The following is a 144,179-nucleotide window of genomic DNA, read 5'->3' as shown; positions in this document are numbered from 1 at the left end:
AGGACAAATTGAGCATGTAAATATGATGTCGTATATGTTTATAGATGGTTACAAGGAGACTGATATGTTTTCAAACAATCTTTGACCTGGATATAAAAAAGTTGAAAGTCATTGTATCTTTAATAATATATTAGGAAGCCATCTTTGAACATTCTACGAAAATTGACAATCCTAGAAGAGAATTATAAGATAGTGACAGTGAGATTAATATAAAGAGTGTTTTTTGTGTCCATCATGCATCCATAAATACCAGTAACGCCTTAACAATCTACATGGGGGCGCCAACGAACTAAACGGCAAAAGCCAATCAACACCATTTCCAATGAGGGCTTTCGCCAGGCAGGCAGCCGGCCGTGAAATCTGAATAGTCCGTTTTCTTGTAACGTTAAAACTTTCACTCTCACTACACCGAATAAGAGCAAACAAATGATAATTATTTTATTGTTTTAAACTGTTAACTGTAATAATATTATGATTTATTTTCATATAGCATTTTTTCCTGATGTTAAAGCGTGAATATTGGCTCTTAAAAGAATCACTCGCCCTGTGTTGTCGAGTCCAATAAAATTATATCATATTTTCCAACATCACAGATTCTACCGCCAAACCACTTTGTATTGCTGCATCCCCTCACTCACTTTAAACAAGGAAATAACAACACAAAGTATTGCTGTATTAGTAGAGTATCTCATGAATGGGTGGTACCGACCCACACGGGCTTGGATAAAGACCTACCATCGAGTGAGGTGTAAATGATAATCTACGGCCTTTTCGATCTAACCAACTAGATCTAACTAGACCAAAGAAGTAAAATTACTTAAAAGGGTGGCGTCGCTTGCTCACATAAGCGTCACTTATGTGAGCAAGGTTACGACACTAATTTAAGAATGTATTTGCTACAGACTTAATAACTAACTTGACTTATCTGATAATTTGTTTTAGAAAAAATACGAAGTTAGAAATCGCTTTGAAATATTTTACTAAAGAAAATTGAGTAACCTTTAAGCAAACAAAAATGTACTGTAGTGGTTTTTAATTTTCTTATGTAACAGGTAACATTTAGGTCAGAAGAGCTCTTAATAGAACTGTGAAGTATCTGAATAATATATTGTTTATTTAATAAATAAATAAAAATTAAAAAAGATGGTATGAAGAGGCCGAACTAATTTTAAAATAATATATTTTTCATAAAAATCTTTAATAAGATTTTTTGATTTAGGCTTTGATTTTCGCTTTCATACAAATATGGAATGTCACCTCGCTCCTACTTTTCACATAAAGTTATATTTTGTGTTCGATATTACTCTGTTGTGTTCATTTCCGAACTATATGATATTGATGACTGATTGTATAATTTTCAATAAAAAAAGAGGTCTTTCATTAAATGTCAAGAGCTGTACGTTCACAAGATAAACAAAATGTAACCGTTTCAAAATGTCGACAACATTTACTTGTTAGAAAGCCGAAACAATATAGAGATAACACTAGGAACAGATTTTGCAAAATTATAATTATTAGGCGATGGACAACAATTCCTTATATAAACATCATTCATTCGACCAAACAAAGTATTATTCTTTATGGCACCACTACAAATAAATGAATAAATATATGTACGCGATGTAAATTTGATTTAGAAGAGATGAAACTTTTTTTCGCATATCGTATACACGTAAGAATCACACACAATTACATTTAAATAAATTGCTTAATGAACGAATACTAGTTCCAAGCTCTTTTATCTTTTGCATCTTTTTACGTGACCATTAAATTTATTTAATGGTAAATGTATATATTGGTCTATGTAACGAGAATCGTCTTTAAAAAACAATCGCGGCATGAACCTTGTTACAGTAAACTTTTAAAAGGAATATAAAATAATGCGTAACATGATATAGAAAGCTATATATAATTATGTATTTTCTATAAATTATTCTTTCAAAACACAGTTTACTTCGGTCTCTATAATACCCCAATGTTCAGTGAGGATCAACATTTGCTCGAACCCTCAATCTGTCAGCTTAGCGGCAGCTACCTGAGGCTTCAACTTCTATACCCCGCTTAGTATTCAGGGTTCGTAGCACGTAATTCCCGGCAAGTACATCCGAAGGGCGAAGGAAGGGCGGTTTCCCACCGGAATGTTCACGTCAACAAGATTATTTGTCGTATTAACTTGATAGATATAAGCATTAAAATAAAACTTATTTGAATAATTACGGCCAAATAATATTATAGTCATATATAAAAAGTATGTTTGAATATGAAAAGAGAGATTCATAATATATAAAAATCAGGTGATAAAATCGAAAGTAATGAGTTTTCTTTTACAAAATATGTACGATTACAAGTTGAAGGGAATGAATAGAATGAAACTTTACGATCAAGATAAAACGCATCGGAGTGGCTCGTTGGTCTAGTTGTTAAATTTATGATCGCAGACCCTGAGAACCTGGGTTCAAACCCCAGGTTGAGCCGATGAGAAGTTATTAGGTTTTTTGTCAAAAAAATCTCAGTAACAGTCCAAGTATAAGTGTAAAGTAGTTATAAGTGTGTACACTGCCGAGCCTCAGATTTATTTATTTATTTATTTGGGAAACATACAGCATAATATTATACATAAACATTTGGTAACAAAATAAGTCTCACATAAGCCAACAAAGTTTCCACTTTTACATTCAAACATGGAGTGAACCTAACAATAACAAGTTATTTAACAATTAATTAAAATATATGAAAAGTATTTAAAATGTAATTTAAAAAGTAGAACAAATAAAAATATAGGAATATTAATCACAATTACAGTTTTTTAAGGCTTCTAAGAACTTAAATAAATTTTCCTTAAAGATGTCTATATTAGAGTAGCGTTTATTATAATTTACATTTTAAAGTCGCCAAAATATTATTTTTAGTACATTATGTACTTAATCCGTTTGTATGTAACTGTACCGCTATCGAATGGCCATTGACAACCAGTAAAGTATCGAGGTAATAAATGTTGGAGGTAAATGCCAGTGCAAGATTAACCCCCAGTTTGGTCGCGGCTGCAATTTCTCAGCCCCGCCCCCGCATACGCCTCCCAAGATTTATTACAGTTCCAATATCCCAACAGCCATAATCATGATAATAATTGCCAATAAGTACTTTTGTTCTTGAATTATCTTTAACAAACCTTGTATTTTATTTATTCATTGAAGATAAATATTATATCCGTTATGTTTCAGAAAATCAGTGTTTTTTTTAAATTCTTAAGTCTTATTAAAATATTCGTACATATATGTCTTATCGGAATTAATTTGTTTTATACAAATATATCGATGTGTAATTTTCACCATGAGATGAGCGCATCAGATCAAAACAAAAAACAAAAATATCATTTAAGATCAAATCTCGTGCTTGGCAGTGAAGGAATCTTTAAATAGGGAACCTACCCGCATTAGAGCACTTGTTTCAGAATTAACTCCACAACAAAAGTGCTCTTATACACGCAATAACACACACACTTACAATTATATACAAGTTTTTTACATAATATACATTTAAGTATTCATAATATGTGTTGTATATATTGTAATCTGTTTGGCGTTATTTTATAATTATTCATCATTATACAAAAATGAAGTGTTACGCTATTGATTACAAAATCGACATGTTTTTTATATAGAATAGGAAGGCGGACGAGCATCTGGGCCACTTGATGGTAAGTGGTAACCAACGCCCATAGACATTGGCATTGTAAGAAATGTTAACCATCACTTACATCACCAATGCGCCACCAACCTTGGGAACTAAGATGTTATGTCCCTTGTGCCTGTAATTTCACTGGCTCACCCTTCAAACCGGAACACAACCATACCAAGTACTGCTGCTGTATTGCGGTAGAAAATCTGATGAGTGGGTGGTTTTTTTTTTTTATAGAATAGGAAGGTGGACGAGCATATGGGCCACCTGATGGTAAGTGGTCACCAAACGCTCTTAGACATTGGCATTGTAAGAAATGTCAACCATCGCTTATAGCCAATGCGCCACCAACCTTGGGAACTAAGATTTTATGTCCCTTGTGCCTGTAATTACACTGGCTCACTCACCCTTCAAACCGGAACACAACAATATCAAGTATTGCTGTTTTGCGGTAGAATATCTGATGAGTGGGTGGTACCTACCCAGACGAGCTTGCATAAAGTTCTACCACCAGTAAAATGTTATACTTCTTATATGAATTTTCGTATGTTACGTAGTATTAGTCCAAAATATAATGTGAAAAATTATTTGACGTAACAAGTGTGTCAGCGTCGGTAAGTAAATTGGGGAGGAGCAACACGCGACCATCAAATATCTGAGCCGGCGGGCGTCAGTGTGATTTATGATGATATATGACGAGATGAAGTCTTGTTCAACACAACTCGCTTCTGAATTACTAATACCGAAAACGCTTAAGCAACCACAGACACATTACAACATTAATATTAAAATAATCGTCATTAAGATCGAGATTGTAAAAGATACGCACGGAGGAAATGAGAATTATAATTAAAGCCGAGGAAAGGTAAAGGTGAGAGTCGTAGGATCTCTTTAATAATAATACGACGTCTCCATTTTTCATTTCACAGTGAAATCTAGTTTCGTACTGAAAATGATAGTTTTTTCTTTTATATTTTGCTTATAATTACTTGTTTATAAAATAAAAAGTTAAATAAGTTTATATATTAATTAAATATGTAATCTACGCCCGTATTTTAATCTTGCTGGAAAAACGGATTTACGCGATCCCCCTTTACATGAACTGGGGGATATGTGGGACTTGCTGACGCCGAGTGCGTCAGAATACTTACTAAAAAACCAGCGGTACCTACACCCTCATTTCCGGGGGCGCCCCGACGGTTCATCCGCCTAGATGAGCCTCCATTAATAAGAGGTTATAATGTAGGTATTAGGTTAACACACCCGTATCTTATTAATATATAGTATGTAATTACTGTATTGCGAGCCAGTATCGATTCGCGCGTCCCATTGTTAACATATTAGAAATACACCGACCTAATATCGTGACTATCTTTTATTTGTGTAACTCACGACCCCCTTAAAATAATATATTGAGTTTTTTTTTGTAATTAAATTATTTCAGTAACCTAAACCATTATATAAACGCACTTATGTTTGTGCAGTAAGCGATTACTCATATGAACTAATTTTATTTCATCTTGAGAGCAGTAGCTAAGGCTTTTATAATATAAAATACATTTCGTTGAAACACAAGTATCGTTTAAAACCTCCTGAGAGACCTGTCGAAAAATTGCTTACACTGCTTATAACTTAAAACATAAATTAAATTTGTTTCCTCGCTTTGAAGCTTCTGTTTAAAATTCCAATTAATTATAACAACTTTTCGAGTGCTCTTTAGAAACCTGTGTCCAATTAAACCAAACTACATCCACGTTTTATGTTGAAAATCTACATCAATCGGATAGACAGACAATTTTTACTTTTTTTTTTAACCAAAGTAACGGATTGAAACCTAGCAAGTACAACGTGCTTACAGCCGCCTTAAACGGTAATGAAGATTGTAGGTTCAAGGCCGGGCAAGCACTGCTCGTTTTTCATATGCTCAACTGACCACTGAGTAGGTACCATTCAACAATCACATATTCTACGACCACTGGCGGTTTGGGTGAGTGAGCAAGTGTAACTGCAGGTACCAGGGACATCTTAGTTCACAAAATTCCCGTGTATGTCCCGTGTTCCCAGTAGTTCCCGTTTGTTGAACGGTCGTGACAACTGACCATTAGGTGGCCCATTTGCCCGTCTGCCTAGGAACTTCATAAAATATTATATATTTTAGTAAATAAGAATAATACAATAAGCAATAATTCACAATTAAACATTTTTTAAATACAATTATTCAATAAGTACCTACATTTATAACAACATCTTTGACTAACAGGCTAATTAGAAGTCCTAAGCCGAACTGAGAATGTCGACAATTCTCAGTTCAAGAAAACTTAACCAACTGTTGCTTAATGCGATTCATTATCTAAATAATCCAGCCATGAGCTAAGTATACACGTGAGTGGTTCTGGGCTCAGCGGGCGTGTGCACACCGACACACGCTTACGGCTAATGCCTTAGTTATTGATCGGGATCGGTCTATACGACGTCCACGAGCGGCTATTTGCGCTATTCGACTAATCCTAATGCTAACCTGATCACACGATTTATGACTCTCGTATTCCGGACATTGATCAAACCTTTGCGTCTTATTGAAAATAATCACTTACAGACGTCGCTGCGCGATGATAAAAAATAACCTGAAACCTTTAACAGCAAAGTAAATATTATAAAACGAATTATTTTTTCAATATTTTAGTATTGTTGGCATAAAGTTCTGAAGCTTTAAGTAAATTTTTATGTGTATTTAAATCTAAAGAACTGAATCATTTTTCACGATGTTTCTTGAGTATTGGTGATCATACGAAAACATGCAAGACATTGAAATAGGTTAATTTGATACCCAAAAGTTTTAAGTGATTACGTTTATTCAAATAATACCCGTTTATTTTGAATAATGAAGTCGTTTTTATAACCACGATAATGTTAAAATGTTTCTAATTATTTAAAGATTTGTCAGATTGTTTCTAACAATGGTTATGAGTCTTGTATTTGTGATATATTTAAACATATGCCATAATTACATATAATTTACGTCAATATTATGTGTTGTATCAGTAAGTTCTAATATATAACGGTATATTTATTTGCGGTGGAATCTTAATTCCAAACCGGTGGTAACTTTACATTAAATTTAATCTTAAGACGATTTGAAAACGCTTGATTTTAACACAAGCTTTTGTGTATATACAGCTAGTATCCAACATGTATTTAAACAACCAAGAAAAATTTTAGCGAAATAAGCTATAGCTATATAGAAGAAGTTATTTGTAACAAAACATAGCCCTTTTTTAACGCTGGAAAAACGCATTACGCGTTTCCTCCACGGGAACAGCTCCTCGGTAGTATAGTGGTAATTACCCCCGCCTGTCACGCGGGAGACCGGGGTTCGATTCCCCGCCGGGGAGTGTTTTTCCCGCCCGGTGACGGTGTAGAGGCCAGTAAGGCCAACAGTATTACACATTCCGAAAAAAAAAAAAAAAAAAACGGGAACAGGGGGAGGGTATGTTGGGCTCACGGGTGTCCAAGGCGCCTAATGCGCCCCGAACATCGGAATACGTACTAAAAAACCAGCGGTACCCTTTCTGTCTTAACGAAGAGCGCTACGCTGACAAATATAGACTTTGTTCTATTCTACTAGATTGCATAAAACACAACACGAATCAATTCAGAAAAAAAAACAAATGAAAATTGAAGAACGATACATTCAGTTAATCAAAAGAGCCAGTTGCGCTCCCGTGCCGGCCAGCCGCTGCGCACCGTCGCCGGTACATCGACAATTTAATCGAGAACATTCTGTTATAGAAGCAGTTTTTAAAAAACAAAACCTGGGGAAGTATTACCATGTGTTGTAATTAAAAACTTGCGTTGGATCGTAAATTGAGGTCTCTTTGACAATCTGATCGTTTTAGTTTTTTTATTCTTTATTAAAGAGCATTTTCACATGAGATTAGTTCGCTCTACGTAGATGTAATTCAACAACTACATTGAAATACAAACAAACCAATCGGTTTTCTTTATTAAAGAGTTATAATGTAGCTCTGGTACGTTCATATAAATTCTCTATATACTATATTATATCGTTGGTCTTCTGGCTAGATAAGGCTGCAGATCCCGAGATCCTAAGGGTACAAATCCTACATTGAGCCATAAAAACACTAATATGTCCTGCGCAGTTGGTTAGCCAACTCAAGAGATTAGTCTCTTTTGAGATTTGCCGCCGCGGCCATAATCGGTCAAGAGGACATCTTCATCATTCTATAAAGTCACAAAACACTACCACCACGTTATCTATGATATTTTTAATTAAACTTCAACAAACATATGTACTGATAGTCAAAGTTAAACTCAATAATAATCGAAGCGTTACACTCCTTCTCGTTCTTCTCAGGTCTTACTTAGGTGTTTATTTCCGAATCGCTGGTAGATTTTTGACAATTAATAATTAAGTGTAATGCTACTATATTGAATAAAGATTTTTGACTTTGACCTTTGGATATAGCTGGGCTCAAGACATTTATAGTTAACTTATTTAACCCTTTACCTATATACGTATATACATATGTTTTTTTTTTTATAGAATAGGAAGGCGGACGAGCATATAGGCCACCTGATGGTAAGTGGTCACCAAACGCCCTTAGACATTGGCATTGTAAGAAATGTCAACCATCGCTTATATAGCCAATGCGCCACCAACCTTGGAAACTAAGATTTTATGTCCCTTGTGCCTGTAATTACACTGGCTCACTCACCCTTCAAACCGGAACACAACAATAACAAGTACTGCTGTTTTGCGGTAGAATATCTGATGAGTGGGTGGTACCTACCCAGACGAGCTAAATAAATAAATATGTACATGTATTTGATTTTTATCAACAAAATAAAGATTTAAATTAATTCTCTTCACGCAGAACCTATTGACCTGATCTCATGTTTATGTAAGACGGTCACCGAGGTTTTCCTTGTAATTACACTCATGTTTCTAAATCGTCGGATCAGACAATGTGCCTTGTGTTTTGAACATAAATGTGCTTAAATAACAAGAATATATATGTATATATTATTGTCTACTAAATTTATCCTTCTTGTTCATATTCCCTCATTGCTGATAATAGTATACGTTAATTCGTGCTATATTCTATGTAAGTAATGTAAGGAAATATCAATAAGTTTTGAAGAACTGAAATCTTAATCGGAATTCAAACTCGGGCCAGCACTACTCGAGATATAATTTTCTTTTATGTTTCTTTAATTTATCTTGTAACCAAATTGACTTATTTTCACTTTTTAGTGGATTTTCTTTTACTTTTTAAAATATTTTTTGCAGAAGTTTTTAAAACTTTGGATGGTAAACCGCAATGACACGAACTCGTGTGTTGCGTAGAGAGTGACGGCGTGGTAGGGGGAGGGGCATATGACGGTGCGAAAGAGTACCGTGTCGTTTCCCGTCCCGGCATACGAGTCGTTCTTACACCCAAAACGCGCCAATATATGCTTAACATTAAAAATTTAACAGATTTATTCGTCTAATAACGTTATGATAATGGCTAATAAATAACACGTGACTTGGTCGAAACTTGGAACCATATAAATGTTTCATTATATCTCGTAAAACATACTTATGAACTATTAAAGACGGGCGAGGGTAATAAAATTCCGTATGTTTTGCCTTTCGTGAAACACTGGAAGCGGGATGAATAATTTTACTCTTACAAGCATTTATATTTTCATGACGTCACTACACCGCTTGTATAGGCTCTCGTAAAATTATCCGGAGTGGGTTAACATTTTATTATGAAAGCTCATCCAAAAACCTTGATAGCGAGTAAGGGTTTTATAACAGGCGCGTAACAAAAAATAAACGTATGAATGCAGAGAGTCACGCATTTGCATTAAACTTGATTATACACGAGTAATCACACGCTTCGTTTAACTTTAGTTAAAATATAACAATATTCTTTAGATATTATTAAAGGCCCCCGTTGCAATGACTCTTTAAATCTTGTTGAAAATAATCATTCAGTTCTTGAGTGGAGACCGCGTGTTGGCAAACGAACTTTGGGGTGCCCTGTAGTGTGACGATGATATTTGTAAGGCAGCAGGCAGAGATTCGAGGATATTGGAAGTGGAGCTCAGTGGCGTGCGATGGAAGAGGCCTATGTCCAGCAGTGGACTGACATAGGTTTATGATGATGATGATAAATCATCCGATATCTAACCTATAAAACTGTTTATTAAACATTGATGGTACTATACCAAAAACAAGTCATTTAGATGAAAGATGCGTGTGTAAAATATATGCAATATACATATATTGCATATATTTTTTTATGATTGTATGTATATAATTGATTTCCGTGTGATGGATGGCGCTTATCAAATTCCTAGATCGCGCTATAATGTGCACAGGTCCTATAATACTTTTGTTGCTTATGTCCTTTATTTTTGAGTACTGTAATATCTATAATAAACTTATTTTTAAAAACTACTAATTTAGTAATCAATATGTTAATGCCTCAACTTGTAACAATATAAATCATTGAACAAGTATTATCTATTACATGAAATAAACAAAATGTCGTCATATTACTTGACATAATTGAAATTTCTACTTAAATTAATAACATTTTAAGACCATAATTGTTTACGTGATAAACATATATACAAATACAAAAAAAGCATAGCATTAAGATAAAAAAGGTATTTCATTCTAATGCATACGACGGACTTATTTAAATAAAAGTATTGTGAAAAAACATTAAATTCATTCCCGAGAGATGAATGTCACCGCTCGGAGGCGTAGCCAAGACGATAAATCTTGAACCTGGTTGTCTACGTGAGTAGCTGCCGACGCACAAGACTATGGAATGTGAAATGTCTCCCTATATGCATTATCGAGTAGGCACGGTCGACGTACCGTAATCGATATAGACATTGAATTAAGGAGACATTCCAACGCCATACATTATACAGCCCTGGAAGCGAAATATTTTAGAATAGCTGTTGCCCGCGGCTTCACTCGCGCTTAAGTATAATGAAAGGACAAATGATAGTTACAAAGTCTGTGATTTTAAAGTAAGAAGCATGAAATGTCATACTGGTTAGAAAAAAGTAAGATTAAGAGTTTTTTTTTGTTTTTAGATTGATGATTATTCTTTTAATAATCGTCACTTAACTTACTGAAGTTTCACTTAATATATTTTATTGTGACTTAAATGACTTGAAGAAAAATTTATTTTATACAAATATTCCGATCTACGATTCTGTTACTTAAATGCGGCGTATTTGGCCACGCCGTTGGATTTAGTTAAAACTGTAAATGAGCAAGCGTACCATTTTATTTTTATTCTATCAAACTCAGATTAAACAAAACAATTCAACTCACAAAACTTTATTTATAATTAATAATCGAAGCTCCTCTTTGTAAACGGTGGTAGGTTTCGCCCTACCAAGCCGGTCCCCGAAGCCCACCTGGGTAGGTACCACCCACTCATCAGATATTCTACAGCTAAACAGCAATACTTAGTATGGTTGCGTTCGGTTTGAAGTATAGTAAAAACGTATGACAGAAGGTCACTCAACTCCAAAAAATCTGGACATAGAATCTGGTCTGATGAACCTACCTTTAAAAGAGGAAGTTATTTTGAAATCACAGACAGACACTTCAATTTTATTTATATGTATAGATGTACTGCGTTAGAATTATAGTTTTTTATGCTCTGTGGAACATTTTTATGTTCATTAAGGATACTGTTAATGTCGGATGAAAAGAAATACGACAGTCTATTCAAATAAATAAAACTGAAGTGTCTGTCCGTGATTTCAAAATAACTGTCTCTTTGTAAATATATATAAATTAAAATTAAAAATAGTTACTGTACAAATCATGGCCGCGTGAAAGAAAAGCATGCTAGTAGCGTTTCTCATTTAAATCACAATTCCGATCCTCTGCGCGATAAATGAACCAGCCACACTGTCACCAGTTGAGGCAATAATATCATAATTGTTGCTCGATTTTCTCCGGATAAAAATAATTCTATTATATATAATACAAATACAATACGATTTATTTCGTTTACTTATTGTAGTTAGATACATATAATATTATTCGCAACACAATATAACATAACAATACAAATAAGTCTGAGTAAATAACTTCACGTTATAAAAAAGAAAAAGTAATAAATATTATATCAATTTTATGCGCTCTCTGATCGCACAAATAACAGTTTACAATTTGCGATTTAAATCAGTAATTTCGAATATATGCTTTGCCGACATGCCTACTGTTTCGGCTGCCTAGTGACCTAAACCTTAGCTTTGTCTAGTGCCTAGATATAAGGCCGAGGTCCTTGGTTCAAACTCCAGGTCGGGCCGACGAAGAGTTATTGGAATTCTCAGTAGCAGCCCGGAGTTGGAAGTGTATGTACTCCCGTGCTCCGGAAACCCGTTAATGCCCAGGTCCTGCGCCTGAACTCATTCCGATTGTGTCAGATTTCCGTCCTCTTCAAATTATGAGAGTGAGGGAATAGAGCATGCACCTGTGTATGCAATAATAAGGTAATATGTCTTATAGGTACAACGTTGGTGTCTTCAAATCCAGAGTAAATAGTAATATAGTAATATAGGCAAGCGAGCTTCATCTTAGACCGTGTCGACGGTCAAACGCTGGCCTATTAATTGTAAAAAAAAAACAACAGAGAGATTAGACAAGTGCTTCGCAGTATCGGCATCGACATTCGACATCATTATCAACGCTTTTTAGGAACACCACCGTTTTGGTTTTTTATTTAAATATTTCTTATTTTTGTTTATATTTTTCTTTTGATTTGTATATTTTGTTGCCTCTTTTTGATATTGTGTTTGGAAATAGTGTGTTCTCCTGTAATCGGTTGTGCATAGTCAGTTTTAAGTTAATGTAAAGCGCGTTTTGAATGTGTGTTATGTACAACTGTTGGAGATCCAAACATAATATATATTAAATGGATAATATTATTTTTTGTCAATCATTATTGATACAAACCTATTCAGGTTACATTTCGTTTAACGAAAACAGCTCAGTCGGAATTCAAACAGTAGAATTATTCTGTAGGAACAAACTTGAAACTCACAATCGCGTAATATCAGAAAGGGATATGCGACATTGACAATAATAATGATATAATTTAAAGTGTACACGTATAAAACTACGAATCAAGATGATACTTCATTCGGTTTACAAAATTCACTAGAGAGTTCATTCTTACAGAATAGAACTGCTATTGAGCTAATTCGTTAAGACACAAACATAAAATGAAGGAAAAGGATGTCAATTGACTATAATAATTAATATATTAAGGAAGCTGTCAACAATTCATCAGTGAGTACCGAAACTAGTTCTTACAGAATAGCGCTGCTGTTCAAGCTGCGATGGATTTGGTCGAATACGATGTGAATACAAAGGTAAACAGTCCCAATGCGGAGCGACGTTCGAGCAAACATTGCGATATTATTTTTTAATCCGAACATATTGCAGACGACAACTTCTCTATCCGCCGCTAGTTTGCTTTTTTTGTATGTTTATTGTGTAAACTGTGTCATTGAAATCGGTATATTGAAATGAAAAACCTTCCTCGAAACCAACTCAGTACAAACAATAACAACCAATAGTATATAACTATTAATATTATATTTGCAATTGATTCATTTATTTCCCTGTATGTATAGTGTTATTCAATAAAGGCCTCTCTCTATAGAGAGTTTAGAATTCATTCAATCGCGCTACTTCAATATGTATTGGTATACACATATGGCACGTCGCCATATGCAGATTCCCTCAAGATGCTTTCTTAGTCGCCGAATGCGAGACGAATGATAAAGTCAATATTGAAATTGACTCGTGATTGAACTTGCAATGTTCGGGAAAAAAATCACAAGTTCTATTAATTGAGCCATCACGGCTTTTTCGATTTAATTATAACAAAAACTGAGTACATTACAGAAATGACTCATTTCATCGGAACTGCGAAATCGTATATAAAACCCCTATAAAAACGTTCACCAATGTATCACTTTCCCCCTACTAAGCGAAACTGAAACATCTCGTCTATAGTTCAAGAAGCAATAACTTCACGGGCCATGGGGCACGCAGCTCTCCATAACGGGCGAGGGAATTTAAACTTACCGACCGGAATTGCTTAGTATAAACCGAACGGTCCTTTTAAAAGGAAACGGAGTAGCTTGATACAACAAATCCTATCCAAAACAAACTCGACAATGGTCCGGCGCGGCGGGTCAACAGATTTGTTTCGACGAGGAATAAATTTTTCTGAATCGTTTTTACGAAGCGAAGGAATGGCAAGAAAAACGTTACTTCATTTGTTTGATCGAAATGTTGTTTTGTCTTTTATTTGATAGGAATAAAGAGATAAGACAAGACATGTATTTGTGAGAGCGTATATGTTCGCGCCCAGATTCAATCGTTGTACCATTACTACACTAATTCTTGACGAACAACTTGTATTGTAATAACACGCAAAAAAGTACAATGCACTGCTTGTTCAGTACAATAACGCGTTCACGATTCAGTTGGTGCAGCCTCCGTCCTACATCACGTTAAGTATGTTCGCCGAGGCAAAATTACATTGCTTCTACACGCACATGTCCCACAGATGGGCAAGTTTTTCACTTCCCCTTGATGAGAAGGGTTATAGCTTTACCATGCTATACCAGTGCAGTTAAATTTGATACTCATGTAGAAAATTTTTCATCCGACAGGTCCGACACGACATTATTGTTATTGAGCATGAATACAAAAAGAAATTAGCGGCGTTTGCACGGATTTGAACGTACAGTCCTCGGTCCCAAATCCAATTATGCAATCTCCTGAGCCATTTTGACTCATTATACTGAAATTTGTTTCACGGGAAATATAATTCCTACTGTTTTAAATTTGAATGAATAATAAAGCGTGACTTAAGTTGTATAATATTACGATGATTAATAAAAGATTAACTTTTCAACTGCGGAACGTTTCGAAATTTTATTATAAAAAACCGAGTTGACTTCACGAACTCGCCCACGGGGAGGCGCCCACTTAAATTGTTAATATCGTACCTGAGCCAGGCCCTCAATGACCGCGGGGACACTGAGCAAGTAATAAAATTTGCCGCTTTCCTACAGGATTTACTTATGCTGCTTACATACTTCTTTGGTGATAAAATGAAAACTGACACACAATTCCTCCCAGACTACACCTACGTTACAACTTTAACAAGCATTCGTGTTCGAAATTATATTAAATCTTTCGAACTTACAATACATGTTTCTTGTATTTTTTTTTATAAAAAAATTCTTAAATTGTTGAATCAATTTACCTATATTTTTATGCAGTTTTATCATTTTCGGTCTCGCTGGTCTTACGCACGTCATCATCTTGTAAAAATAAGGAAACATTTATAATTAGCTATATATAGCTGCATTATACTTCACTACTCCGCCCGTGAGTCCTAACGTGATATTATAAGTAAGTATAAACTTTCTCAATAAGTAAGCTAATCTTACGTAAAAAGTCGTATAATCCGGAAATTAACGCGTTTAAACAAACTCTTCGGTTATATAATACTACTTATATACAACTCCTCCTCCATAGCTTATTTACCAAATTGATAACATTTATTTTTATTTGCATCAATTAAATAAAATTAATAACATACATTGGTTTTTATTTATTTATTGAGGATTTCAGACCAGATAATTTACCATCTAACCAACGCACCAACAATGGTATGTAAAATCACCCTTAAACATTGGAACACAGTATTTACTAGGTGGTGAGACTTTGTACAAGTCGGTCTGGGTAGGAATCTCTCACGGTATCACCAACTCAGTTCCCAAAGTTGGTAGCTGTTTACAAAGTTGGTATACGTTAGAGGCCACTTTCCACGTGGTGGCCTGTTTGCCCGGTCACCTATCTGAATAAAAAACTTATATAAATACCGATATTGAAAATATATAATACACGATTAATTTCCAAACAGCATATTGTTCACAATGAAATCTTACGTAACTTTTTAAACCAGAATAATATAAAACAATACCAACATTTTAAATAAAAATGCATTTAATAAACAAAGAAATATGGCGCTGTCTGGAGTGGACAAGAAGAAAATAAATGTAACGCGATAGCATCACTCAAACGCATTCGAGCATTTATGTTTCTCGAATGGTTCTGTTTCTGTTCGCAAGAGGAGCTGAGATGGCGGAAAATTTTATGAATCCATACAAGCATTGTAGCGTGACGTCATGAAAAACTCGTAAATGTTTCTTGTACGAGTGAAATATCCCACTTGAGCGGTCTCGTAATTCAGGGAATACGTACAACGTGTTACGATATTCTATTTTATTCTTTTATCCCGTAAAGTATTTAGGGATATAAATGAACACAAGGCATTTATCTTAATATACCGACGCATATATAACAACACCTGCAATGTGAGTGATGCTTTCCTTATGTAGATTAACAGATTGCGGATTTAGACCAAGGATAACCTTAAATTTGTCCTTCTTATTAATATCATACTCGGCGGTGATGAAAAAAAACAGCTGTATGGAATGATATTCTGCCACATATGTATGTACCTCGCACTGTAGCAGCTCCCAATCTAGTTTAAAAAAGGAAGGAGAATTAACAGTGAAATATATACAGGCTATAAATGTGCAATATTTACACACATATATTTATTTTAAATAGTTGCGGTGCTTGATTAAATACAATAATTTTACACTTTGTACTTGATATATTATATGAACTTTCCACTGATACTTTGAAGGATTGCAATTGGTTATAAAAGGGATAATTAAATTGCTATTGTAATGTAATCGCACCAAAAATAATCATTATAAGTAAGTTTTATACTACATGTTTTACAAATAAATAATGCGGTTTCAGACCGCAAATTCAAGTGCCAAAAAGTGTCAGGTTTTCTAAAAATTTATTAATCTAAATCAATAAATAAAATGTGTCACAATATTAAAGATTTTTAGGTCGATACCCGACTGTCGGTCAGCGAGGGACAAAATAAAAGGAGCTCCGCTGGCAGCCGGCGCAGCTGAGTGGTCAAGCGTCGCTGCCGGCGGTTTCGGATAACGTACCGATTTTCTGATTTCTTTATTTTTGAGAATTTATCGACGCCATAAAATAGAGTAACTTCAGACATTTCCTGTTATATTTATATCTTTGTTTTTCTACGTTTAGTTTAGGGAAATAGATTAAAATACTATTTAGAATTATTACACTTGAAGCATGTAATGTGTACTATATATTATAAGTGATTTTAATATAAATTATAAGTCATTATTAATACTTAACTGCATAGATTAAACAACACATTGTAAGTATTTTGTAATCTGACTGAGGTCCTGGATTCAAACCCTGAACCATTGAGAAGTTGTTAGGTGTTTCTATAGAGAAATTCTCAGTATCAGCGGAGTCTGAAAATTAAAAATTAGTGTTTACCGTGTCATGCCTCGGAAAGCACGTTGGTTGCATTATTTTTGTTCCTGCTGTCCAATTTGCCTTCCTAAGATGAAAGAGTGCATCGAATAGACAGTGCATATATGTTTGCGCACACATTCGTGCACAAATATCTCGCTCAGTGGACCGGCCTCTCTGGCTGACTGACTGGCTAAAATAGTCAAAATCGGTGTGAAGGACATCATATTGAAAAGCAGGTTGTTTTCACTACTGGAAGCACAAATTAAGTAAGGTTTCTTTTTAAACGGTTTTAGTTTTATATACAATATTTATATGTCATCGTCTGTGATGTTTATTGAATAAATAAATAAATATCAGATACCAAAAAACATTTAATAAATACTCATCAATTTATGGTCTTTTTTATTTGATCATTGACTATTATTAAATAAAATTCAGTCACAAAGTCGTATAGGCGTATCAGGTGGTCGATGTGAACGATGTCCTCACCATCAGACATTATGTGTGGGCGATATGAGGGCAGGGGTAACTCTAACGAACTAACTCAAACGACATTTTTTGACATCACCGACAAACTTATAACGAAAATTATATATTCTTAAAAGGCAAAATAAATTTTAGCTTTAAAACAATTGAACTTAAATCCATCTAAACAATATTAGTTTATTTCTATGCTTGTTTGCTGTTGCTGTTTGTTTGTGTGTTGGTGGTGACGTTGAAATGATTGCTTAATATTTCTAACAGTGCCAATGTCTATAGGCAGTAGTGACCTCTTACCATAATTCAAACCATTTGATAAATTGCCTACTTACATGAAATAAAAAAATACGGTATGTATTTACGTAACATATAAGGTGACTGAGGTATGTGATATGCCAATAATCATATTGGAAATATAGAATTCTATTTCACGTCAAATTTGAGAATTTAAAAATAAAAATAAAATAGTAGAAGTAGGACAAGAAACATTACATTATCTTGAGAATTTCTGCTCACATATCATATACTATTCCTCATAATATCAATAAGATCTTAGAATATACATATATAAAGCGTTCAATCATTTAAATGTAAATATCATAAATCGAAATATTCTTCTATTAATTGAATGCATATTTGACCCTCGGGTCATCAAGTTCGTTCAACGTTCGTTCATAGGATTTTGTTCTGTGTAGATAGATGTTATAGATGTTATATGCTCAAAGGATGAAAGATACATCGTATTCGTTAGAGGAAAAGCTGGTTTCGAAAGGATTTAATTCGAGGCTTCGAAAGGACGAAGTCTACATTTTATAGCGACTGAACATCTAACTCTCAAGGGATAAGTAGCTGCTTTGATAGACTATAACGCTATTAGAAGGCAACAGACCGATGTGTTTACATTTAAACAGAAACGGAGGGTCACTGAGAACATTTTTGGATGCAATTTAGAGCACTTTGGGGCACTTTGCTATCAAAGTTTGAGAATTTTGTTAATTAACGAGGAACCGTCACTATTCAAATTCACGACCATCGAAACATGTTCATTTAAAAGCAAAATAAAGAAGGCACTTGCTTAGTTAAAAGGTGGAACCTTTTTAATAAGACAACGCTGTCATCCGAGATCTTTCCGACTGTCTGGTGATGATATCCTCCGGGCCTATTTCGGCCACGGCAGCCAATCTGGAGAGAGATTAGCCATTTGTGAAGATCATATTATAGTAAACAAACACAGGTGCACTTTATTCCCTCAATCTCATAATCCGACAGGACAACTGGGTTTTTTTTTTAGAAAATTTTACATTATTTATTTTAATAATGACTCCTCGTTCAACTTAAGCTCTTAGACTAAAACTATTTTCTCCACAACTATTAAAATGAATTATTCCTTAATGAATACGTGCAACAATAACTGAGCCAGACAATTGCAGACTATAAATATGCCACAGCTGAATAAAGGAATTAACTCCTCATGAAAATATAAATCTTAATATTTTATCATCTGGACTAGATATTACATATACATAATATATACTAATATTACTATATACCTACTGATGTAAAATCTTTCGAAGGGCGCAGGACATATAGTGCACAAGTATGTGCCCAAACACAGGTGCACTCTCTATTCAAAGAAAGAGTTCAGAGCTCCGGGCTGCTACTGAGAATATTCGTTAGAAAAACTCAATAACTTTTTTATTGGCCTAACCTGGAATTTGAACCTAGAAACCTAGGTCCTCTAGGTCTGCGGCCATACATGTAGCCACTAGACCAACGAGGCAGTCATGTGTGTACGGCCCTCATTAATGCATCGTGGCGGTATGAGCTCCAAACTTATTCCCAAAAAAAATTTTTTTGTCCAGTGGAATATATACTGCATACAGTTAATTTTAAGTTAAATTTATCTCCTAAGCTTGTAGTTGCTAGTTTTTATTATTTATTTTATTGTTATATAAATGCTCTGGTATTTTTTCTGAACAATGTCGTCAGTGGGTCAACGTCAGCATAATAGCGCGAATGCGATCAATAGATCAAGGCGTTGTGTTGACGGCGCTAAGTGCATTCTGTTGTTGGAACAACTACGGCATTCATTGGAGGGCTGCTCATTCGTATTGAGTATACTTAGACTTAACAGTAAATTCACATCTATGTTATTAAATTCAAATTCAGTAGGTATGTCACAATTAGCGATATAATGACGTAAGAAAATGTATATTATAATTATGATAACTTCAGAAAATATATATATATAAGTCCTTATATTACATTATTATTGGCCTATCCTGACTTCGTACTGTTAAAGTAGGGATTTTATTCAGATATATTTTTGAAACAATGACAAAGAAACTTCGCCAACCGATCGATTCGCCAGCACTGTATTTACACGCATTTATTTCCTCGCATAATTTTACACGCATTTATTATATTATATATTTAAGGCGGACGGCAAGTAGAGCAAGTGGGCCTGATGATAAGGAGTCACCATCAACCATAAACATTGGCGCTGTCATAAATATTTATTATTGCTATTTTTTTTTTTTTTTTTTTTTTTTTTTTTTTTTTTTTTTTTTTTTTTTTTTTTTTTATATCGCCGGGAGGGCAAATGACTCTACTCCACCTGATGGTAAGTGGTAGTAGAGTCCAAACGCGACGACGGCCAGTACAGACGGGAAAAACGTTCTGCACTAGCCGCCTTCGCCTTGCCGGCCCGCAAGATGCCTCTTCACGCCTCGTTTGAAGGAACCCGGGTTGTAAGAGGAGGGGAATACGTGAGCTGGTAAGGAATTCCATTTTTTGGAAGTGCGACAAAGAAAGGAGTTGCCAAATTTCTTTGTTCGCGATGGAATTGATGTCACAGTTAGGCGGTGACATCGAGAACCAGCCCGCGTGGACTTAAGAAGGAAGGGGGAAGCAGGAATTAGAGAGAATAATTCCTCAGAGCACTCGCCGTGATACAGTCGATAGAAAGCGCTCAGTGCTGCTATCTCACGACGCAATTGTAAAGGTTCAAGGGTGTTTGTGACCTTTACGTCGCCAATAATGCGTACGGCACGTCGCTGCAACCGGTCCAAGGCCTCAAGTAGGTACTTAGCGGAGCCATCCCAAAGGTGCGAGCAATATTCCACGCAAGACCTAATGCATGCTAATGCGCCAGCAACCTTAGGAACTATTGTAAAATGTTATATACCTTGTAGTTGGCCTGTAGTTTCACTGGCTCATTCACACTTCAAACAAGAACACAACTAATAGTAAGTAAGCTGTTAGGCTGTAATATATAGGATGAGTGGGCGTAACCTTGTACCTACCCAGATGGGCTTGTACAATACCCTACTTATTTCAATATTTAACCATCTTGAAAAAATGAGAAGCTTAAAAATTTTCGACATATATGTTTAGCGATTCCGATGATTCAAACTTAATTTTAGTGTCGCCCCTTTGCCGAAAATGGCCAAGGCGGCTGTTCATAAGGAAGAACAGGCAACTGCGTAAAATACATGACTTGTGTTTAAACATATGTGTACGCTACACATATGTTTAAACACAAGTGATTTTCATAATCCGATGAGACAGTAAATTCGACACGACCGAATAGAGGCGGACCAATAGCTTTACATGATTTCCAAGGAACGTGTAAGCTCAGCGATTTTCCAAACTCCAGGCTGCAGCTGAGAATATCTTGACAGATAAACTTTCACTTGCCCAACCCGGTGTCTGAACCTAGACCAACAAGACAGTAGCTACTTTACAATATTAGATGAATTATATAAATAAAGATATTGTACATAATATTTTGTTGTAAAGCTTGTAGTTTGATATAAAGTCGCTATCGTATCGTGTTGGACTGCAATTAGACTACATCAAAGTCTTCAATTGTGCTTACTCGCTCAACCATTAGCAGCTTTCGCTGACTCTGTCATCTGTCGCTCGGCTGAAGCTTGAACTTACATTGGTGTTGCAACCTTGGCGATTTGCATGTCAGTAATGTCGTTGCTTAGAATTGGGCCTGTTCTATATACAATCCATATTACTAACCAGGGGTAAATTGATGTTATATCATAAGCGTAATGTTTTAGAAGAATTATTTCATATTTTTTTTAATCTTTATTTACGGTAAAATTTATGAGTAGTCGTATTGTAATAATAGTAAAGTAAACATATAAGTGTAAAGGTACTTTTTGCTAGATACATTTTGTCTTTTATGTACTGTAATTCTAACTGGTAATATTAGAAATATTACGAGACATTGAAATTTTTCTTGTAGCGCGGAGGCATAAGCTCTAATCCTTCTCTTCAAATAGGAAAGCCTACTATTGCTTATATACATATTTTATGTGTAATTCTTAATTAAATGTAATCTTTTTACATCATCTTAGTATTTTAAAAACGTTTAACAGCTTATAAAAGCTGTGGACGTCTATCCCCAAAAATATTTCTTATAGAAAGTTTTACAACCGAGTCCGGAATGAAATATGGAACTTTGCAGCATTCGCGCCGTCTGCTTCGACACAATTTATGATGCGTGGAATGATATTTCATCCATAACGTGTATTTGTATTAACGACAGAATTTTCGATAGGAAAATAAATCTTAAGGAATCTATACGGAATATTTCGCTTCATTGTTGCTAAAAATCTGCGTAGAATGAACATAAATCAAATATGTTTTTAGCTAAACCTTGCCTTCTATGAGAGCGTCAACTTATGAAGATCCTGTTTCATTATTGTATTCTGAAATTATAGGGAAGATAAATTATCCTAGCAAAGTTTGTTATTACATATTAAAATGTATTTTTAAGATTTTAAAATATAATGAGAGAAAATCGTATGCCATTTCTTAATTAGTATGATTATATTACATATAATAAATGAGTGAATATTAATGGTAATTTTTCTTGTAATCGTTTAAACGATAATATTTCATAAGGATACACATTTTATTCTTTTGTGTGGTTTTCTCGCAAATGCGGTTGATAAAAAAAAAACATGTTAAGTGTTTTATAGTTTCATATAACGTTTATATTATTGGAAAATTATTTTCGAGGCATATATTCTTATATAAAGGTACCTTAAAGAGGGAACATTGTTGATGCGAGGGTTTTCTAAACGAACGCTGCGCAAACTATTACAGGTACTTTGCATATTAGATCTCTTAAATATCTAGAAAAAATCTGCGAAAGCTAATAAGTTACATTTCACTTTAAAAGATAAATTTATATTTTGTTTAAATGTACAAAAGAGAATGCGACATTTCTCATGAAATCACGGCAGTCCTTATCAAAATAAATGACATAACGTTAACCTTTTTCGTAAATTATAGTTGCAGTTTACACTTTGCAAATTCTATCAGATTTTCAGACATAACATTTTATTCATTTATTTATTTAATGAATATTTCATTTTCAGTTACGCGTAATGTGTGGCATACAAATAATCTTTTCTTTTGATTAATTCACTTCTATTGGTATTATTATATACAGTTAGCAATGCAATGCCATGACCATTTAAAACAATAAATCGTCCCGAATCAATTATTACCCTGTTTAATTGTGCGGCTGTTTAATTATGTATATCGTTCGTCTAAGAGACATCGGTCCCACAGGGTGTTTGGGAGTTCAACAATGTCGAGTGACCGCTAATATAGACGCCTTGATCTATCGATCGAAGCTTGCGGTGGACATCTAATGCTATTCTATAACTGCTTTAATCACCTTGTAGGCTCTAAGTTTTAACAATATAAAAGACCATTGCCATTAGGACAAGGACCAATCGCCATTTAATTATAAAAGGTTTTTGTCTCATAATTTCTGCAAAATTATATGTATTTTTTTGACAATCAATAAGTAACTGTAATGCTTCTATATTGAATAAAGATTTTGACTATAAAATGTTAAATCAAAAAGTAACATTTTCCATTGCAAAAATATTCTGGTTTATCCTTTATACAGAAGCCAAGTTTATTTAAAAAAATATGCAAATATATTTTCCATGATACATACACAAGATGTTTTTAAATTAAAAAAAATAAACATTTGTAGAAGATAAAACATAGAAAGATCAAACATGTCTTCATATAAAAAAAACTAGTAATTTATTGAACACATTTTTTTTAAATCCTTTCCTAATACGCCTCTACGATTTCAAAAGTTTCTGGAACTATAGTGTCAGGAAGAGATAGTAAAATATAATGATAAGGCTATTTTTTTACATTGTTAGTCTTTTTTACTACTTTGTGTAGGCAATATTTAATGAATTATGATTAAACTTTTTATATAACCAATACGCCACCAACCTTGACATGTTATGTCCCTTGTGCTTGCAGTTACACTGCTTCACTTGAAACCGAAACACAACAATACTATATTATTGTTTGTTGGTAGTTTGGGTCGTACCTACCCAGTCGGGGTTGCTTAAAGCCCTACCACCAAATTAAATCCAGGATTTAAAAGCCTGGACACCCATAAGTTGAACGATCACATATCATATATTCTAATCTGAAAGAAGCACACGGTACATACGTAGCGTAGTTATTACTTGTGAGATCAAATGTATTGTCTCCAGCGTGTATCAAATGACACACGATCGATTGAGAAGTTCAGACGCAGAAGTAGAACAAATATATGCAATAATATTTGCATTTATTCCGACAGAAGAGCAAAAAATTGAAATGAACAAGGATGAAGCCTAAATAAGAAGAGAGCAACATTTGTGCATTTAATGTTTTCACTAATACAAAAATTATTTTTAATTGATGGACAATTTGACATATTATATGAATATAATTATTTATCCCTTTGCCTGCAATATATATAATATTTTATAAAGTTACCTGCAAATATCCTGCTTCTGCACAAAACGCCTATACTTTGAATTTTAAGAGGTTCAGAGAATATTTCACCACGATGCTCCAATATTGGTGGATATACGTGCTATGGAATTTCACAGTCAAGCAGACTCACGATGTTTTCTTTTATAACGAAACTCCGAAATGTATTGAAAACAAAAAAAAACAAAGCTCAATGATGCTTGTCAGAGTTTGAACCCGCAATATTTGGTAACGATTCACGTGGTTTAGCCACTGAGTAATCACGACTCTCAGACGAAATAAATCTGAAGTAGTAATTTAACGCGAACGAAAGGTAAAACTTAGTATAAATACAACTATGAAAATAACTCAGCGTGGCTACTTTAATCTTAGCTTACTTTAGCGCCTACAATGTTTACTATTTATGAAACAAAGGCTCTCACAGTTTACTAATTAAAAAGGCGAGTTTCAAAGTTACTCCGTTCTTTTACTGGACAAGATATTTCACATCATAGTTTATTTGCTTTGTCTCGAAATATTGTTATAGTTTTTGTCGACTTTAGCGAGCTACTATTTTTTTAATAAAACCTGACCAGTTATTGGCGCGTCATTGTCCTTCAGATTAAATTTAAATTTTCTTCTAATTATTTGCAGGGCTAACGCAGTTTAGGACGTTTTCGAGCCAGAGAGGCTGATGACCTGAAGAACGTCGCAGGACTCAACTTTTTCATCATGTTCATAAAACATTAATTATTCTAATTATTTTAATCTAATTTAAAATATATAAAATCTGTAAAATATTATTAATGTAATTTTTGACTTCTTACTATACCAGGTCTTGTATTTATGATCCCTGTTTGGTCGAAATACATGATTTTATTATTATTATTATAAACCTACTTCAGTTAAGACAGTTAAGAATGAAAAATACTTAAAAGGGTTGAACATAAAATTTAACTCTGTTCTGGATCGCAGACCCGCGTTACAGCAACAGGCTAGCCATTTAAGCATCGAAATGAAGAAAACTCCAAACAATCCATGATTAAGCCTTAAAGATTGAAGGCTTGCATTAAAGAGTCAAGCGAGATAAATATGTGATTGATTGGTTCGATAGTGTATTGGCAAACTATTTATTTTCGGTGATGGATATTGTGTTCATGTTATGAAGCAATTGATTATTAAGTGATCTTTATACATAACGTTATCGAATATGTATTTTCAACTATTGATTAATGACGTCGTCACCGATTTTATTATAAAGTATATCGTAAGGAATTTTATTGTAAAGATTATAAAGTAATCTTTATACACGAACGCTTCATTGATATAGTTGCTAGAATAGATGCCTTGAAATTACCGAGGCTTTGGGTTCAAATACCGAGCAAAAATTTATTACACTGCTTCAGAAAGTACGTAAAGCTGTAGACTCGTACGCTTTCCCATCGGATAATGACAGTGAAGTAATAGAAAAATGCTTGCGTATATATTTGAGCACTATATCTCCTGCAATTTTGGCAAGTCTCTGCTGCGAATGGCCGCCGTGTGCGAAATCGGTCAGGAGGTCATCAATCAATAGTTTAAAATACATGTTTGATAATGTTTTGTTTGTAAAAACTTTTGTTCATTTTGTTTATTCTTTTAACACAAAGAACAAGCATACATTTATAACCTTTGTTACTCAATCGCACAAAAAACTAAAAATATCAAATTTATAATAAAGAAAGGTTAGTGAACGTTTTTGTTCCAAGCGATATTTTACAACTATTACAGTTTTTTCTATAGAAAAAATAATCTAATAACATTGAATTTCCAACGTAAAAACAAATATTAAAAAAAATCTCTTAGTGAATCAATGAGCAAGCGTAATGCTTGTCACTGCTTAGCATGCCTTAAACGACTCTCCTGCCAAAAAACTAAATTTAAAAATTAAAATAAGGATTCTAACGATACATTAAAATCTGCTCAAGCATTGTGGCGGAAGTAAGTATTATATTAACCCTGAGAACATTACACTCCTTTTTGGGCAATAGTGTAATAAGTGCTATGAATACTGACAAACTGTACTGCAATTAAACAGGTTGTAGTGTAATTCTATGCACTTGGTATATAACATCTTAGTTTTACACGTTGGTGGCGCATTGGCGATGTAAGCGATGTTTAACATTTCTTATGATGCCGATGTCTAAGGGCGTTGGTGACTACTTATCATCAGGTGACCTATATGCTCGTCTCGTACCCATTCTATAAAAAAATTAAATTTATGTTAGTATTAAAATTATAATAGTGAAAAAAAGTCGAGATGGCCTAGTGGTTAGAACGTGTGAATCTTAACCAATGATCGTGGGTTCAAACCACATGTGTATTCTACCGACCCGCATTCGAGCAGCGTGGTGGAATAAGCTACAAACCTTCTTCTTAAAAGGGAGAGCTTTAGCCTAGCAGTGGGACATTAACAGGCTGTTATTGTAGTTATTGTTGTAGTGAAAAAGCCCTATAAAACTTTAACTAAAAAGAAAACAAAACTAATTTGCTGAATTTTATATACTTATACTAAATAAAAGGAATCGTTAACTGACCTAGATACTTCGGTAGTCCTGACTTCGACCGTTTATCGCGAACGCGATGCGTTCGGTACTATCATTTATGGACGCTAGATTTTGTTTAATGTGGATTGACGTAAATCGGCTTTTAAACATCGACACAGAGGAAAACTACCGCACAGCTAAGCCGCAGTCTACATATTGAATATTTTAAAATGTTTGTTTGTTTAAATTGTTTTTAAATTAATATGAAAATTTATGTGCATAGCATTTGAATGATTTATTGATGTGACACATTTATGTTATTAAGTCAAAAACAGTGAAATAAATCATTAATATTCTTGTGTTAAATTTATAAAATTGAATACATTTACTATAGCAAAATAATAATATCTCAAAAAAGAATAACAGTTATTTAATTTAATTTGTTATATCATAACCGCATTTTTGAATTTATTAGTGTTACTATCGTATTTAATTTCCAATTTATATACCTTGTATATAAGTTGACGTATTGTTTTTTTATAAAATCAGCATTATAAAGTTATGTTCCTTACGCTAGGGAACATAAAGAAAATATATGTATACTTAAAATGGGCTTATTGGGTATAAATATATTTAAATTTACGTAAGATAAGTATAAAACTTCTGCTGTACAAAATGTTACTTAGGCCCATAGCCACAAACGGTTCTGAATGTTGGATGTTGAGCAAAAAAGATGAAAATTCCTTGTTGGTATTTGAGCGCAAAATACTAAGGCGCGTTATAACCACGAGCTATACCAAGTGTACGATGTACCTAACGTCATTAGGACCATAAAGATTAGGACCATTCGGACGCCTGCGATGCGCAGGGCACGTAGTACGAATGGACGAGGGCAGAGTACCCAAACGCCTTCCTGGAAGTCCAGCCGGAGGATCGCAGAAGTAGAGGCAGGCCCAAGCTCAGATTATTAGACGGCATCGAACAGGTCACCAAGATCTTAGGGGTGACAAGTTGGAGAAGGAAAGCCACGAATAGATCGGACTGGAGAGTTATACTGGACTAAGGCCCACTCGCGGCTGTAACGCCTCAGATGATGATAAGATAAGTGCCATTGAGGTGGCGTTTGGCGAGTCCAAGTTAATACTAACACTGTCAACATTTGCATTATCTATAATACGAATATTTTTTTTTATTTCATATATTATCCTCTTATCCGATATAATATAAAAGTGTCTAGTTTTGCAGACGAAAACAAAAAAAATGTAGCTTTAAGTAAATCCTGTACCGAAATGGAAAACGGTGTTATTGTGTTGTCCCCGCGGTCATTGAGGACTAAGGCAGGCTCAGGTTCGATATTTACATTTACTTAGATTTTCGGTATGTATCGCGAAATGCATATCACTTTTAAAACAGTATAAAGCTTGGAATATTTGGAAAGTTCTAATGTATGTATGGCTTGGATTAAGTTTAAAAAGCCTTTTAATTCGCTTTTATTTTTTAAATTCATGAATGGGAATGGGTGATGATGATGACTTCAACATCCCTAGCCTCATCCGTGCACATCCTGTGATGATTATTGTGCCCTCGTTTTGTGAGATCACAAGTAGCCTAACGTGCAACACTATAAGTACTGATGGATATTAGACGTTCCTTCTACTTATCATCGGCTCATTTTCTAAATTCTTCCGTCGGTCTAAATAAAAATTAGTATTTGCCTGCAAATATCCCACTGCTGGGCTACCTAAACTAGGAGAAGAGAAAAACTTCCAACACGCTGCTATAATGCGGGTTGGTGAATACACATGTTGCAAAATCTCAACCAATTTTCCTCACGATATTATCAATCACTACCGATTACGAGCTGTATTATAAAAATACATTGAAACAGTGGTTTGCACGGGATTGAACTTGTAATCTTCGGTTGAAATTCACATGTTTTATCCACTCAGCCATTTAGTCTTTATCACCTCACTACAATACGAAACTAAATTTAAGTTATTTCGTAAGTTTACTTTATCCTCGTATACGATGAGAAATTAAACTAAACGGCTTTATAAGTTGAATGTGGAAGGCATTACATTTTCATCATAATAAAACAAGAGAGCGTTTAGCCTCGCTCACAGAGCTCGCTAACAAATAATGAGCTAATTCAGCCGTTCAGCTCCAGGATCAAATAAACCTTCAACGTGATGTGTTAGCGCTATAAGTCTTCGCTCCAATGACCATTCGTTAGCCACCGAGCCGCCGCGGTCTAATGTTACGGTTTATTTAGGGGAACTCAAATTTAGCCACATATTGATACATGAATAAACTGATTTAAAAAGTATTGTATCATATAAATACACATAAATAATAATAATAATATATCCTGGAACTTTATTCACACACGGCCATCTGATCCCACATTAAGCAGAGCTTGTGCCATGGAAACCAGACAATTGATATACTACATATACTACTTTTCTTTTGTAAATACATACTTATATAGATAATTACACCCAGACTCAGGACAAACAGACATGTTCATGCACAAAAATGTCTGCCCTGGGTGGGAATCGAACCCACAACCTTCGGCGTGAAAGGCAGGTACCTACCAACCACGCCAAACGACTCGTCGAAATATAAAAATAAATATGAATAAGTCAATATTGTAACATGCAAAATGCATGTATATAACAATTAGATCTCATGTCTAGAGGTAGTGGGCGACGGTTACCACCTACAGCCAGGAAGATCATTTGCTAGTTCTAAATTCAATAAAAGAATTTTAAATTTAATAAAATTGGCAGCCCTTGCGAGTTTATATAACATAGAATTTGTAGATCTTTAGCCGTATTTTTGGTGAACCGTGCTGATCAAGTCGCTAGAATCCATGAATCTTAACTCAACAACGCAATTTAAAACCAGTCAACCACCGGTCAATTTTTGTTAGTAATAATTAATAAATAGTAAATAATAAATAGTAAGTAATCTCATGTTCAGCGACTAGCGTCCCAAAACTTAGGCAGTATTTAGTACATCTATGCAAAAAACATTTACATTTGTTATTTATACAGGTAATTAAATATTAGGACAAGGTTTAATATATTTCTGAGTCAGTTTTACTTACATTCATATTCAACAGCTTACTTAAAATATTTTTTTCAGAAGAATCTTATAGAAAATATTTAGAAGAAATAAATTAAAAGTAAAAAAAATATTTGCTTGTATTTTGTTTCACATACATTAGTAAATTGTAATCTGAGAACTTGATGTATAAAATAAATATTATTTAGATTGAAATGAAACTCGCCTTCATTCCTAAGGGGGTGAAATTTCCCTGACATGTCTAACTTCGTTCCGAAAATAAAAATATCCTCCGTAACGAAAACGTCGCGGGCAGACTCTGTTAAAAATATTTCATACGTAAGAAAATTACTTAATATGAATAACATACTTTTATTATTTTTAACAATATTTAATGAAACTTTTCTTTAAAATTAAAAGGCGAGATGACCCAGAAAGCGTGAACCGTAATCGAACGTCAATCGAGCTCCAAATGTACATTTGGAGCTTATTAGAAGATAATGTCTTCGTTACTCTATGTGATACGTTACTTCCCACTTTACAATTTTCTTCTTGTTGACCTGGATGTCACCTCTACTTACTAATCCGAATTAATTTATTCAATATTATATTACAATTAATTCTTATTTGTAAAATTAAAAACTACCACTGGGTCCGAAAAAAATCCTGAAAAGAACTGACAACAGAAACACAGCGGGTTATTTTTTGTAATTCCTTAGAATTTTCAATATGAACCCAGAACCTCCTGTAAGTCTGCGGCCTTACATGTAGCCACTAATCCAACGAGGCAATCGACAAAATACACACTAATTAAACACAGTGGAAACATCCTTTACCGTAGTTAGGTAAAAGTTGTTGCAATCACATAAACCTAATTTAGATCGAAGTTCGACAAGTGATAGCGTCATCAATCTGTTAGGGATGGTTCGGTTGCGCCGTCGGCGGTGAATGGATCGCCATGGACACAAAGACGTATGACCGTCACACGTCAGCCCTACCGCTCCACGTAACGCTAGCTGCGATATTGGCACGACGCGGATTAATATATGTTAAATTGCAAACAGAAACAAGTAATATTTATGTCATTATATGTTTAGCAACATTAACTAATATTTATCAATAATTGTAATATAAATTACAATTTTATCTACTACCTTATTTTCTATGTAGGAAGGGTAATTAATTAATATATCTTAAATATAAATAACATTAAAATAAAAAGTAAACCTGTAAATGTCTCACTGCTGGGCTAAGGCCTCTTTTCATTTTTGAGAAAGTTAGGAACTTACTCCACCACCACGATGTACGGGTTGGTGGACATATACGGCAAATTTTCTTCGGCCGCACAGGATTCTTCCCTTATATTTTTCTTCACCAGCGAGCACGAGATGCAAGACACAAATTAAGCACATGAAAATTCGGGGTTTATACTCAGAATCATCGGTTAGGAATCTCGTTTTCTAACTACTTAGCCTTCACTGCTGACATTACACTAGGCATACACTATTGTAGTTTTTCCTACGAGCATAACTATACACCTTTTTAGCTTTACAGACCACTATAAATAGGACGAAATAGTTTCCCAACGCCTTCGTTTAAAGGTTTTAAGTTGTTTGAACGCGTGCATTTTAACCGATAATCGTGGGCTCAAACCCGGGCAAGCACCACTGAAATTTCTTGTGCTTAATTTGTGTTTATAATTCATCTCGTGCTTGACGGTGAAGGAAAACATCGTGAGGAAACCAGAATGTGTCTAATTTCATTGAAATTATGCCACATGTGTATTCTACCAACCCACATTGGAGCAACGTGGTGGAATAAGCTCCAAACCTTCTCCTCAAAAGGGAGAGAAGGCCTTAGCCCAGCAGTGGGACATTAACAAGCTGTTATTTTATGTCTTTTTTGTATTCATTAGCGTTCATTTTAATTAATTGAATTGTATAACAAAACTTTTAAGCGAGAAAACAATTTCAATTTATGTTCTAAGTTCTAAGCAATGTTAGAAACTTCTATTGAGTCACGTTTTTATGTTTGTTATGTAATGAGTAAGAAATATATAACATATTTATATATTATTGCGAACGCCGTGTTAGTTCTGAGTATATAATAGAAATATAATCAAGTAACTGTGTACGGTCCACGGCTTTCAATACAAAGACGCAAAATAATTTGAGTTAATAAAAAGAATAATATTAAAATTCGCCATACATTAGTCAAAAAAAAAAAAGCCGAGATGGCCTAGTGGTTAGAACGCGTGAATCTTAACCGATGATCGTAGGTTCAAACCCGGGCAAGCACCACTGAATTTTCATGTGCTTAATTTGTGTTTATAATTCATCTCGTGCTTGACGGTGAAGGAAAACATAGTAAGTAAACCTGCATGTGTCTAATTTCATTGAAATTCTGCCACATGTGTATTCTACCAACACGCATTGGAGCAGCGTGGTGGAATAAGCTCCAAACCTTTTTCTTAAAAGGGAGAGGAGGCCTTAGCCTAGCAGTGGGACATTAACAGGCTGTTACTGTTACTATACACTAGTCAATATCAATAGTCAAATAAAACGTAATTACGTTTTATTTTAAACGAATAAGTATTTTCTTATTTACTTCTTAAAACAAAACCACTTCCAAATAATTTCTCAAAACGGGTTTGATTTCTTAAAATCAAAATTCCTCAAAGGAACGGGGTTATTCATCTTACCCTGATAAGTCATATCAATCTTCCTCAGCCTCCCATAAGCAATATTCTTCGCTCATGCCTTGCAGATTTGTAAAAAGGGAGACTCGACAAGTTTTAGGCAATTATTATAAATCTTAGTTATAGATGTTGAAAAATCGTAACGTCATCAATCATAGCAGGGGTGGCGCTGAGAAATTGCAATCCCCTATAATCACCGCCGAACCAGACCGGTAATGTTGCACCCGCATTTATCTTGCACATTTGTTACCACGTAACCACTGGTATCTGTCGATGCTGTACAATCTCACGAGGAACTTCAATTACATTAAAAGGGAAATATTTTGTTAGAATGTTACCTTCTTACTATTAACTTTTGGTTGAATTTTGTAAACGACCATTTGAAATAACTGGTTTAAAATTAATGAATCAATTTTTATTGTGTGCCAAAATTTTGATCATTTTTTTTAAACTTAAATAAAAGTTAATAAATAGTTAATAGTTGTCTTTTTGAGTAAATTAAGAGATAACGATTTTTTACAATTATTCACGGCCTTATGTAAATTTATAGTAATGATTTTTGGTTAAGTCGAAACCTTGTAACCCGTATGCTATATGTTATGACGGTTAATCCGTATGAATTTATGGAGGAACCTACATAATAAAATCATTTACATAACATTTTACAAATAAATGACTTGTATTTGGTATAAAATACATTAATATTGTATTAATAATTTATTATAATCCAAAGGCGGTACACTAGCTTCGAAGATTATATTACAGAGAATCCTCCCGAGAGGTGACAAGGTAATTACATAAGGATTAGATTACACAGAATAGACTGTTCCAAGAACTTACTCCACCGCCGTAGCAAGTTAAGATCCTAAGTAGCTTAATGCTGATTACATATATTAATAATACTAACTGTTCCTCTTGCTCTTGTGTGGAATAAGCTTTATTTTTTTCTACTTTAATATATTGATCCATACTTTTTTGTTAGTTTAATCATAGATATAAAATGTTTTTTCTTGGTATAACAAGATCAAATTTTATTCATCAAGTTTCCTAAAACGTCTTTTCTATTTTCATCGTTAATGTGCAATTCAATGGAACGTGACATATTCTTGTTCAATTTTATATTCGCTGAAAAGGCACACACACAGCAGGCTGCAGCCACGAATCTGTCAATATCAAAGAAATATAGACTCTACTCTGGTGTTCCAAATAAAAATGCCTCATATACATATATATAATATACCTCTTATATCTATTCTGCACAGTTAGGCTACCTAAAATAAAATCAATAGTATTTCTGCAGTGCTATTTAAGTGGACTAAGTGTAAAGTTGTTAATGCAGATATACTCAATAACAAAGTCGCTGTGTTTAACTCACTATTAACTCAGGTGTTTGATGTCCATGCGACTGTTCGATCGATGCGAATGTACCTGACTGCGCCCTAAACATCTGAAATATATACAATAAATACAAGAAAATAGTATCATAGTTAGGCAAAATTTAGTTTGAAGATCAGTGACTCAAGTTATCAAAGAGAAATCAATAAAAGTTCTAATCGCTGAAAACTCATTTAGTAATGCATAATAACAACATATCTCTTAAAGAAGAATATTCGATTGGAGGAATTTTCTAAAATCTTTGTAGTTATCTTCATCAGTTAAAGTTGCGTTTTACCTCTTTGGTGTCCATCGACAGTGCCACGAAACTGCGCACAAAAAAAATCTTCCTTCTTTTTTCAGGTTGACCGACTTAGTTATGGCTCACAACCTAAATATCAGTTCTCGAAAGTTAAAAGGATGAAAGTATGGATTCACAGTTGGCTCTTATCGACGTGAATTTTAATTGGCTTAAAAGACTCTGAATGAAATTTTCTTTTTAAAATATATTCTACAACAAAACCCAGTGATGTTAACATGATATTGAGTTTTTTTTTTAATTTATTCATATTGCTCAATATTTTCGGAATTCTATCTTTATTCAAAGGACGTGTAGATTCTTAATTAAGCATAGTTTATTCACAGTAATTTTAAGAGAAATACGCGGATGGCGAACTCTATGGCTTTGTCTTTGTCTTCGATTGATCAAGATGCAAAAATATTTTAAGTTCTCACGTAAAGATGAACGATAACACCGATTATTATTTTATCGATTTATTGTTGTGTGCACATTCCACAAAACAATAAAACAAATCACAATAGTGTCTAAAATTGCGACAAGAAACAAAACTTAGGATAGTAAAATTTCTTAAAATTTTTTTTTTTGTTTATCAACAAATTCACGTACAAATGCGTTCGTATATACGTATAAATATAAATATATTGTTTTATTTATTTAATATTATTTTTATGTTTTAAAGACGCGAAACACATCACTAAATTACAGTCAGTCGGGTCACGTAAGCGATGGATCTTGAGGCGATCTCCAGCAGTCGTTCAACACTACAACTGTGTTTGAATACGGATGCAATTTATCTAATGGCCGTTTTTACTGAACTACAGAGAAAAGCAATTTGTGAATTGGTTTTATTTCAATTATTTACTTAAGATCTCTGATAACAATAATTAAAACAAAGAATATCGTATATAATAATAGTAATATTGGAGAAAAACTTACTCTGAAGCAATAAAATATGACCAACTGCACTGAGCTCTTTTGTACGATATATACATGTATACTAGCATGCTCAGGTTTATTGTACGACATTAAATTATTTCTTCAGAATGCATTCTCTTTATAACGCGCTAATGTATGTTTATTGTTACGGGTAATTAATTTTCTTTATACTGTGAGCATGAATGACGGTTTGATGCAAAATATTAGAAGTTAGCTTATTCTACCACAGTTTGGCTTTACGAATCTTTAAGTTTTTACTAAAGGAAAATATTTCCTTTAGTAAAAACACGATCAATTATAAACACAAATTTTGCACACGAAAACTCAATGGTGCTTAGATTTGACCTCGCAATCACAAGATACACGTTTGTACCAAATAGGTCATCTTGTCTATTTCGATTTTATAAGACTGTACTTAAAAAGGATTTGAATTAAGTTATAACTTAGTTAATTTTGGCCAATATTTTATACACATTTGAGGAAGTCTATCGATATTTCTTCCTTGTGCGATTGGTTACGTTAATATTAACAGTTTTCAAGTTTTATGACGCATATTTATTTTGTAAAAAGAGTTTAAATAGTCGGCATTCATTATACAAACGGCGTCTGTTTGCAAACCCTCGTTGACTTGAGAAATGCAGAAGTCAAATTGATGATACTTCTAATTGTCTTCGTTTCGCCAAGTCAAATGTTAGGGTAACCATGACTATCTACCATCAGTTTTCAGAGATATATATGTAGGTGGAGCGGGAATTGGACCGCTAGTAAGAAACAATAGCCACCTCCTACATCGTCAATGTGCCCTCAAGCTAGGGAGCTAAGCTGTTGCTCTTTGTGCTTGCAGTTATACTGGCTTACGTAATCATAGTTTATATATTATTTTATTTATGTATTTTTATATTTGCTCATAAAATTGAACCTAATTGCACCCAAGCTTTTCTAAGATATATGTATAACATTCTAAGCTAGCTATACTAATATACCTGGAAGCAAATAAAGTAACTTATAAATACTGTTCCAACAATATTTATATATATTTTTTTACATGCCAGATAACCTAAAATTTTTGTACTATCCACGGAATTTTTCAATTAAGATTCATAAAATGTATTTATTTATTTTTATTAAATGTCTTCAAATTACATATTTATTCTGCTTTTTTAAATTTCATTTTCAGGAACACATCAACAACTCGATGCCACAGATACAAAATATAACTAGTTCATACAATTCGCCACAACATTTTGTGCGTGCGTATCATAATTTGGGTCGCACAGACTATTGTCGGGGTATTTTACAATTTGCCTTTGACATTTCATAATCCCGCGAACATTTGCAAAGAGACAATCTTTGCTTTGCGGAGATCTTTGGTTATTTTTCTTTAATTTATGGAGCGACAAAGAGATTAAATTAGGGCGTCAATTTGTAAAATAAGTAAAAGGTGGGTAAAGTAAGAAGTGGCTTATATTTTATACAATGCCCGTTGCTGTAAGTGAAAGCGACAACTTATCTCTCAATACAACGTTTAATGTTTAAATTATGCAATTCTGTACTGCAGTGTCAATAATTTGAATTCTAAGTCAACGAGGGTACTGTCAACCAAACCTGGTACAAATAACTACTAAGGTACTGACTGCTGACTGGCCACAGTAGTCTTTGAACAAACTTTGAGTAGACAAACGCAAGTGATTGACAGAAAAGTTTATCTCGATCCTTTTATAAAAACAGTGACAAAGACGCAACAAAAACCATGAAACAAATCATTTAATTGTAATAATTTCAAAATGAATTGTAAAAAATTAAAATTCCCACTGCTGGTCCGTGAAATGTTTAATCCGATACATATAGGTTTCCTCACGATGTTTGCCTTCACCGCCGAGCACAAGATGAATTATGAACACAAATGTTGTTGTTGTCACAACACAAGGTCATAAAAATTCAGTGGTGTTTGCAAGGATTGGAATCCACAATCTTTATTTAAAATTCACGTGTATGTAAATGTGTGGTTTAGACAAATACATTGAAACTTTACGTATTCTAAATACCTATTTTACTGCAAACTTAATGGAAGCACTCAAAATAAAGCTGCTAATGAAGTATTAAAATGTTCTTCGGTTGATAAAAATTTCAGCTAAATAACGCTACGAAAACGCACCACGCAGTTCCATGAATATTTATTTGCAGAAAATATATTTTTACGTAAGTTTTTTCTTCTAACTCACAGTAACAACCTGTTAATATCCCACTGCTGGGCTAGGGCTTCCTCTCCCTTTTGAGGAGAAGGTTTTGGAGCTTATTCCACCACGCTGGTCCAATGCGGGTTGGTAGAATACATATGTGGCAGAATTTCAATGAAATCAGACACATGCAGGTTTCCTCGTGATGTTTTCCTTCAGCGTTAAGCACGAGATGAATTATAATCTCAAATTAAACACTAATTTAGCAAATGAAAATTCAGTGGTGCTTTCCCGGGGTTGAACCCACGATCATCGGTTAAGATTCACGCGTTCTAACCACTGGGCCATCTCGGCTTCTTCTAACTCATATTGATGTAATTTAGATCTGCAGATTTGATCGCGATATCCTTACAAAGTATATAAACATATCTCCTGCAGTACTATTTTATTAAAAAAAAACGAGTAACGGCGCAGAATACTATCGCGAAATGTCACAAAGTCATATATGACGAAGACTATATACATAGTTAATTATAAACACTTTGAAGGACACACGCGTCGATTTTCACCATCAGTCGTTTTTCACCATATAAGGGTTGAGGTACGAAGTGAGCTCTTAGAAAATAGCTGTTCTAACTTAAATCACGTATAATCCTAAATTCGCCTGACATTTATGTACGATAGTTAAATATTACTTCGCAATAAAAATAAATCAATAAACTGAATCAAATTCATGTAATTAATTTACATGTAATTAATTTATAAACTATAATATTTTAAAACAATAAACAACGCATGGACAAACAATACGTAGACACCATAATGGCTAGCTCGCCCCCTTCCCAAAGGAACTGTCAGAGTTTAGGGCCATCTGCCTGACTCAAACCTGCCTGGGGCTGAACTGATGTCATACGGGGGGTTGTTTAAAAAATTATCTCAAAATTCGTCAAAAAATCATTTAATGATAATATCGATGTCTCACACTGACACATAACGACTACCAAAAGAAGCTCCTTGACAGCTACGACGTGTATGCTACCAGAGTTATAGTACACAGATAATCGCTAACAATATATAATATCCTGGGACAATATCCTTGGACATTATTCACACACAGCCATCTGATCCCAAACTAAGCAGAGCTTGTGCTATGGAAACCAGACAACTGATATACTATATATACTACTTTTCTTTTGTAAATACATACTTATATAGATAATTACACCCAGACACAGGACAAACAGACATGTTCATGCGCACAAGTGTCCGTCCTGGGTGGGAATCGAACCCACAACCGTGAAAGGCAGATATTTACCAACCAGGCCAACCGGCTGTCAAACATACATATAACGTGAACATTATTAACAGATAAAGGCAAAAACATATTAAACTTACGTTGTTCTTGTTGTTTTAGATATTTTAATCGACAATACAGTTTTATTTTTATTGGTCGTCCCACAAATGATCACAGTAAACTTAAATCGTATATAAGAAAATGAAAGTGAACAAAGGCGGACAATAAAATAACAAAACGGTTGGATAACCAAATAAGAGATTTTCCAGCCGACCATTGAGATACTGAGAAGAGAATAAATCAAGAAGTTTATAAAGAGTCTGTTTATATATATATATTATATTCATATATATTATAGATTTGTTCATATATTATATATAAATATAAAAATAACAAAGATATCTTTACAAATTAAAAAAATTCAAAAGTATTGTATTCAGCCAGTATGGGAAGGGAATCAATTTTAATTAAGGTGTTCTGCCAATATTGTTATCTGAATAAATAATAAAGCTATTGTTTCAATTAACTTGATTGATCACATGTTTTTACAGTAACAATTGTTTGCGATTATCATAACAAAGATTGCTTTCAAAGACAGAATTCATGTCTTTTTATGTTAGATGGGAGCAAGCGGGCAGAAGGCTCACCTGTTGAAAAGTGACTACTACCACCCATGGATACCTGCAACACCGGAGGGCTTACAGGTTGTTGCCGGCCTTTAAGGAATGAGTACGCCCTTTTCTTGAATGTTTCTATGTCATATCGGTTTGGAAATACTTAAAAATCGCGCTGTTGTCGATTTCCAGTCAATTCAATGCATTTGAATGAATACTTTACACTTGTGCCGTGAAGGAAAAGCCAAGCTGTGCACACTGTTTCACGTGTAAATAAGAATATCATTTCCATTTCAAAATGCTTCCTGTCTAAATATACGCTGCTATATAATTGCTTGTAACCACTATAAGAAATGAAGTGTATAATGGAGCTATTTAATAATTAAACAAGGCATTAATTAAATAGTTATTTATGAAATACCTACATTTAAATATTAACAAAATATCTATTATCTATAAAATAACTATTCCGACTTTTCGTCAATAAATATATTAATTGTAAACATATCACAGAATTGCATCAAGTAGAATATATAAAAAAATGGTTTGCGGTTTCGCTTCGGGGAATTAATTTAATGCATTTATTACTGTTGTGGTCGACTAATTAGGAACGCGATATTTGAAAGGTTATTTTGCATAAGCAAATAGATGCCTAATATTTACTCATTTTTTTATATTAACTTTATTATGGCGAAATATACTACATTTAGTAAGTGTTAACTTATCGTACAATATGACAAAAGAATGTCAATGGTCTGTCTAGTCACTAGTGGCTACCTTATAATATAGATCCGTTGACCTTAGGCTTATAATGCGGATTGGGCAAATAAAATATTATTGAATTTTACTATCAAGATATGCGCCTTAAGCCTTCTGTTTGCCGTTTTGTCGGTCCTGAACTCTCTATATGGTCAAGCCAGATTGACTACTCATCGGATTCTGATAAGGAAAAAGAGAGTACATACTCGTACAATATACCGCACAGTTGGTAAGCCTCGAGAATGGTCCAGTAAAATAATATGAAAAAGTGATACAAGAGTGCTTTTTTATAGTATTCATCATTTCCCATAGTCATTTCAATTCGCCACCAACCTAAGATGTTATGTCTCCTTTGCTTGTGCTACTGGCTCACTCATTTTTAAAACCGGAACTCAGTTCCTGTTTCGCGGTAAAATATATGATGAGTGGGTAACCACCAATTAAATGTAATAAATTACAAACCACACTCCATTTAGTAAGAGGTTTATATTTAATCCATGTAAACAAACGAATGAAAATTAGTCATAAATATTTTGTAATTCACATAATACCAAATCAAAAAACATTATAGCGTAAGTATAAATCATTATATAAAGAATTCTTTTATTGGAAAAAAAATACTGAGTAAAAAATATTATCAATAAAGAGAGAAAATGCAAAAATAAGTAACAAAAAGCGAATGTCACACCATAAAGTGTCGGATAATAAAATTATATTACAACATAAATATTCACAGCGATTGACTTTAAATAGAGTCGTAATTCGGTGGCCGAAGGATTGACGGCTTAAAGCCGCATAAACCTTAACTCCGTTGTAGTCGGTACGACGTCATACAACGGTATTGATTAGTAATGTTGATACGAATAATAAAAACTTAAATAACGTTCAATTTAATTTAGTTAGCTGAAAATTTAAAATTTAATATCGAAATTAGAATTTATTGAAAAGTAATGAGTAATAACTGTACGACCATTTTTGTAACGCTGTTGATTACAAGTAAAAATAAATAAAATAAAAATAAGTCAGTCATAATTCATACTGGGAAGAACCGGCAAGAAACTTAGACATTAACCTTTTTTAACAAATTAACTTACCTAATCAAGTGTGGTTTTTAATATGTAATTCTATTCATATTAATTATCTTTACAATTTTTTATTTATAATATTAAAATTTATCAATTATCAAATTTATAGAAAAAAATCCTTATTTCGTGGACTCGCAACCTTATTACAAGGTTGTGTTTATACAAATAATTTTATCAAAATAATATACAATATAATTGTGACTATGTATTAATAATATGGTAAAGCAACGCAACACATTAATTACGTTTATCAATACATTACTTAAGTCAAAGGATATTAATACGCAATTAAAATTTAGGTACTTCTTTTGATCTCAAATTTGTATTATCGTTTTAAAATGACAAAAAAAATTCGTACGACTCAATAACTGTTAATCCACCTTCGTGCGGCTTAAAGCGGCCGTAGCGCGACTGGCAAAAATATTCAGCGTAGTATCGACGCCGGCGGTTAATTACTCCTGAATATTTATTGCTCGTTTGAATAAATCGCTCGCAGGGAATAAACCCTTAACTTGAAACTTAAAACATTTTATTCGAGACCATTTTTAGTAAGGCCCTTTCATATATGATTTTTAAATATATTTATATTATGGTTTACCGATTTAGTTTACTTTTAGTATAAGGTAATTGATAAAACAAAAACTTAACTAGTTTTTGTAGGCTTTCATTTAAACGCACCTGTTAGTATATGTGGGCCTAATCTTACTACATATTTTGGAACCATATCTACCCAACTTGCTTGAGCTGAAATTTCTTTGTCACTTTTTATGTGCCTAGTATTATAATACTACACTTAATTGATCACATTACACACATTGGCACATGTGTTAACTAAAAACTTATTTTGTGAGCTCAGATTGCTCACGTGAATCTCAAAGAGTGCAGGTTCAAACCTATTTATCTACCAACCCTTAATTATTATTAATATTATTAATATTGAATTAGCGTTGTAGAACAAGCTCCACATTTGCAGACTTTTACTTGTTATAAACAAATATACGTTTAGTTATTATCAATGTCGATTCGAATATTTACGCAAGAATCTAAAGTTGCCTAATATTTTAATGAAAAAGATCTAATGAATAAAAAAAAAACTTAATTTTTTTTAATCCGCTTAAACGTGAAAAGAGCCCATGAATTTAATTACAACTGCCTAAATAACACTACTAACAATATACTTGTATCACATACTAGGTGGTAGGGATTTGTGCAAGTCCGTATGTGTAGGTGTGGTAGTGTGTGGTATAATACTGTTGTGTTCCGGTTAAAAGGGTGAGTGAGCCAGTGTAACTACAGGCACAAGGGACATAACATCTTAATACTCAAAGTTAGTGGCGCATTGGCGATGTAAGGTTGATGTTTCTTACTGTGCCAATGTTTATGAACGGTGTTGACCACTTACCATTAAGTAGCAAATATACTTGGCTGCCTATCTATTTAAATTAAAAAAAAAATACTCTCCTAATGTAAATAATTAATGTTTCTCATAAAGCATAAGTGTAAGGTTTAAAGAGATACATTGACCTACTTCAAAATACGCAGTTCGCGACGTTGATTAAACGTGTTCTTGTGTAGATAATTGCTCTCCGGCACACAATAACGCTTACCGTGACCTCGTAAACTCTGTTCATTTATATATTTCTCGATTGTTAAGCACAGTTCCGTATTGATACAAAAGAACCGCCAAGATTCTCTCAATATTATAAATATGTTAATAAAATAACATTTAATTTATATAGCTTACATAAAAGTTAACAAAGACAAACTCAACTATTTATTTTATCATATCGATTTAGTTGTTTTCAGCAATAAGCCTTACCGTAGCCGTTGGCCACCAACGTTGAAAAAATGATTAATATTTCTTACTGTGCCAATGTATATTAAAAAGCCGAGATGACCTAGTGGTTAGAACACGTGAATCTTAACCGATGATCGTGGGTTCAAGGCCGGGCAAGCACCACTGAATTTTCATGTGCTTAATTTGTTTATGTGTATAATTCATCTCGGGCTTGACGGTGAAGGAAAACATCGTGAGGAAACCTGCATGTGTCTAATTTCATTAAAATTCAGCCACATGTGTATTCTACCAACTCGCATTGGAGCAGCCTGTTGGAATAAGCTCCAAGCCTCCTCCTCAAAAGGGAGAGGAGGCCTTAGCCCAGCAGTGGGATATTAACAGGCTGTTACTGTACTGTACAATGTATATTGACCGGCCGGTGGTGATCATATGTGGTGATATAGCAGAACAATCACCGAGGTAGTTACCTGACAGTGAACTGTAACATTCGTATACCTACCTAGTTAAAACGTTTTAGCTTTGCAAAATGTCTAAGTTAGTAAAATAAATTAAAAATATTGAACTAAGCTCGTATATCGACACTTTTTCTATTTTTATTTCAATTTACTTTATTTTAAATAAAAATAGAAAAAGTGTAAGTGTGTTTGTACCCGATATGAATCAAGAGATTTATATCATTGATAGTTTCTACTGTAAGGGCACATTCAATTTGATTTTCCTTCGTTCGAAGTATAAATGGCGTATTTACTATAATCTTAACATAAATCTCGATAAGATTTACTTAAACCAGGCTTTGCCATATTTTATGACTATTTTTAGAATAAATAAAGAGAATTCGAGTACTTTTCTAATGGTTGGATACTTTTTTAATTCAAATGAAAGTAAGGCAGAAGATCGCTGACAATGAAACTATTTTAAATACATTTTTTATCTGCAAATACATTTATTTTGTATCCTAAATAGGAAAATATAGTTTTTAATAACCTTAGTATCAAGACTGTCCATATTTTTATTTGAGCTTTGCAAAATGAGCTTCTAAATTTATTATCCAACAGAAAATTGTCTATCCATTCATGTTTATGCGTATGTAATTTAAATATTATTGAGATTTTGGGCGTATAACATATTTAGCCCTTTATTGGGTGCAGGAAATTACTCTTGAATATTTATTGGTCGTTTAAATAAATCGCCAGCGGCGGGTATGCCGCTAATTTGTTCATCCACAATCTCGTTTTTATTTGTTAAACATCACAAATGCGATAATGGAAAACAAGAATTCACCGAAAGACGACATATATTAAATAAAAAAATACTCAAATAATCAAAATATATATTATGATTATAGGCTCAACATTATTACAATACATAATAATATTAGATGTTATACGAATAATTATTAAATCCCTCCAAAAAGTTTAAAGTAACGCCAAAACCAGTACATATTGCTTGCAATTTAAAAAGGTAGCCAGATGTTATTTCCCCATACTCTACTCTAGACGCCCTAACCTAACACTCTAACTCTCATCATAGCGTATAGCATTTTCCGTCTTAAATTCTCTACAAACCCTACACCTTAATCAAAATGAGCGGCTTGGCCATTAATAACCAACATTATCGAACTATTCATCACTTACAGGTAACGAATAGTATAAATGTCTCGGTTATACAAATATATATGGTCTATATTCTCATATTATTTAAATTGTTATACAAAAGTATATATATTTATAGTTTCTAAAATTTCCATACATATAAGGGCTAACAGAAAACTGTATGTGCGATAAACTAAATTAGCACTAGATATGCTGACCACGCACGTCGTAAGGGCGAAGATTGCTCGGCGCGATTGTATCTACTATAATATTAATAAATACTACGTTAAAAAAAGTGTCAGAGTTAGTTTTGGATTCTTCGGAATGTCATAACAAATAATCGATTCATAAGTTTTTATCATTAATGGTATAATTCGAAGTATATCATGTTTTATTTTCTATGGTGTTTGTCACTTTATCAAGAAAATTGGAATAGAGATCATCACATAGGCTACCTATTACTTTGTAACCCACACCCTCCCTTCGTAGTCTTAGACTTATAAAGCTATTATAAGTTAAGGATACTTAATGTTTTTTCCAACAAACATATAAGATGTTTGTTGGAAAATAATAAAACTCGAATTAACATTTCGAAAGACGCTTGTAAGAGTTTTTAACAATAAACGACATATCGATATAATTCAATACAAATCAAAAGCTTTTCCAAACAAGTATTTATATAGAATAGCAGATATTCAATATTTACGCTTCCATAATAGTCCGGTTGTCGCAGAAGTCATTATAACTTAGGCGGCGTGTGAGAGCGTATTCGAATGTCGACAATAAAAGGAGCAATGGTTGACAAAAGCGATTTTGCTGTTTTCATTTACTTTCCATTATTCTTTTAACTCGTTTGTCATTCTTTTCAGGCTCGACGCGCGTAAAGAAGAAGAATGACGTCTGTTTCTATTTACGTAGCTAAGTGACTCGGGCGTAGGGTTGCCAGGAATCCGCGTTTAGCCGGATATGTTTCGTGATCGGTCTGATCCGTTTGTAACGGTCAATGTAATGCAGCGCTTGTAAACAGACCGAGGCAATGCGGAATAACATTATAAAAACTATTTTAAAATGATTTAAAAAAGTTTTCTATATTCGATTTAAAAATAAAAGATTTAAAAATGAAAGATTCCTGCATTTGTATTTTCGTATCTGGCAACCCTACTCAGTCAGAAATAAGAAACATTCGGCGTGGGATTCTTCCGATTGTTGTTTGTAGTCTCGAATTTTACACACAATTCCTGATAATGCGAAATGCGTGAAATCAGAACAAACGACCTTCAGGAGAATGTTTTCTCATTCGTTTATTTAAATGTGTGTCACGGAGTATTTATTGAATCTCACCTCATTATTTTCATTAGTAAAATATTTATTATTTTTTTATAAAATAAGCAGGTTCGTTGTTATTAAAATTGAACAGTTTAATCGGGCCATTGAACCACTTCGATAACAAGTGCTATGTAATTAAGCATGATATATATTTTGGCCAGCAGCCAAATTATTATCGAGACAATATCTGATCAAAGTTGTCACGCTAATTTATACTAGATTAGTGAGATATACATTATTATGTTGTCATAATTTGCCTGCCCGTGCATGATTAGACAGGTTAATTGTACGTAATATGCTACTAAGCTCTATTGAATTATGCAGACATTCAATTTTAAATAAATACTACTACCTGTTTCCAAAATATGTATATATGGAATATGCTGAGTAAAGTTGTTGTTGACAACATAGGTAATTACATATCCATCATCTACTCTATCTTCAGGACGACATTAGAAGCTTTTGAGACACCTCATTTCACATGAGCTGATGTCGACAAATCTCCAATAAAATCAAGCGAAGTAAAGATTGTAACGCAAAGTTTTCGATTTTACAAAGTTAACTCACCCTTCCTTGGGCATGGTGTTCGATTCTACAATAAATTGCCGCAAAACTTTTTGCAGTAAGTAAATGTCAAAAAATATTAACAAATAAGGCTAATTACTCCGAACAAGATTACCTTACCTTTAACCTGAACCTTAGCTTTAAACATTTAAATTAACATTGAGAAATAACGATTCAAAAGTGCTTGTTAAAGCCTACTTGTTTAAAAAATCTTTATAATATTTTGTAGAGTAGTGACATCCGGCGAAAGAAACAGAGCTGTATTATATAATCAATCTGCCTCACTTATAAACGTTGCTTAACGACTGAGTCGTCGTTATTGGCCGGTTAGAGTGGTCGGTAGATACTTGCCTTTCACGCCGAAGGTTGTGGGTTCGATTCCTACCCAAAGGACAAACATTTTTGTGCATGAACATGCCTGTTTGTCCTGAGTCCTAATGATAATTAACTATATAAGTATGTATTTAAAAAGGAAAGAAAAGTAGTATATCTTTTGTCTGGTTTCCATAGCTCTGCTTAGTTTGGGATCAGATGGCCGTGTGTAAATAATGTCCCGGAATATTATTATTATTTTGTTGTTTAATTTTGCAAATCTCAGTATATACCGGTAAATTAATGATCACGGACTAAAGTTAAGTGAACATCATCTGGGTCCGAATTGAAAATTTTGAAAATAGTCTGTGCGTTTGGCAATGTAATGTGATCTTTGTCTGCATAAATTTTCTTACTATCCTACACGTGTTTAATATTGCAGCTTTTTGTAATTAAATAAACGTATGTGGAGGTAAGTCAAGAGCTTTAAGTGACTGGTGAAGTTGCTGTGGGATAACGCCTGTAGTAGAAAGAACTATCGGTACTATAGTAACTTTTTGTAGATGCCAATTTCTTGTTATTTCATCTTTTAATTTATTATTATTGTTTCGACATTCGAAATAAAAACCAACAGCATTGTTATATTAATCAACAACTAAACTGTGTTTATAAGTAAGGTAAGTAAATATAATAGGAATACTTACCAAATGTTGTCATCCTTTGTATTTTTAGCACTTGTCACGGCAATCGGTTGAAGAATATAGAAATTAACGTTCTGCAGTGCCATTCAGACTCAGCGAACATTTGACAAGTTAAAATAATTCACAATACACAAAAACATACACATACAATATATAAAAGTTCCCTACTTTATTTTTGTTATTAAATTAATAAACTATTTTCTGTTCTTTGCACGTAATTATTCATTTGTCATAACGGCGATGGAATAACATTTTTTTTTAGAATATACAACAGTGTCAAAAGACAACACTTCTTGATCTCATTCGTAAGTTACGTGTAAACTATTAGCGGCCGAATGTTCTAATTCCTTTTATAATATCTAATATTTTCAATATAGTTGGTAAATTAAGTGCTTGAAATAAAGGAGTGGAAAAGAAATGTCTTTTGATAAAAAATTAAAATACATCAATTAAAAATAAAATTTGTGCGGAAAAGTTCCGTTAATAATATATAATTATGTACATTTCCGCTGAAGGTAAAATAGTCCATGACACCGCAGGATGCTTGCCTGTTTTCCTCAATAATCATACTTAGGTAGACGAAATAACAGCAGAGTTTATTAGTTTATAGTTTTTTGATCTGTAATCGGTTAGTACACATTCAAAATAACAATGGATCGATCTGATTTTAATTGATACAAACACAGGAAATTCGACGAACCTAGCAGAGAGCAAAGCATGGGTGTATTCATTCGTTGCTGATTAATGTCGAATGATTAACACAATCTTTGACATGGGCCTCCTGACGTCATTGCGTGGCGGGTAAACTGAAAAAAAGAAAGCCAGCATAGCACAGTGACTTTTTGGCTCGATCATGTAACGATAACAGTTCAAACATTCAATTACAGTCAATAACAAAATATCACAAGCGCGCCCGATCAGACAATTAATTGCACTTGCGCATTTTTAGTTTTACTCTTTGAATAAAAACGAGTAATTAAATTTTTTATTGGAAGAAATACCCAGATTACAACATTTTTGTACATAACGCTAAACTGTGCTTGTTAAGAGCGTCTAGATCAACGACGTATACCGTACGTATACATAGTAGTTCTTCAGAACGGTGTTGGGAATTAGGAGAATAAACAGTGTCATCTATACATAAAGCGTAATATTTAGAACATAAAAGGCTAACAAACTGCTACTCCTATATAATAGTTGTCACGTACAAATCGTGTTGAGCGTTGTGTCTCACTGTCATAGTTCGATATGACACTTCCTAGTTCCAGGCGGCAACTGAGAATTTATTGGAATAAAAATCCCGAAAATCGAACGCGAATTTAGTAGCCACCTAATAGGCCAATAAGACATTTCACAAACATACACACACTACTATAAAATCTAAGAACCGCTCAATAACTATTTTAGCATATTTCATCTGTGGTACTCCTCTATTAAACAGATTAAAAATAGTGGAATAAAAAATCAAATCATAAATTAAAAACAGGTACATTTTATTGAAAAAAAAAATATGTACACATAAAAACAAATAAATAATCTTATGTTGTACAGTTATTAGTCTATAAAACATTAATTTCATTGAAATACAATACTATACATAACTACAGTTAGAATAATATGTACATAATACCTCATCGGAGTGTTATTACGATTTCAATAAACAATATAACAACTAGTCATGTCGTAAGTGGAATCTAAGTTACATGTAAATAAAAACAGCAAGCCGTCGTCGAGCTCGATACATTATAAATTAATTTTACAAGTAAATATCATCTAACAACGACCGTTGACAACAAATTATCTATTTAAAAAAAAAATTATTCATGCGTGACATGATCTAATCAATCTAGCTACGATTTTTTTAGAAAGAAACATTTAATTTTTATTATCTATATAATATTATTTATTGTGATTAAAAAGCATTTTAGAAATGTTTTAAATTAAAGACTCCCTTGTACCGAAGAACGTAACTTAATTTATATAGCGACACTTTTAGTGAGGAATTGTTAAATTTCTCGAGGTACAGTCGTGTGATGATCGTTTAATATCAGCTTACGGTATATATTCAAATCTCGAATGTACGTTTAAAGTCGATATTCAAATATATTTATCACAATCAATAATAAAAAATTTTGTTCTCATTCGATGACATTTATGGCCTAATGTTTGATACATTTTAAAATGTCATGGAAACTATATCTACTAACAACGCGTATAGGCCTTAATTATTGGTATAAATATTATATTTAGTATCGTATGTATAAAATGTGTTAAAATAATAACTTTTTAACAAAAAAAAAAAAACTATAATCTACTTCAAAATATATTAAATTGAGATTTAATTATACTCAAATGAAATGTCTTTATTCAAATTATTAAATATCGCTGATAAAAATATTTCATTTAAGACTTATAGTCATCATCTCCTTTGTGAGTCGGTTAAAATGCAGTCATCACTACAATCCGATCCGACATTGCATTGACTTTGACATAGCAACACTTATAAACACTCTCAAACAAGTACGAATGATATGCGCACTGTTCTATATGAACTCGAACCGTAGTGTTGCCATCGTATCGACAGTTCTAGCAGCATCAACCTTAAAAACTATAGTCTTTTATATTAACAAAAGTACTTTAAACATTATAGCAAACAATTATACTGTCCGAAAGTAAATAAATACTGCATTTATTAATGTAAAAAGTAGCTCTTGAGGCCCGTTTATTGTCAATTATCTCATCCGCGTTATCTACATTTTAATATGCTCAATATTTTGACTAGAAATCATGTTTTTATTTTCTAACAAAACATAAAAATGTACACAATATATATAGCACACTCTTATTTAATTTACATGTTACTAACATTGTACAAAATGTCGATGAAAATTGTGATAAAATACCCTAAAGTACCCTCGTTGCGGGTACGGGGCTGATAGAGCACCGCCTCTCTCGACACTGGCATCCATTCGATATAAAACGTAACCGACATTTCTTTCATACACACCGAGAGAGAAAAGGACGGCATACCATTACGAATCGACAATCAGTATCCAGAGAGGCGGTTAACAATATTTAAATCGCCGAATATTTTTACATATTGAGAAACATCCGTCACTATGTGAGGGCACGTTTGTCACGAAATGAATTCAACTTTCATTTATGCGTAATGTATAGACAATCTCTTCATCCTGTCACCGATGACTGATGTTCAACTCGTAAAGTTCATCACCTTAACCTAATAAGTATATGAGTGATTAAATCACGTCTATATCTAGCTGCTAAAATTTCTATCAATTATTATTATTATTTTTTATTTATTTTTTAAAACACCGAAATCTTAAATATTTACATAGACTCGTTACTCTGGACTGTTTCGCTCCGAGTGTTGACTGTCGGAGAAATATTTCCGGGAATAAAAATTCTGCTACTGACATTTATATTTATTTGTATAAGCTAGATAAATATGTCCCTATTTAGTAATAAGAAAAATCTATTGTTTAATAATCGGAGTCGATCACGTAGTAAAGGACCTTCCTTCAGTACACGACTCAAAAACGATAGCCTTATTTAATCGTACGAAACTTTATTAAGATTTATGTATTTTAAAACTTCTTACTGTATTTTATATGTTGAAAGATATCATATTTATTATATACTATTTTATTGACGTAAGAAAACTTTAATGTCCGACACTAATCGTTTAAAATCTCCGTGGCTACTGATGGGCTCCTCCGGAACTTCCTCGGTCGACCGGAGTCCGTCATCGAGAGCTCCGCAGGCGCGCGGAGTCGAGCTTCGCCGGGGCCCTCCTGTGCTTGCTCCTCGCCTTGCCGTGGGCCCCGCTGCGCCTCGGCGTCTCGGCGATCTCCCCCGACGGCACCTCGGCCCGGTCCGCGCTCGAAGCTCGCCTCCGCTCGGACTTCTTATCCAACTCCGCCATCGCCTCCTGTATCGCGTTCTCGAGGAGGGTGTTCAGTTTTCTGCTCCTGCTCGGAAAGAACGATATCTCATAAGGCGACGGTTCGGTCGATCTCCGAGGCGAACGCCGGCGAGACGGGTCCGAGCACGGGAAACGATCGAACCGAGCGAGCACGGATTGACTTTGGGTTGGGTTAATAGAGCAGAGAGGCGGTCGGCTCACTTCCGGTGGCGGGTGCGCGCGGCGTGGTGCGCCTCCAGCCCCTCGCTCAGCGTGAGCAGGCTGCGCGCGTCGGCCGCGCCCGCGCCGCGCCCGAACCAGCGCACGCGCCACGCGCCGCCCGCGCCGCGCGCCGTCAGCGCGCCGGGCCACGACGCGTGCCCGCGCACGGGGCCCCACACCACGTCCCCCACGGCGAACCGCCGCGCGCGCTCCGCATCTACGGGCGACCACAGCTTACAGCCCCGCGCGACGGACGTCGCTCCGAGTGACTAGCGGGGCTCGCGGCGATTAGACGTCGACGAGTCGTTTGGTATGAAAGTATTGCACAAGCGAGGAGCGATAACGTTTTAATATAAGCTCGATTGCCGGGGGTGTGATTAGAAGGAGTACCTCGCGAAACCGGTGTTTTCACAAGTGATCTGTGGTATGCAATCTTGGACGATAGAAGTGTGACCGAGGGAAAAATACTTCCTTGGTACAAAATTTTGTCGAGCAAATGATTGAACTTTAAATGTAAGTAAAATGTAGAAAAGAAAATGGGTCGAATCCGGTCTAAAGATTGGGTGAATTTCAAACTTACGATTAATGAGTGACATATATTTAGTAAAGTATTAATTCCCTCGTCCAACAGAAGGTTACAGTAATATGAAAATGTGCTTTACTTACAACGATGAACAGATAGAATGATGGCTTTACAATGATGCGTTAGTAATGGAGTCCCAATGTGTGAGCCAATTTTGTTACTTCGGGAATGGTGCAATGGAAAGCGACAGAAAGCCATCGTGAGAGCGGTCGAACGCCGCACATCGCGTTCTGATTAGTTTCCAGTACACCCTTTATTAACAGCTGTATCTTGTATTAACCCAACCAAAAGAAAACCAATGACCAATATATCGCATTACGTAGAAGCTGAAATATACCACAATACACATCAGTAGAACCGTCTCCGGTGATAGAATAATCTAATGGTGCGTTTCCACTAAAATTAGTGACTATTTCTGCGTTTAAAACTTTTGCAATTGTTCAGAATATTACCAACAAGTAAAAAAATCTTTTGTTTTACCACTGCATGTTTAAAACACAAAAATTGCCAATTTTCCATCGGTGGAAACGCAGCTAAACGCTCATATTAAATTTTGTGTGATCGCTGGCGAACGACAATCGAATACCAATACAAGACACAACATTACATTATCAATTTTGAATTTTGTTAGCTGTGACTAAAGCGTGAGGTGGTTTCTGTACATATTAGTAGATTTAAGCAAAATTTAGAATGGAATAAGGGAACAAGAATTATTTGCTCAATTTAATAGAGACAACTGTATTTTATTTTTTTATTTTATTTTTTACATTCAAATCGCGTAAAATTAAGTCGTGAAAGTGTGTAAAGTATCAGATAAGCCGATGAATAGCGTTCCCACATTTATTTGCAATTGGATAAGCAGCAAAGAGTTAAAGCGTCTTAGACAAAGTTAGACGAAAGGTGTATACTCACCGTCCCCGGAACCTAAATGTCTATCAAAGACTTTCTGAACGTTGGAACTTTCAGAGTTGCTCCCTGAAGGAGAAAAACGTCTCCCTTGCTGTTTATCTTGATTGACGGCCATTGTGTCATAATCTTTTTGCAAGCCGTGCACCATCCCGTAATTAGTTCTCATAATTTTGTCATTCCTGTACGAGGAACCGTCGCCGAAGTCATTTTTTCTCTTATAGCTTTGAGGTCGATCATAAAGACTCGACGTCATCGGTAAAACGTGTTGGCTGTTACCGGATGAGTTCATGTTTTGATTGTATTGCATTTCGCTCGACTCGACCGGATTGTGAGCGCGATTAAGTCGCATCAATTGTATGTTTGATATCATATCTGAAAACGTAGATGGATAAAATTAATTGCTATACCGTTACAACCCGTACGACTACCACCCAATAATCAGTTATTATATAAATAGCAATTTATATTGTGTTCCGGTTTGAAAAGTAAATTGTAAGCTAGTGTAATTAAAGACAAAAGAGACAACATCTTAGACCCATGTTAGGCGGCGGTTGACGAAATAAGAATTATATACACTTCTTCTTATAATACCAGTGTCTATGGGTGAACCAGTGTGGAGATGACCACTTACCATTGGGTGTTGGTATTAAAATAAAACCTGATTTCACGATGATTGTCCCGTAGTAGTGTAATGTATAATAATGAATCTCAGCGGAACGCGAGTTTCGGGCAGCACATTTTCTAACATATTTTACAATTAAAATTAATCTTTTGAGAACATCTAAAAATATTTTCAAGTATAAATTCCATGCATACCGCCAGAGACTTATATATCTTACAAGTATTGAGATTTCAATTATTCAAATCAAAACGAACGACTTTAAATCGCTATTTGTACACTTTATATTCGTTTTACTTTCATACAAGTAACAACGTTACTATGTAAACAAATCTTGGAATTTGATAATGAATTGGAAATTGAAATTTAACGTACTTATAATTTATTGTCGTATCATTTTGAAACTTTGCTATATATAGAATGATTGGAATAGGTTTACAGAAATAGTAATGATGAAGCACGATCGAGCTGATCTGATAATCTAATCTAGCCAGGAGGCCTAGGCGGTGCAACGCTCGAGGGAGCGCCCCCAGCCCGCCAAGTACTCACGGTGCGAGTCGGCGTCGGGGCGCTCGGCCCAGCGCTCGCGCGCCTCCGCCATGTCCTGCTCGCTGCTCGACACGCACTGCACCATGGCCTGCACACCCGCACGTATATACGTTAGTAAGCATTTGTCTCGGGAGGGTACGGCTGACGATGACCACTTACATCGTTCAATTTATCAAACGAGAATTTTTTTATTGTAACATGTAATACTGTCATTTGCAAAATACTAAAATATATCATTTGAACACTTATAGCCTGTTCCAATCACATGAGTGGAGACAATGAAACGAATTTGGATTGATATTATAACATTGGTCGACATTTACTAGGGATCGATGAAAACGACACTTTCGTTTTAAATGTCGGCAAATTTGCTATCGGAACTTTATAAATAAATGATCGAGAACTTTTAGTAGTTCATAGTACAACGGGACTAGAAACAGTGTTCTTTTAATAATATATTTAGGAGGACGGGAACGGGCCACTCGTCGGCGAGCGGTCACCACCGCCGCTCGTCTCTCCCCCTTGTCGATCGGAGCAGGCTACAGCGGGCGGGCCGGGTACCGAGGCGTGTCCGTCGGCGGGCTCGGGCGAGGTGGTGGTGTCGGCGTAGGGCGCGGCGTACAGGCGCGGGCTGCCGGCGTCCAGCGCGCCCAGCGGGCTGAGCGTCGTGGTGTCGGGCGGCGAGCCGGCCGCCGCGCTGGGGGACTTCCCGCCGCGCTGGCCCAGCGTCTGCGTCGACACGGAGTGGCGCACGCCGCCCGCGCCGTCGGCCTTGTCGTCCTTCGCCGGCGGCTCGAAGGGCCCCAGGCTCTTGTCGTCTTTGAACTCCACGGCGGCGCCCTCCCCGACCGTCTGGCTGAACCTCTTCTGATTCGTTATCGACTTCTGATTGAGTAGAACGTTGGGATCTATACTCAGTCTCGAGTTTCCCCCCTGGAGGTTCATCGACGACATCTGCGCGTTGTGGGAGTTCGACACGAGCGTCGTCTGCTGCTGCACGATGGTCGTGTTCTGAACGAACGTCGAGTTTGTCCGGTTGCCCGTCGCGGATATGGGAACTTGTTTGGGGGACAGCGGAACCATCAGCGTCTGCCCGAGTTGATTGGTCTGTATGAACTCCTGAGTCTGGACGTTTCCCGACCTCATCTGTGGACTCGTATTGAATGTGACGTTCGTAGGGCTCAGATTGGCGAGCAGTGGACTCAGTTGACCGTTAAAGTTCGGACTGTTCACCATGACTTGACTGTTCGGAGACAGAAATTGAGCACCGGGGCTGTGCTGTGATTGTATAATCTTACCCTGTTGGTTTTGAGCTCTGATCACTACGCCGCTATTGGCACCGGCGGTGAACAGGCCAGAATTTTGGACCGGCGTCAAAACGTTTTGACCGTTAACGGTCTGTAATTGTAACTGCATCGGCATTCCCGTAGAATTATCTTGGATAATGGCCGTTCCATCCGCGGTCATGACCATTCCACCGAGATTCGGCAAAATGAATTGTTGAAACGCTGGGAAGTTCGACATGACATTGCTCGCATTGTTAATTAGGTTCACGGGCTGCAGCAAATTGATTTGTTGTGATGGTGATGTGTTAGCTATAATTTGTTGTGATCCGAAGTTATTTGTGTTCCCTTGGCCGTTCATCACTATATGCGCTGGCGTGCCCGACTTACCCGGGACTATGGTGAGCGCTTGCAACATCGGCGTAGGTGATATGTTGTTTGTAGGCGACAACTGAAATCCACGAGGTGAAAATTGCGGACTAGAATTATGCTGGGGTGAAGAGTGATGCACCATGAGGCTGTTCGGATTCTGTTGTGGAGCTGCAATTTGCAATACGTTTGTAATGTTGGGGGTCTGATTCTTCTTTTTCTTACTTCTCTTCTTTAGACTCTCTGGTGACAGCATAGCGACGCCTTGAACGAAACCCTGGCCATTCTTAACTTCGATCTGTCTCGAATTATCGGTAGTTTGCTGCCCAGAAACTATTCCTCCGGTTACTATTTGCGGAAGCACGGTGTTTTGTTGTACAACTTGGCCCTCAACAGTCATCATGGGAGGCTGAATGACGAATGGCGTCTGCAGTGTATTCACCACTACCGTTGGTTGATTTACCATTGGTTGTACTCCTCCGACAGCGGGAACGACTTGAGTCACCGACGTGGTTACATTGGTCACCGCATTTGACCCTATCGGTGACAGTGCTGTAGTATTCTTAGGAGGAGGCGGCGGCATTTGATTATTGGAAACGATTATTTGCCCAGTCGAAGATATTAATATTTGTCCGGGAGTATTCGAACAGGATCTTCTTTGAATGATCGATGTCGGTTGTGCGTTGCTCGTTTCCGGCTTCGATGGCAGACTACTAATAACGTTCTGAACCATTTCCAGAGGAGACTTCGTTATCATGTTCTGGGCGGTCGTGCCGGCGATGTGTAACGGATAACTGGTCGGTAGATTAACAGAATTTAAGAATGGATCTGGTTGATTGTTCGGTATAGCGTATGTCGTGGCCATATTCACACTGGGCGGCGGGGGAGGTCTAACAAAATTAGCTTGTGATGCATTAATAGACGTAGTTGCAGTATTGGCTTTGCCTGCTAGAACAGATGTTACAGTATCTCGAGTAACGGAAAATCCACTCGCCATTGTTGTTACAAATGTCTGTATATAACAGGCCTGTATCAGAGAATGAGCTGGACCTCCCCCCAAATGTGGCGGCGGACAGTATCCAGGCATTGTATTCTCTATTCTCTTCTTGGATTCTAACCTAAACAACTCTTGCTGATTTCTCAACCCCGGTTTGACTCCCACCATTGATATGTTATCCACTTCCATGAGATTTTTATTAACATTATGATTTGATATGAAATGCATCACTTGATTGCCAGATATAGCCTGACTAACGGGCGGCCCGGGCGAACTGTATGGATATGTTTGACTACTGCCGGGTGTGGAGGGATTACTACTAAAGTTATCCCTACTCGAACTTGGATTAGAATAGGCTGGGCTCGGTACGGGGAATGTGCAATTATTCTGCAATTGAGAATTACCACCGCTACTGTGAGGAGTGTCCGTATTCCGAGAGCTAGTAGATAAAGTCGGCGAAGGTTCGGGCGGCTGTAATGTATCGTTAGGAGACACATTACTAGTGCTCACGACGCCGGCTTGAATCGGCCCGCAGTTATCATTCAACATAAGATTGCGCTCAATGTATGTCGAAGATGTTACTGGATTATCGTCGAATCCATGTTTCGGACTCGATGTAGCTACGCCACTTTCCAGTTCTATACCATAAACATTATGCTGTTTATTTAAAAATTTCGTTCTTGTATCTGATGTATCTGAGCAGTTCCCTTTGTATGAAACGTTGCAACCCTTACAGCAAGGTGGAACTGTGTTTTCAATACTTTTTTCCGGAACGAGACTACTATCAGGAGTATTGTTTGGTGATGGTGAAGAATTTGGTACAATATTATTTCGAAAAACATTCATGGGCTCACCGGACCTACTCATGGGTTTACAAATTTTATCACCTTGATTCGTTGAATTAAACGTACTGCCAGTATTTTCAAAATGATTAACATTGTATCGTGTGTTAATGCCCACTTGTCTCGAAATTGTGTTATTTAACAAAACTGTTTGTTGTGCTAAGTATCCACTGGGATCGTCCATAAACGATGGAACTGCGTTTCTCGTCCCGTCATCACAAGATTTTCCCTTCGGATCTTGTATTTGTCTGATACCATTATTACCAAACATCATTGGTTTATCGTTTGGTATGGACTTTTTCTTAGGTGTTTTGTTGTTACTCTTAGATCTCTTCTTAAGTTCAACGTTTGGCCATTGTTGGCCCATCATATTATAGTGTTGCGGTAATGGCGGAACACGCGAGCACATAACTGGATTTAAGATTTGTTCATTACCGGAGTAAGAACCTGCAGAGGATGATGATTCATCCATTGAATTCATATTGTTCTCATCGTAATCCAAATTTTCAACTTTTTGTAACTTTGGGCTCGGGCATGGTATAGAATTAGGAGTATTCGAGTCGTTTCTTTTAACTTGCCATGGAGGTGTTTTCGCAGAGTTAGTTTTAACGACGGTTCCGTTTTGTATTACTAATTGTCCTTGCTGAACATATTGGCTTTGCATCGGCGGCTTGCTCTGATTTAAACTATCTGAAATCTGCGTTTTATATCCCTTCATAACCTCAATCTGCTTCTGGTTTCTTTGAATGAATATTTGCTGCTGTTCGTTTATCTTTTGCATAACCTCTGGTGTGAGAGGTTGGTTTAAGCCACAGAATATTTGTGATTCTTCTTCTTTAGGTGTTTGTTTATTAGTCTGCATATCAGTCTCTTCTTCTTTATGCTCTTGTTCCGTTACGTGCGGCGTGAGGTTTGATGTATTTTTTGCATTTGAAGAATGCTTATTATAAGCAGTATTTACACCTATGACTTGTCCGTTCGTTCCAAGAACTGGGAGACCCATATTAAGAGGGTTACTCAATGGACCTGGCATTTGTTGGTTGTGTTTCTGCCCAGATTCAATGTTCTCTGGATGCTGAGTTATCCAACCACTACTAACTGTAAGATAGTGTGAGCTTCTTTGCACAAGTGTTTCTTGTTTTATATCTTCTTGTACTACATTTGACATATTCTGTTGCGGATACGGTAAACAATGTTGCATATTACTAGATCGTTGTGTCATAGCTCCTGGAGACGCCGTCCTCTTTTGGTCGACATCAGGCTGAAAAATTAAAAATAAATGATATAAGTAAATATGTATGTTTCTTTAAAAAAAAACTATTAAAAGCAGATCTATTATAAAGCTCCATATCATACGTTGAAAATAATATAATCACAGAATTATGGATATTCGTATTTGCAACCGATATAGGTAATAAAAAATGTCTGCACGGCAAGTTCTTGGCAAGAGTTCAAGTCTTATCGCGGCTATGAATACGTAATGAACATGTACCTTGAACTCATTGAGGGGTCTATCCCTTTGCACCATCATTTGCGAAACGCTCATAGTCGGCACGTATCCGGGACGCTTCTTCATTTTCTTCTTAGTTTCTGATGCTGCCCCTGAAAAAGAACACAAAAGAGTTTTTAATGAAATGAACTTGTTCTATTGTAAAACGATTAATTAAAAGATATATTTGGCATAGAAAAATCTAAGCCCGTAAAAGAAATACTCTCATAATGTTTAATCTTTTCACAGAAACTATTGAACAGAGCACAGAGAAAGGTCGAAAGGCGAGCGACCGTATGACTTTAAACTGTTCTCTAGACGTCCCAACAGATTCAGACAATGCAAGACTTTTGATGATAAGTTTGTCCTTCTTATTAAATGACGCATTTCAGTAAACACCGCCTTAATATACATAATGGAGATAATATCTTTAACATTGTACTCGAGTAAATTGCACGGAATATAATAACAGTTTCGGTTCAACTTAATGACATTTTAAATTGTTATGTTAATGTATTTTCGTGACGTTACGTTGTTGATTGTCAGCATAGTTTGGTATTTTGTGAAATACCAGCCGGTAATTATACTAAACGTTTATTAATTAACTTGCGCTCATTTTTACATAGCAGATATATAATAAACTTTTGAGATTTGTACAAAACATTTATTAGTGTTAAGTAGATTATAACAATTCAGTCATACCGACGGTAAATACTCTAAAACAACAACATTGACTAATTAACAGCTTCATAAAGACCTCAGAGGGCGTGTAATACCGCAGCCGCAGTGAAAATTCGCCATTATGACGTAACCCTTCAATAAAATAACGCTGTGGCTCTAATCGACAAAAGCTTTCGAAGCAAGTAAATACATTACAAAGCAATTGTTTTACGAATAACTCTCTCTCTCTCTCTCTCATTTGTATTTATTTAGAAGAAATATGAGAAGAATTGAAAACTTTATCTGTATTATAATAACAATGTTACGTCATTATAATATATTCAAATTAAAAATTAAAACTTCTCAAATTAAAAAAATATATTTTCGGATTTTTAATCGAGTAATAAAAACACTATTAAATACTTAATTATTATTAGCCAAAGTTTAAACGTTTTAAAAATGTAGACTAAGCTTACATTTGAAACAATTCAGCTCCCCATAAACGACGAGACGATACAATCAATAAGAAAAGTTAAAAGGAATCGTAATTCGATAGCGCTAAATAATAAGCGAGCAGAGTATAATGGCGTTATCTATTTGCGCATTATCTGGCAGATTTGCAATTAAAATACGAGTTGTATGCGGAGCTCGGGGGCGGGGGGTGGTCGCCGAGGCGCCAGGGTGCAGGGTGTTGGGTGGCGCGAGTCAGATCAATAGTCGACGGGGTGCGCGCCCACGCCGCCCTGCACCACTGCCGATTGTTTCAAATTACGCCCGCCTTTGTTCCGCCGCTGATCGAGTCGCCGACGTTTTTGTTTGCCTAAACGGCCCACTTCCTTTACGGTAATTACGCAATCCTGCGGCTCGCCCTGTATACTTCCCGATTTGTCCACTCCGAACGGTAATCTCCTTTCGGCTTCGGCTATGCTTTTTAATGTACGGTAGTAGCAATTTAACGATACTTTACGTAACATTCTTTTGCATATTTTTATGGTTCGTAAGATCCTTTTATTATAAGCGATTTTAAGACTTTGAGAGGGTATTACGTCTTACGTTATCGGATATAATCTTTCCTGGAATATTTTATGATATACCACGATATCATTTAAAACTTTTATAATTATAAACTAATGTAATTTCAATATTATAGCACTCAATACTACTATTAAGATCAACAGTCTGTAGCATAAAGTAATTATATATAACAAAGGGATTCCCTTCGTGCATCATACGCGTTTATACAAAACGGGTTAACGTAATAGAATGACTCTTAGTGCCTTTCAGAGCTAGTGACACAATATCGTGCCTATAACATAAAAGGAAAAAACTCAGAGAAAGGAACCGAGTGGGCCACTTGAAGCAATGTTCCCTTGTATAAAAATGCAATAAAAACTTGCTCACTTGACTTGAATAAATAGTTAGTCTACAAGTTTCATGAAACACATAATAGTCTATTTATGTCACGGTACAGGGGAAGGCTTTCTCTTTAAACGTGTTTATTATAACCGACCTTGTATAGTTTCTAATGATTATAAAAATCATTAACGTTTAATTTATAATATGCATTAAAGAAAATTAGAATAAAACAGCTGATAATGTTGAAATCTCATACTAACAGTTTCTTAATTATTATTTTTTCTCTTTTTCTGACGTGTATTTATGCTGTTTGAACGCAAAACACTCTGCCAATGTTACGCATAAAAGAGATGACACATGAGATCAATCGGTTTTTTGAAGAGTTTAATGACGATGAGCGCAACTATGTAATACTACTGTAGATATCTAGAACAACATGTTAATCAAATTATTTATTTATATATATTTTTTTTACAATTTTTACAATTTGGTTTGTACTATTTAATTAAATAGCCCTTTTTGTATAATGATTATGCACAATATGTAATAAAAAATATTAAATACAGCATATAAATAATATAAAAACTTTTTAAATTTTACTAACTATTAAAATAAAACTCACTGTAAATCTAAAGGAAAAATCAACTACGCTGTCAGTAAAGCGAGACATGATTACCTAAAATTAAATAAACTTTTTATTACGTCTCGCAGTACTGCGGTAGAGCTGTCCAATTATCTTGCCCGTCTATCATTCGTGACATTAGCGAAATATTCTTATTACAACTAGCGCTGGTTGGCGAAATATATAAAAATATAACTTAGTAAAACGTCTAATTGTTTATAAATTTATTTAAATATTAAACCTTTTTAGTGTCTTCATTATAGCTTACAATATTTAATACATCATCTAAAAATATACAAATAGTACTTCCGTTATTTAAATAACTATATATCATTACTATAACGCAAGAGAGATGAATCAAATTTGATTATTCAATTTTTCATAGATCGCCGGCTACTAGCCGCTAGGCCGATGATTCGATCATCGAACGATCAAACAAACAAAAGTACAGTCACATAAGCTTTCAAACGTTTTTTCGTTTGTAGTAGTGAACGGTCAGCAGATAAATAAACGAATACGTTTTTTTTTATAACTAGGTACTTAAAATTATACACTTTATAAGTAATGTTTAACCTCGCTTTCATCCAATAAATATTTTATTTTAATGATAATTATAATTCACTGTTCATCAACCTGTAGACAAATATATCCTTTTTGCTACAATCATGACATTAAATTATCCCTTCACTAATGTCATTATAGGGTTCATATTCATTGTGACATTGTTTCATTACGACGTAAGTTTTCACTATTATTGAATTTAACCATCCTGAATTTAGTTCTATTTATAGGGGATATGGGACTAAATTCAGGATGGTTAAATTCAAATTAAAAATATTATCAAATACCAACAATGATAAAATTTTAGTTTAATCAACGAGTACGAAAATGATAATAAACAAAATGGCATGACACTGCTGCTTAGGCGAGTGTTTGTGAGGAGCCTGGTAGCCAGCGCAAACCGGTTTATTTCGGTTTTGGTTACTATACAGTATTACCACAGATGCAAAAACGTCTCCAAGTTTGCCTGTATTATACGTACAAACTTTGACAGACATCGGTTGACTTTTGTTTTTCTTTCACCATAGTGAACAAGAATACAGAATGTTGGGCAAAGAAATATTTAAAAAAATACCAGGATTTCGCGTTAGCTTGTCTGGGTACCACACATTCTCTGTTATTCTACCGACAAACAATAATACGTATTGCTGTGTCTTGGAGTGAATGGTGTACAATTGTGATTCTATAAGCACAAGGGACAAAACGTCCAAGATCCCTTGGTTGACGACGAATAGACATTAAAAGAAGTGATTACTATTTCATATAGTACCATTGTCCAAAATAAATTAAGACTTATTACAAACATACATATATAGTTTACAACCAATTAATTTTCAGTTTTTAATGTCAACATTAATTAAATACCGACACACAGCATACTGAATCAACGGACACATAATTGCCTTTCTGCCTTGCATTACTGGATAAACAATTTAATTGAGATTGCAACGCGCTGCACACGAATCGAAATAACTGCGTTAGTAACTAGCATATTGACGCGGCATCGCCCGCATATATGATATGAAATAAACTGAGAAAATACAAATAAGTTTGAATAAATAAATATGTATATACTGAAAAAAAAGCATAGTAATAAAACAAATACAAAAATAAAATATATTTTTTATCTCCTTCATTATCTCATTCGCCTACAATATTGGTCATTACAATGTTGCCTAGAATATACTCGTACAGTATTACCACTTAACGGACACTAAGCTGGCACACAATGCACATATTGAACGCTAATTTTCACTCATCAGCACCCAATGGCGTTTAGAACGAAACGGGTAAATGGAAGCAATAATACTAAAAGAAAACTTTAAAAATATTATACGCTAGGCTTATATAATAATCCTGTGTTCGACTTAGTAGTTTTTATTTTATCAGACTTTCATGATATAGTACAAAGATTATGACGTTATGATAAAAAAAAAACAATGTTATAAAAAAATGTACACATTACGGAATCAGGTCTTGTTAATAAACACAAAAACTTTCATTTTATCTGATAAATAGCATTGGTTATACGTTTAGCTCTTATCGGTGTGAAACCTATTTCATTAACATATTTAATTTCAAACATCTATGGCCTTACTTATAAATGTTATTTAGCGGGTGATTAGTTTACCAATGCCGTTCCGTGTCTTCTTCTTTCGAATGTCAAATCAGAAATGTAAGAGAGAGCGAAATCAGTTATTAACTAAAACGGCCGCAAAGTGAAGCCGTTAATTACTATGCTTAACAATCATGACATTATGAGCTTCTTAAACAGGTATACAGAGTAAGGGAATAGAGAGTGCACCTGTGTTTGCGCACACACTTGTACACTATAATATATCCTGCGTAGTTGGCTAATCTCTCTTGAGATTGGCCGCCGTGACCGAAATCGGTCTGGAGGACATTATTATTATTATTATACCTTATATTGCTTATTATTAGAGAATTATCTGATGAGTAACTCTTAATATCTTATTATAATACTATCAGATTACGATTAAGTGATATCTCTAACTAAATTTGTATGCCAATGTATACGGTGATTGTTTCCACGAAAAACTTGATACGTTGAACCATTGTATAAATTACCGGTTATCTCTGCTTCACGCGGAAAAATAGAAGATAAATTTTCGATATGCCGTTCGGCAAGAAAGAAAGATTATTCATTAGATATAAACACTACTAATTTGCGCAGTCCTTATCTTATTAGAAATGTTTAATTATAATATTTTACAAAACAAAACGATAATTATTATAACGTTAAAACGTTTTCGCGTCGTTGGATGTCGTATTAATTAAATGGATTCAGAAATATTAAAAAAAAACCACGTTACGTTTCGAGGTCTTTGACTTTCTTTAGTTTTATATTTTCTTTAACGTCTCATGAATGGTTTTGCGAGTTAGCATTTACGTCTCACTCTCTATTTAAATAGCACGGCGTTTCAGTAAAACGGAGGTAATGTTCGGGTCGTTTTACAAACTCGTCGACATCATACAATTGGAACTGCTTTTATTATTCCTAGTATCACACTGAGACGCCTCACGATCTATGCATATAAAAAGTTTATGCATACTATGTTTATTCAAGAATTTTCGGCAATGTCTGCTAATCACAAAGAAGCCAAGCTAATATAGGAGCAAGCTATGTTCCTTCCCTACTTAGTCCGACAGCAATCTAATACCATTGGCGAAAGGTCACGAACAGAACTGACGTATTAAACATACGAGTGAAACATTGCCAATTTTTTAACTAACGTACCAAGACTGAAAAAACATATTCAGCCACTGGGCATCGGCGAACATGTAAGCTAGCCAGTTGACAAACAAGGCAGTGGAAACGAAAACCGTAAAGTATCTATCTGTCCTTGCGACACGCGAAAGCCATTCGGTGTTTTTAACGGATAACATTTAACGATCGCATTATACAAAAAGAACAAAAGAAATAGGTCGTAAATCACCCAAATATGGGCAGAGGATCTTCTCCTCCTGTAGCGAACGTTATAGGTTATTACACGACGAAGTCACAATACGGGTCGGTGGACACACAAGCGGCACAATTACAAACGATACATGAACATGAAGACTCAATGGTGTTTATCAGAGTTCGTAGTCGCAAAAATCGGTTAAGTTTCTCATGTTCCAGCTGCTGGGCCATTACCAAAAGCAAAACGATTATGTTTTAACATGAGACTACTACTGCTGCTACCTAAAATAATAAAATAATTAAAATATTGTTTATGCACAATTCAAACACGAACGTCGTGGGCAGAACAAATTGGAATTGCCTACATAAAGTATTAGGAGTATAAGGAGTCTGAATTGATTATTAGCGTCAGATTTATTTTTGTTTGTCGTAAAATTTTCGTGTCTATTTTCTGTCTGTTTATATAAAACTATAACCAACATGAGACCCAACATGTTGTTTCGTATTCTCTTTCGTGAGGAGAACAGGCAAATCGATAACTGTAAATAAATATTTTTTAATAAACAAAACATTATACATTTAATTTAAAAACATTTCATTGTAAATAAATTTGTCTCAAGTTGCACACGAAAATTGCTGTATCATGCGACTTCGCTCATAAAATCTTAATACTCATTATCTAAGATTTGTTATGTTGCCATAAAGTATCATTCCAACTGAAACCGAGAGAAGCTTTGTTTAATTTAATCTTACTTCGCGTAAAACTCACCAACTCATGATTTCTGGCTATATCACGTAAACACAACAAAAACTATAAATAATACAATATATAATGCATATCAGGTGTCATTATATGTTATGTAGAATTTAGATATAGATAAATATAAATTTGTAATATATTAACATTTCAGTTTGCAAATAACTGGACGAAAAACAAAACAAAAAAAAATAAAAGTCCAATAAATTACAGTGATGTATGAATGTAGAGATAATATTAACACTAAAAAAACTTGTACCATACTGAAAATAATTAGAAAAAAAGCAGAAAAAAAAGAGTTATAAAATATTTTAAGTGTTTCTTTATTAATATTTTAAAATATTATTTTCAATATAAATCTACCACCGATTAATGATACCGAGAAGAACCGGCAAGAAACTCAGTTGGTTGAAACAATCAAATCATATACGTACGTTAATTACATATAGTTAATTATATATATGTGCGTAATTAAAATCAACAAAATGTTATTTCAACGCCGTTTAAATTATATCATCTTTTATTATGTTATAATAATTTATTAATACTTTTTCAACTTACAATTTTAATTAACGAATTGACTAACCTACAGTTTTTTATATAATTAAGGCATATACGTTTATACATAGAGTAGATATGGATACCGTAAGGGGTCAAGTTAGTATTTAAAATGGATCTGACAATATAGTGACATTATCATAAGTGAATAAAAACACGGGCGGTGTAGTCGCGGGTGCGGGGTGTCGGGAGTGCAGGTTGTTACACCCGGACGGATGACGTAGTACTTGCCCACCTATTCAAGCCACTGCCGCCCACCCTCCGCCACTTAACAACAAAGAGATCGCTCTACCCTCTTTGTTACAAGGAACAACTCTTCTCGGCTACCACTTTTCAGTGTTGCCTCTCTTAAAAATAGATGGCAATTTAACTTTGAACGTTTCCCAGGTTACTTTTGGAGGTTTTTTTTTTTGTTTTACTAAATGGCTTGTCTTTGTTTTCTTCTTGTTTGATAATCTATGGTCATTAAATACGTTTTCATCATTCAAAAAACATTCATTCAGTTCATCCTTTTTCAAAAAATTTTTTAAATATAATACAATAAAACCTTATTAGACTACAGACATGTTATAAAAATAATTACATTTAATTAAAGTCGGATTATAAAACAAACCCGTAATAGAAAACAAAACAATAATATTGTAAACGGAACGGTAACAGGCATAACACGATGTGCTATCGAAGGCACCACTCGTATCCCGTACTAATCCCATTGGGTTCACACTCATGTAATTGGATGAAAGAGGGATGAGTACGGAGATTGCACCGGAACGTCGAAGCCAGCCCGTCCGCTAAGAGGATAATAACGTACGAACTAAAGTCAAACAACGCATCGTTCTGTACTTCGAAAGGCATTGTTCGACTCTGTTACGTAATGTACACTCGAGTTAATAAGATTGAAGAGCGCTTTCTAGCGCATTATGTAATCGATTTGACATTTATAATATAATTCGTTGTTCGTGATGCGATGGAATCATTTACTATATTAGATGCATGGAACTCGTATAATGTTCATTTATACGAAATGTACAAAGAATTTAGCAACATTATAAAATTGATGTTCTTTTTTAAATATATTTAATAGATATTCTATCTCGAGCTTTTAAGATAATTAAGTAAGCATTATGACGCAGTAAAACAGCTTATCGGGAAACATGTTTTGAATAGTGTATTGTACCTGGTAATTGTATTGTCACTGTTTATCGCCATTCTTAATTGTATATACTGACTGATAAACATCGTCGCGACGAATTATAAGCACAGATTAAGCACATGATATTTCAGCCGCATATTTAGATTTGGAACTACGATCTTCGCGTAAGATTCACGTATTCTAACCACTGGGTCATTCTCACTCTTAAATAAATAAATATATATATATATATATATATATATATATATATATATATATACATATTTCAAATTTCCGTTTCCCTTCCATGTATTTGCAGTAATAGTGCAGTATAGATAAAACTCGCAGATTCAGATCAACAACAGATCAACTTATCCACAAACAATATCTATGCAAAAATTCATGTCAATCAGTTGCTGCGTGAAACAACAAACCAACTTACAGACTTTCGCACACATATTATTATCAATAGCTATACATTTTTAATACGAAACACATACATTACTTACGTAACCATCGGTCACGTCAACGAAAGTGGGCCGGAGTGGTCGACTGTACGATAAAGGCTTTTAATTTAAACCCTAATTGCTAAAGGAGGCGGGACATGACACCAATGTCCACTTTAAATTTATTTCACTTATATAAAAAAAACTGTTTAAGAGCAATATAAGTAGCGTATAATAATATAATTATTTGCAATTCTTAACATTACTATAATATCAAGTTCAAAGTGCTAAGTAAATTATTTATACTTATAAAATCGTTTGTATTGACTCACTATGAACTTTGAGCGCACAGCCAAAGTATTGAGTCTAAGAAATTGAAGTTTGGAACATAGGCTTATTATAATAGTAAGTTATAGTAATCATATTGTTTGCATCCGGTGAGGAATTATCAGCTGTAAGATAAATGAAAGGGGTATGAATTTTATCTGACCGTATTTAAGACAAAATAGAAGCAGTTACTCAGCATTTTCTAAATCTAAAATAAACCAGATCGTTTCAGTAACATAAACCTCAAGCAGAAAAAGAATCGCTTCGATCTGTTTCCACCTTTATAATAATAATAATATTTATTTTTGGACATCTATAACACTGAAAATTTTATATTAAATAAGTTTGCATTCCTCTAATTATAAAAAAGTTATTGCATTATTTCAAATTTGATAAAGAAAACATTATGTTTTAATCCTTACTACATGTATTATTTAATATAAGCCGTATATTTTTATAGTATAACACTAGTTATGAGTTATGACAAAGTGACAGTCGTCAGGGAAGCCTTCTCTTAGCATCCGGAGATTATACGTAGGAGTATTGTCACTTCAAAGCATTATATAGAACGTTTCAGAAAACCAATTAACATTAAACCTGACTACCGAGAACGAAGGTAGACTCGTTTACATCATATTTAATTAGTCTGTCAAAACCAGAACTGTTACTTAAATGTTCTTAATGAACTTTTATAATTTAATATTCGTCATAGGCGTTGAATCGAGATGTCCCCAGTTTTACTCTTAGAATATAGTTAGATCTTAATTAAAATTATAATTTTTACGCGCTGCGAACACCACAAGAATATAGACAATTCATATCAATATTGTCTATGGTATAGAGAAAGTATATTGGTATGAAACAAGTTTGAACCCGTAGACTTCTTTTACCCGATACAGCGGACATTAGATAAAAAAGCCTCTCCCCTAACACGCGGACGAAGCCGCGAGCAAGTACTATTATTTATATATATGAGAAGTAAAGACGAAAACATAGAAGTCAATACTAATTACACTCTTTTCAATCATCTATATAATTTTGTATTGTGTAATAATCATTGTTTTATTCATGGGCACATTTAAAATAGTTTTTTTTTTATAGAATAGGAAGGTGGACGAGCATATGGGCCACCTGATGGTAAGTGGTCACCAAACGCCCTTAGACATTGGCATTGTAAGAAATGTCAACCATTGCTTATAGCCAATGCGCCACCAACCTTGGGAACTAAGATTTTATGTCCCTTGTGCCTGTAATTACACTGGCTCACTCACCCTTCAAACCGGAACACAACAATATCAAGTATTGCTGTTTAATGTATATATGAAATATATATGTATAATATGAATATAGTATTGGTGAACAAAGTATATTTAAAAAAAGAATAAATTATGGGCAATCAAGCCACCTGATCTTATGTTGACGAGTTGACCAATATCAGTCAAAGATGTTGGCACTGTAAGAAATATACACATATATATTACATCGCCGCTGGCGGCGCCAAGTATGGGAAGTAAGTTTTTATGTAAGGGACATAAGATGGTTTTAATTACAATTGTTCACTCAATATTTAAACACAAAGAATGACGGTAAGATTACATACGATTAAGTGATGTCTTACTGAGACTAGCCAACTGCTCAAGATAAACTTTAATGTGTGTGCACAAAATATTCTTACTCTCATAATTCAATGGAACGATATTCTAATACGAAACGAGTGTACAGAATTACTCGACAGAAAAAAACGTGAACCACAAGAACGACAAAACAGTCGACGAGATAAGTAGGTCGGTACCATACCTAGACGGGCTTGACGAGCGAGACAATATATTTTTTTGCCTTACACACGTAACAGCCTTAGCCCAGCTGTGGGACATTCACGCCTGTGAAAAAAAATGCTAAAATAAATGTGGTTAAGGCTCTCCCTTTTTGAGGAGAAGCTTTGGAGCTTTAAAACAGTATGAAATTTAATTAAATATATAATCCTATTTAATCCCTATTAAGTCAAATGTAAATAAAGAATTCGCTCATAAATTTATTTAATCTTAACGAGAAATTCTTTCGTTGCAAAATAATAAGTAAAATATTTTCCTTCAGTAATTTTGGGAACTTTCCTTTATTTTCTTTGATGTTGTTATAAGTTGATATTAAACAGAAGATGGGATCACTGGCATAATTTTGCCGTTGGTCTTGTGACTATCTTGAAAGGCTGCAAACAATCAGGTCTCGGGTTCGAAACCCACGTCAACGAAAAATTGTTGTTTTGTCTTCCCTTTGAGGAGAAGTTTATTCCACCAAGCTTTTTTTTTTTTTTTATAGAATAGGAAGGCGGACGAGCATATGGGCCACCTGATGGTAAGTGGTCACCAACACTCTTAGACATTGGCATTGTAAGAAATGTCAACCATCGCTTACATATCCAATGCGCCACCAACCTTGGGAACTAAGATTTTATGTCCCTTGTGCCTGTAATTACACTGGCTCACTCACCCTTCAAACCGGAACACAACAATATCAAGTATTGCTGTTTTGCGGTAGAATATCTGATGAGTGGGTGGTACCTACCCAGACGAGCTTGCACAAAGCCCTACCACCAGTAAAAAAGCTACTCCAATGCGGGATGGTGTATATAAAATTCCACACATGCATGTTTCTTCGCGATGATATCCTTCGCCATCGAGTACAAGGTGAATTATAAACACAAATTGAGCACATGAAAATTCAATAGTGTTTGTCCGGGTTTGAATCTGGGATCATCGGTTAAGATACACGCGTTCCAACCACTGCACCACCCCGACTATATCTCTCCATCGATCTCGGGTCTACGTGAACGATTATGATTATAATTGAATTTATTATAATACGTTACACAAAGGAGACGCTGATAAATATTCACAAAGGAATAGATCAGGTCACAAACGATCGAGGTTCTCTAACTAGGAAACGACGTGTATTTTAAACTCAATTGTCTGTGAACATTGACAATAGTCTATCAAGTACAAAAAAAATAGTTCGTGATTACCGTTCGTTCGTATTCGTAGGTACATTAAGGCACAATTTTGTATATTACAATGAGACACGAAAATTCTATTAAATTAATAATCTCGTGTCGTTTCCTTTAACGCCTTGAAATCATTTTAAAAATATCTCGTTGTTGCTTCATAGACACTAAAATAATATTATGTATTGCAATTTTAATGTATCGTATGTTTTTTTTTCTTAAAAGAACAAAATTCCATAGACTTTTTCCGTGTCTTTGGTGTATCTTTTTTGATAATACTCCATCAATGACTTATATATTTAATTATATGCTTGCTGTTTTTATTTCCAGGCAGCATCACAATCATTTTTAACTGATGACTATGTACAATACATGAACTCTAAACCTTGAACATTACGTTGGACGAAGGTTAATAACCTGGGGTTTATTTTTTTTTAATGTTAACGACTTCTTCGTTGACCCAGATTATGTGTTCATTCAATCAGTTGTCTTCCTTAAAGGGGTGTAGAAGATTTTTAAACAAACAATTAAACCGACAGTCAAATCGTATCAAAATATTATTAAATAACTATTAAATATTAGCATACGTTGTTCGCGTCCTATATCCCCTTTAAATGATATATAGTTAAGATAGCGTTAAATCTATGATTACCTTTCTTCTGGTCGATCGCCTGCGGGGGCGGCGTGACGGGCGACTGGACGCGCGACTGAAGCGACGCCAGAAGTTTCCGTTTGTGGTTACACAACTTGGTCAACTCGGCGCCGGCCGCCACTTGATACGGCTTGCTCACAACCTGAGGACAATTCATTGACATATTTATAGACAATCCATGTATATGGACACATTACCAGAGCTTAGCAAAAATTTACGTTCCAATAATATTATAATATAATAATTATCACTAGTTTCCACCCGTGGCTTCGCCTGCGAATAAGAGGTGAAAGGGGCAGAAGTTAGAGATCCTAGAGCCTTTTCTGTACGTCTGACTGTAAAAGTGAATGATGATCGGTTGAGTAGTTAAGACGTGAAAGCGTTACAAATAAACAAACACACTTTCGCATTTATAATATTATTAAGGATTAGTTGTCCAATAAATCGCTGCTCAAACGAGTACGATCATATTTATCAAACAAACAAACAATAGGTATTTATCTCGAACAAGATTAAGAACGTACTTATATCTCAAATACAACTGTAAATAATAATTTACCAATTCCTTAGATTACTTAAGTAACTGTTATTTACGTCTTATTTTCAAGATTAATTGTGTACAAATTGCTTTTAAAGTAATAAAACATGATGTAATCTACGTTTAAATTAACATTAATAACGCAAATTTCTTAATAATTGGTCTCGGCAGAGCAATTCTATGCTTAGCTTATTTCGTACTATAAACAATAACGACTTTGAAAACTTAGACAGAAAAAGCTTACGACAGTTAACCAAAAAATTTTTTTTTTATTTATAGGCAGGCGGACGAAAAAATGAGCCACCTGAGTATAAGTGGCACCACCGCCCATAGACATTGGCGAAGCAAGAAATAATAACCATTCCTTATCTCGCCAATGCGCCACCAACCTTGGGAACTGAGATGTTGTGTTCCTTATACCCGTAGTAATTGGCTCATTCACCCTTTAAACCGCAAAAGGCAGAATATCTGATGATACCCCACCCAGAGGGGCCTGCACAAAGTCCTACCACCAGTCAAAAATTATATTAAATTAAAATATTTTTTTATTTATTTTAAGAATGCCGATGGGGAAATCGGAATTCATGATGGTATGTGATTACCTTCGACCTTAGAAACAGGCACTGAAAGAAATATAAATTTTCTTACACCGCCAATGCGCCGCCGACTTAGCAATGTAAAGTGTTATATCCCTTTACATCTGTTACACATTGGATTATTCACCATTCCAATCAGAACGCGACACGTTTCTGTTTAGCTGTGGAATAATTGGTAAGTTGGGTGGGGCACCGAATCAGACAGGGGTAAATTACTGCTTCTAAGTCTATAGTATATCTACGAATAAATTTATACAAATAAATGTGGGGACCTTTTTTTATAACTCCTAACCGAATAAAACCACCAAACCAATTTACATATACATAACACTTATACCAGAAGCAGACACTTTAGAACAAGTATTTCGGAAAAGGTTTAAGTATATTATAGTATAGTAGCTGTGCTTCACTGTTTCACTCGCTTTAAATTTATACAATTGACGTGACAAGCTTAAATTTCACGTTCTTGTCAACCTATACAAAGAAACGATTTAATTAATAATTAACAACCTTACTTATAAAAGTTGCTTAGCGGCTGTTTTGTTAAACAATGATTTATCTTTTTCTGTCATTATTGATTGGACATTCGAATGAAGAAGACAAAGCATTGTTTAACTAACAAGTCGTTAAGCAACGTTTATAAGGCCGCAAATGTCTGTAATTTCATTGAGTATTAATACCAATTTCGAAAATATATATATATTGTTTTGAATTATAATACTCAGCTCAATCGTAAAACGTTGAAAAATTTTACGGTGATATGCTATTTTGATGCGTGTATCCTATAAATGTTATAATTATTACAGCGATATACATTTCACGATCGAGTTCTCGATCACCTTTTAGTTCTCACATAATAGCTTGACAGCATCAAATTAACGAATTTAGGATAACTATTATAAATATGGTAACAGCCTGTGAATGTCCCACTGCTGGGCTAAGGCCTCCTCTCGCTTTTTTGAGGAGAAGGTTTATGGAGCTTATTCCACAACGCTGCTCCAATGCGGGTTGATGGAATAAACATGTGGCAGAATTTCAGTGAAATTATACACATGCAGGTCTCCTTACGATGTTTTCCTTCACCGTCAAGCACAATAAAAGTAAAATATATGTAACGTTAACAGCGTTCAACGCCACTGGTTGGTCTTCATCATATTAATTACATAAGTTTAATAAAATCCATTCAATAAAGTCGATACGCAGATGCACCGGTGGAAGTGTGATTGCGTTCGACATTCATTACGGACGGGCGCCCCTCTTGCATGGCTGCACACACAAATTGCCACGGCATTTACTGACACAGCTAAACAACAGCGTACGAGCTGTATTATATGACATCAAACATTTTGTACTGGATCCGAATTCCACTGTGCATACACTCAAACGTTTACGCGACTATTGTGACTTTGTACGACCGATTTTGTTTCATAATACCGAATATTACACTTCAATCTATGAAATATTTCAACTGATTACATACAAAACAAATTTACTTAAGGATTACAAGCCTTACATAATTTCAATATTCAAATTAAATTAAATTTACAATTTTTTTCCTTTAAAGGGTCTTAGTAGTTTATTCTTAGTTTTAACAAGAGTGAAATATACAATTAAAGCTCTCTTTGCGTCTAAAACGTTTTATTCAAACGTTACAATCATATACATAAGTAATATTATCAATTAAAGCTTCGTAAAAAGCTAAATTTAAAATTGCATATATCAATTCATTGCTGTCTAAATATTTTCAAATCTATGGCTAAGTGTCTAGACGCGTCCCTCGTATATATAACTTCCATTGATAATCTTTGAGGTCACATCTGTTTTCGTGTTACGTTTAGACAATACCGACATAAACGTTGGCTGCACTTTTCGATTGCGAGGCTCGCTTTAACGCTATTGCGGTTAACACACCGCATGTTTACGCCTCCCTACTTCGTTATTACTTATTTATCCCGACACTCATATGTTGAAACGATGGAATGGTTTTTGATTTTACAAACCTATATAAAAAGAACTTTATTAACAGGAAACCAAAAATATATTATAGCACAACGTTACACACCATTACTAACTATAAAATCTACATCAATTAGATACAGGTCAAAGTAGAATATACTTATTTATTGTATATATTTGTATATATGTATTTGTGAATAGAGATGCGTGGACTTTTACTTTTTTTTAATTCGTCGAAAGAGAAAAATACTTTTTTATATGAAATACTTACTCCGTAACTACATAGTTGCATTTAATGAAATAGTAATTAAAAAATAACTCAATTTTACATGTTTACAGTGAAAAAATATACATCTGTATTTAACCAGATATAACTCGTAGAGGATGTGCCATGACGTGGTTGTTTAATGTGGTGAACATATAAAAAAAACATTTATTTGTTGAACTTATAAAAAAACAACTCAACCAGTACAGAATATATACAAGAACGAAATACATACATAAACCATACCATACTTTTAAAAATAATAAACTTTAACATTACAAAACGTGACATCACAAATTGGTCTATCAATCGACTCGATGTTAAAGATAAAAATTGAACGCAAGTTTTGAGTGGCAGACAAATGACAAAAGTAATGACAGCAGCAGCGACTATTTTTAACGCAAAAAATATCGTTTTTTAAATATAAAAATAGTAAATATACTATCATACAATAGTATAATTAAATTAGACAGCTTAACTACACAGAGACTAGCATGTAATCGTTCTTATAATAACTAGCCACTATCAATATTAATCATATTATTAAGTAATTTATTTGTAATTATTATAATTAGCGGGAATTACCTTAACTTCCTGAGACATAAAGTAAAATTAACTAAATTTACTCTTAATCTGAATTGTAATTGGTCGATGGCAGCTGACGACGTAATAGACGGCCAATCAGTGTTCAGTATTTAGTCGAAATAGTAGACCTGACCCTTATATTGGATATACTTTGAAAGTAAGTTGGTAAAGCTTTAGTTCCGGCAAAAAACAATAAGATAGGGCCGCTCCATCTCAACTCGTGGTAGTCGTAATCAACAGATAAATCGCTCGAATCCTTTTTCTTGGAGTAATATGCAAAATCACACACAAATTTTTTACGCCTTAGTGACCAAACTTCCAATTTGTAAGATGAATTAAAAAAAACATCTAATCAATTATTAATTTGGATTTATTCACGCTTAGATTATTTAAGTTATGTTGAATAGTCAAACATTGTTTATATCAAACGTTAATTATAAAAAGCTATGGAAGACTGAAAAAGGTAAACAAACCTAAGTCATAAACTGACTTTATATGAAAACAAAATGAAACTCCTTTAGGGGTTAAAAACTTCTCAGAAAATGTAGCACAAGACGATAAAAATATGAAGTACTTATAAGGGTTCGAGCATCTACGAAACCTTATGAAACGAGGGTTCGTTGACCGCAGCGCGATAATCAAAGACGAGGAAACGTTTTTTTATTTGCAAAGTTCAAAAAGTACAAGAATTAAAAACACAACACTGCAGTGAGATTCAGTCGCATTATGAAAATGTACCGCATTCGAATATAGCTCTTATATCATTAGTGTAAAGTCTACAATTATGTAATCGAAATATTTAAAAAAAATCCTTACCACTTATTCTTTTAAAATCAACTGACAGGAAGCTGATGTTGAGGTTTATTGGACTTCACTTTCTTGTAAGCATTTAATGAGCTGGAATTTTATTTTAATGTTTGTTTTTTAAGCAACGTCACCGTAACATTGTAGTATTATATTTAGCGGTTGCAGAGTAATTATCAACTCGTATATATATAAAAGAATAAGTGACTGACTGACATAAGGATTTTAAACAATTGTGGTAAAGGAGATAAAAGTATGTGTAAAAATAATTTATTTAAAAAAATATATATCGGGAACTGGTATTTAGCAATTTTGAATTATGACGCGAGCAAAGCTGCGAGTAAAGTGCTAGTATAGAATAAGGGAAATTAATAAGTCTCTATTTAAATGTCAACGATGTGACAACTTACACTGAACATATATTTATGTTTTTTTTTTTCATTCATACCAAAAATGGTTTAAAGACGAGAGAGAGGTTGTTAAAAGAAACGACGCTACTTCGCCGTTTGTCTGCCTCATGTATAAAGCTATTTTTATCGAAGAATAAGTACGCTATCACTTTATCGCATACCGGTTTCAAATATACTATATATTACGTCTCATCTTTTAAGGCTCCATAAGCGATCTTTTTCTTTACTCAAATACTTAATTTGCGCAATATAGTTATTTGTTTGTTTGACCACTCATCTCAAGAACTACCAGTTCGGCGAATATCAGGCAATCAATCAAATATCATAGGAAAGAATAACTTCACGTCATATTTCTAAAATATATTAATATGTGCATGTATTATTCAAAATAAACGCGAATGATAACGCGTGGCATGAACAGTTTAAAAATGTTAAATACTTTAAAAAAAAATTATAGTTTTTCTTTATTTTTTTATTGAATAGTATTTAGCTTCAACATTAATGGTAAAACAAAAAAATGGCTAATACAAATGTAACTAAAATTATTTATTTACATTTAAATTTATTATGTAATTATGATAACAAATCTTAGACAGCAACTCAACTGAATCATGAATATATAATTCATTTTATCACACAAATACTTACGTAATCTGTAGAACTATTCTTCAAGAAAAAACATGAAACTCATCGTAGAAAACGATCGTAAATGTTCGGATATGAATTGCGATTACCAAACAATAATGAGTAAAACATTTGAAATGAATAATTGTATGTATCAAAATAACGTGTAACTGTAAATCGTTTTCCTAAAATTCTCCAGTGAGATACGACGTGAGCTCTTAAAGAATATAAGCGCTTATTGAAACGCGATTTCCAACATTAAACGTGGATAGCTAACTGGTATTGATTTAAGTGTAAATTGCAAATCGTATTTTTGAAATAACAATAATGACGCACGTGAAGATACAATAATTCATAGATACCATTATACGTAACTCTGATTCAAATTTGTAGTCCAACACGTTCTACTTCAAAACAATTAGACTAATAAATATGGTCATATACGTTTTTGTAATTAAACAAACGCGTGACGCTGAAGGCATTTCATACATTTACGTATTACTTACTTTGTCTGATCGATCAATTCGAAGTATCTCCGTTTTCTTGAACGGCAAAACAAAATACGTTCGTATACATTATCTGGGTTAGACAGACACGAGTCTTTGTAATACAAACGACATCCCTACCAAGTTTCAATTTGTAGCATTTCTAAAGTATTTATTTATTCGTTCATGGCTATCACAAAAACATTATGACAAGATATAAATTACTTTTGAAGAAGAAATATGACAAAAAGGCTAAAAGAGATTTACTGTATTATTTTTTCTACATAGTTTTTTTTACTGGCTTGTTCTCTAATGATTAAGTTAAGCAAACTTCCAGACTCCAGGCTGCTATAGAGAACGCCTCGACAGGAAAACCGAATTACTTTTTACAGGACAGGACCCAGGGTTTAAACCCAAAACCCTCGGGATTTGAAGCTAACGAGGCCCCCTCTAAATTAAATTAACTGCATAATATTAGTAAAAAATAAAATAAATTATATTATACATATTTCAATACAATAACAAAAATAAATAAACTATTATATTAATAATTTTAATTAGTTAAGCATATCCAATGAAAAAAAAAATGTTAGTTACGACTTTTAAAGACTTAAATTTCTAACGTAATATTAACATACGACCTTTTGTATTAGCACAGACAATATGCCTTCCTAATTCCTATTACGTAAAGGCCGACAACGTCCTTGTAATACTAAGAAGACAACGACTAGCGCATAAATTACGCTGACCAAATAAACGAATACATTTGTTGCTTGGACAATCGATTTTAATGCATTCAGCTATAAAAACTCTTTGGAGTGATAATTAAAATAGTTTATGCCTATAATGTAAAGACAAACATTTATATAATTATAGGTAGGTTTCAACGAAATATGTAGTATGAAATGGAATATATATTTTTTTTATTATTAATAACAGAACCAACTAGTCGTTTCTTTAAATTTAGTATATGTTTAAAGAAAGGACTCGAATTTGAAATCTGTGAATGCATTATAACTCTTACATTTGTGATAATAAGAATGACATTTGTAAAGTACGCGATCGACGTTATGTAATCGTGGTCATTATATAAAAACAATCAGGTTGATGGACGTTGCAGGACAGCGGCTGGCACTCCCCGCTCCGAGCATGACAATCTAATGACCATCCACTAATTAATAGTTACGTGGTACGTTTCGTCCCTGAATAATTCATTGTTTTCCGTTTCATAGTTTCATCTACAAATCGATTCACCGGTCAAATTAACGTCACAAATCCACGCTCATGTTTGCGCTGTCCACCGTTCGTTCATTAATAACAATAATCCCGACTAATATTATAACTGTAAATATTTACCACATCACAACTCCCATGGGGTAAATATTTTGTTAAGTGCCTACGAAAAATCAACGTAGCCACTACATAGCTAGCTTGTTATGAATAAAATAAGAGCGAGTGAGCCAGTGTAGACATAGGACATAGGACATAGGACACTTACCACCTTGAGGACGTAAGCGTGTCGTTTGTACTTCTTCGCAGATCCACTGTCTATGCCTCCAAAGAAAAAAACAGTCGATTCATGTTTAGCAATTGTAACAAATAGTAGTATATACTTGTAAAAATCTATTTGTATAAGCATTTCTATGAGGAGTAAATTGTGTTAATGTTTCTGTTTCATATTCCAACTACAAGAGGAATGAAGACAAATAAATCTAACATTGAATTGAAACGATATCGTTGGTTGTAATAATATATGATTTTAATTTTTAATTCGCGAAAAAAAGCCGTATTTTATGTCGGCGAAGTTGTTATCGAAACTTTGGAAGTAAAATTAAAGTGGATGTATGTAGTTCAGTGGAATTGTGTTGAATTATAAATAAATATATATTAATCAAGAACTGTTTGTAGTGCAAATCGCATGGAATACGTAAATCTAAGATTTGTTTATCTTTCTTCGGTTGGAATGGGCTCAGTGATTTACGACTTTCTCTACTATGTCTTTTCATTTGGGAGGTGTGTTATACAAAGAGAAACTATAATAAGTATTCAAAAAAAAATTTTTTTTTTTATAAATATATATTTACTAGCACAGGCTCGTGCTAATGTTATCAACATATGTAAATAACGTTCGATAAATTCAAAGTCAAAAACTCAAAACCATTTTATTAATATAGAAGCGTTACGCTTACTTATTGTAAAATATACATTTCTGAACTGGCTACTGTCACTATATCCGCATAAAACAAAATTTAAAAAAAAACAAGTAACAATTTCGTTACGAATTTTTTCAATAAATTCTGGAATTCACTCATATCGACTTTATGCGATGATGAATGTTGTGCAATTTGTCCGACTCGTCGTCAAGCGCTCTTCACTCATTAATGGTGACATTTATTGGTGCCAAGCTTGTCCGTGCTGTGTGCGTGTGCGGCCCCACACTCGCGAAGGGAGGCGACGCAGACTGGCCGCCCAAAGTTCGTTAAGCGTTTTATAGTTGGCTTATACGGTATAAGCCTAGTAATGTGGTCAACATGAGCCGCTAGGCTTATACCGTGTAACCAACTCGTATTGACAACGCACGAGAAAAAAAGTACTAAAAAAAAACAAATTTAAAATAATTTCATTTTAGTCAAGAAGTCAAAATATTACGTTGCGTTAACAATAAAAGGATTTATATATACGTATGTTATTACTCAACACGAAAAGGATACACAACGCCGAGGCGCTCGAACGGCCAATGTGTCCATTTAATTATACACTCGTGTGTAAATGTTTAAGTGTGAAGGGGCGCTAATACGAGGTTTATATATGTTACCACAAACTGCATGAGTAATTATCTCGTTGTCGAAAGATAAGTGGCCGCAGAGCTTCGACTTTCCCCTCCGGTAATCTTTATTCAGGTCGAGTCTCGACAAACACATTCGCCCACTAAATGTTCTTCGAAAAAAAAAGAGGAAATAGCGATCGTTTCTGAGCGAAATTTTCAGAGCATCAACATAACATATGCGAGCTAACATTGAAATGACATTGACTTACACCGAATAACAAAAGCGATTATTTTTACATTTATTTTAATAAACTCTTGCGGTTATCAATTTAGTAAAAAAGATATAATTATGTTTGTTATTAATAAGGAAGAAAACTTAAATTATGTCATTTAATTAACTTATTTGAATTTATAACATATTTTATTTATGTAGCCATTTAGAAGCACTTTTGAATTGTCATAATACAAGATTAAATTAAATTTATTTTTATCACTGGATCGTTGTGTAGTTTCTATCAAGAAGAACCGTTAAGGATATTATAAGTTACACTTTTTTTTTTCAATTATATATACAAGTAAGTAATCAAACACAAATAATTTTATTTACCAACGAATAATAACTCGCAAACTTTTTTATCTATCTAAATTAAATCTCGTATTGAAGATTTTATTTTTACCATGAGATATAAATTTATTATTCGCAATGTTCTTTTAAATCGTAAACAAACTTCTGAAATCAAATCAAGTAACAAATAATAGTTTCAACTTTCCCAGAGATGACTCACGACTCACTCAATAAATAACAGAATTAGAATATTGTTCTTCGGGACCAAAACATGATTCCATTGAATACTATCTCAAGGAGCCGTTCACAGTTTCACATGCGATATGGCTCATTGTTGTGTATGACTCCATTCTATTCGGCCATCGGTAGATCTCACAATGGTCAATAAACAAAGGTGTAGTGTAAGCCGCCTCGGCCCCTATCGCGCCATCGGATTGCCGAAGCATGTCGCACCAACTGTCTCTGAGCACAGTTTATTGCGGCATGTGTGGCGTGTTTACTTGTGTAACAAACGCCTGGTAAATTGTATGAAAACACCTTTAGTTTGATTGTATTCAAACCCGACAAAATTTAGAAGGTATATTTATTCTTAAATTGGGTAATTTTAAAACATTAAAAGTTATTATTAATACACAACAAGTCAGGGTACAAGTCGAATAATGACTGTTATTATTTTAGTGTCAAAATAGAATTATTATATTTACGATTCACGAATTACTGATATATACGTTTAAATGGCAGCTGATCTCGTGGTATCTCACTTACACCTCTATAACAATCTTTACGGTTAGAAAAAAAGTTACAATATGAATTTGAATATTTATTCGAAATTAAAATAACATTTCATAAAATTATAACATTAAAGTAAACTATCTAATCGAAGATAACTAAGTTTTTTTTTGCTATCGTTACATTAGTAGGTACTTTCCGCCATTTGCAATATTATATTTCCCTTTACTCAACATTGCGTAATAGAGAAATCTTAAAAAAGAAATTCAATTAAAATATTTCATTCCTACAAGGATTACGAAGATAATAAAAATCACAAAACAAAAGATGAAAGTATCAATTTATGTAAGCGGATGAGCAATATTGGAATTAACGACCGAGCCGTTCCGCATTCGACCATTCGCTAGCTTCACGCTCAACGGAGAAAGTATGATTTATTTGAAAGAACACTATTGATAATATAATTGTATATAAATAGGCAAAGACAAAACAGTACCGTTTTAACTTTTGCTCATCTGTTTGCAAAAAGATTTTATTAGATTTTGTTTTCGACGAAAAATTGCTCGCAACAACAAACAAGCAAACTCATGTATGTTTTCTTCGAATTTCAACAATTGGGCGAACAATAGTAATCAAAAAAACATTACAAATAAATCAATTAACTTAAGAAACAAATTGTTCTCAAAATCTATTCCATATTATGTAATAAGATCAAATTTATTTCTATGACATCGATGTTATTTCACGACGAAATTTATTTAATTTAAAATTATAATGGTGAACACAAAGGGCAATTGTAAAATTTGTCGAAATAAATAATTTCATAATCCACGCCGATAACAATCTACTAATTAAGGTAAAAACCCAAAGATAAGCTTAAATAACAGAAAGTACAGCCATTTAATCGCTTGGGTTGAGTTTAACAAAATACTTAAATTAAATCAAATTTTCTTACTAAATTTCATCCACTGCCAAAAGAAAATTCGTACCTATTGTTTTATCACGCATTGATGACAAACTGTCTTATAATCAATATAATTGGACCAGAAATATTGTTGTACAATTGCTGGAGAGTTCCCTTAGAATTCTAAAAGTTGCAAATACAAATTGCCAATTATTTTGACGAAAACGCCACCAGATAAAGGTAAATAACAACATATATATAGTTAAAAAAGGAAATGTGCACAATCTTCAACGTTATTATTTCAAACTAGACTTTATATCTGATCGTAACGTTAAGGATAAAACATTTAATATGAACTCATGTGTGATCTTTATTCTTTACTACTTAAGGACTATAATGAAACGAAAACATATCTGTCTTTGTGGTTCATCGTATTCTGCTCGGTCGGCACTTTCACCTTACACGTGAAAGTTGCCATCGACAGTTTAGAAACCAATTTAACGTCTTAAATACTCGTTCTAAGCTATACACTTACTTCTTCAACCAAACGAGTTGCGTTATTTTGCAAGCTAGCAACATTATTTATAAAGTCATTATGTATTCGATATTCGAATAAAAACTTACCAAATGCAAATGCATGAACATTTGCAAATATTCTGCGCCCTCGGACCATTTCTATTCAGTTAGTTGACATGGGTCCTAGTGGAAATAATATATTGACGATAACTTTTCCTTGTATTCTATCTATTAATCCAATTTTTAATCTCGAAAACAAAAAACATTTCTATTTAGAATTTTAAATTATATTTATATTCATAATAAAGTGTTATCTTTATATAATAGGTTTTTTTTTATTTGCGTTTAGTTAGAAAATATAAGTTTAAGTATGAACCTTACGAATATTATAAATTAAAAGATAGTTTGCTAATTTGTTTGTTACACTCACGTCTTAACTCAACCTATCCTCATAACATTGTGCATAGACGTTGTCAGGGGTACACAAAAGAACCTAATAACTGCGCCCCCCCCCCCCTTTAAACAGTTATAACATCGCGGTCGGAAACTAATTTCGAAAATAACTTTCAAAACTATTATAGTAATTATATTTATATAAAACTTTATCAGATCAATTAACTCACCTTTATAATATACATACATTTGTAAATAATGTAGTAACGTCACGGAAGTGACCCGCAAAGCGATTTTAACTACTTAGACAGAGTGAACTTTATAGACCAATGCAGTTTAAAATTTTAAAGCTATCCAAATCCGAGTTATGGAAGTGACATTATAAAAAAAAACAAAAAACTTTCCTAATCACAATAATGATTGTTCTTACATTTATATAAAGAGAAGGAAATAGGTGGCTTTGATTTTTTTCAAGTTGAACATGTCTGCGACGAAACATGACGAACAATCAAAAACGATTGACCTCGATCGATCTGGTAAATGTCACACGTAAACGCGTCGCCACGCGGAAACACAAGACCTTTAATCTGCAACTGCAAAGAAATGCCATGGCAACAATGCGGACCCATCGTCGGTAGCAAACAAACTTCACAAACAAACCATATATTCACACATATCCCATGCGATTTGCTAATAGCTCTGCTGCAAACAAACAATCCCTTATTTACTTCCCTATTTATACACTGTTCCAATAAACTACTTACATACTTTAATTTAATTTCCAAACTTCCTTTTTTTCTCGCAGTGGAAAATTTCAGAAAGGTACCCGGGTCCCATGGGGGTGGAAACGAGTTATGTGGGATTCTTACCTACTAAAACCACTGCGATGGCCGTCCTCAGCACGGATCGGAGAGGCTTCGGGATCGTGTTGATATAACGCATTCAAAGTTCCTATCTTCGTCTTGACTAACATTCAAAACGCCATTTTTACGAAACAATAATGAGCACCATAGATTATTGTAGATCTCGACCAATAACGTCATATCAAACCAAAGTCTAAATTGTTTATTATCTTTACTTTTCCCGCCATTGGAATAGACTACAGACTTGTAGACGTCACGACTTTGAGGATTCGCAAAAAATATAAACAAAAGATCTGACACTATTCACGATGTGTTTATTGTATAAGTGTTGCGTAAGGCATAGAATCGTTCGTCGTAAACAATAATGTAATGGCCCATAAACGTCCAAGCATTTGAACGTGTTGCTGAGATGATATCGCTGACAGTTGGATCAACGACTGCGTCACGACCATCCCACCGCGGCAAAATCGATAGAATAAATTCTCGAACACGAACATAACTGGTATATCATAATATACTTGAATAAAATAAATAAATACTTTAAGTATATTTTTAATCTGTACTACTGTGAGCAATATATTTGATTATAGCTAAGATTTTGTCACATTTCCATATAATCAGTGAATGTCATATATGACGTACATAAAAATATAAATAATTGGATCGAAAAAACGAATTCGTTAAGAATAATTTGTTCTAATTAATGAATAAACAAAAAATCCAACATTTTTTTTAACAAAATAAAAGTTTTAAGAAATATAATTAGATCAATTATACAACATTCATTCATACATAACATTTTTTTCAAATGAAATACATATATTATGTATGATTTCGGCCACGGCGGCCAATCTCAAGAGAGATTAGCCAACTGCGCAGGACATATTATAGTGCACAAGTATGTGCCGAAACACAGGTGCACCCTCTATTCCCTATAATCCGATGAGACGGCAATCCGACGCGACTGGAAACAGTTCAGGTACGGAGCAACGGCTTTACATGTTTTGCGAGGCACGGGAGTGTAAACACTTCCAGACCCCAGACTGCTACTGAGAATTTTCTGACGGAATGGGAATGGAACCCAGGACCTCCGGGATAGCGGCCTTATATCTAGCTACTAGACCAACAAATATTAATATATTCGTGACATATGACTGAGGCAGTCATATGTCACAAATATATTAATATTATAAATGCGAAAGTAACTTTGTCTGTCTGTTAAGCTTTCAGGGCTAAACCACTGCACCGATTTTGATGAAATTTAGTATGAAGCAAGCTTGAAACCCCTTAGGAAAGACAAAGGCTATCTTTTTATAACAACCCCTCCCCCAACACCAATATCGCCCGCCTATCTAAGATGTGGACGAAGCTGTGGGCGATCGCTACTAGCGTTTTATAAGCACTCGTTTTATTTGCTTTCAAAATTGAACGCGGACGAAACGAGTAATTTAAAGTCAACTAATCTGTTCATATAAATGATATATCTCTCGAAGTATACTTTTATTGGAAACACACTTAAATGCGAAACGAGATTTCAATGAGTTTGTATCGATGTTTAATTTTCATCTATTTTAATATTGATTGATGATTTGTACATTATATTTGTAAAACCCGGTGTTCATTAATGACTATGAGTCTTGTATTGATTGAATTACAATGTCATTTTATTATTAACACTTGTTTAATAATAAAACTTGTTTTGTTTAAAAAATAATAGACGAGAAACAATAAAAATAAATTAATTAACTTCATTAAGATTATATTTACATTTATTATGTTTCCTCAATCAATGCGTATCGTCTAACTTTTAAGATTAGTCAAAAAGGTTAATTTAAGAAAAATAAATAAAAACAAAGCTCCTATTATCACGACATTAGTACGTATATTCGCCACCACTGTAACTGGTTTAAAATTGAAAATGTAATTGCATGATTTGACCGACACATTCTATCAGGTGAAGATAGTATGTGTTGGTCAGTAGGCTTGTAAAAATTACGTTTGCTTTTTTTCCGATATTAAATAATAAATATTGAATAAGATAAAATGATAAAGCTCGCATATATACGCTCCAGGTTTTGATTTGAATCTTAACGGCGTGGCAGCGAGTCGCATCCACGGAATTCAATCCATCAACGACAAGATCGAAAGAGATACCAGCGAATCGAATCGATGTTGCTGAATGTGAAATCGAGATTTCGACGAGTGCATCTCAAGACGAATGCTCTAAACAAAGAGGAATCGATGAGAGGGGGCGTGCGGGGCGCCGTCGAGTGCACCGACCTCCCCTCCGGGACGCGGTGCAATTTGTACATTTCAAGTGCACACAAAGGCAGAGCGAGGAGGTCGCAGAGCTTTGACAGAATTAACTTGTCCGAAGCAAGCGACTAGGTAAGCGTCAGCGTCACCTTTATTGAATCGCACGAACGAACGAGAGAGAATTTTAGTTGCATGCAAATTTCAACTGCATGCGCCATAGCCGTTAGTATCGGTAACTTGCCGACCGTCTATAAAGTCACTCGAATGTAAACTACAGTTTCGTCTGCACATTTTAATGTAATCATTCTTTCAATGAACTCAAATAGCATTTAGCATAGCAATAGCTTTAAATGTTAATTTAAAATAATAATGAGATAACTATAGAGTATTTCGTATCATTTAAATACGTCATAAGAATATAAAACTTTCAAACAGACCACTTGAAGAGCATCGACTCGATAAAATAAACAACATTTAATATTGAAGGGTTCTAAGCATGTTTTTCACGGGATTATCAAAGCAAATAAAAGTCGTACGCATTGCAAAGAGAGAACCCACTGTAAACACGAAGTGGGGCAAGCTATAACGACTCACTTGTTAGGCAATGGGTGTGCTCTGAATAACTACATAGACTAACGTCGACGGTGCCCTGTCGTCGAAATCGTACGTCATGATTCGTGATTCAAACGCAATATTGAATAGACTTTATTTAATCGAATCATTACGAATATTTTAAAAAAAAAACTGTCAGAGAACACGTTGTTTTAAATGGATGGACGCGGGTTCAAATTTGGTGATTCTAAATTTGTTTTCTGTTAATACTTCTCCTCGTTCACGTCGAAAAAGGAAATCTATTATGTTCCGCAGTTGAGCCTGCTACTACTGGTGGTAGAGCTTTGTGCAAGCTCGTCTGGGTAGGTACCACCCACTCATCAGATATTCTACCGCAAAACAGCAGTACTTATTATTGTTGTGTTCCGGTTTGAAGGTTGAGTGAGCCAGAGTAATTACAGGCACAAGGGACATAAAATCTTAGTTCCCAAGGTTGGTGGCGCATTGGCTATGTAAGCGATGGTTGACATTTCTTACAATGCCAATGTCTAAGGGCGTTTGGTGACCACTTACCATCAGGTGGCCCATATGCTCGTCCGTCTTCCTATTTTATAAAAAAAAAAAAAGCCAAGCGAAATAAACTCCAATCCTTCTTACAGCGTTATAACGATATAGCTAGTGAATAATTTCCACTGTTTTTTTTCTACATTTATAAAATGAATAATTGAATTAAATCCAATAACAGTGCATGCATCTAGCTCACGGTCATATTTCATCATTATTCCCCGTTTGAACCTGTAATAATGTAACTCGAGCAATTGCCTTGACGATGGTTGTCGATTAGGTGACTAATTAATTTCTTAATTAGTCACAATTAATAACGCTACTAAGATGTGATATTAGGTAATAATAACTTCGATCACGCGCTGTCATTGTTTTTCTGCATCTGTGTAATATATATCTTAGTAATAAAACGAACATTTAATTTAATTTTATCATGAATAATAATTAATTATAGAAAACTGACACTTTTGTTTAAAATTATTTATTAAAGATAACAATTTAAAAATTAAATTGGCATTCCGTGACTTCTGAGCTAAACTTTTATGTTACAATTAGTTGTAATTAATTATAATGCACACAAAAAAGACCCTACACGCACGGGTGCTATACTTGTGACGTCATAATGTTAACGTCCTTACGATGATATTAAACCGACCGTTTGTTTATTCGCTAAATTCTTCAACACATGTTGGATTTTGACGCGATTTTCACCATTATATTTTTATTATAATCTTCTAAATTTTCTAATATTTTGTAGTGAAATCATCAAAATTATTTTAAGGGCGTTAGCATGGGTTATACTGATTAATTGAGAATCTAAGATATTAATGTTTTTTTAATAGGAAGGTAAGGTGTAATTACGCTTGCTCACTCGCCCTTCAAACCGAAACACAACAATACCAAGTACTGCTGTTTTGCGGTAGAATATCTGATGAGTGGGTGGTACCTACCCAGACGAGCTTGCACAAAGCTCTACCACCAGTAACGTAAGTTTACATAAAGTGCACGTCAGCATATTGTATAATCTAATCTATGTATATCTATATACAGATAAGTCACATTAACCATTTATCGGTTAAAAAAAAAGACAATTAAACTATAAATTCAGTTCAATTTTTTTGTTACATATAAAACGACCGTGTAACAAACAAACTTCAAAGAAGTTGTGACGTGTGATTCGATGTAGTATACATCGCTTCGCCCTGTACTAATTATATCGTGATATTTATTTATATCTCATTATTTAAAAGAATGATGGGGTGACCTTTTAAATCCCCTTGCGAAGCAAGGATAGATAAATGGTAAATTATAAACGAAATATTCACACGTATCAGTTTGTCTCATAGGGGCACATTTAACATTGTGACGTCACATACGATCTCGAACTAATGTCACTTCATCGCTTCTTCTATATTTGTTGTAATAAATATAAATCGATTCAATCTCTTCTTGTTTATGTAGTAAATAGTCAAATAATAAATATTCAAAACTTTGAAGAACAGAACAGTAGTACAGAACAGAAGGGCTATGTGCAAGCCCTCTTGGATAGGTCCCACCCACTCGTCAGATATTCTACCGACGAACAGCCATACTTAGTATTGATGTATTTCTATTGCAAGGGTTAGTGATTCAGTGTGATTACAAAATACTTAACATCTTAGAACCTCATGTTTGTGGCAGATTGGCGCTGTAAGGTATGGTTGATATTTCTTACAGCGCCAATGTCTACCAATTTTTTATACAAAAAAATAACAGTTTACAGAATGGTCTTATTGGCGTTGTAACAGATTATCGATTTTATAAATTTCAATATTCAATGACGCACATCACGCGACGTAATGTTGACGTACTCTACCCGAGTCCCGCGTTGATTAATCTTGACAACTTAATAAAAATAAAACTTTCAAGTATATAAACCGACAATAACTGTACTCCTGTTATTTTTTGGCTGTTATTGACGAGGTACAGTGCCGAGATGACCGCCGATTAGATGCCGACAATTTTAATTTACTCTTTACGGTAGATCAAATAAACAAAAAAAACACATTTATTATAATATTATATTTCCGTAACAGCCTGTGAATGTCCCACTGCTGTGCTAAAGGCCTCCTCTCCATTTTTTTGAGGAGAAGGTTTGGAGCTTATTCCACCACGCTGCTCCAGTGCGGGTTGGTGGAATACACATGTGGCAGAATTTCAGTGAAATTAGACACATGCAGGTTTCCTCGCGATGTTTTCCTTCATCGTAAAGCACGAAATAAATTATAATCACAAATTAAGCACATGAAAATTCAGTGGTGCTTGCCCGGGTTCGAACCCACGATCATCGGTTAAGATTCACGCGTTCTTACCACTAGACCATCTCGACTTCATAATATAATAATATTATATTTCATCATCATCATCATATCAGCCGAAAGACGTCCACTGCTGGACAAAGGCTTCCCCCAAGGATTTCCACGTTGGCCGATCTTGCGCTGCCCGCATCCAACGGCTTCCCGCGACTCGTTCTAAGTCGTCGGTCCACCTTGTAGGGGGCCTGCCCACGCTTCATCTTCCGGTTCGTGGTCGCCACTCGAGAACCTTTCTGCCCCAAAGGCCGTCGGTTCTGCGAGCAATGTGCTCCGCCCACTGCCACTTCAATTTAGCAATTCTTCGGGCTATGTCGGTTACTTTGGTCCGCCTGCGGATTTCATCATTACTGATTCGATCTCGCAGAGAAACTCCGAGCATAGCCCTCTCCATTGCCCTTTGAGTGACCTTGAGCATTCTTATGAGGTCCATTGTGAGCGACCACGTCTCTGATCCATAAGCCATCATTGGCAACACACACTGGTCGAAGACTTTCGACTTGAGACACTGCGGTATTTGGGATGAGAAGATATCGTGTAGCTTCCCGAACGCTGCCCAGCCGAGTTGAATTCGACGATTGACCTCTTTCTCGAAGTTGGACCTACCTAGTTTGATGGTCTGACTAGGTAGACAGGTAGGTCTACAACTTCGAGTGCAGAATTTCCAACCTTGACTTGAGTGGGTGCAACATGGATGTTCGACATGATTTTCGTCTTGTCCATGTTCATTTTTAGACCCACTTGTTGGGAAACCCTGCTGAGGTCATCGAGCATAGTGCCGAGGTCTTCCAAGGTCTCAGCCATAATTACAATATCATCGGCAAATCGAAGATGAGTGATGTACTCGCCGTTGATATTGATACCAAGTCCGTTCCAGTCCAGAAGCTTGAAAACATCTTCCAATGCAGCGGTAAACAGTTTCGGAGATATCACGTCTCCCTGTGTGGTGGTTATACTCCTCAGTCTTCTGTATAACTTGCCGCAGCGTATGTATGTGGTCTATGGTGCTAAAGCCTTTCCGGAATCCGGCTTGTTCGGGTGGCTGGAAGTCGTCAAGCCTTTGCTCGAGACGATTCGTAATGACTCTCGAAAACAACTTGTAAACATGGCTCAGCAGTGAGATAGGCCTGTAATTCTTCAGAAGGGTTTTATCACCCCTCTTAAGGAAAAGTACCACCACATTCAGTTCTGTGCCATGCCTTTGGCGTTTGACCTTTGGCTATGACGGAGTTAAAAAGCCTCTGAAGAGCCCTGAGGATCGGTGTACCACCCGCCTTCAGAAGCTCAGCTGTAATACCATCATCACCAGGTGCCTTGTTGTTTTTGAGTTGTTCGAGAGCCATTCTAATCTCGAAAAGACTGACGTCCTGAAAATCTTCAGTGTAGTATAGGGTTAGTCTTGTTCTGGGATCTGCAGCATGACTACTGACAGGTGATTGAGCTGTCGTGTACAGCTGACCGTAGAACTTCTCAACCTCTTCCACAACAGCTCAGATCTTGACATGACTATTCTGCCATCCTCAGTTTTCAGCCTTGTCAGTTGACTCTGCCCAACAGACAGATCTCTGGCGAACACTTTAGAGCCTTTGTTCCGCTCGATGGCCTCTTTAATGCGCATTAGTGTCGCGAGTTAGAGACTGAAATCTGTCTGTTGATCAGCCGATAGCTGGCAGCATCAGCTGGGGACGTCAGAATCATATTCCGTCTTTCCTCCATAAGCCGTAGGGTAGAGGCAGAGATCTTTTTGGTTCCTTTTGTACGGCTGGTTTTGAAGATCTTAGACCCAGCCGTACGGACAGTTTCCACAAACCTGTCGTTTTATGTGTCCACTTCCTCGCAGTCTGCTAGGCAATCGAATCGGTTTTGGAGTTCGAGCTGAAAGGCTTCGGGATTTCGGATTTGAAGAGGTGATGGTCGGAGCGTAGACTTCATCAGTCGGGACCTCTGGAGTTTAACATTGATATTTAATGAGCCTCTTACTAGTCTGTGATCGCTCCCAGTTTTGACTGCATTGATCACGGAGACGTCATTAAATATTTGTCTTCTCGTCGACAAGATGAAGTCTATCTCATTCTTGGTTTTCCAAACAGTGCTTGCCGTGGTTTAGTTGCGCGAATCATTGAGGGGATATGCCATAATCGCCACGCTTGGCAGACGGGTTGGCGATCGCAGTAAGTTAGTCATAGTACTCAGAGAGACGCTGCTGCCCGTTCTCTGGTGTTTATTCCCTCGGGTCGACTTCTACGCCCCCCACAGGATGAGATGGGGTGGTGATATTCGTCGCCGTCACCACACGGCACAATATTATATTAATACAATATTATATTTGCTAATATAATAATATATCAAATTCAATTAACCGATTAATAAAACTATTAGAATTATTCTACATAGACTTTACAAACGATGAATAACTTAAGATAAAAAAAAAATTAACATATTTATTTGTATGCCAACGCCAGTGTGTAAAAAAATAACGCCGATTTAACTTAGTTAAATTATTGTGTTGAGTGTTTCGTTCGTTGTCTGGCTCATGCTCATAGATTTCGATGTAATCGGTTCAAAGCAGGGTCGGGTCAATAAAGAAGTTATTACATATTTCTGTCAATAAACTTTCATTAGCCCGAAGTTTGGATGTTCGCAATGTTGACTCCCGTACTTCGTAATGGCGTAAAACCGTTGGTTCAACGTCTGAACTATCTGCGGTCGTATCGGATTGCCTTCGCATCGGATTATGAGTGCACCTGTGTTTGAGCACACACTCGAGCACTATAATATAGCAGTTGCCTATTCTCCTTCAAGAATGGTCACCTTGACGGTAATTAGGATGTAGATATTATATTGATCTGATACTTTGGATGTAATGTAATTCGTGTTACAATATACAATACAAATAATGAACAATCGAGTTGATCTGTAAATGAATCTGGTCTTCAATGGCTACTTTTAAGTTGTTTTTTTTATACGAGTTTACCTTTACACTCGGTACAAAATTACACCGACGATACTAAGTTTCTTTTTTTTTTCATTTAATATTTATCTCACAAAATACATCTGTGGAGCAATATGAACAAGACTACGGGCGTTTGTCAAGGTTAACGTTAAGTAATATATCTTGTTCAAGTGCGAAGGTCATGTGTTACGAAATATTTAATTATTATAATAGACGTTGGAGTAACTTTTATATGTGTGCAATGCACAACATCTAGATTATCGAAACACCAATAAATTAATATTTAAAGTTAATAATGTCTACTAATAAATAAAATTAAAGTTTCTGTATGACATTTTGAAAATACATATTTAACGCGTGTTAGCTGTACTCCTCACGGATAGTATTTAATTGTAAGCGAAAAAAAACTAAATTAAAATATTTTTTTATAAAAACAATCCCTTAGAAACAAATACTATAGATTGCATCATTCATCATTCATCACCGGCAACGGTTTTTGCGACTTTGCTGAATGGAACCGACACAAGCGCATACAAACAGGCGAACATAAATAATATTAATCATCACGAGCATCATCAGCACACAGGGATGGAACAAAACAATACCGAACGTCTGAACTAAATGAACCAAAACGTGATTACTTTCACATCGGACCGCATTGTTAACATTACTCATATCCCACAACGTGAGACGTCACCGATGGGAACCAGTTCGAAACCGATCCCACTAAATGCCGATAGCACCAAAAACATTTATGGGCATTAATTACGATCTTTTGTCCACTGGTTCGATGATGTCGTCTATAAAAGTATCGAAAAATAAACCGACACTTGTGTTTTTTTTTTTTTTCATTGTACATATCGTCGTTTCGTGGAACGGAATATTCGTTACAATTTATAATTGTTTAAGAGGCAAGACGGGGCAGTGGATACATATAAAACACGTGTATCATAACTAAAGGTCGCGAGTTCGAATTCAGACAGTCAACAATCGATCCGCACATGAGCAAAGCATTATCTCTGGGATATTTACGGGCGGAAACAAAAAGTTGCGATAATTTATTAGTAAAAGTTAAGCAGCGGTTTTGTAAAATAACCGCTTTCCAATTAATTCTAAATGAAATTAAACATATACAATAGCACATTTGTTATTAAAGTTTTAAACCGCAACTCAAAGTACTCCATAACGTATTTTTTTAAATCGAATCTTCATTTACTTGTTCCCGTTAATTGGATCGTTCGAAATCAAGACACGATAATTACAAGGTGTACGTCGAAAAAGGAAAATTAACGGGAGCTAGCAACGAGAAGGAAAAATATTTGTTTAACCATTGAGAACGAGCTAATCACGGCCGTTCTGATAATTCAACATTAATTACACGCAATTTATTACGAACAGATTATTGAATTAAGGATAAAACTCGGCCGTTGACAAATCAATAGTTTCGAAACATTTATAGCTATTAAAAATACATTGGCAGTTAAGATTACAAACACGCTGCGATAGATATATGATTTGATAATTTTTTCTCGTCAATCGTCTTTAGAATGTATTTCTATTTTTTAAATCAAAGTTATGGTGGGGATAAGGTGATCAAATTGATTACGGAAAAAATATGCCGGCTTATCAAACATAAGCACTTTAGCTACGACACAGTATTATACTATTATGGTTACTATTGTATATATTGTTTAATATATGTATAATTTGTTCAAAATAATTTGTTCAAAAGCCGAGATGGCCCAGTGGTAAGAACATGTGAATCTTAACCGATGATCGTGGGTTCAAACCCGGGCAAGCACCACTGAATTTTCATGTGCTTAATTTGTGATTATAATTCATCTCGTGCTTTACGGTGAAGGAAAACATCGTGAGGAAACCTGCATGTGTCTAATTTCACTGAAATTCTGCCACATGTGTATTCCACCAACCCGCATTGGAGCAGCGTGGTGGAATAAGCTCCAAACCTTCTCCTCAAAAAGAGGAGAGGAGGCCTTTAGCCCAGCAGTGGGACATTCACAGGCAGTTACGGTACGGTTACGGTTCAAAATAAATAAATAAACATAATAGGTAACATCAATGACATGGAAAACACGAGCGAGCCACTAAGCAACTACATGTACGAGGGACATAACATCTTAGTGTCCTAGTTCGGTGTAAGGTCCCATACCTTATATTTCTAACAATCAAAGCCAATGTCTAGCCATTGACTATGGTGTCCATTTGCTCAGGTGGCTTGCTTATTTGTCAGGCTTCCTACTATACATTTAAAGTATATTTGCAATAAATGTACTAAATGATAAATACATTTATCAAAGCAATTGTTCAATAAGTAAATAGCGAAATGCCATGTTCGAGAAATATCAAACGGGCTAAGCTGTTAATTCATCAAAACCGGTTTACATTGAGAATAATTTTATTAACATCGTCATACATTAATCATATCTCTGGACAATCAAAAAACACTAAAGATAGATTTAATATCGATAACATTATTAACATAATGTACCTCTTTTTGTTTAAACCGTGCCATAAACATTCACGAATGGTTATAAACGACACATTTGCGTTCAGCGAGATCGTCAACGTCGCGACAAAAAGTATTATTATCTGTAACCGGCTTCTGCCAAATCATTCACATAGCGAAAAAAGTTGACCGACTCAACGGGCTGGCTAGTGTAAGGCTACGTCTCCCACATGAATTTACTGTATGTCTTTACATCGTACCTTTCCCGTTCCATAAATTTTATATGCCATGGCCTCAAGTCGCATAGGTCATTACTTAATGGTTTATTGGCTTTAGTAACAGCTTTCGTATATATTAAAACCATAGACAAATTTGATGTATATAACCTATTTATCTTAGGTTGCTATTTTTATTCCTTTTAAAAAGCGTCATACGATATATATTTTTTACGTAATGTAAAAAATTCTGACGAACTACATGGACGGATTATAATTAATTTCAATTGTATGATTATGTACATTTAAACAATAACGTAAATAAAACAAATATCGCCGTATAGTTGAACGTTATAAATTATTCATATTTAGTAGACGAGCGACTTATTACATTACCTCTCATATCGATTGAATTATGAATTGAATCGATATAAAACAAAACACAATCGCCATATTAGACACAAAGACGTTTGTCAAATGATGAAAATAAAGAAATATTACCTTAGAATCGAAACTAAAGGCTGTCTCCGGTCTCAGAGGGCAGGGCAGGCCGCACTTACACGTACCCGTCGTTTGCAAGTACTCCCGTAGCTGGGCTAGGTTACTCAACGCTGTTCCACTGGGACTGCAAGAAAATACATTGCGTTTACTTACTTGTGCTTGAATTAATAATAAACCTATTTAAGTTACACGAACTCTGAATAGTGTATACAGTTGTTACATTCGATACATAAACGATGACAAAATTGCTTATTATTACAACTGAAAAATATAAATTTAACATTTCAAACATTTATTATCCTGTATGCTCGACGTAAAAATAAATGTTCATTACAGACAATCAATTAAAAATCAAATCTAATATTAAATGAAAATATTTCAATCGTATAAGTTTACCACATGTGAACAAAGACCCAATGGTGGCAGGCAAAGTTAATTAAAATACGATAAAGTATTACCGCCACACATCTTACTGGACAACACAATACACAGAGATTAAGTATATCGATATAAGCGAGCCACAATTAAATTTTAGCAGTGTAATAAATAGAACAACAGATAGAAATAATTTAGTAGTTAGTACAATAAGGTGATTAAATTGTAATCTTCAAGGTACAATTAAAATGAATATATTATGTATTAAACAAACAGAAGATCCGAACATCGGTACAAAAAACAATTTAAGTAATTAATTAAAAACATACATAGCATTGGTTAAAGCATATCAAAATAAATAAAACAAATTAATAAACGTAAAGGCAAATTGTCTTACATCACAGTTATTTTTTAATTTGAAACATGTTTTAAGTGAGTCGATCAAATAAGAGAATCAAGATTACGTGATTGCGAATTCCGACGCGGCCGCCTTTTTTGCAGACTTAGTGAAAATCGTGTACCATTACATACTCAAGTCACGATAAATATTTCAAAAGGAATTTTATCGGTCAGTACATATCCCACTTTAAGGTTGAAAAGAAAAAATACTTTTCGGGACGTCTGGCGAAAAATATTTCTTCGCATGACATTGCGCTTACGGGTTAATAATGTCAATATAACATAGCCTAAATCATTTAGGCGATCATTTTAATTTAAAAAACGTATTAAAAACCAATAAATATACACTATAATAAATAAAAGCATTGAGTTTCGTTAACAAAATAAATATACTTTTTATTATGATAGCAATATAAAGCAATAATATATATATTATACAGCGGCGGGAATCGGGAAATAAGCAAGCGTTACGTCATTTGCCGTCACCATACACGAGTCGGTCATACCCCATAGGCGATATATATCACACACTACACTAACAGCCTGTGAATGTCCCACTGCTGGGCTAAGGCTTCCTGTCCCTTTTTGAGGAGAAGGTTTGGAGCTTATTCCACCACGCTGCTCTAATGCGAGTTGGTGGAATACACATGTTGTTTCAGTGAAAACACACGCAGGTTTCCTCACGATGTTTTCCTTCACCGTCAAGCACGAGATGAATTATAATCACAAATTAAGCACATGAAAATTCAGTGGTGCTTGGCCGGGTTTGAAACCACGATCATCGGTTAAGATTCACGCGTTCTTACCACTGGACCATCTCTGCTTATATATATATCACATCTAAAACATAACTTTTCAAGTTGAATTGTAATCAATAAGTAACGAAGACAAATAAGGACATTTTACAAAAAAAAAGAAAAACGAAACAAAAGAACAAAACCGATAATACGATGTTGCCCGTGTTATTATAATTATGCAACAAAAACTTGTCATTGCGGTTACAAGTATAATAAAGTGTAAATTATCAACTTATTATTATAAAGGATACCATTTATAAAAAGAATGATAATAACTGACATTAAGCCAAGCAAGCTTCTTGCCGATTTAAAAAGAACGACTTATTTTATCATAATGTAACTTGACATTTATCCGGTATGATTTTATAGCATTTATTTTTGAGACAGTATATTTTGAAGCGTCTACAGCGAATCGTATAAAAAAAAAAAAAAAACAAAAAAAAAAAAAAAAGAATCGTATTATTTTTAGCCGTTCACGTTGATGTGAAAAGACGAGACAATTAACAATTCGTCTTGTTGACGTTTCTATAAATACTTATCCGGTATTGGATGTACACTGACGATACTCACCCGTACTTGTACTTGTTGTATTGTTCGAGCTAAATTAACTAACATTTAATAATAGTACACTTATTAGACTGCTCCATTTACAAACTAGCAACACATCCATAATATATCGGACATAGTTGACGTCGATTGTAATTAATATAGTGAACCGGGGAGGGCGAGATGCACTGACTCGTGTAAGCGATTGAAAGGGTATTTGCTAAAAGGGAACGATGCAAGGTCCTAGTCATCGATGTTCGCTCGGTCCTGTGATCAACTGACTGCTGCCAAGTCACACAACAGTTAATTGATTTCGAACCCTATTTGGCTTTATCTACTACATTTTTAACATATATACTAAATCTAATGGCCCAGTGACTTGTATGTACATGTGACTCTTAAAGCAACTTACTTATAAAAGTTACGTAGCGACGGTTTAGTTAAACAGCGATTTCTCTCTTTCTGTCATTATTAGTTTGATATTCGACGAAGAAGACAGATTACTGTTTAACTAATCACCCGCTAAACAAAGTTTATTTATAAGTCCTTAAGTTTTTATGAGTGTCATTTGTGTTTATAATTCATCTCGTGCTCGGTGATAAAAGATAGATCGTGATTTTTCTCACGATCTGCATGGGTCAGATGAAATTCTGCCACATGTGTATCCATGTGTATCCATGTTGCATTGGAGCAACGTGGTGGAACAGTCTACAAGCCATCATCGAGAGAATAGGCCAACAGACTGTTTTAATTTTTACTATTACAATTTTTTTTCCTGTTTCTATTCCAATTAGAGTTATTAGTAATTGCAAATGAATCATTCCGTGAACAATCTTTGTCTGGATATGCTACACATCGCGGAGCTATTAACTCTAATTCGCAAACAACACAATCCCTTTACGATGACAGCGCATACCTTGTCAGCGTAAGTACTCGTTTCGCTTTACAACAGCCTCTTTCATAAACGCCTCACATGATAATTCACGGTGATTGTTCACGGTCTGGAACACGCGGTAAACGTGAGCCGCGACCACAAAAAAGGGATTTGTTTGCTTTTTTGATTCTGTTTGTGTGTTTTTTTTGTTTATTTCGAGGCCTATGCGGCTTTGATCACTATATATGCGTGTTCGCGGTCGGTCAGCCAGTGTGCGGCGAAATTCGCTTTTTGCATCGCATGAAACGTTTGGGGGAGCGTGTACATAGACAGCTGCCGATAATAATTACTTAGCACACGAACCCTTTTACACCTTGCACGCGTTGTATCGCTTAGTTTCCGCCAAACACGGGTAATTTATAACTTTTTAACATAAATAACGTGTATGAGTTGTACGAAACGAAATACCGCTGACTAAATAAGCATGTTATTACGGAATCATTTTTGGATAAATTAATTCATATTACTTAAATCAATTTACCCGTTAAGTCACGCAATTCAACCCTTTTAGGTTTTAAATACAAGAATAAAATAACATATACGAAGTCATTTAAAAGACACGCCATATTTATTGTATCATATCGATACTATTGGATTATACGATTTAGAATAATCGCTAGTTTTCCTGGTAATTTGCAGATTCGTCTGTTCCAAATAGGAATAATGAACTATTGAAAACGATGATTCAAACAGACGTTTCCAAGAAAACGGCGCCGACAAGAAATGCTTAAGCAATTACGAACATCTGTCGACTGATGTCCTTGATGTTTAGAACGATACCTAGACTGTGTTATATTAATATTAATACAAATTCGACACTTTATAGATGGCGGCTAGACTTTCACGACATTAACAATTCATTCTTATAAATTTTAAATTAAAGTTTTGTTTTTCATCATTGATGAAGAGCCGTCATCGCTCAGTGGCTAGAACACGTGAATCTTAATCGAAGATTACGGGTTCAGCTCGGCAGTGAAGTATAAGATTCAGAGTCTGTTAGTAAACCTACTGTTGGATGAATTGCCCATGGTTGAAAATAAACTCCAAAACATTATACTTAACAATATGTGGATAATAAGTCTTCAATGCCTACTAATTAATAATCTCTTCAAGTTTACGCTAATTTGGTTGGTTTCGATACAAGGTAGATTTTGATTATGTAAGTGATTTTTTGTATACTATTTATCTTGAGGGATGTTACCAGACTTATCAAAAATCCATAATTTAATACAAAGTAACATCGCAACTTGCAACACCAAACCGCTATACAATGTTACGATTTCATCAAAACAAAGTCACTGTTTTTGTCTTCCTGTTTGTTTGCTTATTTCTTTAAAGCTAAATTTAACTACACACTCATTTATTTTCAAAATATAACTATATTATTTTATAATAAAAAAACGTGATGTTACATTAATAGATTGCATCGCGCGATACCGGGAGGGTCGGCACTCGGTAGTACTGTTATGGACAAGCTCCATACTGTATATTGAATAATTATTATTAGTAGGTGTCGAATGTTATCATAGCGGATTAAAGCGAATGAATACGCGAGACATATACCCACATAACACGAACAAGACACATTTTCATTACAAGAACGAGCAGCCGAAGGTAAGTGCAGTCAATAAAATAGCGTATTTATTAAACACTCTCGTGTTGATCTTATTCCATGCGTACAATTAGCGTGAATAAATTACATCAATCCAATGGAAAATTACTAGTTCAGCACATATTTACCAACATTAACATAAGATTAAGTTGCAAGCTGTTATTACATCTAATAATAGCGAATATACGACAACCACCTGTTAAAGAGGCCGCGTGTATCGTTACAAAATGTGAATACTGATGCAACGCATCTCGACAAACATTCCAGCGGGGCCTACGCAAATCTTATCTGTATGTTGAGAACACAAAAATATTTACATTATATAATGTCCTCCAGACCGATTTCGGCCACGGCGGCCAATCTCAAGAGAGATTAGCCAGCTACGCAGGAGATATTATAGTGCACAAGTGTGTGCGCAAACACAGGTGCACTCTCTCTTCCATCTCTCTCATAATCAGATGGGACGGCAATTCGATACGAATTTCCGAGGCACGGTAGTGTACACACTTCCAATTTACAGACTCGAGGATGCTACTGAGAATTTTCTGACAGAAAAACCCAATAACTTTTTATTAGCCCGACCTAGGAATTGAACCCGTCCTGGGTTCAATTCCTAGGACGGGACTCCGGATCTGCGGCCTTGAGTCAAGCCACCAGACCAACGAGGGAAAACATTATATACATTCAATATATCATATGAACAAAAGATTTAAATGAGATGTCAATTCTATTATGTAATGTGAATGATTGTATTAACATTATTTGTAAGGCCCTTATCCTACTAAGCTGTTCCGATACGAGTTTTATTAAGCGTTAAGCTTAATCTCAATTATAAATAAAAAGCAAATGAAAATTTCATGCACGCCCGTATAAAAACACACGATTATTTTTAAACACGCGTTTTTTTCGCTCGATAATCTCGTCTAGTATAATTTATTAGTTAGAATAACTATCGACTTATTTAACAATGACTCGGTTCTATCGCGATACCACTAGCACTGCAAGTGTAATTATTATTTTATCTCGTAATCTTAACAGATGGAACAGATTTAAGCAAATAAAATAATTTTATAATGTTACTTTAATTATTTGGCCTTCATGCAATTTGATCAAGATATTATAATATTAATTTAATTTTCATATAGTTTTACAATATGGCGAAAACTTATTCAGCCTTTTATTGATACGACGTGTCGAATTAAAAACGTACGTACATACATATCACAAACTAATACAGACGTTCATTAATTCATAAACATACACGGATATCCTTCTCAAATAACACAATTCGAATCTTGCGAATTAAAATTAACTAAAATTAAAAAGCGTAAAAAATCCATTTTTTTTAAATTAAATATATAAAAAACTCTAGTCGTTAACGAGCCAACAATGTTTCACTCAGCAATAAAAATAACTTCAATTATTGATAACGGAAAAAAAATTACAATTAAGTATATACCTACTTACAAATTATTGAATGATAACGGTGATAACTTGGTAACACATACAAAAAAACGTTTAAAATTCTTTAAAAACTCGGCAACGACTTGAAACTGTCATCGGACATCGATATTTAAAAAAAAAAAAAAAATTCACTGTAAAGTGCAATTCCAATCATGCGTTATCAAAGTGTTATCGACATATGATCGTTATAGATAATACAATTAAGTATAATAAAAAAAATACGTTTCAATCACGTTCCGTACAAAATTGTCTCAATTGCACTTACCGCCAGATTATGAAATAACTGGCAAAGTTAGATTTACTTATCGTAAATACTGAACGCTCATTGGTTGAACATTACTCCATCGGCTGCCATCCACCAATAAAAATACAGATTGAACTATTTAGTTAATTTGACATTCATCAGCGTTTCGGAAACTGAATGTAAGTTTCGGAAAGGCTTATCGAATACCAATCGTCATATTCTTGGCATTATTGTAAATAATTCTACGGCGATTGTTTCACAAGCGCACTTATCTACTTAACGACGTAATTTTAATCAAGTTAAGAGTATTAATCCAACTGTCACCCTGATACTTTCTTGTTGTCTCATCTTCCTGGATTCCTTCGATTTGCATGACGATTGTCCCTGACATTCATCGGCTTGTCCAAATAGATTCAACCTAATCACTTAGATAATAGCTTATTAGCGTTAAGATACCAAATCAATTTTATGATAATTAATCCATGAGTAAGTCACTTTTTTATTTTTATACTTTAATCAGAAACTAACATTAGTCGTAGAAAATACTTAAAACAAAAAATGTATGAACTTAAATAATAGACCGTGTTAAAAACGTTTTAAGTTATTTAGGTATATTTGGATGCTAAATATGATGTAAAGTGCTTATACTATTTATTTATTATAATGTTATTTAATTCATCATCATCATCCCTTAGCAAATCGTAGTCAACTACTGGACATATGCCTCTTTATGTGCTCCTTATGCATCGACTCGGGTGCTGCAACCTTTTTCAGGTCATCGGTCCACCTGGCTGGAGAGATTCCTATGCTACGTTTGCCGATCCGCGTTCTCTACTCGAGGACTGATCTGCTCCAACGGCCATTGACCCTTCGATATACGTAACCGACCCACCGTCACTCACGTCTGCCGATTATGATGGTGATATATGGAATAACTCCAGTTATTCTCCAAAATATCTTATTTCAGATCAACACACTAAGCGACCTTGAATTTGTCTACTATTCCATTGACAAAATAAGATTTAACAAATACAAAATCAAGTAGCCTTAATGACAATTACACTACAAATAATATACAAGACAGTGTGACTATTAGAATTGCATCCTACAAAATAACATTGGTGCAGAAACAAATAAAACCGACCTGCCGCTGTCATGTAATAGACATATAAAATAGATGTAGGACTACGTGCTCGGTGATTGATCTCATTTCCTTTGTGTTCCATGGGCGAGGCATATAATGGCTAAAATACTTTGGCGCTAAGCCAATTCAACTGCCATACAAGAATTAAAACGGACCAGGATTTATAAGATAACCATATAAAATTTTGGATAATTTGGTTCATAATATCAATATCTACTTTACGATACAAAGAGTTAAAGCAAATGAAGTAATGCTTTAAAAATTGATTTCACATTTATAATTATAATCGAGCAAAGTAAAACGTACTTAATTAGTATTACTAGTCATTAAAAATTACCAGAATCAACCTCTCATCCGATTTAATGAACAACCCATCCCAATTCTGTAACTACTGCGTCAAAACAATTACTTAAAAGGTTCTCCAACAACATTATCAGAGCGTATGTGACATATTTGCTGATTGATATTCGCATTGGAACTTTAGACACTGGTACGAGTTCTTTGATGGGCCGACTAACGTCCTTTATCGTACGACCCCGACCCATATCAACCTTGTCCCCTTCGCATGAATAAATACAAGCTCAATTTGTAGCTCGCGCGCCTAACCGACGTATCGATATACCATCACCGGTCTTAAATGAACCCCACCAATTCGACCAGATCGTTACACATGAAGAATAAAGTCGAGAATTGTTTATTTAACAATGGAACGACGATTCTCGATATTTTGGACAAATTATGTAAAACTCGATCGTTTTCGAATGTTGCTTGCCCTTGTTTAGTTTTGTTCAATAAATTGTGTGATGACGAAAAATTGGATAATAAATGGTAATTTTCTTTAAATGGTTCACTTAATTATTTATACGCTCCAACTTTTTAATAAAGGTCGATTTGAAAAAGGGATAACTATTAAATATGTTGAGAATAAAAAAAATAAAAATCTATAACATAAACCCATTGAAAATGAATGTCAAGAGAGAATCATTAATGATAAAACAGTATTTTTTTTATAGAATAGGAAGGCGGACGAGCATATGGGCCACCTTATGTGTCACCAAACGCCCTTAGACATTGGCATTGTAAGAAATGTTAACCATCGCTTACATCACCAATGCGCCACCAACCTTGGGAACTTAGATGTCCCTTGTGCCTGTAATTACACTGGCTCACTCACCCTTCAAACCAGAACACAACAATACCAAGTACTGCTGTTTTGCGGTAGAATATCTGTACTATACCACCAGCTAAAGTATCAATGTTTCTAGTGTATTTACTACCACTTGTATTTAAAGTTATTATTTTAAGTTTGTTTACAAATAGATACTACAAAACCAACCTAATGTCCTCATAAAAATATCACAATCTTTACTTTTATTCACAGCTACGACCGGAATAAAATTAACATATCGCAGCGTGCCCAACAACAAACTGATTTTACAAAATACCTACTTATTTCACCGATTCCCTTTTACATTTTAAAATTAACGGAGTTACTCATAAACATTGTTTAGAGGATGTTTAGTTAAACATCGTTCATTATTGATTTTACATTCGAAAGGAGGCGCAACATTATCTATATTTAATAATAGGTAAAGACAAAACAGTTAAATACATTTTTCTTCGCTGTTTGTCAGCCGATTTTATTTTGACGAGAGCCGGTTGGCGTGGTTGGTGGATGCTTGCCTTTCACGCCGAAGGTTGTGGGTTCGATTCACACCCAGGACAGATATTTGTGTGCATGAACATGTCTGTTTGTCCGGAGTCAGGATGTAATTATCTATATAAGTATGTATTTACAAAAAAAAAGTAGTATATAAGTTGTCTGGTTTCCATAGCACAAGCTCTGTACAAGTTTAATGTGGGATCAGATGGCCGTGTGTGAAAAATGACCCAGGATATTATTATTATTTTTATTTGGCAGCTGTTAACGACATCTAATTATATTATAAATATATTTGGAAATAAGAGAAGAAAGGAAGAATCTTCAAAACGTGCAAATTTATATGTCTCCAAATTTCAATTATGGTCGAATTTTAACCATTGGGCAAGCTCTAAAACTAATTCTCCATAACATAATTTACATGGAAAACCATAAATCTTTGAAATAAATTAAATTTTTATTGAAAATTACGTTTTAATTTTTTTATCTAGCACGGTTAAATGAAGAATAATTTATAGATAGATAATATTTAACAGATATCAAATGGCGCGTCACCCTAATGGAGGGGGATTATCAATTTGAATATCAGGAATGAGTATTATTTACATAATACATTTGTGACGTCGACGTTATTGATGAAGCTATTACGTAATTATTTAATTAAATTATTTAATATGCAAATGTGAAATGAAGATATCTATCATACAATGTTTTTCATACTTGATAATCCATAAAAAAGGCAATTGAATGTTCGTATTTTTCGACATTTTTTTATGTAGACATTGCTTGTTATATAAAATTAATTGAATTTTAAATTAACATTCTTTTATCAAATTTGTTACTGGTATATATTATATATAAACTTTAATACTATTTGATAGATTATCACGAAAGTTGGCACATATATGTATTTTTACACGAAGAAGGTTTTATATTATCCATTCTATTGTAATTCACTGCTGTTTAGCACTGCAGGACATCCAACTTCTATATCGTTCAACCGATCGCCGTGACCAGTGGTATATTGGTACCCAGGCAGAATAGACAGCTGGGTTCCTAGCAAAAAAATAAAGTCTTTGTTTTTGTAGTAGGTAAACTTGTCTAAACCAATCATCTAAAAAAACCTATATGTTTTATACCGAAGACAGCGTAGACGCGTAGGAAACACTGGTGACAGAGCACAAATGGCAATTACCTAAATGATTGCGAAATTACAACCTAAAACGGCGATTCATGATATAGATGATCCGATTATGCACTGACTTGCCAAATACTACCTAGACCGGCCGGTTTCGGTCGTTTGACGGATGGATGGTATATGAAGGAATCCAAAATCCCATGTAGACAAATGACACCACTTCAAACAAGTCAACTAGCACACATTCCGAGTCAACGAAGAAGTCGTCTAGAAATTACGATGCTTAATACACTTATTTATATTGCATATGTATATCATATATCTATTAATTCTTAATCCTGAAACTTGAGATTTTAATGCTGCCTGGTAACAAACTTGCAAGCACATTTAAATAACATTGAAAAAAATTAAAGATGAAATACACCAAAGGCGGACAACTTATCTGCAGAGATACCGTTTAGTTTATTAGATAAAAACCATTCACCCGAATGATTTGAAATTTTCTACTCATTATGGCACTTTTTAAAGGCCATGATACCTAAATATATAAATTGTCGTTAATTGCTAGAATTAAGTTTCAATTTAATGAATGAGAGATTTAAAATTCATTTCTCGTATCTGTGACGTTATATTTGATGCTAAAATAAATAATATTATTAAATCCCTTATAGGGATGTCTTTGGATGCTTTTGTACAGTAGTAATTTAAATTATTTTGACATGATATTTTAATTTTATTTTATGTATTACATTAATATTATGTTTAAATAAATCAATAATAACGTAGATATATAACCAGGAACCGAAGATAGAAAATCACATTAAATACTCTGGGTCTTAAACAAAAGTTTAACAGTCGACACGCATTAAACTAAATCCCCTTTTTATCGTCCGTAAACATGTTTTTGCATAGCCGGTACAAAATTAATGATTCTTATCGCTGACCAACGTGTGCATTTCCTATCAGAGCAAAATAGCCCCCGACCATAAAACCTTAAAGCAAATGCCTAGTCGCGTGAGGCATGTTTGTGTTCTTGAGTTATATTATTTGTACGCGGTAGGACGAAGCCAATGAGTCACATCGGGAAACCCTTACGTGACTCAATACGCAATCGCATTGTAATTACTTTATACAATTACTTTATTGATATATTTCGTATTATATCGCTTATTTGATAAACATGCAATATTCAAATTAACTTTCCTCAGTGCATAATAATTTGCGGTAACTTCGTTGTTTACATACCAACGTCTATTCAACGGGCGACGCAACTATTGTGCTAAAGGTCAGGAGGTCTATTTCGTCTCGCGACAAACATTTGTGCATAAGAAACAGGTATTTTATCTTCAACATATCGCAGGATAAAAACATACATAGTATCATTATAATAATACCGTTGTGGAATTTAAGAAATATACACATTTACAATCGACTGACGTTTTAAATAAAGGCAAAGACATAAAGTTTATTAAAAAACAAAATTCTTCAAGAAAATGTATAGTCTATCCATAAAAACTGTACTGTACTTAACGTGCAATGTACTAAAACATTCTCATGAGTATATATTACCATAATGAAGACATAAAATTGCGCAAATACAAACATACGAGGGAAACAGAACACCCTCGTTTTTAAGTCGACGAAAACAACCCGTAGGTTAACTCGATCGTGCGACAATTTAGCACTTATTTTAAATGCACACGAGTAAACGGTCACATTTACCCATATACAAAGACGTCATAAGAAATACAGACCACTCTCATATACCATAAATACGCCACCAACTATGGGATCTAACATTTGCTCACTAACCCTTAAAAAACGATTCCATTCGTTAAAAGTTCAATATTTAGCGGGACCGAATGAGACGTGATTTAAATGAAAAAATCGTTAATACTCTCAAAAATCCACGTTGAGCGGCCCACGTTGAGCGAGCGATGTTTATACAGGTTTAACCTCATTACGTACATAAGAGAACGTCACTAATTTAAGACGGTCGTAGACGATATTACCTACGCTGCGATTATCAAGTGTTTATCTTATCACGTTTGTTATGCCACGAGCCATCGTTATATTGATTTAAAACAAACATCCAAGCCAAAAAATAGTCGCTTATTTTTATGAGAAACCGTGAAAATACTAACTTAAAATGTTTTAAACATAAATGCTCTAATTATAAATTTTTTCGTCATAACTAACTGGTGAACTGCTTAATTTATCACCAGATGGAAGGTTGTCACCACCGCCACAGACATTGGCACGATAAGAAATAATAACCATTCCTTACATGGCATGCCAATACGCTGCGAACTATGTAGTTATGTTCATTTATCCTTCAAGGACGACAATAGCAATTAGTATCGCTTAGGGGTTGAATAAGTGCTAATTATATGCTACTCAGACGCACAAAGTACATAACAAACATAAATAAAAGAACAGCCTAGTTTAGATTAAGCTACTAATGACACTATGAACATCAAAACATATCGTATTATTTATATAGGTATCTGATCTATTGTGTGCTCGCTGCCACGTCAGTCAATAGTGCGTCAACGCTGTTGTAACATCCCATCGACATCCCCTTAAATGTTCGGTTGTCAGTCAACACACAATCAATGTGACACCACAAATAAGGTACGTTCAATGCGAAGGGGGAAATAAATCCTGTTGTTAAGTTTACCCTATTTACCGATTATCGTGTTACAAAACGTCCCTACAACCTATTGGCTTTATAAGGTTGCATTGTTAAATATAATAAGGTAATGAGTAGCTTCGTTTCTTCACATACGGGCCTACGATATTAATGTTTAATACCGGTCTATGTCAATTGATGGAAAAGAGTAAGTTGGTTACTAAGTCTCTTGAATACCATTCTAAGTAGGATCTACATTCCGAACCGTTGGCGGCTTTACATTTAATTTAATACAGCACAATGACTTTTAAGAGTCTATTTGAATAAAGAATATTTTGTTATCGATTTGAAATGTAATAAAGATTAATTTATAGCAATTTAAATATATTTTTATATTTTATATATTTCATCTCAAAATATATTATATGTAATTCAACAGTCGTGTCCTCAATTATGTCAAATATCAAATTGCCAGTAATAACCGCAGCAACACGGTTAATACGTATCTAATAAACACGTCAGTTATCGTAGTAGCGGGTGAATGGCCTACAAGAGGCACACGAGCTGCGCAAGCTACCTGCTTGCACCGATTTGCTAATTATACTCTACGATATATATGTATTAGAAATAAAACAAAAGATTCATATATTTATTTACGTGCTATACATATTAGTTTCAATCGAAATGCTAACATGTTAAAAAGACTAAGGTTAGTTATGATGAATACGAGTTTAACATAATAAAAACATAACATCCAACTTAAATAATTATTCAATATATATATATATATATATATATTAGTTTTTGTCAACATGTCTACAGTGACATGCGCAAACAACTCTTAGTTCTGAAATTAAAATTAATTAATGCGAAAACCATACCAAGAACCAAGAACGACACAGACGCGAAATGTTGTCTAGTCAAGTTCAGGTCTTCAGCGAGCACCTGCTACTCGTCGGAACGGCGGCCGGTATCGGACGTGCCCGACCCCCGAGGCCTGAACGCATGTGTACATTGTACAACGTAAATACATTTCGTTAGATTCGCTTAATAGCCTTGACTCGATCCTCTTAGCAACGTCTGTGGGAACGAACGGAGAGCACACGTTTCGTTTTGTTCTCTACGTCTGCAGACCATATGAGCACGGAGCATCCGGCAGACTCACATTGTAACTTGACATTACATTGAGTGTTTATTTGTCAGTCTTTGTTATGATAAACATGATTAATAGCGGCTACACACGCAGAGAACAAGACGTTCAACATTAAACTATTATTACGTTAATGTGTATTAAATAGCCTAAGTTAATAATGATTTTAAAATGTTTAGTATATTATTTTTATAAATTGTTATATAATTTCACCTGTTAGTATGTACGGGTGAATATTACGACTGAATTTAAAAACCAGTTCCAGCCAACCAATTGAGCTGAAATTTTGCATACAGTTTTGGTTGTGATATAATAAAGCTTGCTTATTTATTTATTATAATACTTACAAACCCATGAGACTGTTACAAATATAGAGGAATTCACAACTGTAGTACAAAGGCGCAGACATGTTAATGATTACGATCATTATTAAATAGCATAGCAGCCTTTACGAAGAGGAATCTCATAATAGCACAGACACAAAAGTATTTAGAGAAAGAAATCGACGTGTCTCGGTTTGTAGTAAGAAGTGTAGACGAAATGCAACACCGTCTTCGGACGTTATTGTATGTGCCGAACAGAACCCAATTCAACCGCAATTTCTCTATATATTTATATTTCTTAAATTATTTTCTTCTTAATACTAACATAGTGGTGTGAAATAAATTATTATTATATTTATATACTTAATCTTTCAAAAACTTTTATACTCTATAATAAGTAAGAGTAAAATTACGTGTATATATATATATTAAACATTATTCATTAAACAAAGTACCAACTAACATTCGTTACATGCAATATAAAGGCAATTTAGATTTAATCAGTTTGGCGTTATCAGTTCAATCGCGATTAACTAAAACCAAAACGCTACCGCAAATCTATTCGCTTGTCGATTAGTTTGTCAACCATGAACAATAAATTACATATTAATTCATAATTACTGTACATTTGACTGCCTGTTAGACTAGACCATAGTCTAGTGGCTAATTTATAAGGCTGTAGATCCCGAATTCCTATGTTCAAACCCGGGTCGGGTGTTATGGAAACTGACAGTGTTGCAGTTCCATGTCTGAAATCTTTCCGCTCATGACCGCCGTGGCGGAAATCGTTCAAGAGCTACGAATATCAACCGATGATTGAGGGTTCAAGCCCGGGCAAGCACCACTGAACTTTTCATGTGCTTAATTTGTGTTTATATACATCTAGTACTTATTGCTGATGGAAAACACGGTTAGAAAACTCGCATAGGTCGGATGAAAATCTGCCATAAGTATATCCACTAACCCGCATTGGAGCAGAGTGAGTGAACAATTTCCAAACCTTCTTGCCATATATGTTTATTTAAATATCTCTTTAACGTTTCTATAACTACTGTTTCAATTTTAATGTGTAATCCGGCTCGCGTTTCATATACTTAGAGTATCTACACCTATATTTATAGACATAAAATTATTAGACATTTTGAAGGAATCTTAACTACAAAGTTTTTGTTTATCTGATAGAGCTTAGGCAGCGTTCGTTACAAAGTAACCAACCATTTTTCTCATCGCCAACATTAACCCGATAAGGCATGTCTCAAATATATACAAGATAATACATCGCGTATGTCTGACATTTGTCCGTGTCTTCTATAATATGATTTTATTTTGTTCTAATTGATCTGCATCTCCAAATGCACATTTATTACAATATTATTTCAAGATGTACTAAATAAAAAAAACAAACAAAACATCTTTGGACAATTTAAGAATACGAATAGAAAATTCATAACGATTTACACGAAATAAAAAGGACAAAATATCGCATACATTTCTAAGTTTATTGTTAAGAACAAGTTCAAAGCGTCCAAAAAAAAAATCACGTAACAAAAACCAATACGAAATATACTCATCACATTAATTATGGATCTTAAATTTTTTACACATCTTGAAACTAAAAAGATATGACTTTAAATGTTTGTTAATCAATAACCACGAAAAAATACTCACAAAATAAACAAAATCATTTCAATATTATAAAGGAACGTTTTGTTTTGTTTTTTTTTTCGGTTTCGCGCAAAAACTACTTATTTCTCTATTATATTTATTGTGAGTTGATATGGAACTTCAATATTATTTTAGTTTATACTTTTAGGATGAACATGGTTTGCATATATATATATAAGTTTGTTTTATTTTTGTGCTCATTAAATCAAGATTTCCCTTCCGGCTAGGAGAGAAAATTCTCAGTCTGAGCGCTTTCGAAACGAACTCTCAATCTATGATGTTGCCAATACACAAAAACTATATATAAAATATATGTAAATCTCTAAAACTTCTACGAAAAAGTCAGCGACAGTATCTTATATTTGTTCTATAAATAAATATCAATAAACAATTTTTATATTTTAAAAATGGAATCATGAAAAACGTCAAATTTAGTTTCATTTAATTCTTACAAAATTCTATTTCTTATCAAATTTAAAAACATATTAACTTTGCAATTCGTTTAAGTAATATTACGAGATATAATTACGCGTCACGCTTAAGCGTATCATACATCATTGTTTAAAAATCGTGCGAATTCGGGAGCTAGTATTATATACTTACATTATACAAATATAAATACGTAGTAATAAAATAACAGAACGCGTTTTAATAATAACCACAAACATAAGTTCAATTAACAAGACGAACAGGCGTAACGAAATACACGTATCGTTTATTTGTTAAACTGCTCGGGTCCCAGCCTCCACCCAGCGTGGGCAGTGTGCCTCATTATATGCGGCAATAAAAAATGTTCGACTGTCTTACGTAACTCGTATTATTTCCGCGTCTGAACATCAACGGAGGTTAAACGCGCATATGATCTTATAACGCTGTTAATCCTATATTTTTTTAAACAATTAAACACTGTATCCCTAACAAGATTGTAAATTACCGTCTTTAAGCAATAATAAAAAGTTATTTATGTGTCGTTGTACAATGGTTTGATGAACAATACAATACATGAATTATATACTTAATGTTTTGTGCGCCTTTGTTGATACGAATACGAACGCGAGGTTTTTTTTTTTTACAAACAACACGAACACGACAAACATTATATTATAATTATATTAATCTGAAACGTTAATTAAAAATAAAAAGTATATTTTTTAAATTTAACTTTCGATATTTGTTAGTTTTTTTGAATAAGAACCAATGTCACTTATCTTTCGACGTTAAAATGTTACACGTTGGTTCAGTTCAGATGACAATGCAGCTATGTGGTATTCTACACACAGGATTGACTCCGGCTGAAGGCCAACAGCGTAGGCAAGACAAAAACTTACTATACTGGTGGTAGGTGGTGGCTTTGTGCAAGCTCGTCTGGGTAGGTACCACCCATTCAGCGATATTCTACCTCAAAACAGCAGTACTTGGTATTTTTGTGTTCCGGGTTGAAGGGTGAGTGAGCCAGAGTAATTACAGGCACAAGGACAATAACATCTTAGTTCTTAAGGTTGGTGGCGCATTGGCGATGTAACCGATGGTTAATATTTCTTACAATGCCAATTTCTATGGTTGGCGTTGGTCACCACTTACCATCAGGTGGCCCATATGCTCGTCCGCCTACCATATATTAAAAAAAGCTTGGTATTTATTTATTTTTTCACTATTAGTTTGTTCCGATTCAGTTGAAACTAAAAAAAATGGTGTAGGACAAGTGTCGAATATTTATTTAGGAAAAAAAATGGAGCATTGCAACGCATGCCTAGCTCATGCCGCAGCCAAACATAAATATGTATCAACCTATGGCCTAGTGGTTAGAAGTAAATCTTAACCGATGACTCACGAGTTCAAACCCGGACAAGTGGTTAAGAAACAATTCCAAACATTGCCCTCAATAGGATTATTTAGCCCAGTATTGGGACATTTACTGGCTGTTACTTTGTTACTTGAAATATGAAAACTAGATATATTCAATTAGATTATATCAAATACAGTTTTCCGATAAACTATTAAGAAAATAATAATAAGAAATACAATACCCATTGTAAAGATTTTTATTACTAAAAAACTGATTAGCTGATTGGTCACTGATGATATACTATTCGATATTGATATTAAAGCAATGTAAATACAATGCCCTCGATGGTCTAGTAGCTAGCTTACATTGCCGCAAGTCCTGGGTTCTAATATAAAAACAGACCAGATTCGAAGACCAGGTGAAATTGACAGTGATACATTCCCGTGACCCCAAATGACAAAAAGTACGTGAAACCGTTGACCCTGCGCATAAACTCTATCCGATCATCGGCTCGTCGAAATATGAGAGTGAAGGAACTAACAGTCAATAATCAAATCTTGCGCAGTTGACAACCTCTTGCTGTTGTCAAATTCAAACATAACTTGTGATGACAACTTTTATCTAAACAGACAATAACAGAGACTAATGAGGTCTCTTTGAGATTTTTGGCCATAAAACATAAATTCGCGTATATTTTCCCTATGATATCCCTGATTATGTAGTCAAAATATGAAAAAATAACTACATAACTTTGAAAATTCTAAATTATCTGAGGTAAGGACAAATGGGCCACCCATAGACATTGGCGCTGTAAGAAATATTAAACATTCCTTACGTCGCCAATGCGCCACCAACCCGGGAAACTAAGATGGTATGTGTCTGTAGTTACACTGGCTCACTGTATAATATATGATGAGTGAATGGTACCAGCTCACGGTAGCATGCGCAAGCGATCCCGTTGGTGGCTTTTAGTAGGTATTCCGATATTCGGGGTGCACTCGGCGTCTTGGCTACCGGCGAGCCCCACATACCCCTCCACTGTTCCCGTGGGGGAAACGCGTAATGCATTTTTGCAGCGTTAAAAAAGAATGGTACCTGCTCAAACGGGTTTGCACATAGCCCAACCAACAAGTACTTATTCCTATACCCGAATGTTACAACTGTCTCATCATAAGCATGACACCTATTAATAATCTAAATAAACATAGAAATCGGATTGGATATTAAAAAAACAAAATCATAGATTCAATTATCAAACATCTCGTAAAAAATTAAAAGGATCGCGAATATATAAGACCTTGAAAGTACTCGGTATATTAATAGCCGTTCACAATTGCGTTGCTGACCTTGGGCACATTTTTATTCTATATTATAAATTTTATAAGCAAACTAGATACGTATTTTATTGGTTTCAAATGGTTTATTGTTTTATAACTCGATACAAAGTCCTTGATAATAATCAGATCGCATAATAATCACAACGTATTATAAAACAAAGTCCGCGTCTGTCTGTCCGACTGTCTGAACGCGCTAAACGAACGGATTTTCATACGGTTTCCACCAATAGACCGAGTAATTCATATGGAAGGTTTAGGTGTATTCATTAGTTAATTTTTTTGTTAATTTACCTAGATATCACGATTGTTAAAGTCGGAAAATATCACATCCATTGGAAGTTTTACTAGCGTGCGCCGCGTAAACCGTAACAGTTAAATATATAACGATATAAAAGTTATATGTTCATGTACGAAGCCGGGACTGACTAGTCCATCTATTACTAAACGGGATATAAATTAACATCGCTAAACGTTATTCAATATAGAACACTTAACATTTAAGATGTACACGGAAGTTTTCGACTCCGTAAACTCAATAAATTTTCCTGGTGCGAGGTATTCGTTTCAGCCCCAGATAAATGAGATTACTCCCGGACCGGAGGGAGATAGAGTATTATATTCACATCACAGAAATGTGCGTCCGTACCTTGGGATTATATTTCGTTTCTTAATTTGCATCAAATGTTTGCTCGTATTTTAAAATTACAAAACTAAATAAATAATATATAGTACTCATTTACATCGGCGACCTTTATATTTATGTTAGTATTTAATTAGCTTTTAGACCAAATTTTTGAAACTAGTAAACTACGACTAAGTAACATGCATACATTCTTATTTCTATTATACTACTATCTCGTTGGTCTAGTGGCTTGATTAAGACCGTAGACCCCGGAGGTCCTGGGTTCAATTCCCAGGTCGGGCCAATAAAAAGTTATTGAATTTAACTGTCAGAAAATTCTCAGTAGCAGCCCGGAGTCTGGAAGTGTATACACTCTCGTGCCCCGGAAATCACGTAAAGCCGTTGGTCCTGCGCTTGAACTCATTCCGGTCGTGTCGGATTGCCGTCTCATCGGATTATGAGAGTTAGGGAATAAAGAGTGCACTTGTGTTTGCGCACACACTTGTGTACTATAATATCTCCTGCGTAGTTAGCTAATCGGTAAATAATAAATCGGTCTGGAGGAAATTATTATTATTATTATATTGAGCAGCTGTGGATACTAAGCAACATATGTTTTGGTGAGTGTTGGCAATGTTAGCATCAGCGAACCTTGATAAATAATTGAATTCTTGTCATTTAATAAAACATTATACCACTTTATCCACTGTAAATTTTACATCTACACTTCAATCAACAGCCAATCGTTGTCCACTGCTGAACATAGGCCTCTCCCAAGGTGCGCCAAAGCTCCCTGTCCTCCGCCTTCCGCATCCAGTTGGTGCCCGCCACCTTCTTAAGGTCGTCGGTCCACCTGGCTGGAGGGCGCCCTACGCTGCGCTTGCCGATTCGCGGTCTCCACTCTAGGACTCGTCTGCTCCAACGGCCATCGGTCCTACGACATACGTGACCAGCCCACTGCCACTTCAGCCTGCTAATTTTGCAAGCTATGTCGGTGACTCCGGTTCTTTTCCGGATAATCTCATTTCATGACATCTACACTTAGGAAGTATTTTATATCTTGGGTTTCCACAGTGTCACCCTCGTGTCAGGAGAAGGGGGGGGGGAGTATTAGGTGAAAAATTAGCCTATGTCCTTCTTTAGGATTCAAACTTGCTTCATTCTTAATTATGTTCTGTGGTCGTGAAAGCATAACAGACTGACATAGTTACTTTTGCATTTATAAAATTAACTAGTATATAGATTATTCATTAAAATTACAGCCTAACAGATTATTGTTCCACTGCAGAGCAGAGGTTGAAGATTATTATTTATTAGGCAATATTTCATCCAATTATTTCATCGAGACTTCTTGGTACTTTCCTCAAGATGATACTCTTCGTCGTCGAGAACGAGATGTTAATTGATGAGACTAGTTAAGAAATCAGTTTGAATCTGCGATCTTTACTTAAGATCCACGTGTTCTATTCACTGTTCACTGTTCATATCGAGTTTCTAAAGTAAACCAGACCCTAATTTGTATTTACTACTAACTAGGTACCTGATCCAAATCTCTGATGCCATACCATTAAAGTAATTTCTTATAGAGATTTTTTTTTATAGAATAGGAAGGCGGACGAGCATATGGGCCACCTGATGGTAAGTGGTCACCAAACACCCTTAGACATTGGCATAAGAAAAGTTAACTTAATTAAGAAATGTTAACCATCGCTTACATCACCAATGCGCCACCAACCTTGGGAACTAAGATGTTATGTCCCTTGTGCCTGTAATTACACTGGCTCACTCACCCTTCAAATCGGAACACAACAATACCAAGTACTGCTGTTTTGCGGTAGAATATCTGATGAGTGGGTGGTACCTACCCAGGCGAGCTTGCACAAAGCTCTACCACCAGTCCAGATGATGCAAAACGATATTGCTGTCGATAATTCTTTATCAAAATCAACCAAAATACCAAAGTCTGTATCTACTTAGTTGTAACATCAATTTTAGAGTCTACATTTCCAAAGCCAAAATAAAACTTTCATATAATACCACAATACTATATACAACGAAGCAATATTAAAAGGTTAAAGTTAAAAAGAAGAACAACATTATTTGAACAAAGTGTTCTGGATTTAATAGGACTTTGTTTTTTCATTATATTGCATTTCACAATAGCCATTCATCAAGATCGAAGACCATAAATCTCAAATTAGGAACATTGTAAAGTTTTATTGACTTCTAACGACCACAGGTAGAGCTCGAATTTCTTAAAGAAAATACAATAGGCGAAAAAAAATGTAATTACTTGCGTAAAATTTCTTTGTTACAGATCTAGTAGTCATCCCTTTTTTTTATACTTTATCTCGACTTAGTGACATTTAACGTGATTTGTTACAGCGCTGTGCCATAAATTCAGAAAGTGACGTAACCGAACCGTTACGTTTGAAAAAAATATTTATCGGATAATACCGTTAAAACATACATGGGCTCATGGAGATACGAATACTACGCCGAACTGAAGAACAAATGCAAAAGTACGCCCTAGATCGACGCATAAATAAATCACATTTGCCTATTTTGTGCAAAAACAAAGAAATACGAAAATGTTCACACGGCGGGCGGTGAGCAGCGACAAACGCAATGAAATTACCAACGAGAACCATTGTGACTTTTGTAAAGAAAGTCGGAACGAATTGTAAATCGGATCAGAATGCCGGGTGACGCCCATCGAAAGCGTCGAAACAATTGATGCCCCGTGTGTTTTTTGAATACAAAACTTCACGATTGTATGACGTCACAAAAGATGCCAAAGTCCCATAGAGTTTAATAAATCCTAAATTTAAAAGAAGCGACCTCGGCTTATTATTCGGACAATAAATCAATTGGACAGGGGAAGCAAATAAGATAAAAGATAACTTAAAAGAATTCCTTGCTGTCGAACAGCTGTACGACGGAGCACGGATAAATACTTCGTTTCTTACAAAGTACTATTAATGTATAATAAAACCACATAACTGAAAATACACCTCATTTCGAACATTGTAATATAAGATCTTGTGTAATTGTGAGCGTCTACCTCTTATTTTTCGGTCCATTTATTTTCCTTATTGAATGTTCTGGACGAATCTCTTTAAATGACAAACATGCCTTATACATAGTTCTATTTAAAAAAATGATTGGACGTTTTATAAGTGGTACTTTTAATAAAGCGAAAAATATATTAGCTTAACAATAAAAGCAAATCTTCATTATTTCTCAGACAAATTCGAAATGTATAACCATCACTCAAATCTATTTGAAATGAGCCGTAATTCAAACGTTCTACTTAAAGAAATATTCTCCAAATACTTACTCTACTTTACATTTAGATTTAAGGCATTATTCACCGCCCAAGATGCGCGAGTAACAGTATTGTTCGACAAAGCATTGTGCTGCCAATGACAGATAAGAGCAATGTAATGAGCGCCGCGACCTACAATGGAATCTCGCTAGAATGCCCCATACGAGACTTCGTACATAAATTTAAATAGAACGATAATACCACTAACAATACATATTACTATAATATCCACACATATTATTATTTAACATTGCGAATAGAATCATACGAGTTAAATCTAATTTATTAAACAAGTAGACAAAATAAACGTAAGCATAGAGAAATAGTGGGAGGGTAATCTTTTTTCAAATGAGCTTGTTCCTGTTACGGTCGGTTGGCTGTTTGTATAGAATGTTATACTTTAATATTTTAACAAAACGAAAACGTTTTCAAATACACTCGATTCACGATTCATTTTCGCGAATAAAGTCGCCATCAAAGCAAGAGTCTGTACATCTCGAACAAAAAACCGAAGTGATAATCATTACAATTTAAAAGCGTGAACGTTTGACATGATAATTATTTTATTATAATTATCAATTCTATCGAATCGAACATCTTCTTTATTTATTTAATATATTTATTATACAATATTAAACTTTATCGAAGTAAATCTTTACATTAATTACAGTTTTCCATAACATGATTACAGTTAAAAATATAATCTCTTGTCACTTGCGCCAGTACCTACGTCCGCACAGCTGCCCGACTGGTTTGTCCACTTGTGTCGGATTGATTTAACGTAAACGCACGATCTCAACCTCTTTCGTCTATATGCTCTCCTGGTACTTCATTATCGATTTATAAATCATCAATATCATCTAATGTTATTGATAATTAATTGATTAATTGATATTCTATCATTTCTTTTATTTTAATTAGATTCATATCATTATAATTATATTATGTGGATCGGTAATTATTACATATAAATATATTTCTACTTTTGGTTTTAATTTCTTAGATATTTTGGGACATTTAATAATTTTATTGATTAAAATCTTAATTCTATGTTAGATATAATGTAATATTTTTGTCTCTATAAATATAAAGATATTCATTTATTGTTTTAATTTATTTTAAGATAAAGTGGCTATTAGATGACTAAAAATACTCCTCTGTAACCTGGCTTTATCTTGAATTCATTTGAGCTGTAACTGGAAGGAATTATATAAAATAATATTTTTCTTTATTGATGTCAATAACATTTTGCATACAACAAAATAATTGTTAATATGTAAAATTTTTATGTCATTAAAACTCAACATAAATCAATTATTTTCAAGGCTATGGTATAATAATGTTAGATATTCTTGTATAAAAACATATATTTTGTGTTAACTTTTTGTTTATTATTCTTTAAAGCAGATACTAATTTAGAATGATAATGAAAATAAATGAAGTATGTATATGATACATAGAACTATTATATTATAATTCATGAGTAGCAACTGTCATATTTAGTGAGGAAATTTGAGCTCGTAGCTTATGAGCTTGATACATGTATGTCTAGAAGAAACTGGCTTTTACTTAAATATTTTTTATTAAATAAAAAGTTATATAATTATAAACATGTTATTATTAAATAATTGGATCTATTGCATTATGTAATTATTGTAAGTGCACTATACTATGTACGTAATGTGTACAATTAGAGATTAAGTAATAAATTATGATGCTTATCTCATTTAATAGTAAATATTAATATTGATAAATGTTTAATTATAAAAGAAATATTTATACATAAATATAAAAATATGATATGAGATGTATTATATATATTTCCTGACAATCATCCAATGCAATCAAAAATGTATTTATGGTAACTTATCAAAATATATAATAATTATATACATCTCCTATTACATAATGGGTAATAAATTTTTGAGCTGTTCTTTTCAGTAAAAATATTTAAGATTCAGTTATCAACTGGAAATAATTTACGATGTCTCATTTTATATATGATAATATTGTTTTATTTTTGTGCTTTTAATATTTATGATGATATAGAACAATGTTTTAACATTATGCGTTTTTGACGAATAGTTCCTATACATATTGGAAAAATGACCATTTCCGACCATAACAAGATACATACCTGATATATAGAACTGATGAACCATTCACAATTCTTCTCCAACCAAGTGGCACAGTTATAGTTTGTGGAAATTCACTATGCACATTCCTCACTTCAGATGTCTCTGATGACTGAGGAAGAACAGATGATGGCAGCACTGCCAGTACCACACCGTCAGCTGTCCGGACAAGCTGTGGTGCGCTACCACCATCTCCTTCACTAACTATCGACCTACTCACACCAATTTGCTGATTCAGTATATTTATACTCTGATTCACAATGGATTGATGTGACACACTTTGTTCTAATAACTGGTAGTTCACAAAACTCTTCCCCACTGATACCTCTCGCTCACCGGTGTTCATTCCATCATTATCACCACTTTGCACCGCACCATTATCATTGAACTGGCTCTGACCATGCACTACTGGTAACATAGGTGGCATATTATCTGCACTCATAGGACCACATCTTGTCTGGTATGCACTTAACTCCCCTATCTGCAATGGTAACCGAACATTGTATGAATCTAAGTTACTCCAGTCTGGATTCTCACAGTCCGTCTTCACAGCTGCACTGCTCGGCCTATCATTAGCCTTATTATCATCATTCCGCATACAATTATCTTTTAAATATGATTGTGTAGCAGTGAAATATTCATCCCGGTGTGCTGTGATGGTCTCAGATGACTCGAAAGAATTTAATTTGGCTTCAGAATCATTAAAGGGCTTATAGTAAACTGTACCAGGTGTGCTTCCTTGATCGTTTTGTTCAATTTGCTGTCGATAGAGTGTATTCCTGGGGAGAGCCAGATGCTGAGACACGTTGTCGTGGAGGTAGAGCGTGTCAAGCGGTGGATGGGTCTGCGGCGGCGGGTCTGGGCCCGCGGCGGCCGCCTCTAGCTGGCGCGCCTCCGCCACGTACACCAGCACGCGCGGCGCGCCAGCCACGCCCGCTCGCGGCGCGGCCACACTCGCCGGCTTGCCGGACATATCGTACACACATCACACGCCACATAAGCCACCCGATTACTAGCTGAACGCGACCAACCGATAATCTGCCGATGTACCAGCAGACGAAAAGTGATCCCACCTTGCATCGCTTTCCACCCTCCGATCATCGCTCGATGCCCTCACTTTGTTCCAGAACCACTGCACCATCCTCGACTATTTGTTTCTTGTAAATTATTGTCATCAATCTTATCTTAATTGTTTTATGGCGGGCAAAACAAACAGGGTCTAATAGTTTTATGGCGGAGCCTTTTTCGGCCCCATTGTATAAAAAAATAGGTCATAAAACGTTTATAAATCACTTTTCACTACTGTATTTTAAATCATTTAGAATCCATATTGACACTTGGAAAAGTAAAAAGGTCACAAAATGAAAAATATTTTCTTCATCTTTAATGTAAGACAAGTTCCACGAACTTTATAATATTCTTTTTGTCTGTCGTTTTTAATACTATAACACAAATTATTGTTTTTCATTAACACTAAAAACACAAAAAAAAATCTGTGATTCGCAATGCGATGCCATCAAAGTGAAACACTGTGAAGAACAACGAATGAAATCACCCCAGCTATGATATACGACTAACAGTTAAAGGTAGTTAAAACTATTTCTTCTGAATGTTCCTCTATAAGCTTTACGATCAGTTGGGTTATAATAAAGTTATGGCTACCTAGTACAGATAAAATAACCAATAAAATCCTGTAAATATTGTTGCTGTCCTACATCTGATTGGTTGAATTTACTGTTTCTACTTTAAGTACTGGCTATAATGAAACTACATCGGGAGAGACAGGGATAAAAAACGAAAAATGTTTTGCTTCTTTAAGACGGCAACAACGGGAACTAAAATGCATTTGAACTGCTTTATCGACATTAAAGCTGAGAATACACCACTTATGGGTTTTTCGGCAGCTTATGTGGTAGCTGAAATTTTGCATTTATACAATTATTGCAAATAGTAATACATATAAAATAATAAAATAGATGTATTTATATACATGTTAGTCTGATTTAAAACAAATAATACAATAATAAAATATAAGAAAATATGTGGACGTAGAGGTGAAATACATATATTTAATTTTAATTACTGACAGTATAAATAAAACATTCAGTATCGAATAATATAATGAAAATTAATCTATAAAGTAATACGTAAACTTGAAAAATCGCTAAATAATTTGTTAATTAGATTTTAATTCATATGTATTTTTTTAGTCTTTTTCCTTTTTGCTTGTTAGAGTAATGAAAAATCAAAAACGTTTTTGAATATCTTGATTTATTTAGTTTTGATTAATTGATTATCTTATATTATTTTATCACTTAACATTTAGTTGAATTTAATGGACTAACTGGTTTTTACAGTGACCAAAATTTTTTTACAATGTATTAATGTTTACGTATTTAGTGAATCATGATAAATGGCAACACTGTTATAAATGTCAATTTAATTTAAAGTTAAGCTTTAAAGCTAAATGTGAATGTTAATTCTTGTGTGTGCCAATTATGTGTTTTAGGTTATAACTTCTTGCTAAGTTACGCATTTTGTATAGTATAATTCTTTCTTAATATTTTTTTTTAATTCATATTCGTTACAATGAAACGCAAAGTTAAAGACTTGGATGATGAAGAGAGCAGGTAATTGACTTGTTTTTCTTTATAACTGTTGCAATCATGAAATAATAATTAGCAATTTTGATTTTACTTGCATAAAGTTATGATTTATTATTAATAAATTTCAGGTTGTCATCGTTATTATTCAATAAATCAAAAAAATTCGTTGATAATCTCTCTACTCCTGTTAAAACTGAAAACGATTTGGACTTGAAACCAGCATGGATTGACGAAGATGATGAAAAGTTCGGAGTTGATATCATACCTGGGACCAAGAGCAAAGCTCTGTATGTTCAGAAACTTAAAACGAAATACGAAACATTGGTAGAAACTCCGAGTTGGGCTAAAGTATCAAATTCATCTACAGAAGAGAAAAAGTCAGAGGAAATACTTCGCACTGTAGGCCACTTGCAGAAACCAAAAACAAAAGGCCTTCGAAAAGATAAGCTAGAGTTGAAAACATTTCCGAAAGTCAATTCAGAGACAGGTAATGAAGGTCCTCGAATTTCTACTGTAGTATTTCATCCCAAAATAAGTGTTGTACTTGTAGCAGGGCAGTCTGGTATTGTTTCATTGTTTTCTATTGGCGGTGATGTTAACAACAAACTCCATAGTTTTAGCTTAAATAAATGGAAGGTCACAACTGCTCAGTTTACACCGGATGGCTCAGAAGCCTTTATATCGTCAAAACTACAACATAATTACTGTGTTTACAATCTTGTAAAAGCTGAACCAAAATTAGTCCAGTTACCTAAAGTAGTAAGGAAGCCCAAAATATTCAAATTGTCTCCAGATGGAAAATATATAGCTGTTAGTGATGGCTTGGATGAAGTATTTATAATTTGTGCGAAGTCTAAAGAGCTGTTGAGATCATTAAAACACAACATGAATGTTGAATCATTGATATTTAGCCATAATTCTGAATTACTTTATTGTTATGGTGTTCAAGGAGAAGTAACTGTGTGGGATCTGTCAACATATAGATCTGTTCGGAAGTTCTATGACAATGGCTGCATTTCGGCATCCTGTATAACAATGAGCGAATGTGGGCAGCTTTTAGCTACTGGAAGTGGTGAAGGAATTGTTAATATTTATGAAACAAATAATCTCACTACGAGAGAACCATTGCCGCTTAAAACAATTTCGAATTTGACCACTAAAATAACAAATCTTAATTTTAATCCTACATCAGAAATATTATCAATATCATCAAGCTACCTTCCTAATGCAGTAAAGCTTGTACATATACCCTCTTATCATGTATTCCAAAATTTCCCAACTCAAAATTTGCAACATGTTGAGGCAGTAAGCTTTTCACCTCACAGTGGTTATATGGCTCTTGGGAATAACAAGAGTTGTGCTTATTTATATAGATTGAAATATTACAAGAATTATTAGAAAATAATGTCCAAAATCATTCAAGTATGCATATTTATGATGAATTTATTTGCCATAGAATGCTGTCTCTAAAAAGCAAACTAATCCCTGAGTGCTAAGCTAAAAACATGCTAACTATGTTAGCTAAATAGAATTGAATAAGGTAACCTTTTTATATTATTAGTAAAAGGTTTTATAATTTAATCTGCAGCTAACATCAGAGCCACAAAGGTGACAATGTTATAAATTAATCAAATGACATCATACAGATGTCAATTTTTTTTATGTGTCGACAACCTTAAAAATATATTTAAAAAAACTTGATAAATCATCCTGAGATACTGAATGATTTTATACTATGGTAATAAATACATGAAAGCAGAAAATGATTTTTATTGAAAATATAGAAACTGGTAAATTAACATTAGTCCAACATGTTCCAATGCTGTTTGTAGGGCATGTTCTAGAATAGTGCTCCATGACGTGTCAGTGGTTTTAAATGTGGAAACATAACATCCAAAATTAGTACATTTCCAGCCTAACTATGCATAATTTCAATAAACTTAGTGATGCTTGGCCTGATTTTAGCCACTCACTCTTCAACTTGCTAATGATAAGTTATATTTGTTAATAAAATTTACGATTAGTTATGTATTATTAAATAATAATATTATGTAATTATGGACAAAAATTTAACATTTGCTTTTAGTGTGATTAATATTACTGTTTTTGTTTTTTGATAAGTTGGAAGGTAGTATTATGTTTATTCAATATAATTTATTTACGAGTACGATTGTTATTTTAGAAGTTGATATTTCGTACACCGTTTTTATTTTGACAAAAGCTAAAAATATAATATATTACAGTGGACTTCTTAAATATGAATTTTGACTTAAGAAATTTTAAGTTTCATCGTAATTTTTTTATAGTCACTCATATAATTGAATAATTTTGTATCATAGCGAGTTGTGATAAATTATCTACAAGGGTATGTATATTGTAAGGTCTGTTAGTGTCTTTAGTGATTTAAAAAATCAACGCCATCCACAATTTGTAATCATGACTTGATAAATTCTCCATCTTTCGAGTGTGGGTAACGCCGGTAACAAATCGTAATGTCCTAGTTCCAATTAACACCAAAAGATGGCGTAGCATCCCAAATAGTTAAAAACTTTATACTATACAGGCATTTTCTTAAGTTTTAAGTGAAAAATCATTTTGGAGGAATAGTTTTACTAAACATTGAGTACTTAATAATTAAAAATAATCGTATATCTTTTAAGGAAATTCTCAATGAAATCGGTTGTCTTGTTCCAAACGTAATGTCCACTTAAGTCTAAGTCTTGACCGTCCACATTTGCCTGTACCGTTGCCTCAGGCGTCAGAAAATATAAAAATAGGTATTAAGTTTCTGACGTCTGTCAAATGTCTTCCGTCGGAAGTAAACAGTATAATAAACTAGGATTAGAAAGGAAGCTTATAATTTATATACTCTAGTCAAGTGATAATCCTTGAGTGTCTCAAATAAATCAATGAAAATTATGGGTACATATAAAAATTTACACGACATTCCCGAAAAAAAACCAAACAAACTCATAACCTTTGAAATTATGTAATTTCAACGCTATTACAATGGAACAAATGTAGAATATATGTTTTCTTACTCTCTACAATAACATTTAAGTAGTCTAAAACAAATGAATATTTGTATAAAATTTGAACATTGAAGAGAAAAATGGTTTCGTAAAATAGAAGTGTAATATAGCAATGTTGGAACAAGGTATTGTTGCAAAGATCACTTTGAAGTATTTCGGAAAGAATAAATTAACTAACAATTACTAATAATTATTAATATAAATATGCGTTCATATTTTCAGGTTAAAACAGAACTTGTTTGTCGCATATTAATCGTTACATAAACATAATAATCATTTCACCTATAAATTAAAATAGCTCAAAACCTGTAATCAGTAATGTATGACATCTGACAATTCGTTTTTTTTTTTACATGTGGACCAAGGAAGTCAGCACAAGGTCACGGTCGATTATTTAGAAACATTAGTATTATAATTGCACTGAACGAACCTCTTGATTATAAGTACTTCCTGTTTTCCTGTTTATATATGATTTGTTTACAATTTATTTTATTTAAATATTTTTACGACTTATATTTAATTGTTACTAGTTTCACAGACAAATAAATATGTGCTGTTTGTGTTGTCGGAAGTTTTATAACACTAATATCTAAACTACGATAAATGTTTCGTTTGCATAAGCTTTATAATCAACGTAGTTTTAATTTGATGCATTCATTTTTCGTTTTACAAAGGTCATAATATTTTTTAAGGTCAAAATTTGTCGCTGGAATAATAAACAACATTTACATTCGTTTTATCTCATTTCTGTGTCGGATCGTTAGAAAATTATTCTTGGTTACAAAACAGAATATTCCAAATCAGAATGCGGATATATTTGTATTAGCTCAAATACATACAATATTTGTCACTTGTATTCGGTATATTCATAAATATCACACACTATTAAAATATAATCAGTACCAACCACGTTCTAAGTCGAGGAGCGATCTCATAAGAGACATTCTTAGGTGGGCGCCGTTCATACGAAATAGCTCAAATTTGCATGTGAAGGAAATTTATTTTCTCGTACTTATATAAAAACCTAAATATCTCGTATTTTGGCTTACAAACCTCGTACAAATATCACTGTAAGTAAGTAAGTTGTTTGATTGACGTCCATTGAAAACCTAACTAAAGCTAACATTTATAACCTTAACAATCTACGTGCATTGCCAATCGAATACGAAGTTTTATTATTATACCCATTTTCATTTAGCATACTTAATGTAACCAAAGTGCTGAAGTTGTTTGAAACAAAAAAAAACATGTTATAAAATTTTGTATGTTAAATGTTCATACATAATAGTACGAGGCTGATCTCGTATCTCGCAAACCAGGCCACAAATCTCGACATCAACCTCGTAGGGCTGGTAGCCCTTATTATAGATACTCGCCCTTCTTCTTAGCATTTACAAAATAAAAAAAAATAACGTTATTTGATTGAGACGTCTGTCACTTCATTAGTGCATATTGAAATACTTCTCTAGAGACCTACTTAACTAAGGTGAATGAAGTTCAGTGACTTACATTGCCTAGATGCTTTTACGTAGCTTAATCTTATCGTAGTCATGAGCGAGTATTGGTTTGTCTGTCATGTTCACCAATTAATAAGTATAACATAATTATGAAAATTAATAAGAATCCAGAATATTTTATATGTATATTTGTAGAAGATAACGTATTTGAAAACATAACCCTCTAATATTGAACTTCAAATAAACACAAGCGTTGGACAGAATTACAATAACGTAGCTATTTGTCAATTCGAAATCTAATTTACCATTAGTAGGTATTTATATGTACCTTCTAATTACATTAGGTCAGTGACTAGCTTTTGAGGTCATCAACCAATGAAATTCGGAATCTTGAGACCCTGATTTGGAATCTAGGGTCGGATCATTAATACATTTTTTGTCGAGAAATTCATCATTTGGCTGGTCTCCGTAGACGTAATGATCTCTGTCGCCAAAATCAATCTGAAGAACCTGAAAATAAAAAGAAACAAATTAAATGGATATCCTTTATCTTTAAATTACTACGGGAATGTAAATACATGCTTTTATTAATAATTATATTATTATAATGATATTGACGGTACCGCCACAAGGCTACGTGTAAGGTCTATGTCAGTTTACTCAGTGACAATTAATACGTACATAGTATATGGATGAATAAACGAAGTCAATAGATAAATAGTAACATAAATACAGCTTTTTCACAAGCCCGACTCGCACTTGATCAAAACACTTGTACAAGGAACAATTTATGTTTTATCTATGCAAATGTAGCGATACATAAGTTTAAATAATAAAAAACACTTTCCTGTCTCGTTCATAAAATGTTTACCTTTGCACGGCCTTCGCTGTGGTCAGTTACGAGTAAGTATCAAAATAATCATTCATACAAACTCGATAATACGGGTTTTCCCCAGTCGTTTCGACGTTCACGATAACGGAAGATTCCTTTGAACAGTCAGTTAATGTTTTCATACACTTATTACAATTATGAATGTGATATTTAATTTATGCATTTTGGTTCTGAGAATTTTAGGAAATAATAATGTAAATCAAAGTAGGTACTGTGTTATACAATATAGTATTTATATGTTCATAGGTATATAATATGGTAAATAATGATATGTGACGGATTTTGTTTAACTCGTCGAAAACAAAGCAAAATCAATACTCTACATAGCCTGATTTCGTTCCCTACTTAGTAACAAAGAATTCTCAAGTACATTTTCAGTTAAGTAATACATAGGTACTGATCCTTCCGGTATCTGCCTTTCGCACCCAGTCGAATTACAGCACCTTCTTCCGGTCATCGTTCCATCAGTCTGGAAGGTGCCATACGCTGCTATTGCCCTTCCGTGGTCTTCCTAGGACTTCTCGGCGCAATATCATACTGGTGGTAGGGCTTTGTGCAAGCTCGTCTGGGTAGGTACCACCCACTCATCAAATATTCTACCGCAAAACAGCAATACTTGATATTGTTGTGTTCCGGTTTGAAGGGTGAGTGAGCCAGTGTAATTACAGGCACAAGGGACATAAAATCTTAGTTCCCAAGGTTGGTGGCGCATTGGCTATAAGCGATGGTTGACATTTCTTACAATGCCAATGTCTAAGGGCGTTTGGTGACCACTTACCATCAGGTGGCCCATATACTCGTCCACCTTCCTATTCTATAAAAAAAAAAAAAATATATCATACTTCTGCTATATAATAATAAGAAAAATATATATTTATTTTACTAACGAAACTTATTTGGCTGCAAATATAGTTATTGGGTATCGTTAATTACCATTAATTTCGTTCTTAAAATAATCGTATAACCGACCAATTTAGTTTAGTTTGAGAGATTGTATATAGAATAAAGATAGAAGGCACTATTGACGCTTTATCAATTAGCACTTTACAAGGTTCACAGTTACGTAGTTGGCTTAAGCCTAGTTTATTAGACAATGTGATGACGATTGGTAAAAAAGCGAGTAAACATTTACCAGACTGATGCAAATAAAATATGACACAAGCGTTCTATTTTTAAATATATAAATTTTTATAAGTTTCTTGTCGGTTGTCAGTAGAATATTTTGGAATAAGCTCCAAACCTTCTCCTCAAAAGGGAGAGGAGGCCTTGGCCCAGCAGTAGGACATTAACAGGCTGTTACTGTACTGTTACTGTTGTATTGTTAGCTTATTTTAAAATACGTTTAATATAACTCTGTCATTTATTTACAAGTATATACAATTCGTGCTAGTCACCTTAGTAGCCTGAATTTAAAGCGGGTGAAACTGCGAAGCATATACTGCGAATAATATACTAAAACCTCCAAAACTAGTTAGAAATTCTGGTAAAGTTTGCTGTATTTTGGTTTAGTAGTTTTTTCAGTCAGACATGACAAAAGAAACGTCTTCTCATTTATAAGCATAGATTTATTAGTTTTGTTTACATCTTGAATTTGCTAATAGCAATTTTTAATTGCTTTCTTTTGGATTATTAACCGTTATTTACGATAAGGCGACATGCGGTTAAATGAGTGATGGTAAGTTGTCATAACCGCACAGACATTGGCCGTATAAGAAATATTAATTAATGTATATACTACTGAAGCAATGACAATCACGGTAACTAAGAGGTTATATCCTTTGTCTTGTACACTGGCCAGTAGTAAGGGTACGTGACCCTTCAAATCGAAATACAGTAATACAATTGGTTGCTACCTGTTACCTAACCAGGTTTTTACCAAGTGTATTATTTTCACTGCCTTGTTGTTGCCGTCTAGTGGCTAGATCAGTGATCAACATTTTTTTTGTCGCGGCATACTTTTAACGATTTCAAAATTTGGCGGCACACAAAGAAAAATATAAGCTTAAAAATTATTTATATTGTGTTATAGGTATGTATATAAAAGAATTTATGATACTATAAATATGCGTAAAATAGTTTATGATAAAAAAAATTAAATGTAATACAAAAATAACAAGGTTTTAACAATTATTAGTAATTTACACAATATTTATAGAATAAGAAAACATCGTGAGGAAATCCTGCATGTGTCTAATTTCACTAAAATTCAGCCACATGTGTATTACACCAACCCGTATTGGAGCAGCGTCATGGAATAAACTCCAAAACCTTCTCCTCAAAAAGGGAGAGGAGGCCTTAGCTCAGCAGTGGGACATTAACAGGCTGTTACTGGTTACTGGTATAGAATAATATAATTTTGTTAATAAAACCTAAATAAAAAAGTCATTGGTTGGAAGATACCCATAACACGGTTTCCGACGCCGTAAAGTCAATAAACCCTTACTGGGGCATGATGTACGTTTTTATACGGTGATCACACAAAAATATTAACATTTTTTTCATTCAATAAGCTTGTATTCTAAAAAAAATTAATAGGCAATACCGATTCGATTAAAGATTGTAGTACCTACGACCTTACTGATAAACTTTGTATGGGGGTTTAATAGTTAACAATTCTCTCTCTCTCTATCAATCAATCAATCATAATATTTTTATTCAAATATACTTTTACAAGTACTTATGAGTCTTCAAGAACTACCATCACCATCACCAGGAGTAGAACATACGAAAGAAGAAGACCAGTGCATAATTATTAAAACGCTATAGAACGTTTCATGATCTCATTCGCCTTTATCCAGGATATAATGTAGTATACATTATTTACTTTATATTGTAAACTTAAAACTTACCCAAAGAACAATGTAATGAAAAAGCTTTTGTAAAATTTGAACTAAGAAACCACGGTCAAAGCTTGATTTGAGAAAAAATATATGTAATCCCTTTTGTTTTGTATAAATACACCGATAATTATAATATAGATATAAAAAAATATACAAATTAGTTTATCGTCTAAGTGAACTTTTGTTCTTGATGAGAAAAAAACTTCTTATACCTTATGTATCATTATATATAAAGTTTAATAAGTTTCTTGTCGGTTGTCAGTAGAATCTTTTTCGAAATGGCGGTAACTTAAGTTTATTCAAATAAATAATTAACTGTTCGTATAGGAAGACGCGCTGGCTGATTTTTACTCGATAAACATGTTGAAACAACGAATATTCAAACATGTAAAACCTATATTTAACCACTAATAACTTCCTTACATGTTATTATTAAATTGTGAAACTTAAACATAAGGTCAGGTCGTGGAAGTGGAGAGGGTAACGAGTAGAATATTTTAAGAACACGCATTTTTTTAATAAACCTTATCCGCTTATTATTTAATACGTTACGAATAATAATACCTGTATTAATTATTATATTACGAGTATATTAAGAAAACTACTATTTTATTTTAGTTCAAGATCAAACTACATTATGCCAAATATTATTTTAATTTTCCTTTTCGTTAATAGGTGGCGCTAGTTGTAATCGCACTATACTTATATATTTACTTATGTACTTAAGTTCTTAATAAGGCTTGACCTGCTTAAAATGAGAGACGACCACAGGAAGCTATTCCTACATATAGTTCGCAAATGTCCCAGTATTGGGCTTAGGAATTTTCTCATTGATTTCGTTTGGAGGTTATTCAAATACGTATCCTAAAGGATGCAAGCATGACACGATATAATTCAGTGGTGATGCCCGATTGCTTGAAACTGCAATAATTTTGACGTATTTTAACCACTAGGCGATGTTGGCTTAGCAGTAGATTAATAATTAAATTATCAATGATATATTTATTTTTTGTTGCTTTTAATTAATCATTTATTTTTATACATCCTCGAAATCAACTACAGGTCAAAAATTACATTTTAACTGTCAAAAAGTGTATTTTGTTCAGCTGTGTATTTAATAGCTATGAGATTATCCGGAAATACTCGAAAAATCATAAAATAGATGTTTTATAATTAGCGATTTTAATGATATATATATATATATATATATATATATATATATATATATATATATATATATATATATATATTGGTTCCGTAATTATATATTTATTTATGTAACTAAACCGGTTTTTATTAGTAATATTATACTATATCTAATGAAATGATTTTATTTATATGCTAATTTAAAGAAATATATTAACTGTTTTATATTGGTTTACAATTCATAGTATGATAAATTTTTCAAATTTTAATAAACAAAAACATTTAAGATATGTTTAGATAAACGTTTAACTCCTATTTAAATATATATATATATATATATATATATTATATATATAGTTAATTTGCTTATTGTAAACAGATGTAAATGTCCCACCGCTGGGATACGGTCTCCTCTCTTTCTTGCGAAGATGGCTTGGAATTTAGTCCGACACGCTGCTTCATTGCGTGTTGGATACACATGAGACATTTGCTTCAAGTTTCTTATGATGTTTTCTTACACCAACGAGCACGAGATTTTAAATTAATGGTGCCTGCACAGGCAACCCACATTCTTCGGTTAACCCGTGGGCCATCTTCGCTCTCAATAACGATAATTTACAACGTATTTATACAATGGCAACCCAAACTGTAATGTTAGAGTATTAGGCTAAGCCTCGCTCGCCCTTATCTTGGACGCAATATTGTGTTTTGGTTATACGATAGAATCGGACCAGAACATTCGTAGTGAATACCGTTATTTACAAAAAATAGCCATATAATCTCCCCTATAAGCCTGTAAGCCGTGATGGCCCAGTGCTTAGAAGACGAGAATATTACCAGATGATGCCGAGTTCGAACCCTGGCAAGCACCACTGAAATTAAACATGGTTTATGTGCCACCGGATTGTGAGAGTAAAGGAATAGAAAGAACAAACCTGTGTTTCCGCGTATCTACACTTGTGCACCAAAATATGCCTCGCGCAGTTGGCTTTGAGAATGGCCATCGTGGCTGAAATCGGTCAAAAGGGCATCGTCAAACTTTATGACAAGCGGTTATCTTCACCCGTTGACATTGATGGAGTAAAATGTAAAAACGATATTTTCATTGGCTCACTCATCCTTCAACTAGTTTGAAGTAAAATCCCACCAAAAACACCAATACAGAATACTGTAATTTTGTTGGTGTAAGCAATGATTTGTAGGTGTCATCCGTCCAAGCCAACCTGAAAAACGTCTGGTTTTTAAAAAAATCCATAGCTGGATGTGTTCACTGTCTGTTTGACTTTCATTCATTTAGCATCTCGTTAATATATCTTCAATACAAACCTTGAAGTTTCCTTCAAAAAGACGTACGTACATATTAATTACCATGCGGTTGACATAAAATCACCTACTGAATTTATGTGGCCATTCCCAATTACCAAGCACGGTATGATTCACTTGAAATGTAAGCTTAGCCTTCGAGATAACGATATGTAAGTTATGAAAAACATAAATTGAAGTATTGATTCATTTATTCGACCTAGAGACTTGAAAGTTTCCAGTTCTATATTGTTGTCAAGATGGTTTTTCTGAAGGACTATCATCATCGACTTTAAGGTTATATACAGAATAGAGTAATAATGAGTTAAATTATGGGAAATAGTGACCGTGACATATTTATATAGATATAAATGAGGGAAGACGACAGTTCAGTACCTTTTTCTTCTCTATTTGTGAAGTAATTTCTTTTTAATTAAAGTTAAAATAAATGGAAATAAGAGTTTGCAAATTCATAATTATATGTATTATAATTTTATTGGTTTTCATTTATTTTGGTCGTTTTTTGATCATTGAGCGAGAGGCATAAAGAGGAAAAATCCTTTGCTCAGTAGTGGAACAATTACTAGTTAGTATATTTAACTTCTCTAAGCAATTGTTTTGTCTTAACAAGAGGTCATTAGCGAGCTGTATATTTTATGGAGTTGAATGACCAATTGCGGAAGTATAGCGTAAATAAACGAATGCCTTCTGATTTTTATGTTGATACAGGGGCGTCAGTTTTATGTTATTAATGATGATTCATAGAAACATTCCAAAGTGGGAAATAGAGGAGGGTCGAATTAATAAAACCAGTTTATTTTGCAAATATAATACACTATATGTATTTTATTATAATTTTTTATATTTAAATGATGTCGTTAAACACATAAATAACATCCGTATCGAGTTAATAATAATAAAAAAAACATTTACTGTGACATTAATATATAAAATAATGGTTTTAAAAACTTCTGATTTATGAGGTGATCTTAAATATTTTCTTTTTGTCTGCAATAATTACACTGGCTACTCGTCGTTTACAGATGTTTGAATAATTCATTTACACTTCACCATATTTGTATGTATATTTAAATTGCAAATTTGGTGAAGTTATAATCGTCACAAACATTTAAATGGGTATCGATTTGTATAATCTATATAAATAAATAAAATTGAAGTATTTGTCTGTGGTTTCAAAATGGCTGCTTCTTTAAGGTATAAAAAAAACAAATTGTCAATTCTCAAAAAGTACAGTAAATGTACTAGGCAAATAATAATTAAAAGCATTCATTGCTTTTAAAAACAATAATATATTTTGTCTAATTAATTTATTTAAGCACTTAAAAGATAATTGGCTTTAAGAAATAATATATATGTAGTTAGAAGAGTATCAAATATATTGATTATTTATGACGTCTAGCAACACAAGACAGTACTTTCTATCGAGTATATAGGAATATTTATTTAATAAATTTTTTGTCCATATATATTAAATAAATTAAAATATAAAATGAACAAAATATAAAAGGGTATGCTTAACGAAGCCTATTTTCGCCCGTATGCCTTGATGTTTCTTAATTAGGTCATTAAGATGCTTTCAGCATTTCATTTGATTAAATTATAAGATATACATTAAATTTTCATAATAATTTATTTTTAAGCTATGTATAGTCATTCTTATAATATATGAAATTAAAATAAAAAATTGAAAGGAAATATAAATTTATAGCAAAAACATGCCGTCTAAAGGATTGTCCAGTGGCATTGTATCTAAAACGCTGGCACTATGGCCTCTGCACCGCTAGACTTAGCTTTTGGGCTAAATAAGCGCCAGCTCTTGGGTCACCAGAAGTGTGGACCTAATGTAATTAAGATACATAATTAATAATTAATGTTCCACTGTATCTTGAGACATAAAAGTGTCTATAGAAAAGTACGCGACACGACTGCATAACGCTATTTGCACATTTTGGTTTAATAAATTCTAGATACTAAGATTTAATTTTACTAATTTAGATTTACTAGATTTAATAATTCTATATACTAGATACAAATAATATAAGCTTTGAGCGTTTTTTAATAAATAAAAACATGGCGATGTGAAACATCGGAAGTGATGGTTATTGAAATAAATTCTAATTAAAAAATACCCAAAAAACAAAATAAATATGGAGTAAAATATATAAGAAAATAAATACCTTATTATTGTAGTAATATATAGCGGATAGGTGTATATAATGTGTTTATAAATCATCTCGTGCTTGACGGTGAAGGAAAACATCGTGAGGAAACCTGCATGTGTCTAATTTCATTCAAATTATGCCACATGTGTATTCTACCAACCCGCATTGGAGCAGCGTGGTGGAATAAGCTCCAAACCTTCTCCTCAAAAGGGAGAGGAGGCCTTAGCCCAGCAGTGGGACATTAACATGTTGTTACTAACTAAGGTGTATATTATAAACGATACGCAAGGGATCCAATAAAGGCGGCGATGAGGTGGCATGTCGTTTGTCGGCACGGCATATAATAAATGTAAATATTAGCAGGCTATGTTTAATCAATAAATATTTATTGTATTGTATTATTTTTTACATATATTTAAAGATGTTATACTAAGGTAATCCCGTATTTAAGGGGGGCAGTGCCCTCGCATAAAGTGACTACATTACATATTAACACTTTTTGTAATTATTGTGGCTGTGTTTTTGATATAAATATTTCCATTAGTGATTCAACGGGGATGTAGCTCAGTGGTAGAGCGTTCGCTTTGCATGTGAAAGGCCCCGGGTTCGATCCCCGGCATCTCCAATCAGAATATTTTTATAGCCACAAATTGACACCACGTACAAAGAAAATCTAACCGTTTTAGCCCATCTCCACATTCAAAAATGATATATAGTTATTAAAAAAATATTTTTTTTTTTTTTTGTTATCAATATCTTTTTTAAAGATACTAAACCATGATGTATTCTTAATTGAAGAGGGTAAGTTTAATGCAAGTAGCTACTGAGTATTGTGCCGGTTCTCTTTTCCACTAATTTATATAGTTTTTTTTAATTATATGGTTACTGGCTCACTCACCGTTCAGAGTTAAAGAGAGTGAGAGAGTGAACATAGCAATAATTAGTAGAGCTTTTAACGGGCTTGCACAAAGCCCTTACAGCTAGTAAAAATAAATTCAATTATTAAAAAATATTTTATATGTATTGAAAAATCAAAGAAAACTTCTCGCTTTTTTATCATTAAAAGTTGTCAACGAGTATTATTTGTTAATGTTTTGTCAAAATGATATTTAAATTTAATATAAGCTAACTTAAAAATACTTACGGAATCTTTTTATACCAATGAATACCACGCCCCCGTTAGGACGTACTGACTTTGCGAAGTCGGAGACTTGGAGTTACAAGTTACAGAAAATATAAAAATATCTTAATAAAAAAATTTAAGCATCGTGACCAATTGTGGTTTGAAATTCGCAAAATAACGTTTATGTTTTTTTTTTCATTTTATATAACTTTCAATATTTGGTTTCCTATTCAGTTGATTTCGGATTGATTGAACGCATCACAAGAAAACCTGTAGCAGTAGTTGTAACTTTGCATGCAAACTAGTATTGTTATTATTTTATTTATAAACTGTTACTTTTTACATATATACAATAAATAAAAGCCAATTAACTCTTCGCAGATTACAAATACAATTATAGCAAACAATAGCAGATAAGCCAATAAAAGAATCTATTGTATATATAATAAATAATGCTTTGACCCTTTGAGTATTGAATCGTTCTCAATAAACCTATTAAACACAAAACTATTTTTTCAAATCCTGAAATTATGGAGTTCAAACAAACAAACCTTTAACTCAGCTTTATATATTAAAGATTTTGAAAATAATTTGTTGTTTAAAATAAAATTTTAAATAATAGTAGTTAATTTTGATCGGTCGACGACCCTTCAATGACAAAACATACTTTATTCAAATATGCTTGTTCAAGCACTTTTGAAGCGTCATTTTACTAAAATGTACATACCTACCGCCTATTTGAAATGTATATTTTACGGGGAAGACCGGAAAGAATCGGAAAATCTGTATTCTTTCCCAAAAAATGAATAGCATTTGTATGTCAATAATGGGTTTATTGTTTATTTATTTTTAGGGTTATTATTTATCTTATGTATTTAAGGTCTTTCTAATAAAGGTTTTTTTCCTATTCAGTTCTTATGATAAACATTTATATATCTCTTGAAAAATAAATTAGCAAATACTAACTCTGTTACATGAAAATATTTTTAAAAACTATTGCTAAAAAAAAACATGTCATACATGAAATGAAGATATTGAAATTAACTTATATATAATCCAACGCTAACACCTGTGGACTGGTAGGAATAAATAAATCGTTTATATTTAAAACGGCGAGATAGATAATTTTTTCTTTTTTTTATAGAATAGGAAGGCGGACGAGCATATGGGCCACCTGATGGTAAGTGGTCACCAAACGCCCTTAGACATTGGCATTGTAAGAAATGTCAACCATCGCTTACATAGCACATGCGCCACCAACCTTGGGAACTAAGATTTTATGTCCCTTGTGCCTGTAATTACACTGGCTCACTCACCCTTCAAACTGGAACACAACAATATCAAGTACTGCTTTTTTGCGGTAGAATATCGGATGAGTGGGTGGTACCTACCCAGACGAGCTTGCACAAAGCTCTACCACCAGTAAAAGCTTTTCCGCAACATACTGTTACTTACTGTGTACAGTTCGCAAATGAAAAGAATTTATCCAATGTACTGAAATAAACTAGCTTACGTTCTCTATACATCAAAGTCCACTTTCTGACTCTACAGTTTATTGAAAATTCATGTAAAAACAGACTCGTTGGTTCGATAAATTGAGGTCATGACCTTATTGCGCGAAATTGCCTGGGACTTCTATTGGGCGCAATTTTTTGATGGAAAACATCTATTTGCGCATCTTGGGGGTAAGACAAGTCGGCTTGTATGCCGTATGTGCAGTCATCAATAGCAAATGAAAATAAAGCTATCACCTGTATTTTATATGGTCTTGTATACAAATCTATGTGCATCAATATAAATAATGTAATAACATGTATATGTAATTTATAATAAGATCAGCGATGTCTTTATTTTACGACGAGCCGGTTGGCGTGGTAGACTTGCCTTTCACGCCGAAGGTTGTGTGTTGGATTCCCACCCAGGACAGACATTTGTGTGCATGAACATGTCCATAGTACAAGCTCTGCTTAGTTAGGGATCAGATGGCCGCGTGTGAATAATGTCCCAGGATATTATTATTATTAATTTACATTAAATGTTTCCTATTATATTTTGATTTTTTTGGCGGATGCGTTAAATTTTTTGAAATGAAACTTCATCTGGCGCGTTTAGTGAAATGTCAAGGTTTGTCTGCAACGCAAATATGTAACGTTTTAGTAAATCGTTTCTGATTTAAATATTTTTTACGAAATAGAATGAAACAGTATTATTTTTATTAAATACATTTACTACTATAGTACTAAAATAACTTTAGTACGACATAATATCAGTTTATACTACTTGTAGTTCACTGTCTATGGATGAAGGTGACTTCTAGTGGACAAGTTCCTCGTCTGCTATCTAAAAAAATTAAAAAAATATTATGTGATCGTTACGGAATGTTCGTTAAAATGTCGAAATTGATGGTTATGGAAGGAAAAAATAAAATAAAAAAATATGTTATGTTAATTAAATAAATATATTTTATTATTATAATAATATATAGCAACGAAATTTATAGTATTCGCCACACACACATAAGGGAGACCGGCGGTGGAGAAGGAGCATGACGTTATATGACAGTGTCTTGCTGTTTGCCATCACGGCATATGAGGTGGGCTAATGGATTTTTTACACAATATATATATATATATATATATATATATATATATATATATATATATATATATATATACAACAGAAATACTAAGAGTGGTGATAATTTTAACAAGAATTACCTATGTAAGTATATTTTATTGCTATTAATTTTAATACATCTAATAAAACGTGAACATTTATAATAAAGTAAACGAATTTTGAGGTTATTTGTGTATTTATGTTAATTATAATTTTTGTTTCAATCTTGTATTTGCATTTGTTATGTACATTACATGTTTAAATAATTTATTTTAATTTATACATTTGTAATTTTTTTGCTATACGATTATAATTTTGAATAAAATTATTCATGTTTATGTTGCTTATTGTATATTTTTTGTGGAACCGTTTTAAAATACAAAAAGTTTTCTAGAGTTCTATGTAATCATTTTATTCTATTTCGTACCATTGGGTCTGTACCTCGGAAAAACTAATGCCGTACTAATGCTGTTCTTCGTATGGAGTTTTCTACACTACATGAGTAAGAAGTATCTCATATGGGTTTTCATCCAAAAGTGTCTACCAAAATGAATGAACGCCTCTGACAAGTTATGGAATAACTTGTTAGAATGTATGCGTTTATTAATTTATGAAATATAAATTTCATAAACAGAATAATTTAAAGATAACGTATTTCGAAGGCGGATGTCTAACTTTCTCTCTATAATTTCGTTTTACTCTCACCGAGGATTAGTGTATCCAAATGACCTCCTGGCTTATACTTTTTATACTCAAAGTTGCACCTCCTAACTCATACGGTTCGCTTTTTTTTTCTTCGCTTGATCTCTTTCCGATGTCTTAATGTCCATTGGACTGTGAAAGTTATGGGATAGAGAGTGCACGCACACTATTGCACTGCTATGTAACACACTCTTGTATGTATATCTGTACCTACATCACTACGTACATTAGTCGCCAGCCTTTGAGAGGATCACAGTGTACCATATGAGTAAATGATTATTTTCAAAGATTCTTTACTATATATCACTAAATAAATAATAACATAAATACATATTCACTATCAACAATAAAAGTAATAATAATTTTACAGAAATTGCACATTTAGATCAAGATATCAAGGTAAGGCTTGCATCGTTTCGTACGCAATACAATCCGGTATATTGCGTCCAGTTTTTAAATTTTAAGCAAATTTAGCGCTTGAATACATATACGGTAGGGTCTAAATTTATTTTTTCTTCAATAATATCGATGTATTTTATTAGTGTATAATAAAATTCGACTTGTTACTGATTTACAACCTACATAAATAAATGTATCTATGAATAAACACTTATGTTAAGATATTTTATAAATAGGTTTGTATTGAGCTTGCACGTCGTTCCAATGCGTGGTGGAATAAGTTGCAAATGTTTCCTCTTTATTGTTTAAATATTTTTGTATTTAATAGCCTAATTTAATGTGCTATTTAACTCAAGGGTCCTAGGCCCACGGAACCGAGTTCCAACAGCTTAACGCGCGTCAAAGAAGCGCGGTACATCTTACACTATTTTTGTCTGAAGTATTTATTCGAATATCTTGTTAAATCTCCTCTTCTATCTTTAAGGGTAATAAGTAACAGTACAGTAACAGTAACAGCCTGTTAATGTCCCACTGCTGGGCTAAGGCCTCCTCTCCCTTTTGAGGAGAAGGTTTGGAGCTTATTCCACCACGCTGCTCCATTGCGGGTTGGTAGAATACACATGTGGCAGAATTTCAATGAAATTAGACACATGCAGGTTTCCTCACGATGTTTTCCTTCACCGTTAAGCACGAGATGAATTATAAACACAAATTAAGCACATGAAAATTCAGTGGTGCTTGCCCGGGTTTGAACCCACGATCATCGGTTAAGATTCACGCGTTCTTACCACTAGGCCATCTCGGCTTCGTAATATAGTATGATAAATAAATTTAAATGATGTTGTCGTTTATTTTATTTTATTTATTACACATTATATTAGATATTATACATCTTATATAATGTGTCGATTTTTAAGTTAAAAGAGAATATCACACATATGCAGAGAGCGATCTACTTATTTTACATAATAATAAATGTTCGTATGTATGCACACAAACATACACACATAATATTCTTATAATGAAAATAAAAAGCCACATAAGACATATATAGGACATACATAAGACATATATAGACATATATAAGACATATATATATATATTGAAATGAAAGTATATAATTTGTGTCCTTCTTAGTATAAAATATCATAATTCCATATCATTGTCAAATAAAACAAAGTATAAATAAACCCATTTTATTACGTTAGTTAAATAAAAAAAAAACATTTTTAGATCTACATATTTAAAGCTTGAAATGGCATCATAATAGCACATAACATATACTTAAAATAATGACATACAGATTATACAAAAATTTAAAAATTATATATATTATTAGACATCTTAATTTTTTTTGAATATAGAATAGGAAGGCCGACGAGCATATGGGCCACCTGATGGTAAGTGGTCACCAA

At 34.1% G+C, this 144,179-nt stretch overlaps 2 protein-coding genes and 2 non-coding genes across 7 annotated transcripts; 3 read left to right on the top strand and 1 right to left on the bottom strand.

Annotated features, from left to right (window-relative positions):
• Positions 1–6,998: 6,998 nt before the first annotated feature.
• Trnad-guc (transfer RNA aspartic acid (anticodon GUC)) lies at positions 6,999–7,070 on the top strand. Its single transcript has one exon. It is a non-coding gene; the product is annotated as a tRNA-Asp (tRNA).
• A 41,946-nt stretch (positions 7,071–49,016) lies between these two features.
• Positions 49,017–124,019, bottom strand: LOC126768857 (uncharacterized). 4 transcript variants are annotated; one of them, XM_050487211.1, is made up of 9 exons: positions 122,469–124,019; positions 97,176–97,299; positions 72,317–72,458; positions 59,328–59,437; positions 54,906–59,096; positions 54,345–54,432; positions 53,180–53,548; positions 51,685–51,901; positions 49,017–51,529 (listed from the first exon to the last, which is right to left on the bottom strand). In XM_050487211.1, exons 1-9 carry the CDS (start codon positions 123,437–123,439, stop codon positions 51,304–51,306), a joined length of 6,438 nt encoding a protein of 2,145 aa, XP_050343168.1. In that variant the 5' UTR covers positions 123,440–124,019; the 3' UTR covers positions 49,017–51,303. The 4 variants fall into 4 exon arrangements, 3 of the variants coding, with proteins under 3 accessions (XP_050343168.1, XP_050343169.1, XP_050343170.1); XR_007669278.1 differs by lacking the exon at positions 51,685–51,901 and adding an exon at positions 52,351–52,593 and having other exon boundaries at positions 51,477–51,529; XM_050487212.1 differs by lacking the exon at positions 51,685–51,901 and having other exon boundaries at positions 51,387–51,529.
• A 918-nt stretch (positions 124,020–124,937) lies between these two features.
• LOC126768962 (U3 small nucleolar RNA-associated protein 18 homolog) lies at positions 124,938–126,827 on the top strand. Its single transcript, XM_050487461.1, has 2 exons — positions 124,938–125,096; positions 125,201–126,827. Exons 1-2 carry the CDS (start codon positions 125,056–125,058, stop codon positions 126,468–126,470), a joined length of 1,311 nt encoding a protein of 436 aa, XP_050343418.1. The 5' UTR covers positions 124,938–125,055; the 3' UTR covers positions 126,471–126,827.
• An 11,650-nt stretch (positions 126,828–138,477) lies between these two features.
• Trnaa-ugc (transfer RNA alanine (anticodon UGC)) lies at positions 138,478–138,549 on the top strand. The gene has a single exon. It is a non-coding gene; the product is annotated as a tRNA-Ala (tRNA).
• The last annotated feature ends 5,630 nt before the right edge of the window (positions 138,550–144,179 follow it).

The sequence above is a fragment of the Nymphalis io genome, chromosome 6, assembly GCF_905147045.1.
Source record: "Nymphalis io chromosome 6, ilAglIoxx1.1, whole genome shotgun sequence".
Lineage (NCBI taxonomy): Eukaryota > Metazoa > Arthropoda > Insecta > Lepidoptera > Nymphalidae > Nymphalis > Nymphalis io.
The sequence above is the reverse complement of the archived record's forward strand: the minus strand, read 5'-3'. Positions and strand labels throughout refer to the sequence as shown.

What these genes read in the sequence shown, in the direction of transcription:
- LOC126768962 (XM_050487461.1), top strand. Translation starts at nt 125,056, where the DNA reads ATGAAACGCAAAGTTAAAGACTTGGATGATGAAGAGAGCAG. An exon ending in TTGGATGATGAAGAGAGCAG is followed by an intron (nt 125,097 to 125,200) that starts GTAATTGACTTG and finishes AATAAATTTCAG; the next exon opens with GTTGTCATCGTTATTATTCA.
- LOC126768857 (XM_050487211.1), bottom strand. Translation starts at nt 123,439, where the DNA reads ATGTCCGGCAAGCCGGCGAGTGTGGCCGCGCCGCGAGCGGGCGTGGCT. An exon ending in CCGCCGACGGACACGCCTCG is followed by an intron (nt 54,433 to 54,905) that starts GTACCCGGCCCG and finishes GCGGGTGTGCAG; the next exon opens with GCCATGGTGCAGTGCGTGTC. An exon ending in ACATTTAGGTTCCGGGGACG is followed by an intron (nt 51,902 to 53,179) that starts GTGAGTATACAC and finishes GGTCGCCCGTAG; the next exon opens with ATGCGGAGCGCGCGCGGCGG.